Source organism: Rutidosis leptorrhynchoides, chromosome 5 (assembly GCF_046630445.1).
Source record: "Rutidosis leptorrhynchoides isolate AG116_Rl617_1_P2 chromosome 5, CSIRO_AGI_Rlap_v1, whole genome shotgun sequence".
Lineage (NCBI taxonomy): Eukaryota > Viridiplantae > Streptophyta > Magnoliopsida > Asterales > Asteraceae > Rutidosis > Rutidosis leptorrhynchoides.
The window spans coordinates 443495019-443639197 of NC_092337.1; the positions used below are offsets into that span (position 1 = coordinate 443495019).

General features: G+C 35.1%; 6 protein-coding genes and 1 long non-coding RNA gene across 10 annotated transcripts in view; 3 read left to right on the forward strand and 4 right to left on the reverse strand.

The window, feature by feature from the left end:
* LOC139850360 (cytochrome c oxidase subunit 5C-1) overlaps window positions 1–1521 on the forward strand; it is a 1788-nt gene extending 267 nt beyond the window's left edge. The window contains exon 2 of the mRNA XM_071839943.1: window positions 1288–1521. Coding sequence (XP_071696044.1) covers window positions 1295–1486 — 192 coding nt within the window. The 5' untranslated portion in view covers window positions 1288–1294 and the 3' untranslated portion in view covers window positions 1487–1521. The remainder of the gene's footprint in view (window positions 1–1287) is intronic.
* A 307-nt stretch (window positions 1522–1828) lies between these two features.
* Window positions 1829–4012, reverse strand: LOC139850254 (protein ABIL3-like). Its single transcript, XM_071839837.1, has 8 exons — window positions 3699–4012; window positions 3465–3547; window positions 3235–3385; window positions 3052–3151; window positions 2577–2637; window positions 2415–2503; window positions 2199–2338; window positions 1829–2103 (listed from the first exon to the last, which is right to left on the reverse strand). Exons 1-8 carry the CDS (start codon window positions 3801–3803, stop codon window positions 1948–1950), a joined length of 885 nt encoding a protein of 294 aa, XP_071695938.1. The 5' UTR covers window positions 3804–4012; the 3' UTR covers window positions 1829–1947.
* A 7495-nt stretch (window positions 4013–11507) lies between these two features.
* On the reverse strand, window positions 11508–15243 carry LOC139848062 (26S proteasome non-ATPase regulatory subunit 8 homolog A-like). The gene is made up of 6 exons (XM_071837794.1): window positions 15061–15243; window positions 14109–14187; window positions 13580–13682; window positions 13207–13470; window positions 12269–12380; window positions 11508–11857 (listed from the first exon to the last, which is right to left on the reverse strand). Exons 1-6 carry the CDS (start codon window positions 15163–15165, stop codon window positions 11717–11719), a joined length of 804 nt encoding a protein of 267 aa, XP_071693895.1. The 5' UTR covers window positions 15166–15243; the 3' UTR covers window positions 11508–11716.
* Window positions 15244–22556: 7313 nt separating this feature from the next.
* Window positions 22557–25259, forward strand: LOC139847351 (small ribosomal subunit protein bS6c-like). The gene is made up of 2 exons (XM_071837015.1): window positions 22557–22950; window positions 23216–25259. Exons 1-2 carry the CDS (start codon window positions 22591–22593, stop codon window positions 23453–23455), a joined length of 600 nt encoding a protein of 199 aa, XP_071693116.1. The 5' UTR covers window positions 22557–22590; the 3' UTR covers window positions 23456–25259.
* Window positions 23519–38751, reverse strand: LOC139847350 (cellulose synthase-like protein G3). The gene is made up of 6 exons (XM_071837014.1): window positions 38151–38751; window positions 26057–26194; window positions 25295–25420; window positions 24782–25207; window positions 24343–24690; window positions 23519–24112 (listed from the first exon to the last, which is right to left on the reverse strand). The coding sequence occupies exons 1-6, from the start codon at window positions 38715–38717 to the stop codon at window positions 23570–23572; spliced, it is 2148 nt and encodes a 715-aa protein (XP_071693115.1). The 5' UTR covers window positions 38718–38751; the 3' UTR covers window positions 23519–23569.
* A 1683-nt stretch (window positions 38752–40434) lies between these two features.
* LOC139847029 (uncharacterized) lies at window positions 40435–45601 on the forward strand. 4 transcript variants are annotated; one of them, XR_011759273.1, is made up of 8 exons: window positions 40435–41925; window positions 42948–43096; window positions 43181–43392; window positions 43472–43631; window positions 43850–44047; window positions 44160–44240; window positions 44451–44564; window positions 45384–45601. It is a non-coding gene; the product is annotated as an uncharacterized lncRNA (long non-coding RNA). The 4 variants fall into 4 exon arrangements; XR_011759274.1 differs by having other exon boundaries at window positions 40435–41540; window positions 41633–41925; window positions 43181–43631; XR_011759275.1 differs by having other exon boundaries at window positions 40435–41454; window positions 41633–41925; window positions 43181–43631.
* A 1278-nt stretch (window positions 45602–46879) lies between these two features.
* On the reverse strand, window positions 46880–79826 carry LOC139846789 (cellulose synthase-like protein G3). Its single transcript, XM_071836320.1, has 6 exons — window positions 79254–79826; window positions 49866–50015; window positions 49255–49380; window positions 48713–49144; window positions 47868–48215; window positions 46880–47527 (listed from the first exon to the last, which is right to left on the reverse strand). Exons 1-6 carry the CDS (start codon window positions 79824–79826, stop codon window positions 46985–46987), a joined length of 2172 nt encoding a protein of 723 aa, XP_071692421.1. The 3' UTR covers window positions 46880–46984.
* Between the last annotated feature and the right edge of the window lie 64353 nt (window positions 79827–144179).

Below are 144179 nucleotides of genomic sequence, written 5' to 3' on the forward strand. Positions count from 1 at the left end.
ATGAAACCCTATTTTTAACAAGTGGCTTATGTAAAGGGATTCAATGTATTCATGAATTTTCGAATGTGCTTATAAGTTATTATAGAACATTTCATATATTTTGTTGTCATTTCGCTTGTGAATTAGCTAGTTTGTGTGGCCTGTGGTGGACATTTATGTTTATTGGAAGGATGTTTCGTGTTGCATCTATTTCTAAAACTTTTAATGACATTGTTAAAAAGTTACTTCAGATATTTATAAATTTAGATAAAACTTAGGGTGTTAAAGCATTGGTTGACATGGTCGCCTTGAGTCCACGTCAACCTGTCATGTTTTATCTGAGGATTATTTTGAAATATTTAGTTGGACAAGAGCTATGTATGCATATGGTTTTAAGTCTGTTAAGCATCTTTATAGCTAACTTACTGTATAAAAGGAGGGGAGAGAAAGATTAAACATTCGATGCTCGGTAGTCGGGCGCGTTTCTGCTTTACTTTAGTTCCATCTCTTTACCTCTTTGTATATGCTTTACTTCTTGGTGTTATCACCTCTTATTACTTCTTTTTATTGATTTTTTTTATGTTTTGGTAATTGAATCTGGTGGTTAGTATGTTTCCGGTATTGAATATTTGCGTTGTTTCATATTTTCAGTATTGATGTGTTATAACTTCAATGTTACTCGAATGTCTATGAGACTATGACTCTGTGATTAGCTTATGTTGACATATGTGTTAGATTGGTATTTTTGTATTATTATATTTGAACCCTGTAAGTTATGTTATTATAAACTTATAGTAAGTTCATTATGTTATGAATAGGCTCTCCTTACTAGTAAATTGGACTTGCCTTGACTTGATATCCCATCATGTTCTATTACTGATTTCTTATGAGTTGAGTTTGTGTTTAAGGTTGTAAAACGGGTGGGTTGGGTATAACTGACAATTTTTTGTATGGCTATGCTTGATCAAGCCATAAACACTTTTTAAACTAATAGAATAAGTTTCTGAAATAGCATCTGAGAAATGTTACTACTACTTGAAGCATATATACTTAAACAATTAGGACCCGTGTAATATGATTATTAGAAAGTTTATGCGTTTTGAATACAAATTGAGGCTGTTATTGACCTAGGCTTCCATTTCAGCTAAAAGTTAACTTTACCTTTTGACCATTAAAAGACAAATTCTAATCCAGTCAAATCTTTTACTCATAAGCATTGTGCAATTTCTGTTAACTTGTATGTAAGTGCAATTCTATACTTTGGTATAATACACTGATTTATGTAATGTATTTTTTTTTTAATTACAGAATAAAAATGGTTGGGGGTAGGGTTGCTCATCCAGTATTGAAAGGCCCTAGCGTGGTCAAAGAGTTGATCATTGGATCGGTGCTTGGCTTAGCTGCAGGTGGTTTGTGGAAGATGCATCACTGGAACGAGCAGAGAAAAACTAGGGCATTTTATGATCTTCTAGAAAAGGGCGAGATAAGTGTGGTTGTACAAGAATGAGTATTTTGGAATTCGGAAGTATTTAAGTTTGACGCTTAAATTGGAGACGAGACTCTGGAAACTTAAATAATAAGATTTTGTATTGGATTTGTGCACAAAAGCTACTCTTTTGTTAACAATGTCGTTTCTTGCATTTTATCGTTTAAAATACTAGTGTTTCGATGTTACAAGCTGATATATAAACTGTTGAAGGTTATTGTTTAAAAGGTTTGAAATAATGTGTTTTGATGGTTAATATCAAATTGTACAAGGTGACCTTGAGTTGATAAATGGTATCCTTCTAAATTCTGTTAAAAAAATAATTATTTTCATCTGAAGCTCATTGTATTATACATCCCACCACCACTATATATAATCTTTGTATTATATTTGACTTTAACATCATGATGAGATTAAAAATAATATTAATAGATAGATATGTGTGTGAATTTTTTATGATGTGATATATACAAATATATATACTATTTATAATACTGTGAGTTATCCTTCTTGTACTTGTGTATGCTAAACATTGCTTTGAACAAGTTTTTAGTTTTCTTGGAGTATACTTCAATCTCGCTATTTCTTCTTTCTTTCTCAGGATACATCGAATGAGACCTCCTATGCTGCAACCGATCCTGCAATCATACAAGAAGGTACAAATCAACCGATCCTTCCGAATTATGTTAATAAAAAATAGTAAGAAAACATTCATCAGGTTCATCTCACTTACTTGCTGTGTGTTTGGACTGATGGATCGACGAATTGACCCAGAACGTATGACTGAAAAGATTGGACTGGTGGGTTGATTAGCAGTTGGTCCAAAACGCTTTATTCTGAAGCGACTTGGAGACAATGAACGTGACCGTTTTTCTGGTTATCAATAAAATTTCAATTAGTACATATAGTTTAAAGACTGAAACTGTATGCAAAAAAAGCTTCAATTGACCTAATCCTTTGTTTGATTCAGGCTCCGCGAATGAAAATGCAGCCAAATCCAGTCGGAAGTCACTAGAAGCTCTTTCATTACGTCCTCTTCTACATTATACGATGAACATGATTTTTTTAAGTGTAACAATTCTTAAACGCGTTATTAAGATAGGTAAATTACCTCAAACTTGATGATTTGGTGTTTGCCCTTTCTGCTTGAACAGCTTCAGAAAAACGTCCATCTGTGTCTATTATGTTGCGTTAGAAACACAAATTGTTATAACTTAAAAGAAATCGTTAAATGTGCATCGAAACTTGAACACTTAGGTGATATTTATTTTTTAAGATGTTTTTGTCCGTGTACGTCTATAGAGAAAATGTGGTTTAAAGGTCTATATGCTATATGTTGAATAGTGAAGACTTTTTGTTATATCTACAAAATAACTTAATCATGTCGGCAGCACTAAGATGCATATTTATAAGTCTGCGAGTTTGCAGACATAAAACATTATTTAATCTTATGTCTTCTGTCAGATTGTCTGTAGTAAAAATGTTGTGCGCAGACATAAGACATTATACGATGTGCAGACTGAAAAACAAATAACACCTTAAAGCGTATAATTGAAATCGAATTTGCGTTACTAGTTTCCGTGCACCTGGGATCAGGTACTGTTTATGGTACTTTGGTATCTGTATCACCAATGATTGTTGTGAAAGACCTTCATGGTTGCTATACATTTGGCATGTTTCTAGTCTCTGCAACAATAATTTTAAAATCACTAAAACACAATTGAGCAAAACTTCTAATAATAGGATGTAAATATTATCTATATAAGAACCTGTTGGATGCATAATACGCGAAGATTTGTTTCAAAAGCTTCGTCAATATTTTCATCCAACAAAGTGTTAACCTTAGACGTTACAGAGCCCAGATGATCGATAGTACTTATCAAAGCTTTCGACACATAATCTTTTAAGTTTTCGAACAATCTATGCATAAGTAGCAAACTTTAGCAGATAAAAGGAGTTTAAGTAACTAAAGACTTTAGGATTTATCACTAATACTTACAAATGATCATGTTCGTTTTTGAGATACGAATCTTCGAAATATTCTGCAGCTGAATACAACTGGCTTCTTATATTCCTCAAGTCCTATAAATTCATTTATATGAATTAGTCAGTAGGCCTATTTTCACTTTCACTACAAATAAGCAACCATCTTAAATGATTTCAGATAAAAAAGTGGCAATTAACACTATTTGAACATAATAGAGGAAGTTCGAATTGATCGATAAAAAGAGACCTTGAGACTATCAGCAAAGAACAAACTGCGTTGCAGGAGCATTTCGTCATAATTCGAAGACCGGCGAATATCATTTAGTTGAGATGATGTATCATTAGCCTCCATAGATAAATAAACAAGTGTTCACTTGCAAGAACACAAACAACTTTTTTGAATTATGGAAACAAGATTAAGTGATGATTAGAGGGGAGTACAGATTACAAGCCTTTATTTATTGAATGTTATATATATAAATTTAAATATAGATAACAAGCCTTTAGTTTTGTTGGGAGACTTGTAACTGGTGTTGGAGGGCAGTTGCAGAGATTGATAAAGTATTTTTGAAATTAAAGCTGATAGAGATTGATAGAAAATGGACAGATTTTATATATATTATATTTATATATTTATAAATATTGGTAATAAATTAAAAATGGTGGGACTTGGCCAGGACAACCTTGGTGACATTATCAATGGTTGATTAAATGCAATGTCTTTACATCAATAAATCATGTCATAATTCAACAATTTATAGTTTTTTTTAACAGAAAATTTATTAAATAAGAAGGAAGACTTTTGCATTCCAAATGTTAAATAGTTGCTACAAGTTTTTTTATTGAGTGAAACATTGATGAATAGAAGTAGATAGACCAAAAATGATGTGGTTGGAGATGTTAGCCAGAATTGTAATTGTCATAAACATCTAATCTTATAAGACCACATCAAATGCAATAATTTCCACATTCGATTGTCATCTTATTGAAATTTCCTTATCACATTCATTAACAACCTTAAATTATTATTAATCATAAACACCCCCAACATGTTCATGATGTCTTTAAGTTTTCTACAAAAGAAATGTGTTAAAATTCATTCTTCTTCCACTTAAAATCATGCATATAGCAAAATTCATATAACCCTAGGCTTATAACATAAATACACAACCATATTGTATGATTTACTCTTCCCCTTACAAAAAAAAATTGTGTCCCTTGAAATTTTGTTGAATTTATAATGCATTACTCTCCCCCTCCCAAATATTTGTGTCCCTTAGAAAATTTGTTAATGATAATTAATTGTGTCCATTAACTCTTATCTACTAAAAGTCATGCCCAATTGTGTAGTTTCATAATATTCAAAGTGCGTTTGATTAAATTAACTTTGCAAAATAATTAATTTAGAATAATAAGATTAAATTGAGAAGTATAATGATATTGTTATAAAATATCTAGATTGTGTTATAAAATATCTAGATTGGATGTTAATTTTATTATTATTATATTTCTTGCATAGTAATATTTTATACTATAAATAGACATGTATGGTAACCATTTAAGGTGCACCATTTCTCTTGAAATATCAATATCAATATTTCTTCTCTCCTTCTTCTCTCTTTTTCTCTCTTTGTTCTTATAACCATTAAAGGTAGTTATAAGCCTACTGAATTATAACACGTTATCAGCACGAAGAGCTTAGTGTAATCAAAGGATATCTCAAACGATCACGAGTCACTGATCAAGGTATGAAATTATTAATAATTTTCAGACTCGAATATATCAAACTTTGGACTACTAACATTTTGAACTACTAATTTTTATTAAGTTCTTAGTGCATTTGTATTGTTCTTATTATATGGTTGGCTCTGCCACCTAAATTATATATGGTCGACACTGTCGCCTAACTATCATTTATGTTTACTAACTTTTATTAACTTCACTAACATTTATATTTATGTTATTTAAGTTATATATGGCCGGTTATACCGCCTAAATTATATTTTCTGTAATCTAACTCTTATTAACTTCACTAACATTTATATTTATGTTAATAAGACCTCATGATTGTATGCAACACGTCATTTGACAACACGGTACTTTATGTACGCAACACGTCATTTGACAACACGGTACCATGGGTCGAGATTAATTCCGATCAATACGAATATGATGAGGTCTTTATATGTTATCTAACATTTATGATTACTTATGCAATTAATCATTATTTATTTCATGCATACTAATGTTTATTCTTAAATTTATAATCTTAAAAGTTAAAATAAAAAAAGTAGTTTGTATTTTATTAAAATTAAATCTTAAAAGTTAAAATACAAAAAGTAGTTTGTATTTTTATTAAAAGTAAATCTTAAAAGTTAAAATAAGAAAAAGTAGTTTGTACTTTTATTAAAAGTAAATCTTAAAAGTTAAAATACAAAAAGTAGTTTGTATTTTTATTAAAAGTAAATCTTAAAAGTTAAAATAAGAAAAAGTAGTTTGTACTTTTATTAAAAGTAAATCTTAAAAGTTAAAATACAAAAAACAGTTTGTATTTTTATTAAAAGTAAATCTTAAAAGTTAAAATACAAAAAATAGTTTGTATTTTTATTGAAAGTAAATTTTAAAAGTTAAAATAAAAAAAAGTAGTTTGTATTTTTATTAAAAAGTAAATCTTAAAAGTTAAAATAAAAAAGTAGTTTGTATTTTTATTAAAAGTAAATCTTAAAAGTTAAAATACAAAAGTAGTTTGTATTTTTATTAAAAGTAAATTTTAAAAGTTAAAATAAGAAAAAAAAAGGAATGGTAAAATGGAGTAGCTTTTTGTCAAAAATGAAGTATTGAAAATGAAGTGGTCTCCTTCTATAATTAAAAAAAAATATACTTTCATCAAATGAATTTTTTTATGTCCGACAATTCCAAACACGAGTCGGTGTTTAGTTTATCAAGAATACCTCTTGCTTTGGTGAAAGGTCATGATCACGATATCGGGTGTTGTGAAAGAATTAAAAAAATTTAGTCAAGTGGCCTTTTAAAAACTAGAAAGTTTTTTTAAACAAAAAGTTTTTTATATATTTATAATTTACGGGTAACGTAAAAAAAAGGGAAGTTTTTTTTTTTTTAAAAAACAAAGAAAGTGTTTAAATGAGTTTTACAGAAAGGGGGAAAGCAAAGTAAAAAAAAAAAACTTTTTTTTTTCCAAACTTGTCAAATGTTTTGTTAAAAACGTGACCGTTAAAAAAAGGAGGTTGAATAATAAAACTTAAAAAACAAATTATTTTTAAAGAGTGTGCATCAAAATGACCCGTTTAATAATGGGGAGTTAAAAAGATAGTCAAATTGTTTCAACGAACAAGGGTTCAATTGGATGTTTCTTAAAAAAAAAAAAATTCCAAATTTCAAGTTATTTGATTTAAAAAAAAAAATCCGCAGGTACGGGTGATGGATCCAATGAATCCGCATCCACGACCCGCGGGTGCTATCCCTAATTGTGACAAGTACAAATCAACTAAAATGACGTTGGATCATGCTAAAATCACCAACATATTTTGTGCATCGTATTAGACGAAGTATAAGCTCAAAAGTTGGATATTTGTTTGCAAGTAACAAACTCAAAAGTATATTACCATTTCTAAAGACTCTTTTTATGATTAAAGAAACTCAGTGATCCCACATATTCCCACCTATATTAGTGTATTGAAAACAGTATCGTTTGCAAGTTTGCAACAATGCATTTTCTAATACTCCGTAGTTAATTGCTTCACATCTTGAGTTTGGCTGTAAGAAGGAAACCTATATACTCACATATTTCGTACGAAAGTATTAATGTTACAATTTTTTTTTTTTTTGTGTGTTATCATTCGTACGTTATACTCACAGGTTTTTTAGGCTAATCATTCGCGTGAAAAACTATAGTTAAGTTGCAATCTTTGCTAACAAGACAATTCACACTACCGTTATAAATGTCTATTTCAACCAACTTGCTACATTAAGCAGTTTTTGACAGTCACGTCCTCAATCATGACATAATTTTTATGTACATAGCTTCTACTGAAAATTAATATGCAAGGTACAACATATAACTATATGGTCAAATTCATTTGAGCCTTCGGAGTCACAAGTATATGATGTATATATATATTACTCAATTAACAAAATAGAAAATCGAAATTAATTCATATGAATAGTAAAACGAAATTAATTAATTTATTATTCACATAAAAAGCGCATATTATAAAAGCGCATATGATTAAAAGCGAATATGATGAAAAGCACAGCGCATATGATCAAAAGCGCATATGGTGAAAAAACACAGCGCATATGATTAAAAGCGTATATGGTGAAAAATATATATGATCAAAAGCGCATATGGTGATTAATGAAAAAGCACATATGATGATTAATGAAAAGTATATTGTGAAAAAGAATCACAAATGTTTCTTGAAAGAATTCAAGGTAAAGATATATGAACCAATTCATCCATCATGTGAACCATTTTGATATTTCATGGTTCTAATAGACGCATCTAGCGGATGATCTCATATTTGTATGTTATCAAGCCATAATATGGCATTTGCAAAGTTTCTTGCACAAATTATTAAATTGAGAACACATTATTCTGATTACACCATTAAAAAGGATGAGACTTGATAATGCTGGTGAGTTAACATCTCAAGCATTTAATGATCATTATATATCTACAGGGATTGTTGTTGAACATCCAGTTGCTCATGTGCATACACAAAATTGGTTTAGCTAAATCAATAGATAAACGCTTGCAGCTAATAACTAGACAATTGATAATGAGTACAAAACTCTCAATATTTATATGTGGATATGTAAATTTACATGCTGCGACATTAATTCGCATTATACCATGTGGAAGTCATAAATATTTAACTTACTACTTGATTTTGGCCAAGAGCCAAATATTTTCCACCTTAGAACATTGGTTGTGCAGTGTATGTTCCAATTATATCACCACAACACGATAAAATGGTTTTTTCAAAGAAAGATGGTAATATATTTTGGATATAAAACATCTTCAATCATAAGATATACTAAATCCATGATGGGTGATATTTTTACAGCACGTTTTGCTGATTATCATTTTAATAAAACATTGTTCCCTAGATTAGGGGGAGAAATAAAAAAATAAAGAAAATGATGTTTCATGATGTGAACATCAATTAAGGTATATTGAACTCACACAAAAGAATATGAAACGAAAGTTCAAAAATAATGCATATGCAAGAACTTGCAAATTAATTACTTTATGCATTTACAGATATAAAAAAAGGTGACTAAATCATATATACCAGCGATAAATGCTCCAGCTCGAACTGAAATTCCAAAAGCTGGCAATAATGTCACTGTTGAGTCTTTGCCACGCATCAAACGTGGAAGATCAATTGGTTCCGAAGATAAAAATCCCCGAAAAAGAAAATCAGCTGATAATGAGGTAAAAGAAAGTGTTCAAGAAGAACCACAAATTAATATTCCTTCTGCAGAGGATATTGATAAATGTAAATACATAAATTGCGATAAATTATGCAATATTATGGAACCGAAATGAAATGAAAAATCTTGATGAGATATTTTCATATAATATTACAATGACATCATGAATAAAGATGATGATCTAGAACCAAAATCTGTCACTGAATATCAAAATAGACATGATTGAGCTCAATGAAAAGGAGAAATACGAGCTGAATTAGAATCGCTCAATAAAAAAAAGTTTTCGGATTAATCGTTATCACTTTTAAAGATGTGAAACGTATGGGATACAAATGAATTTTTATCCGAAAAAGAAATGTGCAAATGAAGTTACAAGGCAAAACTAGACTTGTAACTCAAAATTTCCCACAAAGACCGAAAATGAATTATGAGGAAAACTTATCCTCCTGTAATGGATACAATTACTTATTAGATACTTAATCAACCTGGTAGTTACTTAAATGCATCTCATGAATGTTGTAACTACTTATCTGTATGGATCACTTGATAGTGATATACATGAATATACCTGAAGGGTTTAAGGTATCATAAGCATCTAATGCAAAATCCAAGGGAATGTATTCTATTAAATCACAAAGATTTTTATATGGGTCTATACAATTGGGACGTATGTGGTATAACTGATTAAATGACTACTTGATAAAAAAAAGGGTATACATATAAACTTATTTTGCATGTATGTTTTATAAAAACAATGTTCGGATATGTGATCGTAGTTGTTTATGTCAATGTTCTTAACATCATATGAACAAATAAAGAGATCTATGAAATCATTCAACTTCTAAAGAATTATTTTGAAATGAAAGATCTTGAAAAAACCAAGTATTACCTTGGATTGCAAATTGAGCATATGCCTAATGGTTTACTTGTACATCAAACAACTTATACCGAAAAGATTTTAAAACATTTTTTTAAAAGACAAACTCATTGTTGTTAGATCACTCAATATTGACACTGATCTATTTCATCCCTGCGAAGATCATGAAAATCTTAACAGATCGGAAGTTCCATATTTTAGTATAATTGAGGTTCTTATGTATCTTATAGATTGTACAAGACCTGACATTTCTCTTGCAGTTAATTTGTTGGCAAGATTCAGCTCAAATGACAATGGGGTGGGATCAAACGCATATTTTGATACCCTTGAGAAACTGCTTATTTAAAATTATTTTATTCTAACGCTTCAAAACAAGATTTAGTTGATTATGTATATGCAGGTCATTCATCAAATCCTCATAAAAATAAATCTCAAACTCGATATGTATTCCTAAATGGAGGTACCACAAAATCATGGCGTTCTTAAAACAAACACTTGTTGCAACATTATCAAATCATGACGAAGTGATTGCATTATATGAAACTACTCGAAAATGTGTTTGGTTGAGATCAATGACACAAATCATTATTGATTCTTGTGGACTAGAACGCTATAAAAGACTAACAACTATCTTCACCAATAACTATATATGAAGATAATGCAGCTTGCATAATACAAATGAAAGAAGAGTATCAAAAGTGACAGAACAAAATATAAATGTTGATGAGGACGGTCATAAGTTTGATGGAAAAGAATGGTATGTTGGTAAGGCTCAGAAAAGACTACAAGGGAATAGGAATTGAAACAAGGGTTTGAGCAAACCATGAAGGAGAATGTAGACAAATCACAGGGGCTAAACTTGTACATAAAAGATTTAGATGATACAGTTTCAGATGAAAACCTCAGATTCTTCTCATATACTCAAGATCTCGTAAAAGACAACCAGATTAAAATGAGATACGTTCAATCAACAAACTCTGATGATCTTTATACCAAAGCACTACCAACTGCTATTTTCAGAACACACGTTCATAATATTGGCATGAGGCATGTTCAGAAGATGTAACAACTCAGGCGTTGCCTACTTGAGGGGGAGTCAACTCTATGCTGCACTCTTTTTCCCTTAGCTAAAGTTTTATCCCAATGGGTTTTCTTTAGCAAGGTTTTTAACGAGGCAGTACTAGTTATTCTCTAATAAAATTGTCATCCAAGGGGGAGTGTTATAAAATATCTAGATTGTGTTATAAAATATCTAGATTGGATGTTAATTTTATTATTATTATATTTCTTGCATAGTAATATTTTATACTATAAATAGACATGTATGGTAACCATTTAAGGTGCACCATTTCTCTTGAAATATCAATATCAATATTTCTTCTCTCCTTTTTCTCTCTTTTTCTCTCTTTGTTCTTATAACCATTAAAGGTAGTTATAAGCCTACTGAATTATAACAGATATTCAATAATATATTTTTTTTTTTTTTTTTTTGCAAATAAATACTCCGTTATTATTTTGAAAGAAATATACTCGTAAATAATAAGGTGGATACTGAGGCAGTACAATACAATAGAAGCAATTAGCATAAGCAATGAAAAACAAAGTAAAATAGGAAAGTGTGTTGGGCTGTTTTATAGCTGAGGATGACATGATAAAGTACACCTACCATTTTGCTAAGTTAAAAGCTGGTGTACGGTAGATATAACTACTCAGAGTGGTTGAAAGCTAACCCTGGTCAAAATCCCGTGAAAGCATTCATTCAACAACATGCAAAAGTACGACACAATCTATCAACTAACCAAATGCAAATGATGTTCATGCATTCACAGTGAGATTAACATTAAATTACAAATCAGTCCTTGGAATTGCTCGTAAAAAAGCACATGTTCCGAAAACAAATAACGAGTTCATTCAGTAACATTTTGAGACGATTAAACAATGCGCTCTAATTCCCGCGCGTAGCTCAGAGTCTGGTTAATGAGCTGAAGAGACGGGATCTCCTTGCACGGTGCAGAATCCTTTGCCTTCTGGAATACAACCAATCCGTTCTTTACCTCCCAATCCGGATGCTCCTGAAAATTTCAATTTAATTTACACTTATAAACAAACAGACTTCAAACAAATCAATATTATAATAAAGAACCACACAACATTTAGGTGTCGTTTGTTTTTCGGTCTGCAGACCTTATTATGTCTTATGTCTGCACGCTCGTAGACGTTTTTATTGCAGACATATGATAAAATAATGTCTTATTCTGTCTGTAATCTCGCAGACTTAGAAATGGGTTTCTAAGTGCTGCAGACATGATTAAGTTATTTTACAGAGACAGAGATACAAACAGTCTTTAGTATTTAATATACAGACCTTTAGACCACATCTTCTTTACAGACATGGTCCACAGATGTTCAGACAAAAACATCTTAAAAAACAAATAACACCTTAGAAAATTCAGTAATAAAAAACTGTATGTATGGTACAGTACCTCTTTGATGTATTCAAAAAGTTCTTGGTCTGAAGAGAGCAATAAAATTTCTCGTGCATCTTTAACCGTAAGAGAGTCATATGCCTTCTCACTGCATCCTGCAATCTCGTCTCTGCAAATGAATTTATTTATGTCATTATTATGTATCAAGTAGTATAAGATAAGACCATTGCGTATCGTCCCCGCAGCTTTGGATTAGTGGACATGTGGTGGTGCCTAGCACCCCCGCCGGGCTAGAGGTCTCGGGTTCGAGCCTCGTCACCTACAAAGGATATTATTTGAAAGAAATTCCTTGAGGGTGGCCCAAAGGGAAGGTTTTACCGACCCGCTCCGGGACTAAGGTCCGGCCCGCCTGTCCCGTATGGGATGGTTTAAGGGTCGGATCCCCTGAGTGTGGTTCGGGTTTCCTGCCCGAACGCGTGTGTGTGTACAAATGATGACAAGGCTTCGGTCCGGACTGATGCAAGCTTGCCGTTCAAAAAAAAAAAGACCATTGCGTATCATGTACGCCCATTCTTGCTAATAACTCAATAAAGAACACATTATAAAGACAAGCTGCACAGTTTAGCAGATTTAATGTAATGCTGGATTTTAAACACCATGTAAGAATATTACACATGGATCTTATATTACAACTACTGCATAATCTAAATGTTAATGATACAGTTACTACAGTAGTTCAACTCCATAGCTCTAATAACCACTAAAAACTGTAAACAAGATGACCAACTGTTATACACGTATTACATGAACAAGCTTTATCTAGTAGACTAGTACATAATGTACACAATCATAAAAAAAAACCCAACTTTTGATTTACATCTATTAACTATAAATGATAACTTCCATTTTTCTCATAAGTAGAAGGCCAAAGTTTCCACCTTTATTCAGATATAGTAACTGGTAAGTTATAAATTTGTAGATTAAACAATTCTCACCTGACAGTTCTTGCCAATAGATCCATGAAATAAACGTAAGTTTCATGAGGTACAGTCTGCCTAGCACTCAACACTCGGTTGTAAGCCCCTTCCATAAACGATTGTTCAAGCTCCACCGCATGCTTAATACAAGGATTTTCAAGAGCACTTGATGAAAGCAACTCTAATTCAGTATGAAACTCTGCAATTCTGTTTTGTACAAGGAGTCTTAAAAGATTAAGACCCGTAATTGGGTACTCTTGAGGGGATTGCGGGAGCAGACCACTGTTTTAAAAAGAAAAAAATATCAAAAAATGGTGACAAACATTTAAGAATAAGGTGTTACATAGATAGATTATACACAAAGGTGAATGTGATGTTAAAGTATAGTTACCTGCCATCTGTATAGTAAGGCTTCAGCTGAGAGAAATTTCTTTCAAATTCATCTTGATCTTCCATCTTTACACTAAGTATAACAGCATGCTCATAAATGTCCCCTGAAATATTCAAAAACATATTTTATATAACCTTAATGTCCCCTGAAATATGCACAAACGTAATTTTAACAGTAGTAGCATCGATAGATCAGGTGAACAGATTATCATGTTGGTCAGTTATTCAAATCATATACAGATCCCACCTACTAAATGTGTCAAAGAATAATTCATACACTTAATATCTCATTTTATCAATGCATATAGCTAACATCAAGACAGAAACATATCAAAGTTCACATAGATCATATCATGCAAAGACTGAGATTTACAGAGCTTTGGCTATCCCTGTTGATAAAATGGGTCAAAACATGCATTGTTTGTCTAGATATAAAAAAGAGCCACTTATACACACATGCAATAATATAGGAATGAACATTACACAGTAAAGTCAAAGTTAAAAATAATAGAAAGATATTATGTACTTACGAGCTATTGTTAACTCTTGAAACGCATTTGGACTCTCTGCAAACAATGGAGGAAGACTTGTAAACTCGATCAGCTTGACCTGTAAGTTAAACACCAAACAAAAACTGAAATGCTATGTGGTAACAATAACACTAGCACAAACAAAGAAATACAAAAGGTGCATATTGTTCAAATAAAAGATTCCTCAACGTAATACAACACGCAGATAGTATCATAGTACCCATCCACCAACGCTTAATCTTGAAAAAAAAAAAAGTCAAAAACAGGAGCCGTTGTCCAGTTAAGTCGAGTTAACTCGGTAGCTTAGTACTCAAACAAGAAAATTCAACCCTAATACATGGGCTATTGGGCTTCTTACCAGATGTACAATGCAGGTATCTCAATTCCTACTGTTAATTTCAACTAAAATAACCTATATGCATACACTAGATCGGCTCATCGCCAGAGCACGACAACATGATATATTAGGTTTGCACAAAGAGTATTACTAACCTATGTTTTGTCACTGAATTTACATAACTCACCTAAGTTAACGAATTTGATGTCCGCTACTTGATTTTCCAGTAAAATGTATCTCAGTTTCTACTGGCAGCTCAGCTTAAACTGCTAATATCAATTTGGAATTTACAAGCAGCTTACTTTCTTTATTATAACTTAATCATTACAATTATTGCAATCAATAGCAAGCAAAAAACTTCCATAATCTAAAGTTTTAACATACAAGCTCCACAGTATTGATATTTAAATCACAATGAATAATATTAGATCTCAATTCAGGCTCTATATCTTTATCCAGTAACACGAACTGAAAATCTCCATATAAAGCAAATGCATTTACTTGTAAAACGGTATTTTACATCATCAACAATTATACAATATATATATATATATGATTGTTAGTATTAGAAAAATTGGAAGTGAATTAGGGTTTATGATAACAGATTAGGGATACCTTAAGTTGAGAAAGAAGTCTGGAACAAGTATCGAAATCATTACGCACTAACGCTGCCTTGAATCTTTCGAATAGCTGTGATACCTCTGTTAATTTTGGATCCATATCTGCTTCGAAACGATCTGTTCGTATTTGTTGTTTGTATTGATTCGTTCTTTGCTTTCCTCCTTTACAAGAAATCTACTGCTCCGTATTTTGCAAAAATGATAAGTACTCCATGTGTTTTATCGACCCGAAAAACTTTGAACGAGTTGTTTGGCGTGTATTAGATCAGACCCGGATCTGGCCCAATAAGTATAAAACTTTACTTACTTCCCCTTTTTTTTCTTTTTTATTACTAATCAAATATCCTTCACTGAAGATGCAAAAATACCCGTACCCTATGGAAAAACTCGAAACCCGTTATAAATGAACCGGGTCTAACCCGAGTTCGTCGGATCATGGGTCGGGTATGGGGTGGTTATAGAAAAATTTCCAGGTTCGAGTATGGTTTTGAATACAAACCCGTATACCCGACCCGTATACCCGTATACTCGGCCCGAGGAAATTGAATTATTATTTTTATATAAAATTTTAGTATTAATATTATATTGTTAATGTATGAAATATTTCTCTTATTTGTTTTGAAAACGAGTATAATTTTATTCAATATAATCATATGCAACAAGTTTTCGAGATGTGATATTTTATATACTTTGCGTATTTGAGTATTTTAGAAACTTTTCAATTAACTTTTTGTATGTGATATTTTATAATACTTTAAACATGAAGTAGTTAAGTTACTTTTCGCTATTTTGATTTGGTAACTTATTAAAATATAAATACAGAATGACTTATCGGGTATACCGGTTTACCCGTGGGGAAATTCGAAACCCGGTAGTATGTAAGTAAATGGGGACCCGACGGGTCTTGGGCCGGGTTTGAGGCGGGGTTTTTTAATCGAGTTCAGGTCCGGGATTATCTAAACCCGACCCGAACCCGACCCGATGACATCCCTATTCTTTACAGACTAAAAATGGAGCAAAATGCATTTGGTTATTTGTCTTCAATAAGTATTGAATGACCAAATAATTCAAGGACTCCCGCTTAATCCCGATTACTATTTTTTAAAAGTTCATTCCAATTTTTCAAAATTTATTTAGAATTTGTTGATCAAGTCGGTCAAGTTAAAAATTAGTCAATATTTTAATATAAATTTAAATTTGAATTTCAAAATCTTTAAATAAAATGAATGATTTTGAAAAATTATGTTAAAGTTTATATTTATCTTAATAGCCTTCTTCAAATATAAATTTGAAGGATTTTTCTAAAAATATCACTAAAAGTTCTACTTAAGAATCAAATTTAAGTAAAACTTATTCTACGAGGTAGTTGTGTCTAGTGAGTAGTTGGTTACTACTATTATTTAAGTAGAAACATTTTTAATTTTTTGCATGTTTAAATTTATTAAAATATCTTTTAGAACCATCCTTAAATAAATTTTAATTTTTAATATATTATTTACAAGTGAAAAAGTATAACTCCATTAATTTTTAAATTGCTAATTATGTTATAATTCAGTAGGCTTATAACTACCTTTAGTGGTTTGATTCTTGATGTTATAATTCAGTAGGCTTATAACTACCTTTAGTGATTTGATTCTTGATTAAGAATACTAATAATGAAGTGTAAGAACAAAGATGATAATGGAGAAAGAAAGAAACACTTTGTAAGTGTGTGAAATGGTGCAAGTTTAATGCTTGCATTCATGAGTATTTATAGCCTAAAATCTCAATATAAAAATACATACTTTGTGTACCAAAATTGACTATATGTATACATCAAAATTGACTATCCATATCTATATTATTATTATTATTATAACACTCCCCCTTGGATAGCAATTTTATTTTGTTGAAGATCAACTATAAATTACTGCCTCGTTAAAAACCTTGCTAAAGAAAACCCAGTGGGAAAAAACTTTAGCTAAGGGAAAAAGAGTGCAGCATGGAGTTGACTCCCCCTCAAGTAGACATCGCTTCAGCTGTTACATCTTTTGAACATGTCTCATGCCAATGTTATGAACGTGTGTTCTGAAAATAGCAGTTGGAAGTGCTTTCGTGAAAAGATCAGCAGAGTTTTTGCTGGATTGAACATATCTCATTTCAATCTCGTTGTCCTTAATGAGATTTTGAGTGTATGAGAAGAATCTAGGAGGTATGTGTTTGGTTCGGTCACTTTTGATATACCCTTCTTTCATCTGTGCTATGCAAGCTGCATTATCTTCATAGATAATTGTTGGACTTTTATCGCGTTCTAGTCCACAAGAATCAGTAATGATTTGTGTCATTGATCTCAACCAAAAACATTCCCGAGTAGCTTCATGTAATGCAATCACTTCGGCATGATTTGACGATGTAGCAACAAGTGTTTGTTTTTGAGAACGCCATGATATTGCAGTACCTCCATTTATGAATACATATCCAGTTTGAGATTTAGCTTTATGTGGATCAGATAAATAACCTGCATCTGCATAACCAACCAAATCTTGTTTTGATTCGTTAGAATAAAATAATCCTAAATCAGTAGTTCCTCGAAGGTATCGAAATATGTGTTTGATCCCATTCCAGTGTCTTTAGGTAGGAGCAGAGCTGAACCTTGCCAACAAATTAACTGCAAAAGAAATGTCAGGTCTTGTACAATTTGTAAGATACATAAGAGCTCCAATTGCACTAAGATATGGTACTTCTGGTCCAAGAATGTCTTCTTGATCTTCACATGGACGAAATGGATCAGCTTCAACATTGAGTGATCTAACAACCATAGGAGTACTTAATGGTTTTGCCTTGTCCATATTGAAACGTTTCAAAATCTTTTCAGTATATGTTGTTTGATGTACAAGTAAACCATTAGGCATATGCTCAATTTGTAAACCAAGGCAATACTTGGTTTTTCCGAGATCTTTCATTTCAAATTCTTTCTTTAGAAGTTGAATGGCTTCATGGATCTCTTTATTTGTACCTATGATGTTAAGATCATCAACATAAACAGCTATGATCACATATCCGGATGTTGTTTTCTTAATGAAAACACAAGGGCAAGTAAGATTATTTGTATACCCTTTGCTTATCAAGTAATCACTTAATCGGTTATACCACATACGTCCCGATTGTTTTAACCCATATAAAGATCTTTGTAATTTAATCGAATACATTTCTTTGGGTTTTGCATTTGATGCTTCTGGTACCTTAAATCCTTCAGATATCTTCATATATATATCACTATCAAGTGATCCATATAGATAAGCAGTCACAACATCCATGAGATGCATTTCTAAATTTTTAGAAACTGCCAGGCTGATTAAGTATCTAAAAGTAATTGCATCCATAACAGGGGAATAAGTTTCTTCATAATCAATTCCTGGTCTTTGAGAAAAACCTTGAGCTACAAGTCTAGCTTTATACCTTGTAACTTCATTTTTCTCATTTCTTTTTCGGATAAAAATCCATCTGTATCCTACAGGTTTCACATCTTTAGGAGTGAGAATGATGGATCCGAAAACCTTTCTTTTATTGAGTGATTCTAATTCAGCTCGTATTGCTTCTTTCCATTGAGCCCAATCATGTCTATTTTGACATTCAACCATAGATGTTGGTTCTGGATCATCATCATTATTCATGATGTCATACGCAACATTAAATGAAAATTTCTCATCAAGATTTTTCATTTCATTTCGGTTCCATAATATTTTGAATATGCATAATTGATTGCAATTTCTGTATTGACATCATCAATCTCCTCTGCAGTAGGAGTACTGATTTGTGGTTCTTCTTGAACACTTTCTTTTACTTCATTATCAGCTGATTTTCTTTTTCGAGGATTTTTATCCTTTGAACCAATTGGTCTTCCACGTTTCTGACGTGGCAAAGATTCATGAGTGACGTTATTGCCAGCTTTTGGAATTTCAATTCGAGCTGGAGTATTTACTGCTGGTATATATGATTTTGTCACCGTTTTTGTATCTGTAAATGCATCAGGCAATTGATTTGCAAGTTCTTGTATATGCATTATCTTTTGAACTTCTGTCTCGCATTCTTTTGTGCGAGGATCAAGATACTTTAATTGAGATTCACACCATGAAACATCATTTTCTTTATTTTTCATTTCTCCCCCTAATCTAGGGAACAATGTTTCATTAAAATGACAATCAGCAAAACGTGCTGTAAAAACGTCACCTGTCATAGGTTCAATATACCTTAATATTGAAGATGTTTCATATCCAACATATATTCCCAACCTCCTTTGAGGACCCATTTTTGTACGTTGTGGTGTCGCAATTGGAACATACACTGCACAACCAAATGTTCTAAGATGGGAAATATTTGGCTCTTGACCAAAAACAAGTTGTAGGGGGGAATATTTATGACTTGCACTTGGTCTGATGCGAATCAATGCAGCAGCATGTAAAATTGCATGACCCCATATAGATACAGGGAGTTTTGTTCTCATTATCAATGGTCTAGCGATTAACTGTAAACGTTTAATCAATGACTCGGCTAAACCATTTTGTGTATGCACATGAGCAACAGAATGTTCAACAACAATTCCTATAGACATGCAATAGTCATTAAATGCTTGAGATGTAAATTCACCAGCATTATCAAGTCTCACCCTTTTAATGGTGTAATCAGGAAAATGAGCTCTCAATTTAATAATTTGGGCAAGAAATTTTGCAAATGCCACATTACGGCTTGATAACAGACAAACATGAGACCATCTACTAGATGCGTCTATTAGAACCATGAAATATCTAAATGGTCCACATGGTGGATGAATTGGTCCACATATATCACCTTGAATTCTTTCAAGAAACATTGGTGATTCTTTCTCAACCTTAAGTGGTGAGGGTCTAGTTATCAATTTTCCAAGAGAGCAAGATGTACATGGAACCATTGTATCATGATGGATTTTTCTATCCTTTAGTGGATGTCCATGAGTACATTCAATAATCCTTTTCATCATTGTTGATCCTGGATGGCCTAATCTGTTATGCCATAAACTGAATACACCAGGATCAATATATTTTTCGTTAACTACCATATGTATTTCTGGTACATTTATATGTGTATAATGTAATCCAGAACTAAGTCTTGGCAGTTTTTCAACCACATGACTCTTGTCAGTGATACTTAAATATTTCTCATTTTCTGTTGTCACTGACTGATAATCATACCCGTTAAGGTATATGTCGGAGAAACTCAATAAATTTCTGCTTGACTTGGGAGAAAATAAGGCATCATTTATTAAAAATTTTGTACCATTTGGTAGTATGAAATTTGCCTTTCCTATCCCTTTTATCAAGTTAGCAGGTCCTGATATTGTATGTATAGTTCCTTCCGTTGGTTTTAGATCAATAAAATATTTCTCGGATTTAAGTATAGTGTGTGTAGTTCCACTGTCTGCTATACAGAGATCTCCACCACTTGATTGATGTTGTATTCCAGCAAAATTCATATTGAACTTCATATATAAGAAATAAATAGTGAGTACATTAATATTACACAATATTTTAAACGCAAATAGATAGTACTGAAACATTTAGCAAACATAATGACAAAGACAGACGATATTAAATCGTTTATTTTTCGAAAGACACACAACTTAAACATTCAAGAAATCTTCATATAAATCAGATGGTTTCTCAGTGACTGTTGGATCGACGTTATCCACAAAGTTTACTTCCTTTTCTTTATCTTTCAGCGAATCCTGATACATCTTAACAAGATGTTTAGATGTTCGGCAAGTATTAGCCCAGTGGCCCATTCTACCACATCTGTAGCAAGATTCTTCAGAATTTTTAGAAGAATTTTCTTCAACATCTTGTTTAATGGGCTTGTTTTGTGGTTGATATTTATATTTTCGTGGATTACTATTTCTTTGACCACCACGGCCACGACCACGACCACGTCCACGCCCATTACCATTACCATAAGGATGGTTTCTACCATAGTTATGGCTTTTGGCATGATGATGGTGATGGTTATTATAACCACGACCTTGCCCGCGTCCTTGTCCCTGTTTATAATTATTTGCAGTATTTGCTTCAGGGATTGCAAGTGTACCAGTAGGACGGGATTGCTGATTTTTCATTAATAGCTCATCATTTTGCTCTGCAACTAAGAGATATGAATTAAGTTCAGGATATGTTTTGAACTTTAGCATTCTCAAATTTCTTTGCACTGTGATGTTTGCAGCATTCATTGTGGAGAAAGTTTTCTCCATCATGTCTGCATCACTAATTTCATGTCCACAGAATTTAAGTTGTGAACATGTATTATACAGAGCTGAGCTGTATTCATTTACTTTCTTAAAGTCTTGGAACCTTAATGTTCTCCATTGTTCCATTGCAGCTGGAAGTAAAATTTCTCTTTGATTATTGAATCTGCTTTTGAGACCTTCCCATAAAACATGGGGATCTTCTACAGTCACATAATTATTTTGTAAGCATTCATCAATATGTTGATGAATAAAGCAACATGCCGTAGCTTGTTCTTTTTCAGAACAAGTGTTGTTTTCATTTATGGTTTCAAGAATGCCCATTGATTTAAGATGCATTTTTACTTTTATAACCCATGGCATGTAGTTGTTTCCAGTTGATTCTAAAGGAGTAAATTTAAGCTTTTCCAGATTCGACATTTTCTATTATCAAAAATTAAAACAAACATCATGATAAATTAGAGTCAATTTATATTCATAAGTATATAAACATTAAACATAAATTTAATATAACATAAATGATAAGTAGGTGACAGTGTCGACCATGTGTAAGCAATCATAAATAAATGTTATATAACAAAAATATAAATATTAGTAAACATAAATGAAAATTTGGCGACAGTGTCGACCATATATTTTTTCAGGTGGTATAACCGACCTATATCATTCTGGTGGTATAACCGACCATATATCATTTTGGTGGTATAACCGACCATATATCATTTTGGTGGTATAACCGACCATATATCATTTTGATGGCAGAGCCAACCATATTTAGTATTAAGATTATCGTGCTGATAACGTGTTATAATTCAGTAGGCTTATAACTACCTTTAGTGGTTTGATTCTTGATGTTATAATTCAGTAGGCTTATAACTACCTTTAGTGATTTGATTCTTGATTAAGAATACTAATAATGAAGTGTAAGAACAAAGATGATAATGGAGAAAGAAAGAAACACTTTGTAAGTGTGTGAAATGGTGCAAGTTTAATGCTTGCATTCATGAGTATTTATAGCCTAAAATCTCAATATAAAAATACATACTTTGTGTACCAAAATTGACTATATGTATACACCAAAATTGACTATCCATATCTATATTATTATTATTATTATAACAAATTACTCATTTTAAAATTTCGACCGATTTATACTGAATAAAATTTTTTGAAACTTTGCTTCGGAGTACCTATGAGATTAATTAAAATTAAAATGACAATAAGCTAACAAACGATATATTCACCTTTACGATTTAACTCCCTGTTAATCAAAGTATGATGATGGCCGTTTGTTCATCTTTGCTCCCATCACGCCCGCTAGTCAAAACCCTAAGCCCTTTCTGCAACAAAAACAAGCTCACACCTTTAATCCACAATCATCGAATCAAAACTAACCATTTTCATGGGTTTTCGATCAAGGCCCAAACCCTTGATTTCTCGGGTACATTTTTCGAAGGTGGATTAGGAAGTGAAGATGAACCTAACGACGACAACACATCATCATCCATGGCTGCCACTGAAGAAAAACAAGAACCCGAATGCCCACCCGGTTTAAGACAGTATGAAACCATGGTTGTTTTAAGACCCGATATGTCAGAAGATGAACGCCTCAATCTAACCCAGAAATACGAAGAGGTATACATGAATTCAATGGACATCGAATCCAATTAGTGACAATTATTTGGATTTTATTTATTGCAATTCATGAATTTTGCAAGCTGAATTAAAACTGTGAACTCCTCTACAGGTCTAATTAGTCTTAAAATAAGGACACTGTTTTGATTTTCAAATAATGAAGCTATTGCAATTTATAATCAAATGTTACTTTGTCTACCCGTCTACCGTGTTATTAACGACAATTTATATTTATATTATTGTGATGTGTTTATGGTTGTTACAGGTGCTTGTTGCTGGTGGGGGGATGTATGTAGAGGTGTTTAACAGGGGAGTGATTCCGCTAGCGTATAGTATCAAGAAGAAAAACAAAGCCGGTGAGACCAACACTTACTTAGACGGTATCTATCTTTTGTTTACGTATTTTACAAAACCTGAATCACTTAACGTACTCGAGACAACGTTGAAGATGGATGACGATGTGATCAGATCATCCACCTTTAAAATACGAAAAAGAAAGTATTAGTAGTGTTAATGACATTATGTAAAATAAGATATCCTATTTAGGAAGAGATTAGTTGTTCGGGTTGATACATTTTCGTACGTCTTATTAAATATAGTACACGACACTTTAGATGTTCTAAAAGAACAAAGATGGAGCTAGATAGAGCATTGAGGTAATGACTATTGATACTAACGTTATCTTTAGAGGCATTTTTCCATGATCGCTTCTAATGAACATGGCTTCGTAAATAGGCCAACCGTTTACTACCCCGAAACCCGACAAAAAGAGTTGCACAAAAAACTCTTCTAATCTTCCATACTCGAGAATATGCACGATCCCATTAACAAAGGCAACTAGATTGATCAAAGCGGCTACCGATATAGGATAAAAGAAAGGTGATTCGACTCCAAATTCCATCATTCCTTGATCATATCTTTTATTTGCTTCTTCATCGACTACTTTGCTTGTTATAGTGAATCTGGTAGAATATATGTGTAGCTTTGTGAGTGTAAACTCGACCATCCCTAACAAATAGCTCGATAGACACCGAATAATCCATGCTCGTTGCTCGTTGAACCACCCTCGGGTTGTTCCACCCGCTAGTTTGAACTCGAGAAATTCTTGACCATATGCTCCAATGAACGAAATAGCGTATAACATAAACCATGGATCTGAAACCTGTAAAATGCATTAAACATTCATATATGTGAATTGACATTACAATCAATTTGTTGTGGTGCGAACTAAAGTCTTACATCGGATATGAGAAGAAACAAATATATGCTTATAAGTATAGGGAACGTTCCTCTACTACCAATTAGTTTTGGGGTACTAAAGGAGTCATGGGCTTATATGTATGACACGACGTTAGATTATATATTCAAATGATAAAGTATATTAAAAGGTACCTTGGGAAAAATTGGAAAAGAGTGGATAAGGGCTAATTGGGGCAAAATAGAGTAAATGGCTACTGGGATGCACCAAATGGGCCACAAGGAGTAATGGATGTAACATAGGCTATGCATAAATGGTAACGACATAAAGCCTTGGGTTAATGGGTTGTGCTTTGCAAAGGCCATATCTAAAAGGCCCATAGACCATCTTTGTATTTGATTGAGCAAGTCATCTAGGTTCATGGGTGCGTTTCCTAAGAACGCGGGCCTCTGTGGTAATACAAAAACCGACCTCCATCCTTGGCATTGAAGTCGATATCCCGTGTAAAAGTCCTCCAATAATGACCCATAGCGAACTCCGACCTACACATATAAACCCAAGTTAGCTAGTTTACAATAAGCTTATAAGCATAACAACTTACGGTACAGTTTTCGTACACATAAGGTCGCATACCTCAGAGCCCCATTTTGTTTGGGCCTCAAAAGTACAGCTAGCTACTTCATAAGCCCGGCCCAACACTTCGTTACACTGGATTGATTGGGTTCGACGTTGTTCATAATTATGTGACGAAGATGGATCTCCATAGAAGGCTCGTCTTCTGAAAAAGCATCCGGTGCCGACATGAGAAGGGCCCACCAAACCATCAAACCCAGTCATGTTAATTTGGAAAACAAACTTAAACTCGGCACCATATATATCGTCTCGGTCAATCCCATGAAATATTTGAGGATGTTGAATGTAAGCTATGTTTTCGGATTCTTTTGAAGGATCCATGAAATAGCAGAGTGCTTGCATCGGTGTTTTTGGGTCATTTGAGTACATATCGCAATCTACGGTTAGGATTATTGGAGCATTTGTCATGGTTTCAGATACGCGAAGCTGAAAGAAACAAAACCAAGGTAACAAAAGTACGTTATACTAATGTAACTCGAATGGCAAGAGATGACAGTTAAGTACTGTAGCTACCAGAACGTTAAGAGCACCACCCTTAAAGTTGTGAGGTATCGTCTTGCATTTCTCTCGTGAGACGTAAATAAGGTTTGGCATAGCATGACCGAGTGCATCATCGTCTACAGCACTATCTAACAAAACCTGCAACAGGAACCACGTTAATTCAGTAACTACATACGACTACCATAACACGATTTAGTTAGTTACTTTCTAACTTGTAAAGATCTAAATTTTGCAAAATATATGCTATTTCTGTTTATTGAAATGTATCATAAAAACTTTGCACTTATATATCGTTCCTGAGTCTTTAGAGACTTAACTATTTATAAAACAGAATGATTTAAGAGTTGAATAGTTAAAATTTTAATGATATAAAAGTTTTGATTATATTTAGTTTAAATGACAAGAACATATTAATCATTCAAATAAACGCTTTAAATAATGTAAATTAACGTATTAACTTTTTTATATGAACAAATAAAAGAATATTGTTATTTAATAAGTGTTATTGAGATAAAATAGAAGTGTTCACTCATAATTAAACGAGTATTACAACTCTGAATTATACAATAGACATTTCCTTGTCCTTCAACGTCATTTATAATTCAAAGTTTACAAACAAATGCGTTGAATGACGATTGAACATTATCCTATTTAGTTCTCAAACACAGACAAGTGAAAGAAAAAAAAAGAGAGAAACATATATAATTTTTTTTTGAAACAAATATATAATTATAAAATAAATATAAATAATAAACAAAATAAGAAGAAAAAAACCTGGATAAGTGTTGGGTGATCAGAGCGAGTAAATTTTGCATCCCAAAGCCCAAAAAGGGTGGCCCATTTCTCATCAGGATAGACATTTCCACTGGTTACGGCTTCTTCAATATTAAGTTTCATATTTTCGTACAGTGACTGCAAAAGTTCATAATTTGAATTGAGTGAATCACATAACCCTTAATAAAAAAGAATACGTAAACAGGGAAGTAAGCTCGATGAAACCATACATAAAAAAGAATCTAACCATCTAACCAAAATACATTAAAATGCAAGAAACAAAAACTGTCTAATATGAAACATGAAATTAGTTTTATGTCATGTAAAGATTAGATTATTTTTTTAGTTGTGTTATGTATAATTTTGCTAACAATAAGAGTACTGAGTCGTGGGTCGGTGTCGAACGATGTCGATATGTCGAACTCGGAGTTGGGATCACAAAGTCGAGTGACACTAAATTAAATATATTGTTGTTATTTAAAATAATAATAAATTAAATAATAATGAAAGTATTATAAATGCATTAAATATGAATTAAAAATAATATTAGACACCTAAATAAGACACCGAACAACTACTTCACTTTTCTCTTAAAGTCTCTTTCTTAAAGTCTCCACAGACTTTGAGAGGACACCGAATCAGCACGACTCCTCATGCTCTAACACGCTATACAACTAGCAAATTCTATTTGCGAGTTTATTACTTATAAGTTATAACCCTTATATAACGAAGATTAATGACAGGGATTTTTGGTGTTTTATTTAGTGTTCTTGAAAAGCATTGAAAGTGAGAATGAAGAATTAAGTGTTGATGTTTTGTTTAGGGGATGACATGTACACAACCACTTTTTACACATACACAACCAAATATGCTTTACAGTACAACACTGTAAAGCGTGTTTGGTTGTGTATGTGTAAAAAGTGGTTGTGTACATAGCACTTCACTTTGTTCAGTGTCTTGAGTTAAAATTAATGAGTTAACAATTTTTTTAAATCAATAAAATAAGTAAAGAAAAATAAATAAATTTTAGTGTTTTAAAGCCGTCAACGCAAGAAACACCTACGAGAAATGTTGGAAGATACGCCAATGAGACATGCCAAAAGAAAACACCGAGAAAAAACATCGACGAGAAACACCAAAAGAAAGGCCGACGAGATATGTTGAGAAAAATCGGGAGAAAGGCCGACGAGAAATACCGAAGAGAAATGGATATAAACATTCTAAGAAACGCCGACACGGAGCGGGAAAACCTCGAGATTTAATGTCTTTGCTGAGAAAAGACGGGCGAATTTGTCCCTTGACCCCCATGGTGTATGCCATAGTGAGCTGGTGATTATGACACCATTGCCATGATGAGCTATGGTGAACCATGCAGTGGCGAATCTAGGATGAAAATTCAATGGGGTTCCGAAAAAAAAAAATTCAACGCTAATTATAGTTGAAGGATACTTTAGTGGTTGCACTACAAGAAAAATGGGTTTTAGTGACGAGGGCTTTTTGGTCACTAATCATACAAAAATGGTCGCTAAGTTAATTTAGTGACCAAAATTATTTGGTCACTCTTCGTCACTATAGGTCCGTCACAAAATTTAATTAGAGACCAAAATCTCAAATTGGTCACTATAGTGACTAATATATCATGGTCACTTTTTATGGTCACTATTATTAGTGACTAAAATATGGTCACTCACCTCGGCCGTTTGTGACCAAAAAGTGGTCACTCATATTGACGGTTTGTGACCAAAAAATGGTCACTCACATTGAACATTTATGACCAAAAATTGGTCACACACATTGAACGTTTGTGACTAAAAAGTGGTCGCTAATTTTGATCTTTATGACTAAAAAGTGGTCATTCATATTGACCGTTTGTGACCAAAAAGTGGTCACTCACGTTGAACGTTTGTGACCAAAAAATGGTCACTCATTTTTGACCATTTGTGACTAAAACATGGTCCCTGATTTTAATCACTTGACTAAATAATGGTCACTCATATCACTATTTGTGATCAAATATACTTATAAATAATGGTCACTCATCACTATTTGATTCATCATTTTCTACAGCCTGGTAACAAATATATATAACAAATCATTTAAACATAAAAGCCCAAACTAATAAGTATTCATATAACCAAGTTTATCAACTAATACAACTAGTTGTAGAACCAAGCATGTACTTGCTAATCCCTCATCGAATAGTTTTTCAACTTCAATTACAAAATCACAAAACCATCGACAATAATAAAGAAGAAAGATATAAGACTACGCTGCACTAGATCTCTTCTTGGCCAAGCTTTTACTACGCTTCTCCCACTGATGTTTAGTACCCTGCAGACAATATTAAAAAGCTGATAGAAACAGGGGTTTGATTCATCATAAAACTACACAGCATACATCAAAAATAATACAATCAAGAAGTAGACTATGCAATCATATTGACTATGACTAATATTTACTATTAAGCACCAACAACACCTTGAATTGAGCTTCAATGATTATGCAATCTGATGTTATATGATAAGCACCTGGAATTATATGATGGGGTTTTGGTACCTAATGGTCAATGCCCTTATAAAGCATAAAGCATACCTGATGTTCTTTAAACAAAATTTTCACTACACCCACTATAAGGTGAATTTCAAGAACTAGTGTAAGCCAAGCTTCCTAAGCTCTAAATAATTACGCCATACAAGCCATTTCTACACATAATTCAAAGTAAAAATGCAAATTTTTAAGATTTATTTGAACTTACAGTATCTTGAGGTTGCAATTTAGTTAACCGGACTAACTCCTCTCTCATAAATTTCATTTCCTCCTTCATGTACTTTTGCTCCTCGAGAAATTGAGATTGCTCTTGTTGAAACCCCCAAACTAATCCCTCTAAAGCTGTTGACCGTTCCTCCAAAGCTGTTGATCTTTTCTTTTCAGACTCTACCTCCATTCTTAAATTCTCTATAGCCAAAACCTGTTTTGTAGAAGTTGAACGCCCTTTTATGTATCCAGGAATACGTTTTAGATTTTTCAAGCATATCTCTGCTGCAGTACATGAAGAATTAGCTTCCTCAATATGCAATTGTTTCTGCATAGCATATCAGCCTGTTATTATAACAAATTAATTAATTAAAATACAAACTTAGTTCTAATTATGCTCTAGTAAAAATTACCAAAGTGTTTTCTGCCTCTTCATTTATCATCTTTTGTTTCTTTTTTGAAAAGTGAGCAATTTTGTATCTATCAATTGCTGAAACTTCATGTCCTTCTCTCCTTTTCTGTTTCATATGAACATCTTAAAAGAGGACAAAATAATGAAAAATGCAATTTATACGGTTTACAAAAGCTACTCACCATATCAACTATCCTTGCAATTGAAACCGTGCCAATAGCCGGTGGAACTTTATTAAATGCTCTGTTTTTCTTGTTTTTGGCACTCACCTTCTGCAAAAACATACATATAATTGTAGTCTGAATTCATTATATCTAGTCATGAATCTTCTATAAACAACATACGAGATCTTGCTAGTAAAAAAGAATGAGCATTCATAGTTTGATATAAAAGTAAGTTGTCGTTCAAACCTGAAAATCCTCAGTTTTTCAAATATATATCATATATAAAATATAAATAATGTAATTTAGTAAATAATATTATATGAAAGAATGTACGTACTTTATCAGTTTTTCCATTTCATGGCAATTATTAAGAATGTAAGTGTGGATCTTCTTAAGCTCATTTGCACTCATAGCACATATTTTACGACTACCTAGTGGACGCCCTTTGCATGAGAAAACAGAAATTTGACCTTGAATATCGATCCTTTCGTTGTTGCGTTCAGTCATGTTGAATGCACTCTCAACATCATTTAAATACATAGAGCAGAATGTTAGACATTCATTATCTAAGTATCTCTCAGCAATGCATCCTTCTGGGCGAGCATTGTTCTTAACATATCCCTTTAGAACACCTATTTTCCTGAAAGAAAGGATAAGTAATTAGAAACAGTTAAGATGTGTTTCAAAATTTAAAAACCAAAAACTAAAAGTACCTCTCAAAAGGGAACATCCAACGATATTGAGACGGGCCTGCCAACTTTGCTTCATATGGTAAATGAATCAATAGGTGAATCATAATGTCGAAGAAAGATTGGGGTAACAATCGCTCTAACTTACATAATATGACCACAATTTCTGCTTCTTGTTTCTCAAGAACATCTAAATACACATTTCGTGCACATAACTTCTGGATAAACTCGCTTAGTTCATACAACACGACTCGAACTTCTTTTGTCAAGCAACCCCTAATTGATAACGGCAACACTCGTTGGATGAAAACATAAAAGTCGTGGCTTTTCATTCGTGATAATTGGAATTCTTCCTTTTTAATGCATCTTGATATATTTGAAGCAAATCCATCCGGAAACTTGATTGACTTTAACAGATTTATAACTCTGTGTTTCTCATTTTTCGTGAAGTGGTAGCAAGCCATTGGCATTATGAATGAATTACCGTGTGGTTGTAAATGTAAACTCTTTTTAAGCCTATGGTCCTTCAAATCCTCGCGTGATTTAGATGTGTCTTTGGTCTTACCCTTAATGTTGAATAATGTAGCAGTCAAACTTTCTGTCACATTCTTAACAACATGCATTATGTCTATGTTGTGTCTCAATTTTAGGTCAGGCCAATATGGAAGCTTGAAAAATATGCTTTTCTTTTTCCATCCCCGTGTGTCATCACTATATTTACGTTTTCTCGTCTTATCAAAGCGATAAGGCTCACTAAAATCCATCGCCCCATCAATATCATTCAGAACTTCATGACCTGACTTAGGTATGACTGGCTCACCAAAATCCACCTCCCCATTAAAATTCTTTTTATCCTTCCGCCAATGGTGTGTGCATATCAAAAACTTTCGATGACCCATGTACACTACTTTTCTACTATGAGTCAAGTATTGAGATGAGGTCTCATTCATGCATATTGGGCAGGCTTTGTAGCTCTTAACACTCCAACCAGAGAGCATACCATATGCCGGAAAGTCATTGATAGTCCACAAAAGGACTGCACGTAATGAAAACTTCTCCATTCTATATGCATCATACGCATTGACACCAACCCAAAATTCATTTAGTTCATCAATCAAAGGTTGCAGGTAAACATCTATATTAATTCCAGGTGATTTGGGACCTGGAATCAACATAGACATTAACATGTAGGGTTCTTTCATACATTTCCATGGAGGCAGGTTATAAACGACAAGAAAAACAGGCCATATACTATATGAATTACTTAGGTTGCCAAATAGACTGAATCCATCGGTCGCCAACCCTAGACGTATATTGCGTGGATCTTCTGCAAATAAAGGATATACTCTATCAAGGTGTTTCCACGCCTCACTATCTGCAGGATGTCTAGCTATGTTATTATCATTCACTCTCTTCTCTTTATGCCACCTCATGTCACAAGCAAGTTCTTTATCTATGAACAACCTTTGAAGCCTCGGTTTAAGTGGAAAGTATCGGAGCACTTTTCGTGGTACCTTTGAATCACTTCCACTATAACGAGGCTCTTTACACTCAGAATTGGGACATACAGTATGATATTTATACTCATTTCGATATAAAATGCAATCATTAACACATGCATGTATTTTTTCTCCATGAAATCCCAACTCACGTCTATATTTTTTTGCTTCGTAGAAATTCTTTGGAATTAATGATGGAGTTGGCAAAACTTTTCTAAAGATATCAAGCAAGGCATCAAAGGATTTGATAGACCAACCACTCATTGTCTTTAAATGTAAAATAGCAACAATGAAGGAAAATTTTGAATAATTTTTACAACCTCTATAGAGTTCTTGACGTGACTCATCAAATAACTTACGAAGATTTTCTAAATCTTTTTCATCAGAGGATGAAGATCCATCACTATTCTTCCAGTTATTTCCCCACATACCGTTACCTATGTTTTCTAACATTTCATCAAGGTCGTTATCGCTATCATCAGTAGCCCTATCACCTTCCTCAAATGGTATATCATTATCGCTATCATCAGATACATCACAAGACTCACCATGATACACCCATGTATCATAACCATGAGTAATCCCTTTTTGCATTAAATGCGAAAAAACACTACTCCTATTATGATGGCGGAAATTATTGCAAATTTTGCAAGGGCATGGAATTTTAGATGACTTACTCTTTCCACGATATGCAAAATTAAGAAATTCATTGACACCAGATTCAAATCGTGGATCCTTTGTCCTATGAACTATATTCATCCAAGACTTGTCCATACTATCAGTTAAAACAAAATTTCCTGGAAAAATCCCTATGCAAACAATTAAACACAAGTATTTATTTAGTGATTAAAGTAGAAATTAATTGAAAATGTATCAAGTAGTCAAACAATCAGATAAACTAATACAAACTACAAAATTAATAGACAATATATCAAGTAGTCAAACAATCAGATAAATTAATACAAACTACAAAAACGCTAATGAAGAAGAACAGCTAAAAAATGATAATAACTTATTATATATATACATATATAAACGAAATTGATACAGAGACACCATAGAATATACCAGCTTCAACAGAGATGTAGTGACCCGAACTTTTCCATGTTTATATATATTAATTGAGATTGATATTTACATGATTAAATGTTTCCAACATGTTAAGCAATCAAACTTGTTAAGACTTGATTAATTGAAATATGTTTCATATAGACAATTGACCACCCAAGTTGACCGGTGATTCACGAACGTTAAAACTTGTAAAAACTATATGATGACATATATATGGATATATATATAGTTAACATGATACTATGATAAGTAAATATATCAATAAGTATATTAACAATGAACTACATATGTAAAAACAAGACTACTAATTTAATGATTTCGAAACGAGACATATATGTAACGATTATCGTTGTAACGACATTTAACTGTATATACATCATACTGAGATATATTATATATCATAATATCATGATAATATAACAATTTAACATCTCATTTGTTATAATAAACAATGGGTTAACAACATTCAACAAGATCATTAACCTAAAGGTTTCAAAACAACATTTACATGTAACGACTAACGATGACTTAACGACTCAGTTAAAATGTATATACATGTAGTGTTTTAATATGCATTCATACACTTTTGAAAGACATCAAGACACTTATCAAAATACTTCTACTTAATAAAAATGCTTACAATTACATCCTCGTTCAGTTTTATCAACAATTCTACTCGTATGCACCCGTATTCGTACTCGTACAATACACAGCTTTTAGATGTATGTACTATTGGTATATACACTCCAATGATCAGCTCTTAGCAGCCCATGTGAGTCACCTAACACATGTGGGAACCATCATTTGGCAACTAGCATGAAATATCTCATAAAATTACAAAAATATGAGTAATCATTCATGACTTATTTACATGAAAACAAAATTACATATCCTTTATATCTAATCCATACACCAACGACCAAAAACACCTACAAACACTTTCATTCTTCAATTTTCTTCATCTAATTGATCTCTCTCAAGTTCTATCTTCATGTTCTAAGTGTTCTTCATATATTTTACAAGTTCTAGTTACATAAAATCAAGAATATTTTCAAGTTTGCTAGCTCACTTCCAATCTTGTAAGGTGATCATCCAACCTCAAGAAATCTTTGTTTCTTACAGTAGGTTATCATTCTAATACAAGGTAATAATCATATTCAAACTTTGGTTCAATTTCTATAACTATAACAATCTTATTTCAAGTGATGATCTTACTTGAACTTGTTTTCGTGTCATGATTCTGCTTCAAGAACTTCGAGCCATCCAAGGATCCATTGAAGCTAGATCCATTTTTCTCTTTTCCAGTAGGTTTATCCAAGGAAATTAAGGTAGTAATGATGTTCATAACATCATTCGATTCATACATATAAAGCTATCTTATTCGAAGGTTTAAACTTGTAATCACTAGAACATAGTTTAGTTAATTCTAAACTTGTTCGCAAACAAAAGTTAATCCTTCTAAATTGACTTTTAAAATCAACTAAACACATGTTCTATATCTATATGATATGCTAACTTAATGATTTAAAACCTGGAAACACGAAAAACACCGTAAAACCGGATTTACGCTGTCGTAGTAACACCGCGGGCTGTTTTGGGTTAGTTAATTAAAAACTATGATAAACTTTGATTTAAAAGTTGTTATTCTGAGAAAATGATTTTTATTATGAACATGAAACTATATCCAAAAATTATGGTTAAACTCAAAGTGGAAGTATGTTTTCTAAAATGGTCATCTAGACGTCGTTCTTTCGACTGAAATGACTACCTTTACAAAAACGACTTGTAACTTATTTTACCGACTATAAACCTATACTTTTTCTGTTTAGATTCATAAAATAGAGTTCAATATGAAACCATAGCAATTTGATTCACTCAAAACGGATTTAAAATGAAGAAGTTATGGGTAAAACAAGATTGGATAATTTTTCTCATTTTAGCTACGTGAAAATTGGTAACAAATCTATTCCAACCATAACTTAATCAACTTGTATTGTATATTATGTAATCTTGAGATACCATAGACACGTATACAATGTTTCGACCTATCATGTCGACACATCTATATATATTTCGGAACAACCATAGACACTCTATATGTGAATGTTGGAGTTAGCTATACAGGGTTGAGGTTGATTCCAAAATATATATAGTTTGAGTTGTGATCAATACTGAGATACGTATACACTGGGTCGTGGATTGATTCAAGATAATATTTATTGATTTATTTCTGTACATCTAACTGTGGACAACTAGTTGTAGGTTACTAACGAGGACAACTGACTTAATAAACTTAAAACATCAAAATATATTAAAAGTGTTGTAAATATATTTTGAACATACTTTGATATATATGTATATATTGTTATAGGTTCGTGAATCAACCAGTGGCCAAGTCTTACTTCCCGACGAAGTAAAAATCTGTGAAAGTGAGTTATAGTCCCACTTTTAAAATCTAATATTTTTGGGATGAGAATACATGCAGGTTTTATAAATGATTTACAAAATAGACACAAGTACGTGAAACTACATTCTATGGTTGAATTATCGAAATCGAATATGCCCCTTTTTATTAAGTCTGGTAATCTAAGAATTAGGGAACAGACACCCTAATTGACGCGAATCCTAAAGATAGATCTATTGGGCCTAACAAACCCCATCCAAAGTACCGGATGCTTTAGTACTTCGAAATTTATATCATATCCGAAGGGTGTCCCGGAATGATGGGGATATTCTTATATATGCATCTTGTTAATGTCGGTTACCAGGTGTTCACCATATGAATGTTTTTTATCTCTATGTATGGGATGTGTATTGAAATATGAAATCTTATGGTCTATTATTATGATTTGATATATATAGGTTAAACCTATAACTCACCAACATTTTTGTTGACGTTTTAAGCATGTTTTTTCTCAGGTGATTATTAAGAGCTTCCGCTGTCGCATACTTAAATAAGGACGAGATTTGGAGTCCATGCTTGTATGATATTGTGTAAAAACTGCATTCAAGAAACTTATTTTGTTGTAACATATTTGTATTGTAAACCATTATGTAATGGTCGTGTGTAAACAGGATATTTTAGATTATCATTATTTGATAATCTACGTAAAGCTTTTTAAAACCTTTATCTATGAAATAAAGGTTATGGTTTGTTTTAAAAATGAATGCAGTCTTTGAAAAATGTCTCATATAGAGGTCAAAACCTCGCAACGAAATCAATTAATATGGAACGTTTTTAATCAATAAGAACGGGACATTTCAAGAGAATGGTTGAGTAAGCTTCCACAAGAGGCGACCGGGTGATTAAGTGGCGGAGAAAGCTTCAACAGCTGAAAAAGAGTCATAATACCTACTAGATCAGCTATTTATGATTACAATTGTTATGTAACATCAGAGATTTACTTTTGCCCTAATTGTAAAAATATTAGGGCAAAAGAAAAGAAGCGAATCAGAAATTACCAGAATCCGGCTATTTATGCCGTCGGAGATGATAAGCAATTCATTCCGTCGGAGTTGATAAGCGATTTATGCCGTCAGATCGATGTACGTCTTCGGAGATCGATTCACGAAGATGAAGTGTTTAGGTGAATCTAAAAGGGAAGGAAACGAGCAGTTGGTCAAACAAAATTTTATAATAAAGTTATAATAAAGTTAGGGAGTGATAAGCTATAAACGACGGAGTAGTTATTAGTCAAACAAATTTATACTCCGTTAAATATTAAATTTTATCTCTGTAAATGTTAAATTAGTAAGTACTGTATGTAATAATATTGTTTCTTGGCAAAAAAAACTCAAACTATATGTTATGCATACGGAGTATATTTTTATTAAGTAGAGGCTGAGAAAAATAATTTGTTATACCTATTTTTTCAAATAAGTGACCATTGTTTGGTCTTTATATGTAAATTTTATGTGGTTACTAATGGTTACTAATGATATCTATTTTTTTTTAAATAAGTGACCACTTTTTGGTCACTATATGTGAATTTTAGTGACAAGTATTTATTTGGTCACTAATATTATTTAGTGACCAATAGTTAATGACCACTTTTTTATGGTAACTAATATTGAATTATTAGTGACTAAAAAATAAGTGGTCACTAAAAATTGGTCACTAATGGCCATTTTTCTTGTAGTGTTGTTTACCTCTAAAAAAACTATAAATTTAAAAAAATATATGGGATCCTATAATTAAATTTAGTGGTGTCCTATATGATTTGAAGAGTACACGGTATAAAAAAATTCAAGATAGTGGGGTCCTATGACCCCACTCCTCTTAAGGTACAATCGGCATTGGAACCATGGCGAACATATTTGGCATAACAATAGGGAAATGCCTAACAATTAAAGAATTTTTAACCACAAATATTTTTTTTGTTGGTTGTCAACAATATTTCATTTATTTCTCTATATTTCAATAAAAATTGAAAATAGGATATTTATTTCTCTATATTACAATAAAAATTGGAAATAGGATAAAGAAGTTAGTGCATTATACAAATATACAATCTTTATATTATAGAGTTGATAATAAGAAATGCATATTAAAAAGTTAGAAATGCCGACACTATAACTATATTAAACTAAGTAGGTAGTATATTATATTCTTTAACTTTCAAACAAAATATAGAGAAATATTTTGTAATAATATAAACGCACACTAGTATTTTATAAAAGGTGATAATATGTATACAACCAACAATGCTTTAGAGTGTTACAATGTACAACACTTTAAAGCATATTTGGTTGTGTACATATAAAAAATAGTTGTGTACATATCACTCATTTTTAAAAAAAGGCAAATAGTTAGAATCACCAACGGGGATATAAACCACACTTCCAATTATTTTTCACGCACACACGTGCATTCAGACGGAAACCCAAAACGCATTACATGGACCCGATCCTTAAACCATCCCCAGGGGTAGGTGGAGCCGGCCAAATACAGATCAATAAAAACCTCCATGGAGCAATCCACAATCGGGTAAATACCCTAGATATTTTTAAAAGAGAAACTCGAACCTGAAACCTCCCACCCATTAAATTAGGGGATTATCACCAAAAAGCCCATTTTTTTTGACATTTCTTGCGTGAGAGCCCAAATTTTTTTTTGTTGCCAATTTACCCTCGCAAGGAGCAAGGTGCCTTGCTCCCTTGCGCCTTGCGTCCTTGGTGCCTTGCTCCTTGCTCCCAGGTGAAAGCAAGGACGCAAGGTGCATCTTGCTCCCTTGCTTCCACTGGGAGCAAGGACGCAAGGTGCCTCTTGCTCCCAGGTGGAAGCAAGGGAGCAAGAGGCACCTTGCTCCTTGCTCCCATGTGAAACCAAGGTCGCAAGGCGCAAGGGAGCAAGACACCTTGCTCCTTGCGAGGCCAAATTGACAATTTTTTAATTTTTTAGACTGCAAGAAAGGTAAAAAAAAAAAAGGGACTTTTAACACAAAGTATTTGGCATACCACTAGGGTAGCCCACCCTAGTTAATACGGAGTACAATTAATTTATACCTTGATTTCATTGGTGTTAGAGAAAGTGTGGTGAGAGCTAAAATGAGCCTCTGGACTTCTATCTATGATTCCATATTTCTTACAATAAGGCAACCAATGTTTCGCAAACTTAGCAGCTTCCACAAACGCAAAAAGTGTCAATTTTGATCCTCCATCATCCGATAAATAAACCGACAGTTTATCAGTCGGATAATCATAAGCCATGATGGATAAAGCCGTATTCACCACCATCATTGGTGGTTCTTTATAAGGATCCGCCGTACATATAAACACATCTATGGCAGGATATTTTGTCTCGTCTTTTGGTAAATTTTCAGGGAACGTTGTGCGGTGTATTGGGTTCATTCGAAAACCTTGGTGAGTGAACCACATAAAGGCTAGCACCATGTTTGCTAGTAACATGAGTGTAGATATTGTTATGTTGGTTGAGCTAAATAAAAGTGTGGTAATTTGGTGGTATAACATGGTTACAATGATGCATGTGAATATAATTGCGAATATACGGTTAGGCAATGCGCGTCGGTCGATAGAACGACTATGAAGTGGCGGAAATGGATGGTTTTGCATGGTGTTATTTATTTTTATTTTTTTAATATGTGTTTTGTTTTTCCGGTGAGGTTAATTGTTGATACTAGTGACCCAAATTATATACCTATATAGTAGAACTGAATAGTACTATTCCTTTTTCTATTTTTCGCAAACTTAACTCCCTACCTTTTATTGAAATACAAATGGAACCCCCACTTTATACGTATACCTATATCTAAAAGGTATAGTTGAAATGAATAGTACTATTCCTTTTTCTACTTTTCGCAAACTTAACCCCCTACCTTTTATTGAAATACAAATGGAACCCCCACTTTATACGTATATTTTTTCAAATTTCACAAACTTAGCTCCCTAACTTTTATTAAAATACAAATGGAACCCCCACTTTACTAACTTTTTTTTTACTAATATTCAATTTTCACAAACTTAACCCCCTAACTTTTATTAAAATACAAATCGAACTCCCACTTTATAGGTAAATTTTTTTCAAATTTCACAAACTTAACCCCCTAACTTTTATTAAAATACAAATCGAACCCCCACTTTACTAACTTTTTTTTTTAAAATAAAACCCGAACGCTAAAAGAATCAACTTTCACAAAAGGAACAACCCTTCAATATTAGATGTCGAAAAAAATTCTTTTTTACAAAATAGATCAAGACTTTTTTTTTTAACTCGCATTCAAAACGGAGCCCCCGGCGCGAAGCGAGTGCTTCACAACTAGTTTCGTACCAATTCGGAACTACGTTGTTTAAATATTACGGAGTACTCCGTAAGATGTTATAGTTGATAATTATATTTATCAGAAGGTGCATTATTGATGACACATATGCATGACGTCTTCAATGAGATAATGTCGATACATTTAACTCAATTAATTATTAACCTACGTATATAACTTTACCATGATAAACTGAGCCGACTTTTATTGCTTTTCAATATTAGGAATAAGAAAAAAGCCGAGGGACACATGCGGACGATATGTAAAAGTCTTCAACGACATGTCGACATGTTGTCAACATCCAGTGGCCTATCGGAGAAAAAGCTAGTGTAATATCCCAACAAGATATAATTCTATTATATATTGATATTCATTATTCATTAAATAAAGATTAAAAGTTTAGAAGTTTGTTGACTCTTGAATAGTAAAAGTAGTCAAAGTTTGACTCTAGAATGTTAAAATGGTGCCGTATATTGAAAGTTTAAGAAAAGGAAGACTAGATTGTAATTTTCGGATTTATAGGCAGGAACTTTTATTTAGAAGATTAGTCCAACTTTTTGGTCACTTTTAGTTCATTTTGTGTGAGAATTTGTTGAGAAAGATATTTTAAAAGAAAAGAGGAGGTGTAGAGATCAAAAAGATCAGTTAGAAATTGAAATTAAGAAGACTCCATTGCTTTCATTCATCTCTACAATCTCTCAAAATTTATATCTATATTAATACTAATTAATTGTGGTAAATGGTGTTAGCATTTGATTGGTTAATATCAAACGTTAACAGTACCCCATTTTAACCCGACCCGCTTCTTCCTCTACTCTCTAGCACCTTGTTCCCTAAAATCCCTAAATACCATCGCTGACTCCAGGTTCCAGATTCATCGCCACCATCACCACCATCGCCACCTGCGTCGAACGTCGCCGCCGCCGCCTCCGAAGCCAACAACGCTTCCATTCACCACAACCATCACAATCTAATTGCTGAAGAAGTTTTGCTATTCGTTGATAAAGTTGGATATTCAATTTTGTAGTCAGGTATTTTGCTTTTTCCGATATTCGACAACTGTTTTGACAGTATTATGAGTTCTACACTTACACTGTCAATTGCAATTGGTAGACTAGGTTAAAAGATAAAATGTCATATGTCATGAAATGAAGATAAAGTTAAAGTGTATATTGTAGTGATTAGTATCAGGAAAAGTATACAATATGAATTGTGTATATGCAATTTTAAATATGTGTTGTATGACATATATGACGTCTTATACAATAGACACATCATTACAAAGACCAGTTTCCGATTGATTAAGTCATTGAATATACACAATAGACTAAAACTGAAAGTTTCATACACATAATATACAAAAATTGAAGTTGGGTACACACATTTCAGATTTGTCCAAGTCCGATGAATTACTATATGGGTCAGTATTGGGTCTGGATATTAATATGGGTCAAATCAAGCTTAAATGGGTCAAGGTCTGGGTTATTGGATTTACAATTAACAGGCTTAATCGAATTGGGCATAAGATTGGGAGTGCTAGGCTGCTATAGTGTCTGAGAAGGGAAAAAATAAACTGCGTTGACCTGGATTCGAACACTAGACATTTTATTTCACCACCACACACCTTAACCACCTGGAATCATATATACAGTTTGTATTGAAAACATATATGTATGGTGTCGCCATAGTTTCGTGTGATTTTTTTAGAAGAATTTCTGAATTTGTTACAATTTTAGTCTGATATATGTTTCTACATTGTTTGATGTTTGTACAAAGTTGGTTTTGTTGTGCATATTTTAGTTTTATTGTTTGGATTAGATTTTTGTTAGTGGTTGTTAGTTTGCATCATAATGTCGCCTAAAAAGAAGTTGCCCAAGTTCGTATAAGCTGCTTCTCCATCTGTTCTTGATAGTGGGAGTGGTGATGATTGCTCATGTTCTTTTGTATCGACAAAGAGACGTGTTAGGAAATCAACAATTAAGGATGATGGTAGCGATGCTACATTATGTGGCCAAAGTCATCGAAATCAATATGTGGGTTCTTCTATTCGGGTCTGTCTGATGTTTGTCACGATGTTGGTTTGTTATTGATTGGGCTTTCTAATCCTATTGCCCTATAGGTGCATTTATATTGATGTCTCACGTTCGTTTTGTTATGTTGAATTTAGTTGTTGTTTTTCCTAACGATGATTGCTTTCATATCTATATGCAGCTAATGCTTCAGCTCTGTTTGGCATAAAATGCCCATTATTTGCCAAACTCACTGGTATATTTGCTGTTGTTGGTTGAATTGATGGTTATGTGTGATTATACTGATGTATGTTTTATTTTATGATGAACGTTGGTGATATGTATATAACCCGATTTTAGACTAGAAGCACTGTTATAATATGTTATAGTCTGAAATATTTGAGAGGATTGTATATAGTTAGTTGTAACGCCTCTGAAATGGCTGCTGTATGAATGGTGACAATTGATCAATGCCTGCAACTTCTAATTGTCAAGGTAAATTTCGTGTACTTTAATACTTTAATTTCGTCATTTAATCTGATATAATATATAATAATATAACATTGGTTCTTTATCCATGAAGTAAATTGTTATAGTTACTTATTTGTAGTTTGATATAGTAAGTTAGTAACTGAATGTTGTTTGATATAATATTGGTTCTGTGTAACATACAAATTGTGGTCTTATTTGTTTTCATATAGTATGTTGAAAATATCTTCATGCTGCACACGAATTGTGGTCTTATATTTTACAAATAGAGACCATCTTATGTATACCCTTTTAGATATGGCAATGTTGACCGATTTGAATATGAATGGGTCATTAACTGATAAGAAAAACATTATTAATACACAGTAGCGTTGTGAACCTTAGGGTTACTTGCGACATAAATTCAAGTCTTTTGTTTAAAAAGTCGCGCACTTCTTATAAAATGTACAATACTTGCAGAACTTAGAAAACCGAAACACCAAACATAGATGCATTACATATAGAAACAAACCATTTTTAGAAGACAACGAAATGAAATGAACGGTATAAAAAATAAAAAGATAAGCAAAGTGTTGGAATTTCTTTAAATCTACAAATTACCTTCTCATAAAAGAATGTTACTGTACATAAGTTGGTATTATTAGAACTTAAGATAGGTCTTATAGATCAAAACAAGCCACAGGCCCACAAATCAATAATGTGTTACTTTTATGAAGCCACAAAGTATCTGAATGTTGTTTGCTATAACAAACACATCTGTCATCTTTTCTTTTGTTAATGCTTATATTTAATATTTAATAATTAGCTACTTTTATGATCATCCTACTAACTATTGACATATATATCATATTAATACCAACGGTTTATGTATGCTTAGAACTCAGAATTGGTAGTCTATGCTGTGTTGGGTTGATAAATTGGAATTGGGTAAAAATTACCACTTACTAAATTTTTTTTTTTTTTTTTTTTTTTTGTGTGTGTGTGTGTGTGTGTGTGTGTGCTGACTTTGTGAATCCTTTATGCTACAGGTGCTCCACTACGATTTCAATGTAACTGTCTTGGTATTACTACGATTTCAATGCTTGATAGCAAAGTCAATGTACTCATTTGTCGTATGGGTTAGTTTCTAACATCTTGCTGCTGGTCTGATTGCAACTGATGGTGTGATTGACTATGGGTAAGTATTGACACTTCTAAAATTGTAATAAAAGGATTTATGGATGAGATAATCGAAATAAGGCTGGTATGTTGGTTATGCCAGATATATGGGAAAAAATTATGTGCTATGATCCGAAGACAAATGCGACAAGACACAATGGTATGAAGAGGGCTCAAGATGATTCTCAGCAATGGTTTGTAGATAGAAATTGGAAGAAGATGGGGCCATAATAGACCTTCAGCTCAGTAGGGTAGTTAAGTTTGTAGTTAAAGTGGTTAAGCAAAAGTCTATTAGAGTAAATAAATCATACTTTAGTATGTGGATTTCTTTTCTATTATAAATATCATGTTGTTTTGGAGCTTTCTTGATAATGTTGATTTATATTTACTGCAGTAATAAGCTATTAATAGTTGTTGTCGGTGGCGCATGATGGAGATGGTTGTGGTGAAAGAGACTTACACTTGGTTGTTGGAGAAGCATGATAAAAGTTTTGTCAGGAAAAAAACAAGCCATGTGTTTGAAGATCACTCTCCTATTGTTGTTTTCCCCAAAGGCATGTTTCTATGATTCCACTCCTTTAGTACCATATAATTGTTTACACTTTTTCATCACTGTTATCGAGTGTATGATATCTGCCCAAACATTCCTGAAAAGTTACATTTTTAAAAAAGTTGAATACTTTTACAGTGTATGCAACTATGTTTATCTTTTCCTTATGTTATGGTTTTGCAATAGTTATTTGGGTTTATCTTTTTCGTATAACTTGAACAGATATATTACATTTGTATCATGATGTTTGTGACTACACGTGTCAGCGGCCATTGTGTACTACTTTTTTTTGGTATGGTGAAAATTTGAGGTCAAACTCTAAAGACGAGCATCTGCACCACCGCCTATGATGTGTAAACCATTCGAACAAGACCCTCCTCCTTTAAAGAAGCTCCTGGTAGATTGATATCGCAAACCTAAGTATGTTCTCTTGATTCTTAGATTATACGGAGTATTATATTATTAAATCATAAAATAATATACTTATGAAGGAATGTTATTCCACTAACTTTACGGAACGAGCACGCTACAGGATCCGATGTTGAAGCATACGAGCTGTTAGAAAAACCGGTACTTCTACCTACAAGGTCATGTTAGGATTGAGATTACCGAGGTAAATTTCATACATCTCTGCATCCGACATATATCTACGACATTGTTGAAAACAACTCATGTGCATTACCCCATAAAAGACAACCACGTACATAACTGCTAAAGTTCTTTTAGTATGTGTATTCCTATATGTCATTTACCTAATTACGATTAATACTATGATGTCGACTTTGAGTCATAAAACTGGGGTTCATTTTGGTTTGAATTGTAGGATTATAGGAAAATACTTGAAGAAACATTCATTATATTTATAATCGTTCCAATCATGACATCAAAAAGGTGATCAACTTCCGCCGCAACGCGCGGACCTCTAAAACTAGTTAAGGTACAATTCATGACTCTTCACTAATTTTAGGGTTTGTGTGAATTGGGGATTTAGGGCTTTTGTTAATGGATTATAAACCATGATATAAATAAGTACTCATTAGTTAATTAAAACTAAAGTATTTAAGACCTCAAATTCGGATTTAAAGGTACCACATAGTGTTTGATGAAATGCATGTTGTTAAATGCTTCTTATATTTGTCAAAGTTACATCAAGTTAATGTTAACATGATTAGTTGGTGTTATTGAACTTATGGATGGTGTATAACCATGAGTAAACTAAAATTGTGATGTTATAAAGAATAGTAGAGTTTCATAAATGATTTTAAGCATCCAAATCTTTATAGTAAAGTGAAAGTTAATTTTGTTGTTGAAAGTTGTGAAAAATGACCCCAAACATGCTAGAAAACTTGTATTTTGTACCAAAAGGATTAACAACTGTTTAGACATATTTTAAGTGAGTTTTGGATCAGTTTTGGGCTGATATTGATTGCTGATTTCAGCAGATTAGCAGCTGCAGTAACAGCAGACAGATGCTGTGCAGCTCACTTTTTGGGCCGGAATAACCCCTGTCTTTGAATCATCATAATTAATCAACCGTAACTCCATTTAAGGCGTATCTTATGTCGTTTGAAAGCTTATCGAGTCTCCTTTAACCAGAAATTTATTTCTAGACGTAACTTAGAGTTTAAATCTGTCAAATAGCTAAAACCGTTCCGACTGTATAAGCTGAAAATTTGAGTGTGGGTCATAATTGCGACCTAGGTTGTTTTTAGGTTGTCGGACTTGATAACTTACACGTTTATCATATTGTATATAGTTTTCAGGTGGTTATTACGTACTAAGAAGCAAGTGTATTAAAGCTAAGGCTCTATGTGAGTGCACAGACTTTTTGCAAACTAAGGACGTATACTAGAATGTTGTTTTATTTACGAATGTCGTTTATTTAAAAATGTCGTTATATGTTGAATTACTTGTTTTTAGTTAATGTACTTGCAACCAAATATGAATTGCTTGTTTTTAATTAAGTTATCGTATTAATTATTTCTACTACTTTCATTTTACTGATATCACAAAAGGTCAGGGTTATTTTGAGTTAAAGTACAATTTGGAATTCGAATGGAATATATAGTGCCTTAAATAATTGACAACAACCCATCAAAGTAACTGATCAAGATTGTGATTTTTTAAAGTATACAAAATTCACAAGCGCCAAATAAAATGATGTCCTCTCACATGTGGATAGAGTCAAGTACAGGGCAGAGTATACAACTATGTAACTATATCAAGTTACGTACGTATGATTTTAAGACGGTTGTCCATGAAAACTTGTATAGTATGATTTCTAAGCTGGATTTGAAAGGTCGGATTGATTGGTCCAAATTGATTTAGTTTGTTAGAGGTAGATTTTGTTGATTATTTTGTACGATCGTTTGTTTTGGTTGTATTTTCTTTTGTTGTTTGTAGTTTGGGATGTTGGAGTGGTTTGGAGCTGTTGACATGGTGTCCCGTTTAGGCTGAGTTCTATAGTGAGGTGTGTTCTGTTTACTACCCTCGAGTCTTATTGTTGTGTGCTCCTTTGCATTAGTTTTTAGGTTTTTTTATTTTTCGATAAAGGTTTCTAATTTTTATAGTAATCGTTATTTTTAGCTAAAAAAAAAAAAAAAAAAAAAAAGATATGTAGTATGATTGAAGTAAAACCACTTGTACTCATCCTCTTATTCAACCTCCCAATCTCTCATTGTGATGCCCTAAAGCCTTATGCCTACTAATCTTTTTAAGTCTAACCATTATAAAATTTTTAAATCTCTTTAACAATAAACAAAAAACGGAAGTAGCTTATGATGCTTAACTTTATATGAAAATCCAATTGGCGATTGAATTTGTAGTAAAAATTGAAACATAGTTATTTTGGTATCAAAAAACATCACAAAAGAGAGAAATCAATTCTTTAAACATCCACGGTAGTTTTGAGTGAGTCTTCAAAAGAAAGGAATTGAGCACCTGGTTTCCACTGCTGCCGCCACCACCACCATGTGGTTAGGTAACCAGGAAAAACACATCCATAGTGAGTTTTTTTTTATGGCGGTACTAATGTCAATGATGGGGGCTATAAGTCACCCACTCGATCATATCCACGAAGTCACATGTCATGCTCATTTTTTACACCCGTTAGGAGAAAACCTCGAGATATTGCACCTATTAAAAAAAACCCGATGGATCCTTGTTACATATGGGCAGAACCCACCATTTGCAAGACACTCACCGAGGACTCCATAACTCAATGCATATCAAATTACATAATTAAATTCTCAATTGATGCTCGAATTTATAACAAAAATAGTTATCTTAATAAGTTACAAAGTTAATAGTTATCTTAATAGCAAATTACATACCACCCATTTTCAACAAGTTACAAACTTAGTAAACTAGAGACGATATGAAACAAATCACGATCGCAATCACTATTGACGCTATCGTAATCTTCAACGGCATCTTCCCTAGATCTTTTCTCAAAACCGTACCTTCATAAACCGGCCAACTATTCACCACACCAAATCCAGATATAAAAACTTGAACAAAAAACTCATCCAATCGCCCATTCACACTAACAACCATAATTCCATAAACAAACGATATTAAGTTGATCAATGACGCGACAGTAATAGGGTAAAACAACTCTGATTCTACTCCAAATTCAAACACTCCTTGATCGTAACGAATGTTTTGTTCTTCATCCACTACTTTGCTTGTAACATTGAACCCGAATGTCGATAAATTTAAAGATTTAAGAGACCATTCAAACAATGCAAACGGATGGCTTGATAGTCCCCACATTAACCACATTCTTTGTTGGTTCCACCACCTTTGAACCGATCCACCACCAAACAGAAAATCGAGAAAATCTTTAAGATAAGCTCCAAGAAACAGAAATGCATACAATGAAAACCTATCATCTGAAACCTGAAATTATCATAACAATTAAAGAACATAAACTTCATGCTACATTCTTGTAACAGCAGAAAGTTTATTACAATATCATTCTAATGTGCTGAATGAACAAACTAATACTCACGCAGTTCATAAATATGTGTCTTTCAGAAATTTTTGTTAGATTTAATATATGTTGCTTAAATGTCAGTCTTACTCGTATGTTCAAAGTAAGTTTAACTGAATTCATTTAAAAAGCTAGACACTTTTTTGGGACCGAGAGAGTACTATAAAACGAGATTTTTTTGAAATTTATGTTATCTTTTACTATAGGATGCTATTCGCCTTCGATGAAAGTCGAGTTAAATTGTACCTTTGTGAAAATTGGAAATGAGTTAAGGAGCGAGATCTGAGGCAAGAACGCGTAGATCAAGACTGGAATCGACCAAAAAGAGCGAAAAGTGTAGTGTGAGTAACATAATGCTTGAAGTGGATTCATTGATCGAGTGCCATATATAAGGGGGCAATATTTGCTAAAGGATATTTCGAGGAAACCCATGTACCATCGTTTTATCTGGGTTAATGCATCATTTAAAGTTGACGGTGCACCTCCAAGAAAAGCAGCTCGTTTTGGATTGCAAATAATCGACTTCCATCCTTCACAATGAAGTCGATAGCTTGTATAAGTGTCCTCCGCCAAGCTTCCATATCGAAATCCAATCTACAAAAATTAGCAAATTACCATTTAACACGAGTTGTGCCACTTGCTATTATTCTATAATTTTACGGTTGGTCCAATGTCCGATTGTGGGCTTAGGTCCATTTGGAGTAGGTTTACGTTTAAGGTTGATTAGTTGTTAGTAAGGCTACAACTATTAGTTGGTACGGTATGTTGGAATGCCGGAAAATCATAGGAAGAGGGGAAGTAGAGATTTGACGTGGCAGCATAAGGACATCAGCGACAACTAAGTCTCAGGTCCAGACTTGCTCTGATACAATGTTATATTAGAGAAACTCTCTATGTATAACTTTATTATAACACGATATTTATAAAGTGCAAAACCTTAAACGTAACCATAACCCTAATAGAATCAAACCCACAATCGGACATTGGACCAACCCTAAACTTATAGCCTAATAATTGTTTCAGTATGTAATTTTAAAATCATTAATGATGAACAAGGGAAGAAGTTAATTCTGTTGGAAATAAAAACTAACCTCGGATCCCCACTTGGTATCATCCTCAAACGTGCAGCTTGCTACTTCATATACGGAAATTAAAGCGTCTTCACTTTTTATTAGCTTTGAATCATTTCCCCTGGTATCATCGCCACTAATAACATGTGGTGTTCCATCGCTGATAACACGACGAATAAGAAAACCTCCTGTGCCCATAAACTGACCGCCTAACAAACCATCCATACCTTGAAATAAAATTCCCGTCTCGGGCCTAAACTCAGAAGCATAAATGTCATCTTTGTTAATGCATCTGAATCGTTGAGGAAACTGAACAAATGCTAGTTTTGGATCAACATTTGGATCCAAAAAGTAACACAATGCACGAAGTGGCGTTTCAGGATCGTTTGAGTACATATCACAATCAAGAACTAGGACTATTGGAGCATTGGTCATCAATCTAGAAACCCGAAGCTACAATATGAAAGGGTTTTAAATAAGTTCGTTAGAAGTGAGTTAACTTAGGTTTTGAGCATAAGTTATGTTACTGGTTAATCATTTGATTTGTAATTGAGATTAATTACCATGGCGTTGAGTGCTCCAGCCTTGAAATGATGTGGTACATCGACACTTTTCTCTCGTGAAACATAGATAAGATTTGGCATAACACCTCCTACTACATCTTTATCTGCATTGTTGTCTAATAGAATCTGTATTTCGTACAAACGTAATAAAATTAGCAGGGCTGGATATGGGCATGTCCAAGCACTTACACATGGCCCATAATTCAAATGGGAATTTATGACCTTTTATAGCATTATTGAACTTATCCTTATATATAGGGAAAAATTTAGTATATAAAAAGGGTTACTTTTTACTTATTGAACAACGCCCATAAAATTTAATGTCTGTAAAATGACGGCCCTGAAATTAGGTTTCAGTTAAGATTAATGTGGAAAATATTAGTTAGCCACAATTTTAGAATTATACGAGACTCAACTTTCTTATATAAAGCCGGTGTGGCACCGGTTTTTTAAAAACCTCTAGCAGTATATGTAACACTAAATGATCAATAATAATTAACACATATAGGGGCCGATTGAGATTTAAAATAACTTCTTTTGTATAACAACTGGACTATTTTGTGCGTAGTATTTGGCAAAAAAAATTGTAAAAGTTAAGCAACGAAATGTACCTGGATAACAGAAGGATGTTGTCGACGCGTAAAATCAGGCGTCCATTGCCTAAAAGCATCTCGGATTTCTGATTTTGTCCGTTGTTCCGAACAGAGGCCACCACTCTGCACCACCGTCTCCACCCTCAATTTCATACTTTCATACATTGCCTGCATCACAGTACAAACATTATACCCCATACCATTTCAGACTAATTTGGTATACATTTTGAGTAGCTACGATTTAAATTAATAAACACATGTAACTTGATAGACATCGGTAGAGCCACTTTCTAAATAATGAATGGAGACGTCTTTAAGTATAGACACCTTTAAGTATATGTAAAGTAAAATCGAACGGAGCTCAAAATTTTGTAATAGCCTCAAATACTAGTTATCATGATTCATGTCAAATAACATTTGAGGATAAAACATTTTCATACAATTGCTTTGAAAACTTTAATTTCTAATGTTAACGTTTTAGTAGTTTTTTATCTATGGAAAGTCTTATGTTTATAATGGTGCAATTTTTATGTATTATATAGGGACTTCTAAATTAATAAGACACTCTTAACAATGACAACTTATGGTGTATGTTATTTAGACGGGGTAGTATAAATTTTTTTGGGCTCCCTAAGAGCACTAGGAGTCGTCAGCGTTTTTCGCCGTTGCCAACATTCGATGCCGGGGACGTCGACACCTCCCACTCCGTCCCGGCGTTAACCCGCCGTTGATCGTCGCCGTCGCCATCCACCGTCGCCTATGCGACGGTGATTTTCAATCTTTTTTGTTTTTTTTTTTTGGTTTTTTTTTTTCTTTCACTATTTTCTGGTTTTATGTTTTTTGTTTTTTGGTTTTGCTTTTAAAATAGTTGCAGGTAGAAGGGAGAATGGGGGTTGTAATTTGGTACACAGTATAGAATTTTGAATTTTAGGTTAGGTTTAAATAAATTAGATGGGCCAAAAAAATTATATCCAACATAAAATGGCCCAAATTTTATATAGATTGTGGGCCATTATTATTTAAATAATAAAAAAAATGTGTTAATTAAGTACGGAGTATATATTTTGGATCATTTTTATATTTTTATCGTCTATATTTTTGTTATTAATTAAAGTATTGTATTTGTTTTTATATTTTAAATAATAATTAAACTACATAGTCAATAAAAAATAAAATAATAATTGATTTAACACTGAAATTTAACATTGAACGATTTCTCCTGTTTTGGCTTCAGTGTGAAACCCCAATGTTAGGCTTAACACTAAGATTTAATACCGAGCCCAGTGTCACGACTCGTGGTGCTCTAATAATGAAACCATAAGTGAATTCAATGATATTTATTCATTCATTCAGCTAAACTTACATAAATTTTACAAAAAAGAAAGTTATAAATAATGGATTGAAGAATGGGCCAATAGCCTAGTGGTGAATGACTCACTCTCTCTTAGGGGAGGTGAGAGTTCGATTCTCACTAGGTGAGGATTTTCCAAATAATTGGATCAAAAACCATTCTTACCGGGCCCAAATGATCCCTTGGTCCCACGCATGCGAAGATTGCAACAATAACAATGCAGGTTCGAATCTCGGGCCTGGCATGCTGTGGGAAAATGGGTGATGGTGTTTCGCCAGGCTCCAGTGGGCTACCGGGGACCGCTGGATGGGTTAACAAAGTCAACACAGAGCTAACATGTCTCTGCCGATACACATGTTTCTTGCAACAACAAAATAATGGATTGGACAAATCATATGAATAGAGAGTAAAGGAAAGAGAAATAAACATGTACAGTATTTTGATTGGTGAGAGTATCATGTCATATTTTTTCGAATAATGATATCAGTATCACCCAGAGAGAATTTAACCACCTTCGCAATCATATGCCACCTTACACGTTAGGAAAAAACCCAATTCGCGACGATGTTGGCGGTACCATTGAAGGTTGGAAAAAAAAACCCGAGACCTTTCCAATACGCATTAATGTTGACAGTACCATCAAATATTGGAAACTCTCGCTTGAAGTGAGAATCGATCTGGGTTGACAGTACCCCAAGTTGGTGATGATTAAAGGTAAGGAGTTGCAAATTTATGTAAACTTTTATTTGTAAATTTTATGTAAGTTTAGTTTTTTTTTTTTTTTTTTTCATTCATTAGTGATTATTTAATAAAGTTAACCCATAATTAACTGCAACAAAGCTTTAGATGGTGATGATTAAAGGGAAAATTGTTTGAAAATGTATTGAACTTTCACCAAATTGCTATTGTATGCATTCAACTTTTAAATCTCCTATTATATGCATTCAACTATTTAAATTGTTTTATTGTATGTATTTGACTTGTTATAACAGGTAACCTTCCAGGTCACCTTTAATTTCATTTCTAGACATTTACATTATTAGTTGTAAGATATTGAATGTAAAATAATTCTGTCGTGCTTTCATTGATCAACATAGCCGAATATATATACAGTTGCAAATCATCTATTTGTAACTAATATCCCCTATTCTAGGAAGAGATAACACAAGATATCTACAAATAATATATAAGATATTTATAGACAATATATACACGTATTTGACTCTATTACTCCCCTGCAGTTGAAGCGTTCGGTCGCCGAATGCTTAAACTGGATCGAAATTCTTCAAACAACACACGTGGTAAACCCTTGGTGAAAATGTCTGCTATTTGAAACCGGGTTGGAACGTGTATGATGCGTACATCACCTTTAGAATCCTTTTCACGAACAAAGTGTATGTCGAGCTCAATGTGTTTGGTGCGTTGATGTTGAACTGGGTTGCCGGACAAATAAATAGCACTGACGTTGTCACAAAACACAAGTGTAGCCTTTTGAATGGGACACGAGAGCTCAAGTAGAAGATTACGTAACCAACAAGATTCAGCAACAACGTTGGCGATTCCCTTATATTCAGCTTCTGCACTAGACCGTGAAACAGTGGCCTGACGTTTAGAAGACCAAGAAATCAACGTATCACCCAAGTATACACAATAACCCGATGTTGAACGACGTGTGTCAGGACAACCAGCCCAATCTGCGTCAGTGTAAGAAACAAGAGAAGTCGATGTGGACTTCGGAATATACAACCCTAGGGAAACAGTGCCTTTAATGTACCGAATGATGCGTTTGAGTGTGATAACGCCATTTTCATACATATATTTTGGGCGTTATCTTGTTCCATTTGTTGGTATTTTGAAGACTTTGATGGAGATATCGAGTTATTTGAGTTTAAATTGAAGAAAGTGTCAAGATATGGTTCGTTGGCTCATTATTGTTGATTTTATTGAAGATATAGCCAAAACGAAGTTAGAGTTGAAGATAAATGTGCCTCGGGTGAAAAAATCAGTTTCCATCGCTTCAGGATAAGGTTTATTGCGTTTTGGTCATCGTGATACGTGACAAAGTGCATCAGAACACGACATGGAAAAAAGGGCATTCTGACCAATCTGTTGCGTCTGAGTCTGCTATATCGCGTCCCAGTCCATCGCGTTACGCGATGAGGATGCCGCGGATCGCGATGGTATGTCGCGGAACGCGACATGAGTCAGTTTCAGCTGTTTTTCCAGATTCTATAAATAGACGAATTTTACCCCAATTTAAGGTATGCAGTTTTTATTACGAATTTTCTTCCACAGCAACATTAGTTGCGAATTTCTTTGTCTTTCTTTCATTATTTTACAAGGGTTTAAGCTACAATATCATTCTTGGTTAGTTTAATCTTTGTATTAACTTTTATTACTTTTATTAATTTGTTCTTCATTCAATTCAATGATTATGTTTAATTGTTCTTCTTATTTATTTGTTCTTTGTTTTACCATGAGTAGCTAAATATTTAGTATTCACTTAGATGCATGAACCTAGGTGATGGATTGCGATCTTTTGGTTAATAACAATTAATCAAAATTACACAAGTTTATGTCTAGCTAAGATCCACCATTATTAAAGCTTATTGATTGTTAGATCACGGAAGTTATTAATTAACTAACGACAGTTAAATTGATTAATAGCTTTTACTAGATTATTGAACGTGAATAATTTAGGAATACGTGAGATTTTATGAGGGACACCGATAATAAAATTAATCGTATAGTGGTTGAGCTTGAAATTAGTTGCAATAATTGTGAGGTTGTAAGGGACACCAAACCAACCTAAGTTAGATTGTAATCTTGAGTAATATCATTGTGAATTGGTTAGTAACTCTAGGTTAACGACAGTTATACTTAGGTTATTAGTCTTAAACTGTAGGAATCGACAGATAAATACAGTGTCACATCATCGTAATTGTTTACTTAACGAGTTTAAACGAGCAATCCTAGCCTAGGGAATTGTAGCTAAGTGGATACCTTTGCTTCTTATTGAATTAAGTTTAATTTACTTTCGCGTTTAATCAGTTTTACAACAAAAAACCCCTTTTAAAGCTTAGAATAATTAATAGTTCAAGTTTTCAATTACCTGCTCTCTGTGGAACGAATTGGTCAAATACTTGTTTAATTACTACACGAACTGGTTATAGTTGCCTGTATTGTGTGATAATCGATAGGTATTTAGCTAATAATTTAGAGTACGAAATTACACATCAACTTTTTGGCGCCGCTGCCGGGGACCGGTGTAATTATTGGGAATTTGGTTAAGCTTTTGATTATTCGATCCTTTTGTGAGAAGCAATTCTTGCAAAAGTTATTTTTTTTCTGTTTTACTATTTTTGTTTAGATTTACGCGCGGTTTTGTTGTGGTGTGATCGCAGGTTAGGTACAAATAACTCTGGAACCGTCTAGAGTTTACTACACACGCAGCAAAGCGAAAGAAGAACAGGAAATCGCCGAGGATTTCGCTGAGTTACCTTTTTATATTCCGGAGTTTGAGTATATTAAGGAAGAAGTTAACATGGCTGAAGGAGCAGCAGGACAGACTATGGAAGCATTGATGAAAGCCACAAGGGCTGGTAACGGACACGCCATCTGACAACCACCAGTCACTACAGATTTTGAAGTCAAGGGACAGATTCTTAATATGATAACTCATCAATGTCAGTTCAGGGGTACACCGAAAGAGGATGCATTTGAGCATCTTCGGAACTTTAAAAGCATTTGCAACTTGTTCAAGATTGCAAATATCGCCGAGACAGTTATCTATTTGAGGGTTTTTCCTTGGTCTTTGAAAGATGACGCCAAGGATTGGTTAGACTCATTGCCTGAATGTGAAATTGATAGTTGGGCTACAATGGAAGATAAGTTTCTGCAACGTTTCTTTCCAGCTGTAAAGGCCGCTCAACTGCATAGCGAAATTAATCACTTTGTTCAGAAGCCACATGAGACACTTTATGATGCTTGGACACGATTCGGAAAAATGTTACGTAATTGTCCTCAAAATGGGTTGAACAACTTCAATAAGGTCCAAATTTTCTACAAAGGTGTTAATGTGCCAACAAGGAAAGAACTTGACATTGCTGCAGGTGGTTCTTTGATGAAAAAGACTCCAGATGACGCTTACGAAATCATCTCAGATACTGCCACGCATTCGTATAATTGGCATCAAGAATTAGATGTTTCTCGCTCTTCTCATGTCGCTAGTACCGAAACTAGTGATGAGCTCGCATCGGTTAGAGCACAACTAGCAACTGTTAAAAGACAAATGGAATCGATGACTAAAGAGATGCATGCTATGAAGGTGGGTTGTGAAGTATGCCAAGGACCGCATCTTACCAAAGATTGTGATCAAGCATCAATGGAGGAACAGGCTAATTATCTGGGTTATGTTAAGAAGGGTGATTTTGCCCTTAATGAATTTCCGGGTGGGAGACAGTTTTTCAATCAGGCGAATAACATGGGCGGTAACAATTATCAGAGTGGTAATCCGGTTTATCAGGGTAATCAGAAGGTATATCCGTACAGGCCGTCTGGGTTTAATAATAGAAATCCGCAAGCACCACCTAGGAATTTCCAGCAGCCTATGCCACCAGTTCAGCAGCCAGAGAATAAGATGCCTCCGTTGGAAGAATTGCTAAGGGGTTTTATCATGAAAACGGACGAGAGTATCACTGCTTTGAGGCAAGATGGGGAATCTACAAACAGCAAGTTAGAAATCAGTAGGTTTCGATTCAGAACTTGGAACGGGATGTGGGGCGTATTGCTCAATCTTTATCGGAGAGACCGCCGGGTGCTCTCCCAGCTAATACGCAATCCAATCCCAACAACAAGGTGCCGGCAAGAAATGAACACGTGAATGCTATAACCACTCGAAATGGTTTGTTTACTAACAAGGAGACTCCGAAGTCTTCTCCTATTGTTTCTTCTAATGTTTTGCAGGTACCTATTAATGAGGAGGAAAAGGAGGAAGAGCCCGAGTTAGAAAAGTCGCTTGACGAAGAGAAAAAGGAAGATGATCCGCCGGAGATCATAACTAAATCACCGCCATTGAAGGAATACAAAGCACCAATTCCTTACCCGAAAGCATTAAAAAAGGATAAGCTCGCTAGTCAATATCAGAAATTTGCAAACATGATTAAACAGATTAGCGTGAACATGCCAATCGCGGAAGTGCTCCAAGGGATGCCTAACTATGGGAAGTTTCTCAAAGATCTAATCTCCAAGAAAGGTAAGTACCATGAGGTATCCGCCCCATTCCTCCATAAGGAATGTTCGGCCATCTTGAAAAAGAGTAAGATGCCTCCAAAATTGGGCGACCCGGGTAGTTTTCTTATTCCTTGCGCTATGGGTAATTCAGATGTGTGCGACGCACTTGCCGACTTAGGTGCCAGTGTTAACCTTATGCCATATTCGTTATATCTTAAACTCGGCCTAGGAGACTTGAAACCTACGAGAATGGGGATTCGCTTAGCGAACCACTCTTTTGATACCCCCATTGGAATAGCCGAGGACATATTGGTAAAGGTTGAGTCACTTGTATTTCCAGTTGATTTCGTGATCTTAGAGATGAGAGAGGACACTAAGGTGCCCATTATTCTAGGTCGACCATTCCTTAACACCGCGGATGCTATCATCCACGTTCAAAAAGAACAACTTAGCTTAGGTGTTAGGAATGAGAGGGTGATTTGTCACATTAATAAAGCCATGAGACACCCTATTTCAACCGATGATGAATGTTTTGCTATTGATGTTATTGACGATTGTGTTGAGCATGATTTGCAGGAATTGTTAAGTGTAGACACGTCGAATGTAATCATGATGGGTGAAGTCAACGGTGACTTCGACCCGGAAGTTGAGTTGGAGGAGTTGCTAAAAGAGGATGAGCTTAAAGAATCGGAATCATTTGAAACTATCCGGTTGAAAAATGAATTCCGCATCAAAACATCTCTCGAAGAACCGTCCACCTTGGAGCTTAAGGAGCTTCCACCTCACATGGAATATGCTTATCTTCAAGGTACGTCCCAATTGCCGGTTATTATTTCTTCGACACTTACCGGCGACCAAAAGGGTCGGTTGGTTTCCGTTCTTAAATCCCAAAAGGGCAATAGCTTGGAAAACCTCAGACATACCGGGCATCAATCTGGCCTTTTGTACTCATCGAACCCTAATGGAAGATGATTTTAAACCCGTGGTGCAAAGGCAACGTCATCTAAACCCGAATATGAAAGAGGTCATTAAAAAAGAGGTGGTTAAATTGCTCGATGCCGGGTTAATTTATCCCATCTTGGACAGCCCGTGGGTAAGCCCTGTTCAAGTTGTGCCCAAAAAGGGAGGCACGACTGTTGTTCTCAACGAGAAGGACGAACTTGTCCCTACTCGTACTGTCACGGGATGGAGAGTTTGTATCGATTATCGTCGTTTGAACGACGCCACTAGGAAGGACCACTTCCTGCTTCCATTTATTGATCAAATGCTTGAGCGTTTAGCGGGAAGGGAGTTCTATTGTTTCCTAGATGGATTTTCAGGCTACTTCCAAATCCCCATTGATCCGAAGGACCAAGATAAAACCACATTTACTTGTCCTTTCGGTACCTTTGCTTATCGGCGAATGCCATTCGGGCTATGCAATGCCCCGAGCACCTTCCAAAGGTGTATGGTCGCCATCTTTCATGACATGATCGAGGACTTCATGGAAGTTTTCATGGACGATTTTTCTGTCTTTGGAGACTCTTTCGATTCGTGTCTTGTTAATCTTGAAAAAGTGCTCAATAGGTGCGAGGAATCAAACCTTGTTCTTAACTGGGAAAAATGCCACTTCATGGTGAAGGAAGGCATTGTCTTAGGGCACAAAATCTCTCGTGCAGGTATTGAGGTTGATAAGGCCAAAATTGATGTTATTTCGGGCCTTCCCAAACCTACAAACGTTAAAGCCATTCGTAGTTTCTTGGTCATGCGGGATTCTATAGACGGTTCATTAAGGACTTCTCTAAGATTGCCCGACCAATGACTAAACTCCTTGAGAAGGACGTTCCTTTCGACTTTAATATCGAATGCGAGAACGCTTTCAACTTCTTAAAAGAGAAGCTCACACATGCTCCTATCATGGTATCTCCCGATTGGTCTCAACCTTTCGAGCTTATGTGTGATGCTAGTGATTTCGCGTTAGGCGCGGTTTTAGGTCAACGCCATGTTAATCAATTTAAACCTATTTATTACGCGAGTAAGACACTTACGGGGGCTCAATTAAATTATACCACCACGGAAAAGGAGCTCCTTGCGGTCGTCTTTGCGTTTGATAAATTTAGGTCATATTTGGTGTTGTCTAAAACGGTCGTTTACACCGATCATTCGGCCCTTAAGTACTTGTTCTCTAAACAAGATGCTAAGCCTAGACTCATTCGTTGGATTCTTCTTCTCCAAGAATTTGACATTGAGATCAAGGATAAAAAGGGTGCCGAAAATTTAGCCGCGGATCATTTATCTCGTCTTGAAAATCCAAACCTAGAGGAACTCAATGAATCGGACATTCATGATACATTCCCCGATGAGTCCCTTATGGGTATCGAAATTGAATCTGAAACTCCTTGGTTCTCTAATATTGCTAATTATCTAGCCGCGGGCATTCTTTCCAAAGGTTTAACTTACCAACAAAAGAAGAAATTCTTTGCGGATATTAAGTTTTACTTTTGGGATGCCCCACATCTTTTTCGAATTGGGGCGGATCAAGTGATTCGTCGTTGTGTTTATGGGAAGGAAGCTCGACAAATTCTAGAGCATTGTCACCAAGGACCCACAGGTAGGCATCTTGGAGCTAATTATACGGCTAAGAAAATCTTCGATTCGGGATTCTATTGGCCTACCATTTTCAAAGATGCTAGTGCCTTTATCAAAACTTGTGACGCTTGCCAAAGGGCGGGAAACATCTCCAAAAGAGATGAGATGCCTCAAACGAGTATTCAAGTTTGTGAGATATTTGACATTTGGGGGATAGACTTCATGGGACCCTTTCCCGCATCCAAAAAATTCAAATACATCATTGTGCCGGTTGACTACGTGTCAAAGTGGGCGGAGGCCAAAGCTTTGCCTACTAATGACGCAAGAGTCGTCGTTGACTTCCTTAAAAATCTCTTTTCGCGTTTCGGGCTTCCAAAAGCCTTGATTAGTGATCGCGGTACGCACTTTGCAAATCAACTACTCGAGAAGGTGCTTAAGAGGTATGGAGTAACCCACCGTTTCTCCATGGCTTACCACCCTCAAATGAGTGGCCAAGTTGAGAATACTAACCGCGCACTAAAACGTATTCTTGAAAGAACGGTGAAAAACAATCCTAAGATTTGGAACCGGAAGTTGAATGACGCGCTATGGGCATTTCGAACTGCGTATAAAACGCCCATTGGTACTACACCATTCCGTCTCATTTATGGAAAAGCGTGTCATTTGCCGGTTGAAGTGGAGCATAAGGCGTATTGGGCACTTAAACAGTGTAATACGGACCTTAAGGAAGCGGGAGAACATCGGTTTTTGCAAATTCATGAACTTGAGGAATTGCGAAACCATGCTTATGAGAATTCGCGCATTTATAAGGAGAAGACGAAGTTATGGCATGATGCGCGTTTGAAGATGAGAAAAGAATTTGAACCGGGCGATAAAGTTTTGTTATTTCAATCTAAGTTCAAATTTTCCGCCGGAAAGCTTAGGTCACGATGGTCCGGTCCATTCGTGGTGAAGAAAGTTTTTTCGGCCGGGCACGTGGAATTGTTAGATAACGAGGGTAGAAGCTTTAAGGTGAATGGTCATCTGTTAAAATTGTATCACGAGGCATTCGATAACCCCGAGAGGGAGGACCTCACCCTCTACCCGAAAGACGCATGATGCGTGGCCATGAGTCGAGAAAACGACTCGTTAAAAAATCAAATCGTGTAGAGTTTTGTATTGTTGTTTTTCTTTTTTTTCTTTTTTAGGTAATTTTTGTGTACTTGGTAAACCGTGAAAACTCCAAAAACAATATAAAATCTGAAAAAAAAGAGTCACCAAAACGCGACAAACACCACCAAAACGCGACAGAATGGTCAGAACGGACCCCATAAGTTGTCGCCTTTAAAGCGTAGTTGTCGCGTTTGAATCCAGCTAGTCGCGTAACGCGACACCTTGTCGCGAAACGCGACGCGTTCAGCATAATTGGATTAAATACGTTTTTTCCAGTTCTTTTTGTCACCACCACTTAATTCTTTTTATCCATCTCGTATTTTCTGCTACCAATACACCATAACCCATCCATTAATCTTCGATTTACTCACGATTCTTTATCTAATCAACACTAACATCATGGCTAGGGTATGTTTTAACCTCTTCTTGCTTGTTTTTCTTTCTTCCTCATGCTTAATTTTAATTTTCATTAGGGTTTTTGTTAAAAACAAGTGTGGGGGTGTGTTTATATGTTATTGCTCGATTTTTATTGGAAATTATGTATGCTTCACATGTTATTGCTTCGATTTTCATGCCCATTGTTCTATAATTTCATTCTTTGATTTCTAGGGTTCTTAGGTATGATTAATTGGGGGTTTTGGTTTTGTGAGTTAAATTGATATGTTTTGAATGTTGTATGATTGTTAGCTGCGTATGATTACCATGAATTCATGTTTAAATTGTCTAGATTTTGATTTTGAATTCTAGGGTTCATGTGTAATTGAGGATTTTGACTTGGTTGACTAGGTTTGACTCAGTTGACTTTTGGGATTATGTTTATCATGTGTTGATGATATGTATGCTTTAACTACATGTTTTGATTGTTGAATTAATTGGTTAAAGTTACATATATTGTTGAGAAGATGAAGTTTTTGAATTGAGTCATGTTAGATTGATTTATTTAGTTGAAGTTACATAATTACTATGAGGATTGTCATGATGATTAATGATGTTACATGGTTTTGTATTTATGAAAGTTGGGAAATTTGTTCTAAATGCATGATAGTTGTTTGAGTTTTATATGATTTATGCTTTTGGAATGTTTTTAAGTGACCATTGACATTATGTGCCTTAGGTATAGTTTTGAGAGAATGCAGGTTATCGCTAACGCTAACATGTCCTTTGGGATATATATTTTTGTTTGTCATTATATGTGCTTTTCAGACAGGAGGACGTGGTAATGCTAGGGGTGCTTCAAGTTCCGGTGCTGCAGCCGGTGCAGCTGAGGAGGTTCAACCACAACCTCCAATTCCTCAAACAGAGTTACATGTGAATTTACGGTTTAATGGTAGATCGGAGGTTATTAAGCAAAGAAAGGCGGATGTTCAAGAATTGATTCGGAAAGAATTTGAACCACATCGAGTGGTTGATTGGAATGTTTTGCAAAGGGGAGGTTTACATGCTACGGTTATGGAGTATTTGCAGTTGGAATGGCGTGGTAATGTGTATAATGATTGGGTTGCTTTCTTTGGGATTCATGAAGTAGTTTACCGGGAGTTGGTTATTGAATTTTACGCTACATATGTGATCAACCTTCACCCTGAAAACGTTGATGATCCAACGTTTATGACTTTTCGTTTGGGTGGGGTTAACCGCTCTATGTCATTATTTCAGTTGGCTACTTGTTTGGGAATTTATACCGATGAAGAACGTACACGAGTTAGTTTTCGAGATTATCTTTGGGGTGCTGAAAGGGTAATTGATATGATTGATCGTCGTGAATTTGATGCAGCTAGAGTTTGGGGGGATATTGCTTCTGATTCTGAATGGAGCCCGAGTAACTGTCCTTGTGTTCATATCATGGATCTCGCTCTTCGTGCAATTTAACGAATGGTTGCGCATACTATTACACATCGACGAAGTGGGAACGAGAAAGTATCTTTACCGGACCTTTGGTATGTGAACCAATTCCGAACCAAGACACCTACTTCGGTTGCTTATGGAGTGGCTTATTTTCTTAAACATCAGGGTAGTGGACTTCGTTCTGCGGGAAGTCCGATTCGAGGTGGTCATTTTATCACGAGGATTGCATCGGTTTTTGAGATTGATAGATCGGATATGGAGCGAATTATTACTGAGGCGGTTGTGTTAGGAGAAAATGTTTTTCGAGGAGCAAGAGTAATATCTATTGAGCATGGTCAGGTTATTCCATATAGAGTTCGTCGTCGTTGTCCTCGAGATGCGCAGGGTGCACAGGAGGAGGATGAAGAGATGGCCGAGGGTGGTCAAGATGCGGGTCAAAGTGTCGGGGGTCAACGTTTTACAAACTGGGATTTAATGGAACAGATGCGTAATATGCAGCTTTATAATGAGGAAACCCGAGCACGCTCGGAAAGTCAGATTGCATATGGCATTAGTGAGGTTACGTATCATCACGAATGGCATCGACATAACATGGAGCTTGTTTCTCCTAATACCATCTTTACTCCTTATGGCACTCTTGTTCCATGGACTCCGGAGTCGACAGGTCCTTATCGGGTGTATGATCGCACAGCAGCTCAGGAAGTTTGGGAGGATATGGTCCGATGAAGAGGAGCAGGTTCTAGTTCTCAGTATGATGAAGGTAACCAGGGAGGTCAGTCAGGTGGTGGAGGTCCTTATGGTGGGCAGTATGATGGATCTTATGGTGGGTATAACCCTTGGTGATTGGATGCGGTGGTGATCGTGTGGTGACAAGAAAAACAAAACTTTTTAATTTTGTTTATTAGTTTTTATTTTGGATAACTGTAATCTTAATTAGGATGATGGTAGTTGTTAGTGTTTAAACTTAATACTTTGGATTTTTAATGGGGCGTTTCGGTACCTTGGTGGTACCACCCCATTAGTTATGGTTTATGGTATGTATGTTTCGTTTCAGGTTCCACGGTGGTTTTGCTTTAATTTTTCAAAGTCTGGCATTAAGTTCAGCACCTTACTTGATTATGATGTTTTGGTGATCGAGTGGATGCCGATGTTCTTATGCTGGCAGTAAGTTCAGCGCCATCGTGCACCGTCTTTCCGCGATCTACGGATCTAAAAATTCGGGTTTTTCTTTTCTTTTCTCTTTTTCACTATTTTGTCCTCTCGAATTTATTTTTGATTTTCTGATTTCATGTAAATGAGGGCATTCCATGATCTTAAGTGTGGGGGAAGAGATAAATTCTCGCGGTTTTTTGAAATTTTTGCATGTTTTAATTGCCTAGTGGTCAAAATTTTTGGAATTTTTAAACTTTTTAAGGTTATAATTGAGATGTTTACCCATGAGAGCACCCGTAGTGATTAGGGGTTGACTTAGAATTTTTAGTTTTGGCCGGTGAGGTTTATTAGTTTTAAGCAAATTGTTAGTGGTTTGTTAATTATGAATGACCTTTTTGACCATGACTTAGGAATTTTGAGTATATAAATGCTTGAGGAAAGACAATTGATGAAAGGTGAACGTTGAAAAGGGATAAATGTTAGATAAATTTGGTTAAAAATGTTAAAAATTTAATCTTATTTTATCTAGTTTAGTATTTGTTTCAAAGATGACAATGCAACTTATTTGTGACAAGAAATGAAGAATAACGGTATTTAGGACTTTAGGGTAAAATGCGAGAAAAATGGTTAAATTAGAGATTAGGATATAAATGGCTTCGTATTTTGTGTTTATGGCTTTTTGATTCTCTCAAAGAAGTGTTATGCTCATAAGTGCTAGGTATGTAAGCTTGAAGAGGAAAAATCACAAATCTCTGACTCCAATGGACCCTTTAAGGGGTGGCTATTACCGACTATGGTGTGAATGGTATTGCTTTATGTCATGAGTAAAAGACTTCCTACAACAAATCATTCATCATCATCGATCACATCATTATCCATCCGTTACATCATACATTGCGGGTTCTACAAAGTCACAAATTGAAGACGAGGAAGACATTCAAAGAGAGTACTATTGTTAAAAAAAAAAAAAAAGAAAGAAAAAAAAAATGAAAAAAAGAAAGAAAAAATGCTTATGAGATCCGAGCTTAAGTAGTAGTTTCTAAGACTCGAGCCGATAGATCCTTTGGGGTGCTAGATCACCTAACCACCTAAGACCTTTTTTCGGTTTGGGATCGGTTGGTTGAAGGTTCGCTACACGGGTCAAGGACGTTACTATCTCAAGGCAAGGTGATCATCTTTAAGTACTCGTCTCATAATTATGCAGCAGTGATCATCTTTGGCTCATGATGTGGGAAATGCCTAGTAAGACTAGACCTTGGGAAAAGTTACCTTTGCGGGGTACTTTGGATAAGAGAGATGTGACAAGTATGTGGATAGCTTGCATATTTAGAAATTATCAGCATGAAATGGAATCAAGAGAGTTAAAAAGTTAAACGAATTTCCCTACATAAACACAGGTATGAATCTATTTATAACTGGATCTTTGATTAAATTGTGAAGTATTGGTATTTGCAATAGCGCCTTAAATATTGTTAGTAGGCTATCTTGATGCGAATAAGGGTCATGTTACAAATACTAAACCTTATAACGTAAGATTGTTTTTATCATTTGTAATCATTTTACACCAATTGTATTTTAATGTTTATTGGTGATTAGTTATTGAGGTTGGAAAGTAGGTCTTAAGGGTTGATTGATGCAAAGAAAAGAAGGATATTGAAAGCCTAGTAATGTGATTTTTAGGGAAAGTTAAGTGAAAAGAGTTTAGGCTTTGAGATGAAAGGTTTTTGTTAAGAAGTAAAGTTATGGAAATTTTTGGAGTTTGAGTTCTCAACCCAAATTGTCTTTACATCTCAATTCATGACCTAGAAAGGATGTTTTATGAAAATTTGTTTGCAATAAGGGCCACTTAGGATATTGTTTTTGAAATGTGTTTGAATGAAAATGGGGGGAGAAAGGGGGTGCGTTTGATGGTTTGTATGTTGTTTTGTAAGTGACAGGAATGTGAGGAATTGTTTTGTGAGGAAATAAGCTTATTCGTGAAAAGATGAAGAGTACGAAAGCTTGTGGAGGATTGACTTGAAGGCTTGAATCTTGCGGAATTTTGTTGAAGATTATACGTACAGTTATTGTTTCGAGATTGACTTGCTTGAGGACAAGCAAGGTTCAAGTGTGGGGGATTTTGATAACGCCATTTTCATACATATATTTTGGGCGTTATCTTGTTCCATTTGTTGGTATTTTGAAGACTTTGATGGAGATATCGAGTTATTTGAGTTTAAATTGAAGAAAGTGTCAAGATATGGTTCGTTGGCTCATTATTGTTGATTTTATTGAAGATATAGCCAAAACGAAGTTAGAGTTGAAGATAAATGTGCCTCGGGTGAAAAAAATCAGTTTCCATCGCTTCAGGATAAGGTTTATCGCGTTTTGGTCATCGTGATACGTGACAAAGTGCATCAGAACACGGCATGGAAAAAGGGCATTCTGACCAATCTGTCGCGTCTGAGTCTGCTATATCGCGTCCCAGTCCATCGCGTTACGCGATGAGGATGCCGCGGATCGCGATGGTATGTCGCGGAACGCGACATGAGTCAGTTTCAGCTGTTTTTCCAGATTCTATAAATAGACGAATTTTACCCCAATTTAAGGTATGCAGTTTTTATTACGAATTTTCTTCCACAGCAACATTAGTTACGAATTTCTTTGTCATTCTTTCATTATTTTACAAGGGTTTAAGCTACAATATCATTCTTGGTTAGTTTAATCTTTGTATTAACTTTTATTACTTTTATTAATTTGTTCTTCATTCAATTCAATGATTATGTTTAATTGTTCTTCTTATTTATTTGTTCTTTGTTTTACCATGAGTAGCTAAATATTTAGTATTCACTTAGATGCATGAACCTAGGTGATGGATTGCGATCTTTTGGTTAATAACAATTAATTAAAATTACACAAGTTTATGTCTAGCTAAGATCCACCATTATTAAAGCTTATTGATTGTTAGATCACGGAAGTTATTAATTAACTAACGATAGTTAAATTGATTAATAGCTTTTACTAGATTATTGAACGTGAATAATTTAGGAATACGTGAGATTTTATGAGGGACACCGATAATAAAATTAATCGTATAGTGGTTGAGCTTGAAATTAGTTGCAATAATTGTGAGGTTGTAAGGGACACCAAACCAACCTAAGTTAGATTGTAATCTTGAGTAATATCATTGTGAATTGGTTAGTAACTCTAGGTTAACGACAGTTATACTTAGGTTATTAGTCTTAAACTGTAGGAATCGACAGATAAATACAGTGTCACATCATCGTAATTGTTTACTTAACGAGTTTAAACGAGCAATCCTAGCCTAGGGAATTGTAGCTAAGTGGATACCTTTGCTTCTTATTGAATTAAGTTTAATTTACTTTCGCGTTTAATCAGTTTTACAACAAAAACCCCCTTTCAAATCTTAGAATAATTAATAGTTCAAGTTTTCAATTACCTGCTCTCTGTGGAACGAATTGGTCAAATACTTGTTTAATAACTACACGAACTGGTTATAGTTGCCTGTATTGTGTGATAATCGATAGGTATTTAGCTAATAATTTAGAGTACGAAATTACACATCAACTTTTAGGCGCCGCTGCCGGGGACCGGTGTAATTATTGGGAATTTGGTTAAGCTTTTGATTATTCGATCCTTTTGTGAGAAGCAATTCTTGCAAAAGTTATTTTTTTCTGTTTTACTATTTTTGTTTAGATTTACGCGCGGTTTTGTTGTGGTGTGATCGCAGGTTAGGTACAAATAACTCTGGAACCGTCTAGAGTTTACTACACACGCAGCAAAGCGAAAGAAGAACAGGAAATCGCCGAGGATTTCGCTGAGTTACCTTTTTATATTCCGAAGTTTGAGTATATTAAGGAAGAAGTTAACATGGCTGAAGGAGCAGCAGGACAGACTATGGAAGCATTGATGAAAGCCACAAGGGCTGGTAACGGACACGCCATTAGACAACCACCAGTCACTACAGATTTTGAAGTCAAGGGACATATTCTTAATATGATAACTCATCAATGTCAGTTCAGGGGTACACCGAAAGAGGATGCATTTGAGCATCTTCGGAACTTTAAAAGCATTTGCAACTTGTTCAAGATTGCAAATATCGCAGAGACAGTTATCTATTTGAGGGTTTTTCCTTGGTCTTTGAAAGATGACGCCAAGGATTGGTTAGACTCATTGCCTGAAGGTGAAATTGATAGTTGGGCTACAATGGAAGATAAGTTTCTGCAACGTTTCTTTCCAGCTGCAAAGGCCGCTCAACTGCAGAGCGAAATTAATCACTTTATTCAGAAGCCACATGAGACACTTTATGATGCTTGGACACGATTCGGAAAAATGTTATGTAATTGTCCTCAACACGGGTTGAACAACTTCAATAAGGTCCAAATTTTCTACAAAGGTGTTAATGTGCCAACAAGGAAAGAACTTGACATTGCTGCAGGTGGTTTTTTGATGAAAAAGTCTCCAGATGACGCTTACGAAATCATCTCAGATACTGCCACGCATTCGTATGATTGGCATCAAGAATTAGATGTTTCTCGCTCTTCTCATGTCGCTAGTACCGAAACTAGTGATGAGCTCGCATCAGTTAGAGCACAACTAGCAACTGTTAAAAGACAAATGGAATCGATGACTAAAGAGATGCATGCTATGAAGGTGGGTTGTGAATTATGCCAAGGGCCGCATCTTACCAAAGATTGTGATCAAGCATCAATGGAGGAACAGGCTAATTATCCGGGTTATGTTAAGAAGGGTGATTTTGCCCTTAATGAATTTCCGGGTGGGAGACAGTTTTTCAATCAGGCGAATAACATGGGCGATAACAATTATCAGAGTGGTAATCCGGTTTATCAGGGAAATCAGAAGGTATATCCGTACAGGCCATCTGGGTTTAATAATAGAAATCCGCAAGCACCACCTAGGAATTTCCAGCAGCCTATGCCACCAGTTCAGCAGCCAGAGAATAAGATGCCTCCGTTGGAAGAATTGCTAAGGGGTTTTATCATGAAAACGGATGAGAGTATCACTGCTTTGAGGCAAGATGGGGAATCTACAAAACATCAAGTTAGAAATCAGCAGGCTTCGATTCAGAACTTGGAACGGGATGTGGGGCGTATTGCTCAATCTTTATCGGAGAGACCGCCGGGTGCTCTCCCAGCTAATACGCAATCCAATCCCACAACAAGGTGCCGGCTAGAAATGAACACGTGAATGCTATAACCACTCGAAGTGGTTTGGTTACTAACAAGGAGACTCCGAAGTATTCTCCTATTGTTTCTTCTAATGTTTTGCAGGTACCTATTAATGAGGAGGAAAAGGAGGAAGAGCCCGAGTTAGAAAAGTCGCTTGACGAAGAGAAAAAGGAAGATGATCCGCCGGAGATCATAACTAAATCACCGCCGTTGAAGGAATATAAAGCACCAATTCCTTACCCGAAAGCGTTAAAAAAGGATAAGCTCGCTAGTCAATATCAGAAATTTGCAAACATGATTAAACAGATTAGCGGGAACATGCCACTCGCGGAAGTGCTCGAAGGGATGCCTAACTATGGGAAGTTTCTCAAAGATCTAATCTCCAAGAAAGGTAAGTACCATGAGGTATCCGCCGCATTCCTCCATAAGGAATGTTCGGCCATCTTGAAAAAGAGTAAGATGCCTCCAAAATTGGGCGACCCGGGTAGTTTTCTTATTCCTTGCGCTATGGGTAATTCGGATGTGTACGACGCACTTGCCGACTTAGGTTCCAGTGTTAACCTTATGCCATATTCGTTATATCTTAAACTCGGCCTAGGAGACTTGAAACCTACGAGAATGGGGATTCGCTTAGCGAACCACTCTTTTGATACCCCCATTGGAATAGCCGAGGACATATTGGTAAAGGTTGAGTCACTTGTATTTCCAGTTGATTTCGTGATCTTAGAGATGAGAGAGGACACTAAGGTGCCCATTATTCTAGGTCGACCATTCCTTAACACCGCGGATGCTATCATCCACGTTCAAAAAGAACAACTTAGCTTAGGTGTTGGGAATGAGAGGGTGATTTGTCACATTAATAAAGCCATGAGACACCCTATTTTAACCGATGATGAATGTTTTGCTATTGATGTTATTGACGATTGTGTTGAGCATGATTTGTAGGAATTGTTAAGTGTAGACACGTCGGATGTAATCATGATGGGTGAAGTCAACGGTGACTTCGACCCAGAAGTTGAGTTGGAGGAGTTGCTAAAAGAGGATGAGCTTAAAGAATCGGAATCATTTGAAACTATCCGGTTGAAAAATGAATTCCGCATCAAAACATCTCTCGAAGAACCGCCCACCTTGGAGCTTAAGGAGCTTCCACCTCACATGGAATATGCTTATCTTCAAGGTACGTCCCAATTGCCGGTTATTATTTCTTCAACACTTACCGGAGACCAAAAGGGTCGGTTGGTTTCCGTTCTTAAATCCCACAAAAGGGCAATAGCTTGGAAAACCTCGGACATACCGGACATCAATCCGGCCTTTTGTACTCATCGAATCCTAATGGAAGATGATTTTAAACCCGTGGTGCAAAGGCAACGTCGTCTAAACCCGAATATGAAAGAGGTCATTAAAAAAGAGGTGGTTAAATTGCTCGATGCCGGGTTAATTTATCCCATCTTGGACAGCCCGTGGGTAAGCCCTGTTCAAGTTGTGCCCAAAAAGGGAGGCACGACTGTTGTTCTCAACGAGAAGGACGAACTTGTCCCTACTTGTACTGTCACGGGATGGAGAGTTTGTATCGATTATCGTCGTTTGAACGACGCCACTAGGAAGGACCACTTCCCGCTTCCATTTATTGATCAAATGCTTGAGCGTTTAGCGGGAAGGGAGTTCTATTGTTTCCTAGATGGATTTTCAGGCTACTTCTAAATCCCCATTGATCCGAAGGACCAAGATAAAACCACATTTACTTGTCCTTTCGGTACCTTTGCTTATCGGCGAATGCCATTCGAGCTATGCAATGCCCCGAGCACCTTCCAAAGGTGTATGGTCGCCATCTTTCATGACATGATCGAGGACTTCATGGAAGTTTTCATGGACGATTTTTCTGTCTTTGGAGACTCTTTCGATTCGTGTCTTGTTAATCTTGAAAAAGTGCTCAATAGGTGCGAGGAATCAAACCTTGTTCTTAACTGGGAAAAATGCCACTTCATGGTGAAGGAAGGCATTGTCTTAGGGTACAAAATCTCTCGTGCAGGTATTGAGGTTGATAAGGCCAAAATTGATGTTATTTCGGGCCTTCCCAAACCTACAAACGTTAAAGCCATTCGTAGTTTTCTTGGTCATGCGGGATTCTATAGACGGTTCATTAAGGACTTCTCTAAGATTGCCCGACCAATGACTAAACTCCTTGAGAAGGACGTTCCTTTCGACTTTAATATCGAATGCGAGAACGCTTTCAACTTCTTAAAAGAGAAGCTCACACACGCTCCTATCATGGTATCTCCCAATTGGTCTCAACCTTTCGAGCTTATGTGTGATGCTAGTGATTTCGCGTTAGGCGCGGTTTTAGGTCAACGCCACGTTAATCAATTTAAACCTATTTATTACGCGAGTAAGACACTTACGGGGGCTCAATTAAATTATACCACCACGGAAAAGGAGCTCCTTGCGGTCGTCTTTGCGTTTGATAAATTTAGGTCATATTTGGTGTTGTCTAAAACGGTCGTTTACACCGATCATTCGGCCCTTAAGTACTTGTTCTCTAAACAAGATGCTAAGCCTAGACTCATTCGTTGGATTCTTCTTCTCCAAGAATTTGACATTGAGATCAAGGATAAAAAGGGTGCCGAAAATTTAGCCGCGGATCATTTATCTCGTCTTGAAAATCCAAACCTAGAGGAACTCAATGAATCGGAAATTCATGATACATTCCCCGATGAGTCCCTTATGGGTATCGAAATTGAATCCAAAACTCCTTGGTTCACCGATATTGCTAATTATCTAGCCGCGGGCATTCTTTCCAAAGGTTTAACTTACCAACAAAAGAAGAAATTCTTTGCGGATATTAAGTTTTACTTTTGGGATGCCCCACATCTTTTTCGAATTGGGGCGGATCAAGTGATTCGTCGTTGTTTTTATGGGAAGGAAGCTCGACAAATTCTAGAGCATTGTCACCAAGGACCCACAGGTGGGCATCTTGGAGCTAATTATACGGCTAAGAAAATCTTCGATTCTGGATTCTATTGGCCTACCATTTTCAAAGATGCTAGTGCCTTTATCAAAACTTGTGACGCTTGCCAAAGGGCGGGAAACATCTCCAAAAGAGATGAGATGCCTCAAACGAGTATTCAAGTTTGTGAGATATTTGACATTTGGGGGATAGACTTCATGGGACCCTTTCCCGCATCCAACAAATTCAAATACATCCTTGTGGCGGTTGACTACGTGTCAAAGTGGGCGGAGGCCAAAGCTTTGCCTACTAATGACGCAAGAGTCATCGTTGACTTCCTTAAAAATCTCTTTTCGCGTTTCGGGCTTCCAAAAGCCTTGATTAGTGATCGCGGTACGCACTTTGCAAATCAACTACTCGAGAAGGTGCTTAAGAGGTATGGAGTAACCCACCGTTTCTCCACGGCTTACCACCCTCAAACGAGTGGCCAAGTTGAGAATACTAACCGCGCACTAAAACGCATTCTTGAAAGAACGGTGAAAAACAATCCTAAGATTTGGAACCGAAAGTTGAATGACGCGCTATGGGCATTTCGAACTGCGTATAAAACGCCCATTGGTACTACACCATTCCGTCTCATTTATGGAAAAGCGTGTCATTTGCCGGTTGAAATGGAGCATAAGGCGTATTGGGCACTTAAACAGTGTAATACGGACCTTAAGGAAGCGGGAGAACATCGGTTTTTGCAAATTCATGAACTTGAGGAATTGCGAAACCATGCTTATGAGAATTCGCGCATTTATAAGGAGAAGACGAAGTTATGGCATGATGTGCGTTTGAAGATGAGAAAAGAATTTGAACAGGGCGATAAAGTTTTGTTATTTCAATCTAAGTTCAAATTTTCCGCCGGAAAGCTTAGGTAACGATGGCCCGGTCCATTCGTGGTGAAGAAAGTTTTTTCGACCGGGCATGTGGAATTGTTAGATAACGAGGGTAGAAGCTTTAAGGTGAATGGTCATCTGTTAAAATTGTATCACGAGGCATTCGATAACCCCGATAGGGAGGACCTCACCCTCTACCCGAAAGACGCATGATGCGTGGCCATGAGTCGAGAAAACGACTCGTTAAAAAATCAAATCGTGTAGAGTTTTGTATTGTTGTTTTTTTTTTTTGTAATCTTGAGTGGTTGAGCTTGAAATTAGTTGCAATAATTGTGAGGTTGTAAGGGACACCAAACCAACCTAAGTTAGATTGTAATCTTGAGTAATATCATTGTGAATTAGTTAGTAACTCTAGGTTAACGACAGTTATACTTAGGTTATTAGTCTTAAACTGTAGGAATCGACAGATAAATACAGTGTCACATCATCGTAATTGTTTACTTAACGAGTTTAAACGAGCAATCCTAGCCTAGGGAATTGTAGCTAAGTGGATACCTTTGCTTCTTATTGAATTAAGTTTAATTTACTTTCGCGTTTAATCAGTTTTACAACAAAAACCTCCTTTTAAATCTTAGAATAATTAATAGTTCAAGTTTTCAATTACCTGCTCTCTGTGGAACGAATTGGTCAAATACTTGTTTAATAACTACACGAACTGGTTATAGTTGCCTGTATTGTGTGATAATCGATAGGTATTTAGCTAATAATTTAGAGTACGAAATTACACATTAGAGTGCTAGCATATGTGAATCATGAGGGGCATGCATATGAAGACAGACTTGTTGAACAGCGTATGAAATGTCTGGCCGAGTGAACGTTAGATATTGTAGGGCCCCGGCAAGGCTTCAATAAAAGGTAGGATCATGATAAAGATCACCTGTATGGACACTTTGTTTACCGGTGGTGTCGACTGGTGTAACGGCGGGATTGCAAGAGACCATACCCGCGCGTTTGATAATATCACGAGCATAGTCTGCAAAGCGTTGGTACCATGCACGAGGAGCCCGTTTTAACCCATATAAAGAACGTTTGAGCAAACATACGTGATTAGGTTTAGATGAATCCTTAAAACCCATCGGTTGATACATGTAAACGGTTTCGTTAAGTGTGCCATGTAAAAAAGCATTCTTGACGTCTAATTGATGAATTGGCCAAGACTTTGAAACTGCTAAAGTAAGGACCGTACGTATCGTAGCGGGTTTAACCACGGGACTAAACGTTTCATGACAATCAATACCAACCTATTGAGCACGCCCATCACCTACTAGGCGAGCCTTATATCGTTCGAAACTACCATCGGAACGAGTCTTATGTCTAAAAATCCACATAGATCGAATCACATGCATATTAGGTTTACGTGGGACTAATTCCCATGTCTTATTATCAATCAAAGCTTGATATTCATCGGACATGGCACGGTGCCAATTAACATCGGTAAGAGCAAGTTTTGGGTTAGATGGGATAGGTGAAATGGTGGCGAAAGCAGAGAGATTAATAGGGACCTTTGGTTTGAAGATGCCAGTCATAGAACATGTGATAATGGTACGTGAAGGTGGTGGTGTAGTAGGAGGAGAATCACCGGAAGTGACTTGGGGTGAAGCGTTAGGATCAGTGTTCGAGGGAGGCCCAGAAGAATGTGTGTTAGCGGGCTGAATAGGTGTCGATGGGCCAGGAGAGGATGGCCCAGAAGAGAGAGGCTGATCAAAAATGAGCGGGGATCCAGAAGATATGGGCGGATTAAGTGGGCTGGTAGGTGGGCTCGTAGTTTGGGCTTGAGAACTAGTGGGTGATTCAGTGGAAGAAATCGAAGGAAAAAGATATGATGGGTGTAACGAATCGGTTAGAAACTTGTATGTATCAGGAGTGATGTTATTAGTGGAGGAAAAGGGAAAAGTGTTTTCGTCGAAAATGACATGACGGGAGAGTATTATCTTTTTAGTGGCAATATCATAACACTTATATCCGCGATGATTTTTCGGATATCCGAGAAAAACACATGGTGTGGAGCGAGGTTGTAATTTATGGATAGTAGCGGAAGGGGTGAGAGGATAGCACAAACAACCGAAGACTTTAAGATGTTGATATTCGGGTAGGCGATTGTAAAGCATAAAGGTAGGAGTAAGGTTGTTGAGATTCTTTTGTGGTAAGATGTTGAGTAAGTAGGTAGCCATTTCAAGAGCATGAGGCCAAAAATGGTCGGGAATGGAAGCATGTGTCATTATGGTACGCATGATGTTGTTAATAGCACGTATCTTTCTTTCGGCTTTCCCAATTTGTGAAGATGTATAAGGACACGAGAAACGAAAAACCATGCCATGTTCTTTGCAATAAGTGTGAAATAAATTATTGTTATATTCTGTTCCATTATCACATTGAAATGCTTTGATGTTCTTTTCAAATTGGGTTTTGATGAGAGTTTGGAAGGTGAGAAATGTATCATATACTTGAGATTTATTACTTAATGGCATAGTCCATAAAAAATTGGTATAATCATCTAGAAACAAAATGTAATAGCGATGTCCATTAGAACTAAGTACGGGTGAGGTCCACAAATCACTATGTATAATATCAAAAGCATTAATAGTTGAATTACTTGAAGGATAAAAAGGTAAACGGACATGTTTGCCAAAAACACATGATTGACAAAAAAAAGGTTTATTAGATGGATTACATGAAATGTAGTCTTTATTACTAAGAGATTTTATGATATTAACGCCTGGATGGCCTAAGCGTTGATGCCATAAATCTTTTGAAGAAACTGAAAAAGCAGAGGGAGTTGTGGACTGAGGCAGCTTTGGAAGAGGATAAAGATCACCCGCACTATTACATCGCATTATGGGGTTGCCCATCGGATATTCCTTCAAAGTAAAACCAAATGGATCAAATTCAATAGAAATATTGTTATCAATAGCTAAACGTCGAACATATATTAAATTTTTAATAAGTTTTGGAGCATGAAGTACATGAGAAAGAAAAAGGGGTCAGTTTGGGTTGACGGGAATATGAGTGTGACCGAAACCATTAATTGGAGTGCCGTTACCATTACCGACAATTACAAATTTAGAAGCATTTGAAGGATAATAAGAAGAGAGATTACCTTGGGAACCTGTCATATGTGAGGTGGCACCGGTGTCGAGATACCAATTATCATCAGGCGGGTTGAGACTCATGGTGTGCATAGCCTCTTCGATGTCAGTGGGTGCCGTAGAAGCAACATAACTATGATTGGGCCGGGGGCCCAATATTTCTTGATGATTAGATGATGCCGTGGGCCTGGGCCACGGATTAGATAGGTAAGCGCAGGGGGTGTGGTGGAAGCCCATTGAGATTGTTGCCAATTGTAGTGAGGCCCATATTGTCTTGTATTAGGCCCATTGGAGTAATGTTGAGACCCAGATGAGTGAGGATTGAAACTGTTCGGTGCACCAGAGAAACCATTTGAGAAATTAGGGTGAGAACCTCTCCCCTGTTGAAATCGTCCACGACCCCGTCCTCGATTATTGCCCCGATAGGAACCTCGTCCCCTGTAATTGTTGTTCCGATTGCTATTATTGGTGTGTGGCGGCGGTGTTGCAGGCGGAGTGGTGGTGATAAGGGCGGTACCGGACAGAGAAGATGATTGAGAAATTGCTTCACGTTTTCGAGACTCTTCCAAAATTAGCATCGATCGAGCATTGTAGAAGGTTGGGGTTGGTTTGGTGTGTGCGAGCATAGTGCCGATAGTATGATAACTATCGTTCAAATCGGCAATGAGTTGTAAGACCATGTTTGTTTCTTTGATATCGCCGCCAACGCTGATTAATTGATCGACAATATTCTTTAATTCTTGACAATATGATGACATGTCAGGGAAATTGTCTAGCCAAATAGTGGAGAATCGATGTTGAAGATGAATAGCTCGTGATTGTTCATTGTCTTGAATGATACTTTTAATTCGATCCCAGGTTTGTTGTGCAGTCTGATCAGGTTTCAATACTGTGAGAAGAAGTTCTTTGTCAATGGTGCCATATATCCATTCAGTGACAATAGCATCAAGGCGTGACCAAGATTCAGATTGAGTAGCAGAAGTGTCTGCATCAGAGGTGCCGGAGTCACCGGTCGTAGCAGAAGTGGGTGGTATAATGTGGTCGATGACTTGGAAGGCTCGACAATGGATTTTGAAAAGCTCAGCCCATGTCCCGTAGGGACCGTTCTTCATCTCAAGAGTGATAGGTATGAAATTCTTGATGTTATTAACTGTTATTGCAGGGCGGATTCGTGTAGAATCTGCCATTGTTAAGAATAGAAGAAAAAATAGAGGATGTAGGTTTAGAGAAGAATTAGAGGCGTCAGATGTAGGTTTAGAGAAGAATTAGAGGCCTGATACCATGTAAGATATTGAATGTAAAATAATTCTGTCGTGCTTTCATTGATCAACATAGCCGAATATATATACAGTTGCGAATCATCTATTTGTAACTAATATCCCCTATTCTAGGAAGAGATAACACAAGATATCTACAAATAATATATAAGATATTTATAGACAATATATACACGTATTTGACTCTATTATTAGTCCCTCATGTTTATAAATCCTAATTTCGTTGATCTCTCTGTTAAAGAAAACAGTTTCATCTTCATCTATTCATCATCTTCATCATTGATTCATCTCCAAATTAAAAAGTTAATATCATCTCAAAAAAAAAAAACTTATTTCTTAAATTTCCTATGTAATTGCTTTCTTCCCACACAAAAAGTCATAAATGCTAAGATGGTGGCAGATATCATTCGAATACAAACATCGTGTCTTTAAAGTTTATATGGAAAAACATTACTCCTTTAATACAGATCTAGTTAAGATACTCAAGCCTCTTTTCATATGGTGTCCACATTGCTAATTACATTAAAACTTATCAAATCAAGTCTCTCGAATCAAAAATATAAATACAAACGCATATAAATCTAGTGTATAACGTATTGGAATAGGAATAGAGAGTATTCAAAAATGAATGAATTAACTGAATTTCATAGACAAACCCTAAACTTAAAAAACCCCCAATTTTCACCACCGTTTATCTTCTCCGGCAACGCAACCACCACCGTTCATCTTCTCTAGTGTACAAATGAATCCGATTAAGTCCTCACAAATCTAGTAGATCTGGTGCTCCTCATAGATCTAGTGTACGAAACCAAGTTCCGATTGAAGTCCGGTTCCGAACAACTGCAACTCCGACCACCATCTCCGGCGATTGACTTATTTTATATGCATTTTTGGGTGATTTCATTTGGGTATCTCTGATTCCGAAATCCACTTCACTCTTAAACAGTTTCGTTAAAAAGGGGGTTTGCTGTTTGATGATAAAGTTAGTATATTTTTGTAATTGGGGGTTTGATTACTTGTTTTTGTGGTAATCGTATGAAATGTGAATTGGGGCTTGTTGTTTGATAATAAAGTTGAGATCTTTTTGCGTTTTGGGGTTTCATTATTATTCTTGTAGGAATTTACATGGAATGTGGTTTGTTGTTTGAAGATAAAATTAGGATCTTTTTGTATATTAGGGATTTAAATGTTTGATTTGTAGCAAAATATTACGAAGTACTTGGTTTATTTTGGGAAATTAGTGGTTTTCATTGATGAATTTGAGAGAAATTTGGTAGGAAGATGAAGATGAAGACTTAACGAAAAAATATAGCGCACGTTAAGTTGAGGGACAAACCACGTAATTATTTATATATAATGACCTGCTACCTGAGTTCTAAGTACTTGAATGCATACAATAGTAGAGATTTAAAACTTGAATGCATACAATAGGAGATTTGAAAGTTGGATACATACAACAGGAATTTGATGAAAGTTCAGTGCATTTTCAAATAATTTTCCCATGATTAAAGGTAAGGAGTTGTCGAGGAGTGTGTGAACCCGGATAACGTGGTGGAGAAAGAGGCGAATAAGATTGAGCCCAGTTTATTTGAAGGGCTCGTGCAACGATGGGTTATTCCTACATCTCTAAGTATTTAGTCGACAACGGTTCATTTAATGATTTAATTTATAGGATCGTTAATCGTACGGGAAAAAAAGATTAGGCGTGACAAAATAGTAGGAAAAGTGGTGAAAAAAGATGCTAACGATCCTTAGGTCTAAGGTTGGTACCTTTTTGTTTTCTTTTAAACTTTTTTGAATCATGTATATGTATGTCGTTTGTTTATTTTCATGTTAGGTATTTTGTCGTGGGATAAGGTTTTGTCTTTTGGTTATGTCGTGTTTTGGTGTAGTGGTCTTGGTTTTAGTTGCTTGTATGTTGGTCCTAGTGCGGATAGTATGCAGACAAGGTTGTAAAACTCTTTATTCGTGGATTAATTGGTTGACATTTTGAAAGGAGTAATTGGCAATTCGAAGATTAAATGAATTGTACTTTTTATAAATTTTAATATTAAATTTTAGATTATATGTGTAAATATAGAAAAAAAACCATAAACATAAACATAAACTTTAACATAATGTCTTAAATCAATTTGTTTTGTTTAAAAATTCTAAAAGTCTTATTTTAGTTAATATGTTGATTAAATCTTGAAACCGACTTTAATCAACAAATTTAATTTTGACCCAGTAACCGAGTTAACCGATTAATTAAACGAATTGTAAAAAATCAGAACGGACTGCTTTTAAAAAGGAGTAATTTATTAATCAGAATTAATCGGGGTTTTATACAACAATGTATGTACGTAGCGGTTAGGTCTTCATTTTCTAGTTTCTAGTTCCGAACCCAACCGTCGATTTGTTTGTACTCTTTTTCGGCTATTTTATCTTTCGGTGAAATTGCATTTGTTTTATAGTATTCGTTTTTTTAGGAGATAAGATATAGATTTCATTATTGTTTACTTATTCCGAAGTTTTGCCTTATGATATGGACAATATGGTAGTTTTTGTTTTTAGACACAGACACCATCGTGTAGATTTTTTATTCTGAGTCACCGGTTGTTATCCACTGTTATAGATAAATATGATAATAAACTAGCACGAAATCAATGAAGGAATTATAATTAGACACGTACCTTAAGTTCATCAGTCTCATTAAACACAGCATAATCACTTTCAAAATAAACTTGAGGTGCTCTATCAACAATATTATGCTTCTTACAATAAGGTATCCAATATTTAGCAAACTTAGCACACTCCATAAACGCATACAACGTTATATCCGACCCACCATCATCCGAAACATACACCGACAACTTCTCTGTCGGGTACTCATACGCCAACACGGATAACGCCGTGTTCACAACACCAACCGGCGGCTCCTTTATTGGATCCGCCGTACAAATCACAACATCTAACGGTGGATACTCATTTTCTTTGATAACTTCTTTTAGGTTCTCTATATAAACCTTGCGTTCGATTGGGTTCCAGTGAAAGCATTGAGCTATTAGCCATAAGAAGGCTAACACGAAATCGGCTAGGAATAAAGCGAACCTAATTGGGGTGGGAGAGTAGATTAGGGTACGTAAGTGGCGGAGCATATGAACAGAAACGGCCAACGTGTAGATGATTGAGAAGATACGGTTTAGCCATGTTTTGGATAATGGTTTACTCGAGTGAAAGAGAGGAGTATTCACTGAATTTGACATGATATTTGTGTTTCTAACTTTTGTTCAGAATCTGTTTTTATACTTGCATAAAATAAATTACCAATCATACAAATAGTGATCGCTACGAGAACTGTTCAAGGTGTCAAATCTGTAAATACCCCTAACGTCAGGTTATTTTGGTAAGCGTTTTTTTTTTCTCTCTTTTTTGTTAACTTTTTTTTTTCATTAGTTTTTTATTACTTTTTCCTACTTCCTTTTTTATTTCGTTATTTTTTTTAACATTAATTCCCCAACCGTTAACCACTTTTTAACATTAAATTAATCAACCGTAAACCAACCCGTTAATCGTTTTTTTAACGTTCAATTAACCGAACAAAATCCTGTAGCGAAGCGCAAGATTTATATCCTTGTTAGTAACCAATTTGCAGTATAAATGAATGGCAATGGGCAAAAAACTCGCGATTCACTGTGTGGGCGGGTAACATTAAAAAAATTTCCTAGCGGGTATAGGATGGGTAAAAGTTTTTAACTCTGAACGGACGCGGGCAGGTCGTGCATATATAATATCTGCACCGTTGTGATGACCCGGAAATTTCTGACCAAATTTAAACTTAATCTTTAACGTTTCCGACACGATAAGCAAAGTCTATGAAGTTGAATCTCAAAATTTTGAACTATTCAATTACCCTTCGATTGTTCTCAACGATTCGCGAACAATTATATGTAAATAGATACATATACTATAACTTGAAAACGTATCAAAGTGTTAAGTAAATGATACTATGCATTAAACTTATTGGTTTGATTATCTGCTTAATATATTTAACTACAAAGTTAAAAGATTATGCTAAACGATTGAATTAAAAGATATTTACTGAGTCCCTTAATGATTATAATATTATTACGGGTCTCTGTTGTAAGGTCCACGTTGATTTGGGAAATCATTCATGTTTAACGGTATTCGGAATTAATGGTAAAGTGTTTGTTTAAATAACGTAATTTGGACACATACAATAATAAGGAATATTAACTGTTAGAATTAGATATATGAATAACTTGCAAAGTGTATTTAAAACGTGTTTATATATATATATATATATATATATATATATATATATATATATATATATATATATTAGATATATTTGATTTCAAATTAATTAAGTAAACTATTGTTACGCTCTCTTATGGATTCGATTGAAATTTAGATATGTCATATAGTACATAAAGATGTAATAAACGCTAGTACATAAATGAACTACTTAGTTAAGTTTTAAAATAAAAACGTCATATGATATAATAAATTTGAGATTAATTTAATTATAAAACATTTTGAGTAAAAAGGATACTATTATATATATATGTATATGTATATATAACGAGACGATAATTTATAGAAGTAAATGACCAAAACACTCGAAAGTTTAAGATATACTTTGAGTGGTATAGTTTATGGATAACTTAAGGCTATATTTTGACAAAGGTACGTGAAACGAAACATAAAATGCAAGTTTTCTAAATGTACGAAAGAACGTTCGAAAAACCGGAACCGGGACATAAGTCGAGTGATGACGTACGACTTATCGGAACTAAAATTACAAATCAACTATGCACGTGAATTTAATATAATATATAAGAATTTAATATAATATATAATTAATTATTTAAATTATATATATTATATATTTATTTATTTATGTCGACAAGGTAGATTACAAAAACAATTTGAGCTGGCAATTGATCTCATACGATCGCATGAGTATTGCACTCTAGAGTCATGCGATCGCATGACCACAGGGATCAGCAAACATCTATAAATTCGAGCGAGTTCAGGCTTAATCACACACATATATATTCATTTTTACTCCGTATGTATTTATTAATTATATTATTATTATTATTATTATTATTATTATTATTATTATTATTATTATTATTATTATTATTATTATTATTATTTTTAATATTATTATTATTAGTAGTATTATACATAAAATATTACGACAAGGTCATGAGCGTGTCACTTTCAAAACGAGTTTTGAGCGGGATAGAGCTAAGGAAATTATGATTATTGTTCACAAGTCAAACCTAGTGTTTATCATCTCCGTTGCGTCTACGTACTTTCCTGCAATATTGAATCACAATATTGATACGTGAGCATTCATATCTTATCTTTTATATATTAATTGTGTATCCATGTCTAGTGCTCGAGTATATATATTTATACATACGTGTATGCTAAATTTCGTCGTTAAACAGTTTATAATAGATCACAAATTAAATACATATATTACTGGTAAAAGGTATATGATATACATGTTTTTGGAAAGCTGGCGAAAAATCAATAACTTTTCATTTAGATATCGAATAGTTTCGATGAACGGATTAAAAGATATGATCAACTGAATTATAATTAACGTTAATTGGAATTGCTTTTGAATCTGCAATTAATATTTAAACAACTTGTTTGTAAGATTGATAAATTGGATTTTTGAATATTACCAACCGAGTAAATGAATCCTTATATAAGGTACGTCTCGTTTTGTTGAACTATTGTCAAAATTGACTTTTTGAAACGACTTTGGATAACTTTTGTATGTCGATCTCGAGCATTAGGATTGTGATACACTATGACCTGACCTAGCTTGATAAACATTTATTGACCAACATATGTTCTCTAGGTTGAGATCTACGGTTATTTGGTAATCCAACTTTCGATCACATTTTGGTGAACGACTTTATATGCTGCTAAGGTGAGTTTCATTTGCTCCCTTTTTAATTGCTTTTGCAATACATTTTTGGGCTGAGAATACATGCAATTTAATTTAAACGCAATGGACACAAGTACATACTTAATTCTACACCGAGTTTGAACCGAAAATCCCTTAGCTTTGGTAACTAGTAACTGTCGGTTATAAGAACCGATGGGCGCGAATAGAGGTATATGAATCCATAGGGCTTGATATCCCCGTCTGTTCCAGGTTTAGAAACCCTAGCCTGAACTATTAAACAGACGTATGCTATTTGAGTTTAGTACACGTTGGTTTACGTGTATTGTACATGTTAGTTACATATATGTTAAAACAGGGGTACTTATTATAACGTTAAAGTTTAGTTATCAGGGTGCTCAATTTTGTAGAATATTTTGATAAACGTTTCTGGATGAAACAACTGAAATCTTGTGATCCACCTTTATATACAGATTATGCGAAACACTAAAACTATGAACTCACCAACCTTTGTGTTGACACTTGTTATCATGTTTATTCTCAGGTTCCCTAGAAGTCTTCCGCTGTTTGCTTATATGATAGACAAGCTATGTGCATGGAGTCTTACATGGCATATTTATCAAAGAAACGTTGCATTCACCAAATCATCACCATGTATCTTATTTTGACTGCATTGTCAACGGAAGTACTATTGTAAACTATTATTTACGGTGATTGTCTATATGTAGAAATCATCAGATGTCGAAAACCTTTGATTTAAATATTCATTTATGGTATACCTTTTCAAAAGAATGCAATGTTTATAAAACGTATCATATAGAGGTCAAATACCTCGCAATGAAATCGATGAATGACGTATTCGTCCATATGGATTTGGAGCAATCGTCACAGTTGGTATCAGAGCGTTGGTCCTAGTGAACCAGGTCTTGGATTAGTGTATCTAACTGATAGTTGTTAGGATGCATTAGTAAGTCTGGACTTCGACTGTGTCTGCATGTCAAAAGTTTTGCTTATCATTTCTTGTCAGAAATTACCTGCTTATCATTCCTAGTCTAGACACGTCTTACTGCATTGATTGCATGAATAGTGTATAGACAAAATTCGTATCATAGCGTATCTGCAAATTCATATCTTAGCATATATGTTACTGTAAACTTTGCCTGACAGCTTTCGAAATGAAATGTCTCGTTCTTATTGATTAGAAACGTTCCATATTAATTGATTTCGTTGCGAGGTTTTGACCTCTATATGAGACATTTTTCAAAGACTGCATTCATTTTTAAAACAAACCATAACCTTTATTTCATCAATAAAGGTTTAAAAAGCTTTACGTAGATTATCAAATAATGATAATCTAAAATATCCTGTTTACACATGACCATTACATAATGGTTTACAATACAAATATTTTACAACAAAATAAGTTTCTTGAATGCAGTTTTTACACAATATCATACAAGCATGGACTCCAAATCTCGTCCTTATTTAAGTATGCGACAGCGGAAGCTCTTAATAATCACCTGAGAATAAACATGCTTAAAACGTCAACAAAAATGTTGGTGAGTTATAGGTTTAACCTATATATATCAAATCGTAAAAATAGACCACAAGATTTCATATTTCAATACACATCCCATACATAGAGATAAAAATCATTCATATGGTGAACACCTGGTAACCGACATTAACAAGATGCATATATAAGAATATCCCCATCATTCCGGGACACCCTTCGGATATGATATAAATTTCGAAGTACTAAAGCATCCGGTACTTTGGATGGGGTTTGTTAGGCCCAATAGATCTATCTTTAGGATTCGCGTCAATTAGGGTGTCTGTTCCCTAATTCTTAGATTACCAGACTTAATAAAAAGGGGCATATTCGATTTCGATAATTCAACCATAGAATGTAGTTTCACGTACTTGTGTCTATTTTGTAAATCATTTATAAAACCTGCATGTATTCTCATCCCAAAATATTAGATTTTAAAAGTGGGACTATAACTCACTTTCACAGATTTTTACTTCGTCAGGAAGTAAGACTTGGCCACTGATTGATTCACGAACCTATAACAATATATACATATATATCAAAGTATGTTCAAAATATATTTACAACACTTTTAATATATTTTGATGTTTTAAGTTTATTAAGTCAGCTGTCCTCGTTAGTAACCTACAACTAGTTGTCCACAGTTAGATGTACAGAAATAAATCGATAAATATTATCTTGAATCAATCCACGACCCAGTGTATACATATCTCAGTATTGATCACAACTCAAACTATATATATTTTGGAATCAACCTCAACCCTGTATAGCTAACTCCAACATTCACATATAGAGTGTCTATGGTTGTTCCGAAATATATATAGATGTGTCAACATGATAGGTCGAAACATTGTATACGTGTCTATGGTATCTCAAGATTACATAATATACAATACAAGTTGATTAAGTTATGGTTGGAATAGATTTGTTACCAATTTTCACGTAGCTAAAATGAGAAAAATTATCCAATCTTGTTTTACCCATAACTTCTTCATTTTAAATCCGTTTTGAGTGAATCAAATTGCTATGGTTTCATATTGAACTCTATTTTATGAATCTAAACAGAAAAGGTATAGGTTTATAGTCGGAGAAATAAGTTACAAGTCGTTTTTGTAAAGGTAGTCATTTCAGTCGAAAGAACGACGTCTAGATGACCATTTTAGAAAACATACTTCCACTTTGAGTTTAACCATAATTTTTGGATATAGTTTCATGTTCATAATAAAAATCATTTTCTCAGAATAACAACTTTTAAATCAAAGTTTATCATAGTTTTTAATTAATTAACCCAAAACAGCCCGCGGTGTTACTACGACGGCGTAAATCCGGTTTTACGGTGTTTTTCGTGTCTCCAGGTTTTAAATCATTAAGTTAGCATATCATATAGATATAGAACATGTGTTTAGTTGATTTTAAAAGTCAAGTTAGAAGGATTAACTTTTGTTTGCGAACAAGTTTAGAATTAACTAAACTATGTTCTAATGATTACAAGTTTAAACCTTCGAATAAGATAGCTTTATATGTATGAATTGAATGATGTTATGAACATCATTACTACCTTAAGTTCCTTGGATAAACCTACTGGAAAAGAAAAAAATGGATCTAGCTTCAACGGATCCTTGGATGGCTCGAAGTTCTTGAAGCAGAATCATGACACGAAAACAAGTTCAAGTAAGATCATCACTTGAAATAAGAGTGTTATAGTTATAGAAATTGAACCAAAGTTTGAATATGATTATTACCTTGTATTAGAATGATAACCTACTGTAAGAAACAAAGATTTCTTGAGGTTGGATGATCACCTTACAAGATTGGAAGTGAGCTAGCAAACTTGAAAGTATTCTTGATTTTTTTGTAACTAGAACTTGTAGAATATATGAAGAACACTTAGAACTTGAAGATAGAACTTGAGAGAGATCAATTAGATGAATAAAATTGAAGAATGAAAGTGTTTGTAGGTGTTTTTGGTCGTTGGTGTATGGATTAAATATAAAGGATATGTAATTTTGTTTTCATGTAAATAAGTCATGAATGATTACTCATATTTTTGTAATTTTATGAGATATTTCATGCTAGTTGCCAAATGATGGCTCCCACATGTGTTAGGTGACTCACATGGGCTGCTAAGAGCTGATCATTGGAGTGTATATACCAATAGTACATACATCTAAAAGCTGTGTATTGTACGAGTACGAATACGGGTTTATACGGGTAGAATTGTTGATGAAACTGAACGAGGATGTAATTGTAAGAATTTTTGTTAAGTAGAAGTATTTTGATAAGTGTATTGAAGTCTTTCAAAAGTGTATAAATACATATTAAAACACTACATGTATATTCATTTTAACTGAGTCGTTAAGTCATCGTTAGTCGTTACATGTAAGTGTTGTTTTGAAACCTTTAGGTTAACGATCTTGTTAAATGTTGTTAACCCAATGTTTATAATATAAAATGAGATTTTAAATTATTATATTATCATGATATTATCATGTATGAATATCTCTTAATATGATATATATATACATTAAATGTCTTTACAACGATAATCGTTACATATATGTCTCGTTTAAAAAAAATCATTAAGTTAGTAGTCTTGTTTTTACATATGTAGTTCATTGTTAATATACTTAATGATATGTTTACTTATCATAGTATCATGTTAACTATATATATATCCATATATATGTCATCATATAGTTTTTACAAGTTTTAACGTTCGTGAATCACCAGTCAACTTGGGTGGTCAATTGTCTATATGAAACATATTTCAATTAATCAAGTCTTAACAAGTTTGATTGCTTAACATGTTGGAAACATTTAATCATGTCAATATCAATCTCAATTAATATATATAAACATGGAAAAGTTCGGGTCACTACAGTACCTACCCGTTAAATAAATTTTGTCCCGAAATTTTAAGCTGTTGAAGGTGTTGACGAATCTTCTGGAAATAGATGCGGGTATTTCTTCTTCATCTGATCTTCACGCTCCCAAGTGAACTCGGGTCCTCTACGAGCATTCCATCGAACCTTAACAATTGGTATCTTGTTTTACTTAAGTCTTTTAACCTCACGATCCATTATTTCGACGGGTTCTTCGATGAATTGAAGTTTTTCGTTGATTTGGATTTCATCTAACGGAATAGTGAGATCTTCTTTAGCAAAACATTTCTTCAAATTCGAGACATGGAAAGTGTTATGTACAGCCGCGAGTTGTTGAGGTAACTCAAGTCGGTAAGCTACTGGTCCGACACGATCAATAATCTTGAATGGTCCAATATACCTTGGATTTAATTTCCCTCGTTTACCAAATCGAACAACGCCTTTCCATGGTGCAACTTTAAGCATGACCATCTCTCCAATTTCAAATTCTATATCTTTTCTTTTAATGTCAGCGTAGCTCTTTTGTCGGCTTTGGGCGGTTTTCAACCGTTGTTGAATTTGGATGATCTTCTCGATAGTTTCTTGTATAATCTCCGGACCCGTAATCTGTCTATCCCCCACTTCACTCCAACAAATCGGAGACCTGCACTTTCTACCATAAAGTGCTTCAAACGGTGCCATCTCAATGCTTGAATGGTAGCTGTTGTTGTAGGAAAATTCTGCTAATGGTAGATGTCGATCCCAACTGTTTCCGAAATCAATAACACATGCTCGTAGCATGTCTTCAAGCGTTTGTATCGTCCTTTCGCTCTGCCCATCAGTTTGTGGATGATAGGCAGTACTCATGTCTAGACGAGTTCCTAATGCTCGCTGTAATGTCTGCCAGAATCTTGAAATAAATCTGCCATCCCTATCAGAGATAATAGAGATTGGTATTCCATGTCTGGAGATGACTTCCTTCAAATACAGTCGTGCTAACTTCTCCATCTTGTCATCTTCTCTTATTGGCAGGAAGTGTGCTGATTTGGTGAGACGATCAACTATTACCCAAATAGTATCAAAACCACTTGCAGTCCTTGGCAATTTAGTGATGAAATCCATGGTAATGTTTTCCCATTTCCATTCCGGGATTTCGGGTTGTTGAAGTAGACCTGATGGTTTCTGATGCTCAGCTTTGACCTTAGAACACGTCAAACATTCTCCTACGTATTTAGCAACATCGGATTTCATACTCGGCCACCAAAAATGTTTCTTGAGATCCTTGTACATCTTCCCCGTTCCAGGATGTATTGAGTATCTGGTTTTATGAGCTTCTCTAAGTACCATTTCTCTCATATCTCCAAATTTTGGTACCCAAATCCTTTCAGCCCTATACCGGGTTCCGTCTTCCCGAATATTAAGATGCTTCTCCGATCCTTTGGGTATTTCATCCTTTAAATTTCCCTCTTTTAAAACTCCTTGTTGCGCCTCCTTTATTTGAGTAGTAAGGTTATTATGAATCATTATATTCATAGATTTTTCTCGAATGGGTTCTCTGTCCTTCCTGCTCAAGGCATCGGCTACCACATTTTCCTTCCCCGGGTGGTAACGAATCTCAAAGTCGTAATCATTCAACAATTCAATCCACCTACGCTGCCTCATATTCAGTTGTTTCTGATTAAATATGTGTTGAAGACTTTTGTGGTCGGTATATATAATACTTTTGACCCCATATAAGTAGTGCCTCCAAGTCTTTAATGCAAAAACAACCGCGCCTAATTCCAAATCATGCGTCATATAATTTTGCTCGTGAATCTTCAATTGTCTAGATGCATAAGCAATCACCTTCGTTCGTTGCATTAATACACAACCGAGACCTTGCTTTGATGCATCACAATAAATCACAAAATCATCATTCCCTTCAGGCAATGACAATATAGGTGCCGTAGTTAGCTTTTTCTTCAATAACTGAAACGCTTTTTCTTGTTCATCCTTCCATTCAAATTTCTTCCCTTTATGCGTTAATGCAGTCAAGGGTTTTGCTATTCTGGAAAAGTCTTGGATGAACCTTCTGTAGTAACCTGCTAGTCCTAAAAACTGGCGTATGTGTTTCGGAGTTTTCGGGGTTTCCCACTTTTCAACAGTTTCTATCTTTGCCGGATCCACCTTAATACCTTCTTTGTTCACTATGTGACCGAGGAATTGAACTTCTTCCAACCAAAATGCACACTTTGAAAACTTAGCGTACAATTCTTCCTTCCTCAATACTTCTAACACCTTTCTCAAATGTTCACCTTGTTCTTGGTCATTCTTTAAGTAAATAAGTATGTCATCAATGAAAACAATGACAAACTTGTCAAGGTATGGTCCACACACTCGGTTCATAAGGTCCATGAACACAGCTGGTGCATTAGTTAAACCAAATGGCATGACCATAAACTCGTAATGACCGTAACGTGTTCTGAAAGCAGTCTTTGGAATATCATCTTCTTTCACCCGCATTTGATGATACCCGGAACGTAAGTCAATCTTTGAATAAACAGACGAGCCTTGTAGTTAATCAAATAAGTCGTCGATTCTCGGTAGTGGGTAGCGGTTCTTGATGGTAAGTTTGTTCAACTCTCGGTAGTCGATACACAACCTGAATGTACCATCTTTCTTCTTGACAAACAAAACAAGAGCTCCCCACGGTGATGTGCTTGGTCGAATGAAACCACGCTCTAAAAGTTCTTGTAATTGGCTTTGCAGTTCTTTCATCTCGCTGGGTGCGAGTCTGTAAGGAGCACGAGCTATTGGTGCAGCTCCTGGTACAAGATCTATTTGAAATTCAACGGATCGATGTGGGGGTAATCCCGGTAATTCTTTCGGAAATACATCGGGAAATTCTTTTGCGACGGGAACATCATTGATGCTCTTTTCTTCAGTTTGTACTTTCTCGACGTGTGCTAGAACAGCATAGCAACCTTTTCTTATTAGTTTTTGTGCCTTCAAATTACTAATAAGATGTAGCTTCGTGTTGCCCTTTTCTCCGTACACCATTAAGGGTTTTCCTTTTTCTCGTATAATGCGAATTGCATTTTTGTAACAAACGATCTCTGCTTTCACTTCTTTCAACCAGTCCATACCGATTATCACATCAAAACTCCCTAACTCTACAGGTATCAAATCAATCTTAAATGTTTCGCTAACCAGTTTAATTTCTCGATTCCGACATATATTATCTGCTGAAATTAATTTACCATTTGCTAATTCGAGTAAAAATTTACTATCCAAAGGCGTTAATGGACAACTTAATTTAGCACAAAAATCTCTACTCATATAGCTTCTATCCGCACCCGAATCAAATAAAACGTAAGCAGATTTATTGTCAATAAGAAACGTACCCGTAACAAGCTCCGGGTCTTCCTGTGCCTCTGCCGCATTAATATTGAAAACTCTTCCGCGGCCTTGTCCTTTCATGTTCTCCTGGTTCGGGCAATTTCTAATAATGTGGCCCAGTTTTCCATATTTATAACAAACTACATTGGCATAACTTGCTCCGACACTACTTGCTCCGCCATTACTCGTTCCGACACCATTTGTTCCTTTCGTTCTGTTAACCCCTAGTCCGTAGACCTCACACTTCGCCGCGCTATGACCATTTCTTTTACACTTATTGCAAAATTTGGTGCAGAACCCCGAGTGATACTTTTCACACCTTTGGCATAGCTGCTTCTGATTGTTGTTGTTGTTGTTGTTGTTGTTGTTGTTGTTGTTGTTGTTGCGATTGTTATTGTTGTTGGGATGATTGTTGTAGTTGCTGTTGTTGTTGTATTGGTGATTCTTATCACCGTTTTCCTCCCACTTTCTTTTGACTTGCTTCACATTGGCCTCTTCAGCAGTCTGTTCTTTAATTCTTTCTTCAATCTGGTTCACTAGTTTGTGAGCCATTCTACATGCCTGTTGTATGGAGGCGGGCTCGTGTGAACTTATATCTTCTTGGATTCTTTCCGGTAATCCTTTCACAAACGCGTCGATCTTCTCTTCCTCATCTTCAAATGCTCCCGGACACAATAGGCACAATTCTGTGAATCGTCTTTCGTACGTGGTAATATCAAATCCTTGGGTTCGTAACCCTCTAAGTTCTGTCTTGAGCTTATTGACCTCGGTTCTGGGACGGTACTTCTCGTTCATCAAGTGCTTGAATGCTGACCACGGTAGTGCGTACGCATCGTCTTGTCCCACTTGCTCTAGATAGGTATTCCACCATGTTAACGCAGAACCTGTGAAGGTATGCGTAGCGTACTTCACTTTGTCCTCTTCAGTACACTTACTTATGGAAAACACCGATTCGACCTTCTCGGTCCACCGTTTCAATCCGATCGGTCCTTCAGTTCCATCAAATTCCAAAGGTTTGCAGGCAGTGAATTCTTTATAGGTGCATCCTACACGATTTCCTGTACTGCTAGATCCAAGGTTATTGTTGGTATGTAGCGCAGCCTGTATTGCGGCTATGTTTGAAGCTAGAAAAGTACGGAATTCCTCTTCATTCATATTCACGGTGTGTCGAGTAGTCGGTGCCATTTCCTTCAAAATAGTCAAATGGAACAAGTTAATCATACAGAATATTAAGAGTAGTTAATAGTATTTCGTAGCATAATATGAACTTATTTATAAAAGCTTTTTCTTCATATTAGCGTTTTATAAGTTTAAATTCGGGTAGTACCTACCCGTTAAGTTCATACTTAGTAGCTAATATACAATTCAACTACTACAATTCTATATGAAAAACTGATTATAATAATATTTCGCGTTCAAAATTTTATACAATATTTTACAAACTTACAATACCGCTTATTTTACATAAAGCATGAAATATAGCACACAATAACTTTGATACAAGATAGTTGTGAAGATAATTCTAGCTAGTACACAAGTCGTTCAGCAAAGGCAATAAAGACACGTAATTCATACGTCCAGAAACAAGTCATGCATTCTGGTTTTACTAGGACTACTTCCCATCCTTGGTCTTGTGGAACATAACCGTTATGGCCGTTGATAAGACAACATGTTGTAACGTCGTCAAAGGGACGAGGGTTACGTAATGTCCAACAGTCCCGTAACAATCTAAAAACCTCATTTCTTACCCCAATTACCGACTCCGTCACTTGTGGAAACGTTTTGTTTAATAGTTGTAGCCCGATGTTCTTGTTCTCACTTTGGTGAGAAGCGAACATTACTAATCCGTAAGCATAACATGCTTCTTTATGTTGCATGTTAGCCGCTTTTTCTAAATCACGAAGTCCAATATTCGGATATATTGAGTCAAAATAATTTCTTAACCCGTTGCGTAAAATAGCATTTGGGTTCCCCGCAATATATGCGTCAAAGTAAACACATCGTAACTTATGGGTTTCCCAATGTGATATCCCCCATCTTTCAAACGAAAGTCTCTTATAAACCAAGATATTCTTGGAACATTCTTCGAATGTCTTACAAACTGATCTCGCCTTAAATAGTTGTGCCGAGGAATTCTGACCGACTCTAGACAAGATTTCATCAATCATGTCTCCGGGTAGGTCTCTTAAAATATTGGGTTGTCTATCCATTTTGTGTTTTTAAACTGTAAAATAGACAAGAGTTAGATTCATAAAAAAAATACTTATTAATACAAGCAATTTTTACATATATCATAAAGCATAAGCACACTATATTACATATATTACACCACACGAATACAACTATCTTATTCCGACTCGCTCGTTTCTTCTTCTTCGGTTTTGGTTCGTTTTGCCAAGTTTCTAGGGATATATGATGTTCCCCTAATACTAACTGTCGTTTTCCACAACGGTTTAGAAAAACCTGGTGGTTTAGAGGTTCCCGGGTCATTGTTACAACTTAAGGACTTCGGGGATTGACGATACATATAAAGTTCATCGGGGTTGGAATTGGATTTCTCTATTTTTATGCCCTTTCCCTTATTATTTTCTTTTGCCTTTTTAAATTCAGTTGGGGTAATTTCTATAACATCATCGGAATTCTCGTCGGAATCCGATTCATCGGAGAATAGGTAATCCTCCCAATATTTTGCTTCCTTGGCGGAAACACCATTGACCATAATTAACCTTGGTCGATTGGTTGAGGATTTTCTTTTACTTAACCGTTTTATTATTTCCCCCACCGGTTCTATTTCTTCATCTGGTTCCGATTCTTCTTCCGGTTCCGATTCTTCTTCCGGTTCCGACTCTTCTTTCGGTTCCTCTTCGGGAACTTGTGAATCAGTCCACGAATCATTCCAATTTACATTTGACTCTTCATTATTATTAGGTGAGTCAATGGGACTTGTTCTAGAGGTAGACATCTATCACATAATATCAAACGCGTTAAGAGATTAATATATCACATAATATTCACATGTTAAAAATATATAGTTTCCAACAAAATTTGTTAAGCAATCATTTTTCAATTAAACACGGTCGAAGTCCAGACTCACTAATGCATCCTAACAAACTCGATAAGACACACTAATGCAAAATTCTGGTTCTCTAAGACCAACGCTCGGATACCAACTGAAATGTCCCGTTCTTATTGATTAGAAACGTTCCATATTAATTGATTTCGTTGCGAGGTTTTGACCTCTATATGAGACATTTTTCAAAGACTGCATTCATTTTTAAAACAAACCATAACCTTTATTTCATCAATAAAGGTTTAAAAAGCTTTACGTAGATTATCAAATAATGATACTCTAAAATATCCTGTTTACACACGACCATTACATAATGGTTTACAATACAAATATGTTACAACAAAATAAGTTTCTTGAATGCAGTTTTTACACAATATCATACAAGCATGGACTCCAAATCTCGTCCTTATTTAAGTATGCGACAGCGGAAGCTCTTAATAATCACCTGAGAATAAACATGCTTAAAACGCCAACAAAAATGTTGGTGAGTTATAGGTTTAACCTATATATATCAAATCGTAAAAATAGACCACAAGATTTCATATTTCAATACACATCTCATACATAGAGATAAAAATCATTCGTATGGTGAACACCTGGTAACCGACATTAACAAGATGCATATATAAGAATATCCCCATCATCCCGGGACACCCTTCGGATATGATATAAATTTCGAAGTACTAAAGCATCCGGTACTTTGGATGGGGTTTGTTAGGCCCAATAGATCTATCTTTAGGATTCGCGTCAATTAGGGTGTCTGTTCCCTAATTCTTAGATTACCAGACTTAATAAAAAGGGGCATATTCGATTTCGATAATTCAACCATAGAATGTAGTTTCACGTACTTGTGTCTATTTTGTAAATCATTTATAAAACCTGCATGTATTCTCATCCCAAAATATTAGATTTTAAAAGTGGGACTATAACTCACTTTCACAGATTTTTACTTCGTCGGGAAGTAAGACTTGGCCACTGGTTGATTCACGAACCTATAACAATATATACATATATATCAAAGTATGTTCAAAATATATTTACAACACTTTTAATATATTTTGATGTTTTAAGTTTATTAAGTCAGCTGTCCTCGTTAGTAACCTACAACTAGTTGTCCACAGTTAGATGTACAGAAATAAATCGATAAATATTATCTTGAATCAATCCACGACCCAGTGTATACGTATCTCAGTATTGATCACAACTCAAACTATATATATTTTGGAATCAACCTCAACCCTGTATAGCTAACTCCAACATTCACATATAGAGTGTCTATGGTTGTTCCGAAATATATATAGATGTGTCGACATGATAGGTCGAAACATTGTATACGTGTCTATGGTATCTCAAGATTACATAATATACAATACAAGTTGATTAAGTTATGGTTGGAATAGATTTGTTACCAATTTTCACGTAGCTAAAATGAGAAAAATTATCCAATCTTGTTTTACCCATAACTTCTTCATTTTAAATCAGTTTTGAGTGAATCAAATTGCTATGGTTTCATATTGAACTCTATTTTATGAATCTAAACAGAAAAGGTATAGGTTTATAGTCGGAGAAATAAGTTACAAGTCATTTTTGTAAAGGTAGTCATTTCAGTCGAAAGAACGACGTCTAGATGACCATTTTAGAAAACATACTTCCACTTTGAGTTTAACCATAATTTTTGGATATAGTTTCATGTTCATAATAAAAATCATTTTCTCAGAATAACAACTTTTAAATCAAAGTTTATCATAGTTTTTAATTAACTAACCCAAAACAGCCCGCGGTGTTACTACGACGGCGTAAATCCGGTTTTACGGTGTTTTTCGTGTCTCCAGGTTTTAAATCATTAAGTTAGCATATCATATAGATATAGAACATGTGTTTAGTTGATTTTAAAAGTCAAGTTAGAAGGATTAACTTTTGTTTGCGAACAAGTTTAGAATTAACTAAACTATGTTCTAATGATTACAAGTTTAAACCTTCGAATAAGATAGCTTTATATGTATGAATCGAATGATGTTATGAACATCATTACTACCTTAAGTTCCTTGGATAAACCTACTGGAAAAGATAAAAATGGATCTAGCTTCAACGGATCCTTGGATGGCTCGAAGTTCTTGAAGCAGAATCATGACACGAAAACAAGTTCAAGTAAGATCATCACTTGAAATAAGATTGTTATAGTTATAGAAATTGAACCAAAGTTTGAATATGATTATTACCTTGTATTAGAATGATAACCTACTGTAAGAAACAAAGATTTCTTGAGGTTGGATGATCACCTTACAAGATTGGAAGTGAGCTAGCAAACTTGAAAGTATTCTTGATTTTTTTTGTAACTAGAACTTGTAGAATATATGAAGAACACTTAGAACTTGAAGATAGAACTTGAGAGAGATCAATTAGATGAAGAAAATTGAAGAATGAAAGTGTTTGTAGGTGTTTTTGGTCGTTGGTGTATGGATTAGATATAAAGGATATGTAATTTTGTTTTCATGTAAATAAGTCATGAATGATTACTCATATTTTTGTAATTTTATGAGATATTTCATGCTAGTTGCCAAATGATGGTTCCCACATGTGTTAGGTGACTCACATGGGCTGCTAAGAGCTGATCATTGGAGTGTATATACCAATAGTACATACATCTAAAAGCTGTGTATTGTACTAGTACGAATACGGGTGCATACGAGTAGAATTGTTGATGAAACTGAACGAGGATGTAATTGTAAGCATTTTTGTTAAGTAGAAGTATTTTGATAAGTGTATTGAAGTCTTTCAAAAGTGTATAAATACATATTAAAACACTACATGTATATTCATTTTAACTGAGTCGTTAAGTCATCGTTAGTCGTTACATGTAAGTGTTGTTTTGAAACCTTTAGGTTAACGATCTTGTTAAATGTTGTTAACCCAATGTTTATAATATCAAATGAGATTTTAAATTATTATATTATCATGATATTATCATGTATGAATATCTCTTAATATGATATATATACATTAAATGTCTTTACAACGATAATCGTTACATATATGTCTCGTTTAAAAAAAATCATTAAGTTAGTAGTCTTGTTTTTACATATGTAGTTCATTGTTAATATACTTAATGATATGTTTACTTATCATAGTATCATGTTAACTATATATATATCCATATATATGTCATCATATAGTTTTTACAAGTTTTAACGTTCGTGAATCACCAGTCAACTTGGGTGGTCAATTGTCTATATGAAACATATTTCAATTAATCAATTCTTAACAAGTTTGATTGCTTAACATGTTGGAAACATTTAATCATGTCAATATCAATCTCAATTAATATATATAAACATGGAAAAGTTCAGGTCACTACACGAAAGATCCTCCGTAATTTGCGGATCCCTTATACTATATATAGGTATTCTATGTAATTAGAATATCATCCGATATCCAAAAATCATTTCATATCAAAAATCCTTTATTCAAACCGTGTAAGATGAATTCCGCATCTAGTTTAAATTCCACAGATTTCGACAGCTATTTCGATATGGATTTCCACTCGAGCTCCGAAAACAGCGTAACCGGAATGGATCAACCAATTAGCCATCACCTATTTTGGATGAATTGGGGATGGGTTCGTAATCTACTTAATTATTGGAGACAAGAAGAAGGTGATCCCTTCCATCCACCACATTCACCTCTTGGTGAAGAACCTGAAGCACTTACCGGCGAACCTGTTCGTAACACCATTTTCACCCTCTTTTCCAGAACAGCTCGCAACGACTACATAATATCCAATATTCTAAATCTTATTCATCCGCTTGTCCGAACAGCCAATCAATCATGAGTAGTAGAAGAAGTCAATGAGCTTCGCGCTCGAGTAGTGACTTTGGAGAACATGATGCGCAACTTGCAGGCATCACAGGCACCACCAGCATTGGCGGCAACAGTACCATCGACAACAACACCAACAGTACCATTACCACCACCAACAACAACATCCCCATCACACGCCTCAACATCACAATCTGTACCTCGGATATCAACATAATACGCACCATAGGTACCAAGGAGTACCAACAACAATAACCGATGAAGTATTGATTCATAACTTCATTGGAGAAATATTCTGCGGCGATTATGTTATCTCTAAAGTCTTAGAGATAATCTATTCCAGCCGTAACCGCAAATCAGATGAGTGGACCGAAATGATAGAAGGAAGAGTAGAAACCCTGACCGGAATGGTGCACGATTTACAAGCTAGACTTGTTTTACCAATAGCATCAACAGTACCCTTAGCCTCACCAGCACAGTCAGTGCTGTTAACATCGCCTCTAACATCACAAGCTCCGCCAGTTCAAGAAAGAACCGTGGACATTATTACAAATCAACAACGCGTATATTGTATTAACGAGTTATGAAGTATTAACTCATTTTCCCTGAAGAAATTATATGTATATTTTATATATATATGTGTGAAATTTGAAAACAAAATAAATCTTTTCGTACTAAGCTATTACATGTGAATCATAACTGGTAGGTACTACTCGGTTAGTTCATGTTACTAATATGCTATACATCCTTCATTAATGACTTAACAATCGTTAACTATAATCTCTGCTTCGACTTAATAGATTCCATTTCATAATAAATCAAGTGTATTATTCAAATACATGATTGATTTTACACTTTCATTTTCGATGTACTTGAAACTTTCCAGAAAACATCATTCGTACCTTGCGAAGTTAGCAAGAGTTCCATAAGCACCAACATGATTCACTGAGGAAATATCAATAAAACTGAATAACGAAGTATTGATTACATTAGTGAAATACTCTACGAAGATTATGAAATCTTTAATATTTTAGAGATTATTCATTTCTAATCCAGCCGAAAATTAAATGAGTTTAATATGATATTAACTCATTAAATCTGTATTACATCTGAAGAAAATATACATACATATATTTTCATGAAGACTGTAGTAAAATTGTTCAAAATATTACTTGTGAAATTATTAACGGGTAGGTAATACCCGAGAGATATATAAATTCACAATTAATATGTTACATTCTTCGATTCTGATTCAACAAATCATCAACGATACTCACAACTTTCACAACGAGATATATTCTTTCATAGAAATCAAAATAACCATACTCATTCAAATTCAATTACATATTCTGATAGAACAGAATCCAAGTCAAGATTTAACAAATGACATCACTCTTAGATATCTACATCTTTCAAATCTATACTGTGATGATATCGGCTAAAAAGTCACGTTTTCACCCCGGTATTAAGGCCCAAAAACAAGAAAGATTCGAACTTTGTCGGAAAAATACCCACTTCGTCGGTTAGAATTGAAGAACAAATAATTACGAAGGTGGTGTAAAAAGAATCAAGAGAATCGGAGCTAAAACGAAGATTCTAGAGCGAAAACGGTGAAAGACAAGAAATCAAGTTACGATCCAGGAAATCAAGGCTGACCAGCAAGCCATACGGCCTGCCAGTATGGAAACGGCCTACCATATACGTGCCACCACACGAGCCACCATACGGCCTGCCTTGCATGAAAGGACCCGTTCATATACATTATAAACGATTCACAATAGTTGATTACATTACGAGGTATTTGACCTCTATATGATACATTTTACAAACATTGCATTCGTTTTTAAAAGACAAACTTTCTTTACATCGAAAATTGACAGGCATGCATACCATTTCATAATATCCACTATCCAACTATAAATTGATTTAATAATAATCTTTGATGATCTCAATGACTCGAATGCAACGTTCTTCGAAATATGCTATGAAAGACTCCAAGTAATATCTTTAAAATGAGCAAATGCACAGCAGAAGATTTCTTTAACACCTGAGAATAAACATGCTTTAAAGTGTCAACCAAAAGGTTGGTGAGTTCATTAGTTTATCATAATCATTTATTTCCATCATTTTAATAGACCACAAGAATTTCATTTCCAGTTCTCATAAATATACGTCCCATGCATAGAGACAAAAATAATCATTCATATGGTGAACACCTGGTAACCGACATTAACTAGATACATATAAGAATATCCCCTATCATTCCGGGATCCTCCTTCGGACATGATATAAATTTCGAAGTACTAAAGCATCCGGTACTTTGGATGGGGTTTGTTAGGCCCAATAGATCTATCCTTAGGATTCGCGTCAATTAGGGTGTCTGTTCCCTAATTCTTAGATTACCAGACTTTAATAAAAAGGGGCATATTCGATTTCGATAATTCAACCATAGAATGTAGTTTCAATTACCTATGTCTATTTCGTCAAACATTTATAAAAGCGCATGTATTCTCAGTCCCAAAAATATATAAAGGGTAAAAAGGCAAATGAAACTCACCATACTGTATTTCGTAGTAAAAATACATATAACGTCATTGAACAAGTGCAAGTTTGGCCTCAGATTCACGAACCTAAATTTATTATATATAATTATGTGTTGGTCAATATTTGTCTAACAAAGTAGGTCAAGTCATAGTGTACCACAATCCTAATGCTCGAGACTAATATGCAAAAGTCAACAAAAGTAAATTTGACTCAAAATAATTTCCAAAAATCTATACATGATTAATATATAGTTTAAAAATCGTCGTTTTATATTTTTAAATATTTTTAAAAGATTTATTAGAGTAAATAATATAATTTATTTATTAATAAATAAAATTTTATATTAAATTTATATAATAAAATATACTTTTATATATATTAAGTAATAAAATTTATAGGGTTCATTTAATATCATAAAGATAATATGATAGGTATTATTAAAGTAAGTTATTACACGTAGTAAAATATGTTTGTATCACATATTTATTTGATAAAATAATATCTATAATGATAGTAAGTAAAAGTTGTATTATTTTGTAATAATAATAATTATTATAAAAATATCAATATTTATAATTACTAAGATGACATTATGATAAAACGATAATTCTAATTATGATAACTTTAATATTTACGATAATTTTTAATATTATCTTTAAAATAATAATTCTATTTAAAATAATAATAATAATAATGATATTTTATAGTAACAATGACATTTCTATTAAAATGATAATTTTTGTTAAAATGATAGTTTTAATACTAACGATACTTTTAATAATAATAGTAATGATAAAAATAATAAGAACGATAATTTTATCTAAATCAGTATCTTATAATATTTTAATTTCATCATGATACTCTTACTCATTATTTCCTAATCGTTTCATTTAATAGCTTTTAATCGTCCTTTATATCGTGTTCATAATAATGATAATAATAGTAATCAAAATAATTAGGTGTTACAAATATTTGTTTTAATTACACTAATATTAATAATGATAGTTACTATAACATTATTAACGATAATACTAATAATTATCTTAATGATAATATAGTAATAATAATAATAACAATAACAATAACCATTTTTAAATAATGATATATATATTAATAATGATAATAATAATAATAATAATACTAATAATAATAATAATAATAATAATAATAATAATAATAATAATAATAATAATAATAATAATAATAATAATAATAATTGGATAATAATAATAATACTAATTATAACTTTAACGATAATAACGATAGTAATAATAAAAAAAATAACAATTTTTAATGATAAATCCCTTTTATTGATAAAGATAATAATAATGATAATAATAAGATAAAACTAGAACGACGATAATAATAATCATTTTTAGTAAAAATATCGAAAATTCAATTGATTATAACTTCTAATCCGTTCATCGAAACCATTCGATATCTAAAGGAAAAGTTCTTAATTTTTCGCTAGCTTTCCAAGGACATGCATATCTTATACCTTATCTCAACCGCAAGTGTAACTAATTCAAGATTCAACCTAACCTGTCTAAGGGCAATATCAAAAGTACAAGCATGCATAATCCTAAATACTCGAGCACTAGTCAGGGATACACTATTAGTATGTAAAAGTTAAATTATGAGTACTTACATATCAATATTGAGATTCAATATTGCAGGAAAGGTACGTAGACGCAACGGAAATGATAAACACTATATTGACCTCACGAGCATACCCATGAACCATACTCAATCACCTCCATAGCTATAACCCATAATTTCCTTAATCCTATCCTACTCGAAAAACAATTTTGAAATCACTCGGACAGCACTTCGTCGTAATATTTTATGTATACTAATAATATCTTGAAATAATACGGAGTAAATATATATATGTAAATTGATTGAGAGAGTTTAGAGAAAAATATTTTCAAGTTTCTATGAAATAATGAAACCTATTGAATTCTATTTATAATAGATTTTTGAATTATTAAAGTGAATTATTAAAGTATGAATTATTAAAGTATGAATTATTAAAGTGAATTATTAAATTGAATTATTAAAGTATGAATTATTAAAGTGAATTATTAAAGTTAAAGTAAAGTAAAAATAAAGTAAAGGTAAAGTTTAAGTATAGTAAAAGTATAAAACTATGTACGTATAATACGCGTATAAATATATATAATATTAATTTAAATCGTTATATATATTTAATAAAATAAAATATAAATATCGTTATCTTTATCATACTAGTTAAGTAATGAGTTGTCAAAAGTGGTTCTAGATATTTATAAAAGTTATATACATTTTAATAATAAAGTTCTTTTTAAACTGAAAACGTTTTTGTACGTTTGAAACTAAATAGATCAATCGAGTCTTTATGAGATTCAATATTCCACTATCCTTTGTCTAGTTCTCAATGATTGACAATTTGTTCTTATTTATAAATCACTTTACCATTTTCCGAATATTGTTAAAATGGAAAGATTTCTCAAATCAACGTAGGCCTTTCAACAGAGACTTGTAATCAGAATTCAATATATCTGATAAATCAATCATTTGATCTTATCTTCTAATTCCATTGATAAACATTTTGAAACAGATACAATCATATAAAGTCTTTAATCTAATATTTTGTTTACGTTTCAAGTTATAATATATATACACATATACATGTATAATCATATTCGTTTAATGGTTCGTGAATCGTTGGAACTTGGTCGAGGTTGAATGAATGTATGAACATAGTTTAAAATTCTTGAAATTTAACTTAACAAATATTGCTTATCATGTCAGAAACATATAAAGATTAAAGTTTAAATTTGGTTGGAAATTTCCGGGTTGTCACAGTACCTACCCGTTAAAGAAATTTCGTCCCGAAATTTGAGTGGAAAGGTCGTGAACGATAATAAGTATGTTTTCATGATGCATACGGGCTGAAAATTAGAGTTTCATCATCAGCGAATAATTTGGATAAACAATCCATTTATATGAAGAGTACGAATGAAGCTAACTGAAACAACCCAACCCGTACTCCGTACGATAATTTTTTTTTTTTATACTACACATTTACGCGCCAATTAAATATGTAAACCATTCCACACGCTTCATTAAAAACTTACTACGAGTTTAATGTTTACAAAAAGGCACAAAGGCCATTAACGAATATGATACAAGTTTGACCAACTACAAATGATAGTTTATAATCCAAACGACCCCTTGAGCATGGTTTGGGACTAAACTACCCAAAACGTAGGTCAACTTCCAAAAGCTTCGTCATAACATCAACAAGGACACCTAGTGCCCAATAACCCCCTTGCCCTTGTCCACACCTGCATCTAAAAAGATAGACAACGAGAGGGGTAAGCTAATGCTTAGTGAATGCAATAATTATACATACACATATATAATATATCTACTTGCAAACACTTACACAACACCGTACACAAGCTAGCAATTCGACAACCATGCAAAACATTATGCATATACCAATGACCGCAATTCACATCGAGCTAGCAATAGCAAAAGCATATAGTTCATATTTAAGTATACTAATGCACATTTCATACAACCATGGTTAACCAATCGTAAAAGGAATGGTACTCTAATTTCCCATTGGTGTTCATAACAACCGTTAGTGCACAACACATATATCACTAACCCTTGGACAACACATATCCGTTTATAAAATTGTTAGTGTACAACACATATAACACTAAATCGGACAACACATATCCATTCATAAATCATTAGTGTACAACACATATAACACTAAATTGGACAACTTATATCCCTTCTTAAAACCGTTAGCGTACAACGCATATATCACTAACTTGGACAACACATATCCATTTCTACAAGTAAACACATCATATACGTACATGTATACTTATTCCACTCACCTTGACACAAGGATGATAATTATGCACGTCCGAACTTCAAGGCAATGTACCTAATTCATTAAGTGCACATTCAATACACCAACTAGTGGAATTAACCACATTACACTTACTTGAGCATTTAATGACCCAATTCACATTAAATGACTCAACCACACCAATACCGCCCTTAAATGGCCAAGACCCGACTTTAACCACTAAAGCTAGTGTATTAAAGTCTACTAACCTCAATTAACACAAACTTAGGGTAATTTATACCCATTTTGCCCAAACTAGGTCAACTAGCCCATTTTGGATCCATTTAACACTTTCACTACCAAACTTGTCAAACATGACCTATTTACCATTTCAACAACATTTTAACAAGTGTTTAATGCTTGACAATTCCATTAACACCTACAAACTCCATTTCATTAAACCAAACCTTAGATTATGGTTATTAGGGTTCCATAACGACAACATAACCCAATTTCATCCATTTTACCCCCAGATGGGTCATACAAGTCTCTAGTAACCAAACCCTAGTCATTAATCAAATAAAACTCAAAACATAGAGTTGGAACTTACCGAGACTATCAACGCAAAGCTAGAAGCAAGAGGAACAACTTTAATTCTTGCTCCAAAGATCAACCCTCAATCATTCACTCTCAAATCTCACTTTAAATCTAAATGGGTGTTGAGTTTTGGAAGAGAAAATAGAAAGAAAAGGGAAAAGAAAATAAATGAAATGGGTGTGTGGTTGGGATTTAATGCTCCCATCAGATTTATACACCAAATTACCAATTTGCCCCTTAAAGTCATTTAATTTGAGCTAGAATCGGATTCTGTCCAGCAGGACTGCCGCGGCGCGGCAAATTCGTCGCGGCGCGACGTAACAAAGGAAAATCGACCCTTCTTAAGTCCCTTTCTGATCCTGGTTTGCTCTATATATCGCGTCGCGGCCCAAATTGTTTCGACGCGACATTTGCCTTTGCCTGGACACTTCGATAACACTTAAACCAAAAATCATTTTACACGACTTACAATTCGTTCATGCTTCCGATATACGTCTAAACATCGTATCTAAGCTTCACAAGACTTAACGCTAACCAAAACTCATATATAGACTTGCTTATGCACACAATATCAAGTATATATATATACACATATATCTATACAATTACGCATAAACTAGCGAGTTTCAAAAGTATAAATGATTAAGTATGTACCTTTCGATACGTACAGGAAAAACGGGGTGTTACAACTCTCCCCCACTTGAATCGGAGCGTGTCCTCGCGATCCAAGCCGCATGACAAGCCGGAAGATAAACCAAAACAAATCTTCGGATTCCCACGTAAACTCGGACCCCTTTCGATGTCGCCATTGCACCTTGAAAGTTCTAATTTCCTTGCTTCGCAACATCTTAACCTTCTCATCAAGGATCGCAACCGGTTCTTCCGCATACTCTAGTTTGTTATTTAACGTAATCTCATCTAAAGGCACCTAAGTCGAGTCATCCGTAAGACACTTACGAAGATGGGAAACATGAAATGTGTTATGAATTCCCTCAAGTTCTTCGGGTAACTCTAGTCGATAAGCAACCTCACCAACACGTGCCAAAACCTTGAAAGGACCAATAAACCGAGGAGCTAACTTTCCTCGTTTCCGAAACCGGATAACACACTTCCATGGAGAAACCTTAAGCATCACCATGTCGCCTTCTTGAAACTCAATCGTTCTCCTACCTTTATCGGCATAAGACTTTTGTCGATCTTGGGCCGCTTTAAGTCGAGCCCGAATCATCTCAATTTTACTATTCGTCTCCAAAACCAAATCTGAACTTCCGATTTCTCGTTGACCCACTTCTCCCCAACAAATGGGAGTTCGACACCTATGCCCATAGAGCATCTCATAAGGTGGCATTCCAATACTAGTATGGTAACTATTGTTGTATAAGAATTCCACCAAGGGTAAGTGCTCATCCCAACTTCCACCAAAATCAATAATACATGCCCTTAACATACCCTCCAACGTTTGGTTCGTACGCTCGGTTTGACCGTCCGTTTGAGGATGATACGCCGTGCTCATTTTCAATTGAGTACCCATATCTTCATGAAACTTGTTCCAAAATCGAGATGTAAAATGAGTATCTTGATCCGAAATAATCGATATAGGAACGCCGTGTCGAGAGATGACTTCCTTGATAAACAACTTAGCCAAGGTCTCCGACGATATCGCTTCCTTAATGGGAAGAAACAAAGCACTTTTCGTCAATCGATCAACTATCACCCAAATCGTATCATATTGGGTTCTCGCCGTCTTCGGTAACTTAGTAATGAAGTCCATGGTAATGTGCTCCCATTTCCATTTCGGGACTTCCAAGGGTTGTAACTTACCATACGGCTTTTGGTGTTCGGCTTTAACTTGCAAACACGTGACGCATTATTCAACATACTTAACCACATCACGTTTCATACCGGGCCACCAATAATCTTTCTTCAAGTCATAGTACATCTTTGTTGCACCCGGATGAATGGAATATTTTGACTTATGTGCTTCATCTAGTAGGACTTGTCGGTTAACACCTATCTTAGGTACCCACACTCTTCCTTGAAATGACAATAAACCACGTGAGCCCATAGTAATGAACTCCGTTTGCCCCACAATCCGTTCTTCATGCTTGTTGTGAACATACGCTTCTATTTGAATCTCACCAAGCTTTACTAGGAAATCGTTAGTAATAATCATGCGTAACGATCCTACTCGTATCTCCGGATGTTGACTCTTTCGACTCAACGCATCCGCGACCACGTTCGCCTTTCCCGAATGGTATAGTATCTCACAATCATAATCCTTTACCACATCCATCCACCTACGTTGACGATAATTCAAATCTTGTTGAGTAAAGAGATGTTTCAAACTCTTATGGTCCGAATAAATCGTACACTTGACACCATACAAGTAGTGGCGCCAAATTTTCAACGCATGAACCACCGCCGCCAATTCAAGATTATGAGTCGGGTATCTCGTTTTGTGTTCCTTTAACTGTCGAGAGGCGTAAGCAATGACTTTACCTCTTTGCATTAGAACACACCCGAGCCCATTTAACGACGCATCACAATAAACCGTCATATCTTCCACCCCTTCCGGTAAAACTAACACCGGAGCTTGACACAGCTTCTCTTTTAACAGTTGAAAAGCGATTTCTTGCTCGTTCTCCCAATTGAATATTACGTTCTTCCTCGTCAATTTCTTCAAAGGAGAAGCAATCTTAGAAAAGTCTTGGATGAACCGACGATAATAACCGGCCAATCCGAGAAAGCTTCGGATTTTCGTAGGCGTAGTCGGTTGTTCCCAACTCTTCACCGTTTCTATCTTCCCCAGGTCTACTTGAATTCCTTCTTGATTCACAATATGGCCAAGGAATTGAACTTCCCTTAGCCAAAATTCACATTTGGAGAATTTTGCATACAACTTCTCCTTCCGCAATGTCTTCAACACTTCACACAAATGGTGCTCATGTTCCTTCATACTCTTAGAATAAACAAGTATGTCGTCGATGAACACAATTACCGCCTTGTCCAACATAGGTTGGCACACTCGGTTCATAAGATCCATGAATGCCGCCGGTGCATTCGTAAGACCAAAAGGCATAACTACAAATTCAAAATGCCCGTAACGCGTTCGAAAAGCCGTTTTCTCTATGTCTTCCTCACGGACCCGCACTTGATGATAGCCGAACCGTAAGTCAATCTTAGAAAAATACGTTGCACCTTGGAGTTGGTCAAATAAATCGTCAATCCGAGGTAATGGATAACGATTCTTGATCGTCACTTTATTCAACTCCCTATAATCGATGCACATCCGCATACTTCCATATTTCTTTTTCACAAACAAAACCGGAGCACCCCATGGCGAGGAGCTCGGTCGAATGAAACCCTTCTCAAGCAACTCTTGGGTTTGATTTAACAACTCTTGCATTTCCGTCGGTGCTAAACGATAAGGAGTTTTAGCAATGGGAGTAGCTCCCGGAACTAACTCAATGCGAAATTCTACTTGTCTTTACGCCGGAACACCCGGTAACTCATCCGGAAAAACATCTTCGAACTCACTAACCACCGGAATTTCACGTATAGGTGGTGGCTCGTCACGAGTATCAACAACATGGGCAAGAAAAGCCATGCCACCACTAACAAGAGAACGACGTGCCCGTGCAAAAGTGCATATCGGCACAAGTCTCCTACGCTTATCACCGTGAATAACTAACTCTTCCCCACTTGGGGTCTTCACTCGAACAGATTTTTCGTGGCATGCGATATCGGCTCTATTTCGATCGAGCCAATCCATACCAACAACGATATCAAAATCGCCCAAAGTCATAGGAATGAGATCAATTTTAAAGTTTTCGGCACCAAACACAACATCACAATTTTTACATACGTCAACCACTAGCACCGTCTTGCCGTCCGCTATTTCGACTTCTACCGGATGACTTAACTTAGCTAATAGCTTATTAAGTTTAGGTACAAATCGAGGTGACACAAAAGACAAATTTACACCACTATCAAATAGAATCCTTGCCGAATTAGAGTTAACCATGAAAGTACCTGAGACAACTTCGTTTGATTGTGTGGCTTCGTCATTGGTCATCAAATAATTTCGACCTCTAGCCGTACCCGTCGCCTTTTCTAACCGCTTAACATTATCATTACGCAACTCGGGACACTCAGGCCTCTTGTGCCCTTCTTTACCACAATTGAAACAAGTAAATTTGGGTGTGGAAGGTGAGTTGGGGCAATCACGAGAGATGTGACCTTTTTGTCCACAAGTATAGCAAGTGGGTACATGACCACCGGAGCCACCTTTCTTCCCACTGTTAACATTTTCGGAGCCCTTCTTGTTCCCTTTGTTGGAAAAGTTCGATTGACTCGAATTCTCGAACTTCCTCTTTCCAAAAGTAAAACTATTCTTTCTCAACACAAGCGCTTCAAAACCTTCGCCATATTGAACAATTCATCAAATCTCTTCACCAAGTTCACACTAATTTTCTCTTGATAATTATGATTCAAGATCCTATAAAAATCTTCCTTCAACATCTTATCGTTCCCGACATACTCCGGGCAAAATTGGGTTTTGGACAAAAACACGGATTTGAGAGTGTTCAAATCCATCGACCCTTGCCTCAAGGAACGTAACTCGTCCTTAAGCCTAGTTAGATCGGCCGAAGTTCGGTACTCATCGAAAAACTCTACCTTGAATTCATCCCAAGTAAAATCCATGCATTGTTCTTCACCATAAACTTGGATTTTCGCATCCCACCATAGCTTGGCGTCACCCCTTAACATGCTACAACCATACCTTGTCTTCTTATCAAGAGGACATTCACAAGTACAGAAAGCCCCCTCCATATCGGAGATCCATCGGGCACTCTTGAGAGGGTCTCGTTCACCTTCAAAGGTGGGAGGTTGAGAATCCTTAAAATTCTTATAAAAGAAGTCCCGTCTCCCCACATTATCCTCTTGATGAACGACCTTCACTTGCTCCTTGACTACATTGACTAATTGCTCGTCAATCGTATCTAGAAACATTTTCTTAACATCCTCGAGGAACTCCACCTTTTGACGTTTAAAGATGGCCTCAACTTTGGCCGTGAACTCAACGTCCTCACTCGTACCCCCAATTTCGGTGTCGTATCCGTTTCTCATCTTCATTCTATAAAATGGAAAAGATTTAAACAACGAACGAATAAAAGGACATAACACGTATGCACATACGTATACCCCACACTACTCCATCTTACTCAACAATCGTCGTACATTACTTGTTTGACACGATTTGCACCCGTAACAATGGTAGCTAATCATTGTTACGCGAACACGTCGCATTAACTCGCTAGTACAACGTCCATCTCGCTTGATGATTTCTAAACACAACACATTTCAATTAGCACGAGGTTAGTTCACATAAACCAAAGTACTAACAATTCCCGATTTGACCCAAAGTCCTACAAGTCCTGCATAAAAGCGCATGCACAATAAAGACTAAGTTTAGGCACCTATCTCAAGTCGCCTAAATCCCTTAGACCATGCTCTGATACCATTTGAAACAACCCAACCCGTACTCCGTACGATAACTTTTTTTTTTATACTACACATTTACGCGCCAATTAAATATGTAAACCATTCCACACGCTTCATTAAAAACTTACTACGAGTTTAATGTTTACAAAAAGGCACAAAGGCCATTAACGAATATGATACAAGTTTGACCAACTACAAATGATAGTTTATAATCCAAACGACCCCTTGAGCATGGTTTGAGACTAAACTACCCAAAACGTAGGTCAACTTCCAAAAGCTTTGTCATAACATCAACAAGGACACCTAGTGCCCAATAACCCCCTTGCCCTTGTCCACACCTGCATCTAAAAAGATAGACAACGAGAGGGGTAAGCTAATGCTTAGTGAATGCAATAATTATACATACACATATATAATATATCTACTTGCAAACACTTACACAACACCGTACACAAGCTAGCAATTCGACAACCATGCAAAACATTATGCATATACCAATGACCGCAATTCACATCGAGCTAGCAATAGCAAAAGCATATAGTTCATATTTAAGTATACTAATGCACATTTCATACAACCATGGTTAACCAATCGTAAAAGGAATGGTACTCTAATTTCCCATTGGTGTTCATAACAACCGTTAGTGCACAACACATATATCACTAACCCTTGGACAACACATATCCGTTTATAAAATCGTTAGTGTACAACACATATAACACTAAATCGGACAACACATATCCATTCATAAATCATTAGTGTACAACACATATAACACTAAATTGGACAACTTATATCCATTCTTAAAACCGTTAGCGTACAACGCATATATCACTAACTTGGACAACACATATCCATTTCTACAAGTAAACACATCATATACGTACATGTATACTTATTCCACTCACCTTGACACAAGGATGCTAATTATGCACGTCCGAACTTCAAGGCAATGTACCTAATTCATTAAGTGCACATTTAATACACCAACTAGTGGAATTAACCACATTACACTTACTTGAGCATTTAATGATCCAATTCGCATTAAATGACTCAACCACACCAATACCGCCCTTAAATGGCCAAGACCCGACTTTAACCACTAAAGCTAGTGCATTAAAGTCTATTAACCTCAATTAACATAAACTTAGGGTAATTTATACCCATTTCACCCAAACTAGGTCAACTAGCCCATTTTGGATCCATTTAACACTTTCACTACCAAACTTGTCAAACATGACCTATTTACCATTTCAACAACATTTTAACAAGTGTTTAATGCTTGACAATTTCATTAACACCTACAAAATCCATTTCATTAAACCAAACCTTAGATTATGGTTATTAGGGTTCCATAACGACAACATAACCCAATTTCACACATTTTACCCCCAGATGGGTCATACAAGTCTCTAGTAACCAAACCCTAGTCATTAATCAATTAAAACTCAAAACATAGAGTTGGAACTTACCGAGACTATCAACGCGTAGCTAGAAGCAAGAGGAACAACTTTAATTCTTGCTCCAAAGATCAACCCTCAATCATTCACTCTCAAATCTTACTTTAAATCTAAATGGGTGTTGAGTTTTGGGAGAGAAAATAGAAAGAAAAGGGAAAAGAAAATAAATGAAATGGGTGTGTGGTTGGGATTTAATGCTCCCATCAGATTTTACACCAGATTACCAATTTGCCCCTTAAAGTCATTTAATTTGAGCTAGAACCAGATTCTGTCCAGCAGGACTGCCGCGGCGCGGCAAATTCGTCGCGGCGCGACATAACAAAGGAAAATCGACCCTTCTTAAGTCCCTTTCTGATCCTGGTTTGCTCTATATGTCGCGTCGCGGCCCAAATTGTCGCGGCGCGACATTTGCCTTTGCCTGGACACTTTGACAACACTTAAACCAAAAATCATTTTACACGACTTACAATTCGTTCATGCTTCCGATATACGTCTAAACATCGTATATAAGCTTCACAAGACTTAACGCTAACCAAAACTCATATATAGACTTGCTTATGCACACAATATCAAGTATATATATATACACATATATCTATACAATTACGCATAAACTAGCGAGTTTCAAAAGTATAAATGATTAAGTATGTACCTTTCGATACGTACAAGAAAAATGGGGTGTTACACTAACATAGAAGAGTGAAATGAGTAAGTGTAGATTCATCTTATCATTTGACGTAGATATGATTGATTCCCAGATTTCAAGGGATTTGAAGAAAATCTTCTTAATAAGATTTGACTCTCCGGTAATCACGGGAATTAGGATCCGCTTTAAATGCGATCGTCCATTTTAATTGTTCTGTCTTAGATTTTCTTATAAATTCACCTCCTTCGTTTCCTTACAACTCACACCTTCTGTTGATGCATTTTATGCAAGTCCCTAGACATCTACCCACGTCCATTGCAGGTACAACAATTTATAGGCCACCATGATTGCTCGTTATTATCCTATCCGTGTTTGTATGTGGTTACAGGAATTGCAGGAACGAGATTTAGATGTTTGACTATGTTAGACTTAGTCAGACGTACGAGTGAAGCCTCACTAGTACGGCTGACAGGCTCATACGCACGGTTGATGCTGAGCTAAGTCACAATTACAACCTAAATGAGAAGACACGAGTGAGTGATCACCCGTACGGCTGATGAAGCCAACTCGTACGTGTGATGAATGAATCGTATGGGTGAGTCAACAGCAGGGGTATATAAAGTCTTATGTTCTTCATTTTAGGTTAAGCCTCTCATTTGTTACACACACTCAGATCTAGTGAGCTCCTCCGATTCTCTCTCAGTCCAAATCACCCAGGTGGTGAATAATAGCTCTAGGTGTTGATCTAATCACACTTGATTTAGTTGTGGTTTGACTAAATTAATCAAAAAAAAAAAAAACTTAACCTATTTACTAGAGGGTTTGATTCACTTATTCCGCCATTATGTGAGTTAAATCTGTTGATTTCTAAGTTCCTAGTCATGTTTCATCACCTTCTATTCTTTCCCCCTCAACTCATATTTTAAAGTATTCATCAATATGCTCCATCCAGTTATGATTCTCGATATACTTCTAACTTTCATATCGGTCATTCTTCTTTTTCATCTACCGCCGGAAGAATCTATTTACTTCTACTATACTCTTGGGTTTATAGTGTTTCTAGTTCTCTCGTGTCTTTATATTGCTATATGCATCGATATATATGGTTTATAATTTCTGGTTTGTCGTTGGGCTTTATATGTTCCCTTATATTTCAAAGTCTCTGCTTCTGTCTTCTATAATCATTATCATTCACAGTTAATGCTCTCTTTTATTTGCTGCAATTTATACCCCAATTTCTATTTCGGAGTTTTGTTCTTTTGTTTCTTCTTCTTGCGATTAAGCACCGCTTGTAATGGTCCAGAATTCACAGATATGAATTTTGGAATGAACATTGTTAATGTTCTAGGAAGGAAATTGTGATGGCACGATCTTGACTTGTCAAATTACTAGAATACCTTGGAAAAGGCCGAATTATCAAGAAATATTTTCTTGATATTTTAGAGGTTAAATAGAATACAAGAGTCGTATAACATGGCACATGATGATGTTATGATCTGTGAATCATCACGTTCTATTTAGAAACTCAGCATGACTCACTGTAATATAATCACATTGATCAAGTGTCATTATATTATACTAATTCATGCTTCAGTTCCCAACACTACTTCAAAATATTCCTATTTTAAACTTGAATGTTTCAGAATTTAGAAACTAAAATAGTTTCTTTTATGATGTAATACAGATAGCGCAAAGAGGTAAATGATTTCAAATAAGAAAAATTAAGAAAATATCTTCAGAAATGTGGAGGATATTTATAATGAAAGATATGATGATATTTTAGAATTTCTAATATCAGAGGGTGATGAAGAATATTGTCCGCAGAGGTTTAGAGTCAGGAGCAAGGTATTCGTTAATGACTTCAGCAGGTACTGAATCATTTGGATCCTTTGAAGTCAGGTTCAGTCTTTGTAATTTGTCCACAGCCTCCTTCCTACTTTGCTCAATCCGTTTTCCAGTTCCAAAACTTCTCTTTTTCTGCGCTTTGCCAGCACACTTCATCATTATCATCCAGCTTTTACCGTTTAAATTCGTTTATAGTTTTTGCTGCTTCATCAGCATTTTTTTTTTCGGAGAACCAATTCGTAGTTCGGAGTGTTTTTCAGAAACTTCACATTCAGATTAAGTCCAGAAGATAGACGTTATATATACACATATAACTGTTGGCGTAGACATGCTGCGAGATTTCAAAATACTGATTGCTAATTCCCAATGATTCGTATGGCAATTCTCATTACAAGATGCGAATGAGTAAATGATGGGGTTTCAATGAATAATTATAATGACTTTTTGGAGAGGCTAAAGTCAAAGGGTAATGAAGTTGTTGGTACATCTGCTAATAATGTGGTGGAATGTAAAAGGTTCCCTGGTAACGATGGTGTATATCTCAAGGTTATAATAAGGTTAGTCTGACTGAAAAGTCAAAGTTGACTTACTGAAGCTGTGACAAAACTGGCTACTTTGAATAGGATTCGCAAAGTTATTTTTGCTAATAAATGCCAAAGAATCTGACGCGGATACGTTGTTTAAACTTTTACTTTGGTTTCAAGAGTTTTTCGGGTACATAACTGTGGGTAACATGTGGTTGGATCATCTCGATTGCTCATCATTCGAAGTGTCTTCAGAAACTTTCGAAGGGTTTGAACACAGATTGTAATTGTTAACATACATTTGATGTTCTAACACAGTTTTGAAGTCAAAATATAGCTTGTGAAAGATGTAAGGATCTAAGAGTGATGATTTTGGTCATATCTCAAGTTGAATTTTGAGATTTCAAAATCAGAATATGTAATTAAATTTTGAATGAGTATGGTTGTTTTGATTTCTATAAAAGAATGTATATTGTTGTGAAAGTAAGGAGTATAATGAATGATTTTCTGAATCAGATTCGAAGAATGTAACATATTAATTGTGAATTTATATATCTCTCGGGTACTACCTACCCGTTAAAAAAAATTCACAATTAATATTTTGTACAAAAGAATTTTATTACAGTCTTTATGAAAATATATATATGTATATTTTCTTCAGATGTAACATCGATTTAATGAGTTAATGTTAAATTAAACTCATTTGATTTACGGTTGAAACTAGAATTGAATAATCCCTAAAGGCTTTAGAAAGTACATAACTTTTACGCAGTATTTCTTTAATGACATTGAAATTATGAATCAATACTTCGTTATTTGTTGATGTATGATGTTCGGTTCGTGGAATTCTTGTGAATTTCGCAAAGTACGAATGATGTTATCTGAAAAGTTTCGGGTACATCGATGATGAAAGTGTAAAATTAAATATATACTTGAATTATTATGAATTGGAATTTGTTGAATTGCGACAGAGATTGTAGTTAACGCTAGTTAAGTTGCGGCCGAAGGACGTACATTATTGCATATTTGTAATATGAATTAACCAAGTAGTTAAGATTCACACACAATAGCTTAGCACGGAAAGATTTATTTCAATATATATATATATATATATATATATATATATATATATATATATATATATATATATATATAATATACATATAATTTCTTCAGAGGGAATGAGTTAATTCTTCATAACTCGTTGATACAATATACACGTTATTGATTCGTAATGATGTCCACAGTGATTCTTGAACTGACGGAGTTTGTGATGTTATCGGTGTTGTTGATTCGGATGTTGACTGTACTGACGATGCTGGTAACGCTGACGGTACTGTTGATGCTGTTGGTAAAGCAAGTTTAGCTTGTTAATCACACACCATTTTTGTCAGGGTTTCTACTCTTCCTTCTATCATTTTGGTTCGCTTAACTGATTTATGGTTAGGGCTAGATTAGATAATCTCTAAGACTTTAGAGATTACATAATCGTCGCGGAATGTTTCTCCAATGAAGTTATGAATTAATAATTCGTCAGTTATTGTTGTTGGTACTCCTTGGTATCTATGGTGCGTATGACGCTGATGCTCGTGGGACAGATTGTGAAGTTGAGGTTTACGATGCGGTTGTGGTTGGAGGTGGTAATGGTACTGTTGGCGTTGATGATGGTGGTACTAGTTATGCTGCTGATGCTGCTGCTGGTGTTTGTAATCTCTGTACCATATTCTCCAAAGCCAATACCCTAGCGCGAAGCTCGTTGACTTCTTCTAGTACACCGGGGTGATTGTCGGTTCGGACGAGCGGATAAATAAAATCTAAAATTTGATGTAATATATAATCGTGATGAGATACTCTGGAAATGAGCGAGAAAATGGTGTTTCGGACAGGTTCGCCGGTAAGTGCTTCAGGTTCTTCGTCAAGAGGGCAATGTGGTGGATGGAAGGGATCACCTTCTTCTTGTCTCCAATGATTGAGGAGGCTACGAACCCATCCTTAATTCATCCAGAATAGGTGATGACCGTTTGGTTGATCTATTCCGGTCACACTGCTTTCGAAACTTGAATGGGATTCCATTTCGGAATCTGAGTGACTTGAACTGATGACGAATTCCATTTCGTACGATGGGATAAAGGATTTTTTTTTTTTTAGATATGAAATGATTTTGGCTAACGGATGGTATTCTAATTACATAGAATATATGATCAAAAGATTTCGTAGATTACGGAGGACATTGCGGGATATGTCAGGCAATGTTTAAAGTAACAGATACGATAAGATATGATTTAGCAGATATGCTAAGATATGAATTTTTGTCTATACACTATTCATGCAATCAATGCAGCAAGACGTGTCTTAGACTAAAAATGATAAGCAGGTAATTTCCTGAGGATGATAAGCAGTTAATTTTCGACATAAAATGATAAGCAAAACTTTTGACATGCAGACACGGTCGAAGTCCAGACTCACTAATGCATCCTATCGACTTATCAGTTAGACACACTAATGCAGACCTGGTTCGCTAAGACCACCGCTCTGATACCAACTGAAAGGACCCGTTCATATACATTATAAACGATTCACAATAGTTGATTACATTGCGAGGTATTTGACCTCTATATGATACATTTTACAAACATTGCATTCGTTTTTAAAAGACAAACTTTCTTTACATCGAAAATTGACAGGCATGCATACCATTTCATAATATCCACTATCCAACTATAAATTGATTAAATAATAATCTTTGATGAACTCAATGACTCGAATGCAACGTTCTTCGAAATATGCTATGAAAGACTCCAAGTAATATCTTTAAAATGAGCAAATGCACAGCGGAAGATTTCTTTAACACCTGAGAATAAACATGCTTTAAAGTGTCAACCAAAAGGTTGGTGAGTTCATTAGTTTATCATAATCATTTATTTCCATTATTTTAATAGACCACAAGAATTTCATTTCCAGTTCTCATAAATATACGTCCCATGCATAGAGACAAAAATAATCATTCATATGGTGAACACCTGGTAACCGACATTAACTAGATACATATAAGAATATCCCCTATCATTCCGGGATCCTCCTTCGGACATGATATAAATTTCGAAGTACTAAAGCATCCGGTACTTTGGATGGGGTTTGTTAGGCCCAATAGATCTATCCTTAGGATTCGCGTCAATTAGGGTGTCTGTTCCCTAATTCTTAGATTACCAGACTTTAATAAAAAGGGGCATATTCGATTTCGATAATTCAACCATAGAATGTAGTTTCAATTACCTGTGTCTATTTCGTCAAACATTTATAAAAGCGCATGTATTCTCAGTCCCAAAAATATAAAGGGTAAAAAGGCAAATGAAACTCACCATACTGTATTTCGTAGTAAAAATACATATAACGTCATTGAACAAGTGCAAGGTTGGCCTCGGATTCACGAACCTAAATTAATTATATATAATTATGTGTTGGTCAATATTTGTCAAAGTCATAGTGTACCACAATCCTAATGCTCGAGACTAATATGCAAAAGTCAACAAAAGTAAATTTGACTCAAAATAATTTCCAAAAATCTATACATGATTAATATATAGTTTAAATTTCGTCGTTTTATATTTTTAAATATTTTTAAAAGATTTATTAGAGTAAATAATATAATTTATTTATTAATAAATAAATTTTATATTAAATTTATATAATAAAATATACTTTTATATATATTAAGTAATAAAATTTAGAGGGTTCATTTAATATCATAAAGATAATATGATAGGTATTATTAAAGTAAGTTATTACACGTAGTAAAATATGTTTGTATCACATATTTATTTGATAAAATAATATCTATAATGATAGTAAGTAAAAGTTGTATTATTTTGTAATAATAATTATTATTATAAAAATATCAATATTTATAATTACTAAGATGACATTATGATAAAACGATAATTCTAATTATGATAACTTTAATATTTACGATAATTTTTAATATTATCTTTAAAATAATAATTCTATTTAAAATAATAATAATAATGATATTTTATAGTAACAATGACATTTCTATTAAAATGATAATTTTTGTTAAAATGATAGTTTTAATACTAACGATACTTTTAATAATAATAGTAATGATAAAAATAATAAGAACGATAATTTTATCTAAATCAGTATCTTATAATATTTTAATTTCATCATGATACTCTTACTCATTATTTCCTAATCGTTTCGTTTAATAGCTTTTAATCGTCTTTTATATCGTGTTCATAATAATGATAATAATAGTAATCAAAATAATTAGGTGTTACAAATATTTGTTTTAATTACACTAATATTAATAATGATAGTTACTATAACATTATTAACGATAATACTAATAATTATCTTAATGATAATATAGTAATAATAATAATAACAATAACAATAACCATTTTTAAATAATGATATATATATTAATAATGATAATAATAATAATAATACTAATAATAATAATAATAATAATAATAATAATTGGATAATAATAATAATACTAATTATAACTTTAACGATAATAACGATAGTAATAATAAAAAAAATAACAATTTTTAATGATAAATCCCTTTTATTGATAAAGATAATAATAATGATAATAATAAGATAAAACTAGAACGACGATAATAATAATCATTTTTAGTAAAAATATCGAAAATTCAATTGATTATAACTTCTAATCCGTTCATCGAAACCATTCGATATCTAAAGGAAAAGTTCTTAATTTTTCGCTAGCTTTCCAAGGACATGCATATCTTATACCTTATCTCAACCGCAAGTGTAACTAATTCAAGATTTAACCTAACCTGTCTAAGGGCAATATCAAAAGTACAAGCATGCATAATCCTAAATACTCGAGCACTAGTCAGGGATACACTATTAGTATGTAAAAGTTAAATTATGAGTACTCACATATCAATATTGAGATTCAATATTGCAGGAAAGGTACGTAGACGCAACGGAAATGATAAACACTATATTGACCTCACGAGCATACCCATGAACCATACTCAATCACCTCCATAGCTATAACCCATAATTTCCTTAATCCTATCCTACTCGAAAAACAATTTCGAAATCATTCGGACAGCACTCCGTCGTAATATTTTATGTATACTAATAATATCTTGAAATAATACGGAGTAAATATATATATGTAAATTGATTGAGAGAGTTTAGAGAAAAATATTTTCAAGTTTCTATGAAATAATGAAACCTATTGAATTCTATTTATAATAGATTTTTGAATTATTAAAGTGAATTATTAAAGTATGAATTATTAAAGTGAATTATTAAAGTATGAATTATTAAAGTGAATTATTAAAGTATGAATTATTAAAGTGAATTATTAAAGTATGAATTATTAAAGTGAATTATTAAAGTTAAAGTAAAGTAAAAATAAAGTAAAGGTAAAGTTTAAGTATAGTAAAAGTATAAAACTATGTACGTATAATACGCGTATAAATATATATAATATTAATTTAAATCGTTATATATATTTAATAAAATAAAATATAAATATCGTTATCTTTATCATACTAGTTAAGTAATGAGTTGTCAAAAGTGGTTCTAGATATTTATAAAAGTTATATACATTTTAATAATAAAGTTCTTTTTAAACTGAAAACGTTTTTGTACGTTTGAAACTAAATAGATCAATGAGTCTTTATGAGATTCAATATTCCACTATCCTTTGTCTAGTTCTCAATGATTGACAATTTGTTCTTATTTATAAATCACTTTACCATTTTCCGAATATTGTTAAAATGAAAAGATTTCTCAAATCAACGTGGGCCTTTCAACAGAGACTTGTAATCAGAATTCAATATATCTGATAAATCAATCATTTGATCTTATCTTCTAATTCCATTGATAAACATTTTGAAACAGATACAATCATATAAAGTCTTTAATCTAATATTTTGTTTACGTTTCAAGTTATAATATATATATACACATATACATATATAATCATATTCATTTAATGGTTCGTGAATCGTTGGAACTTGGTCGAGGTTGAATGAATGTATGAACATAGTTTAAAATTCTTGAAATTTAACTTAACAAATATTGCTTATCATGTCGGAAACATATAAAGATTAAAGTTTAAATTTTGTTGGAAATTTCCGGGTTGTCACATTGCATACGGCCTGCCAAAAATGGGCTACCATATGCCCTGCCAGGTGTATGCTGGCAAATTCCAAGTTTATTTAAAGGGTCTTTGTCATTCATTCCAACACACACTTCAATTCACTTCTTTATCTCTCTTGTACAATATTAGTCATACTCTCAAGGCCTTCGACTCCGTGCGGGAAACCTAGTACCCAGAGAAGAACGCTGAAGATTGTATTAGAGCGGTCTGGAGTCTTGAAGTTGTCACTTTTGTATTCAGAACTCGTTTAATCTACTGGTACTTCTATCCTATATCTTATATAATGTTTTATGATATTATTGCCATGATTAGCGAGTAGTTATCTTTAGTGTATGCTATGATGTAAGCAGTTATAATGCCGAAATAATATTATGGTCTGTGTATGTTGTCGAAATGCTTTTCGATTATGCTTTAAACTCAATCGCTTTTCCAACTAATAGAACGTGGTTATAGGCTCTGTTATTGGGAAGTCGTGAACCCCGATTCAGAGTACACTATCTGTGTCACCCCTTGGTAAGAGAAGTCTATCGGATACAATGTAAGATTGACCGAGGCACACCGGTTGTAGTAAGTCTATCGAGCTTTGGATTCCGACTGAGGACTCTTTCGTAGTGAAACATCTGACTAGACCCCTAGTACATTGTCGGTCCTAGAACATGCTAGTGTAATCACCAAGCATATAAACTTCGTACGTGCACACTGAAGCACAGCGGTTGTTGTAAGCTGTACCTCTGCTAAGTAAGGCCATGGAACACGGTTAGTGTTGACCAGTACACTGCACCATAACGCGGTCTCAAGCATTGCACCCCGCTTGAGGGATTCTTAGTTAATTAAGGAAATGTTTGTTTAGACACATAAAGGATTGGACCGTTAGGATAACCGAACGTGTTCATGGAAGTCATCTTGACTCGGCCATGGTGTTCTTTATGGTTGAACTCTTTTTAAGGGCCTAACTATCTTTTACCAATCATTAACGAAAGCATTGAAACACATCACGTCTCTCGGATATGGTAAACCATGTATTCTATTATGCTTAAGAAAGTTTAGACCATTTTGGAATGTTAATACGTCACCCAATCGAGTCGCTCAATTGGATGAGCCGTCTGAACGTGTATGCCTGTAGTCAGACTGCACGGGCGTCGGGGGTAAGGGACGTTGCTGTCTATTCAGAATCTTCAAGCCTAACGCAGTACCCAGTGACATGTCTTATGACATGGGCGTTTAGGACCAGTGTAATGAATACAAGGCCTCTGCCTATTCATGAGCCAGCATTTCATAATCTCGGCAGAATAACTGATGAAGTCATAGTATGCACTTACTTTAACCTTATCTGAATTACAAATTTTATCGCATTTACTTTATTTATCTTATAAATTAGAAAATCCCAAAATAAATATTCACTACTCCCTAACTATCTTAGGCTACAATATAGGTTCGATGTTACTGATATCTCAAAAATACGACTCTAGGTCATACTTCCCTTACTTATAAGGAGTAGTAAGATTTAGGTCCCGCTAAATATAAATTTAAAACAGTACCCTCTCCCACGAGTGGCTGATCCTGGCGAGCCGCGGCCTAACGACACCGCATAAATAAAAACCGTCTGTTTCGGCCATATCAAGAGAGGTACCTAGTTTTTGGCGCCGCTGCCGGGGAACTGATATTAGGCAATACCGTTTTCAATCAAACTTATTCACAAGCATTTAGTGGTGTCTAAGAAAGACAATTATACACGGACTTGGTTATTGGATTTTCCGAACAGTCGCCAATTATATTGGGACTAAAAGGATCCTGCCTCTCCGTAGTCGGCCTGGCCACTTGGTTTGTTGAATAGTTTGTGCGGAACTTTGTTACCGAAATACTAGGGAATCAGTAGCCAGAACCAAAAACATATTCTACCATAGGATAGTTAGTTAATTAGATTAGATTACTTTAGATTACTCTAGTTTACCTTAGATTAGACCACCTTAGATTACCTTAGATTGCCTTAGATTAAATTAGATTACCTTAGAATTAGATTAGTTTAGTTTAGCTTATTATAATTTAGCTTATTTGCGAAAATTAAAAACAAAAATGCATACCTAGTGTATGACCTAAACCCGATCTAGACCAGGGCCGTTGTTATTCGTACCTGATCCAGACGCAATAATCTCTAAAGCACGCAAGAAAGCACGAATCAGAAACCAAATGGCGTTACGCGTTACTTTAGCAGAAAACACGAAACCCTTGATTGAAGGTCGAGGAAGACCAATCAAATTTCCAGAGATTCAAGGACACTCGTTCGAGTTAAAACATCACATCATCCAGCTCATTCAGAATAGCTATCAATTTCATGGATTACCGAATGACGATCCTAATTCTCACCTTGATAAATTCATATCTCTTCCGAACTCCTACAAACAGCCAGGGATAGGACAAGATATAGTCCGGCTATACTTGTTCCCCTATTCTCTCACTCATCATGCTCAAACTTGGTTTGAAGGACTGGAAAAGATTCCATCACGTCATAGACGGAGATGGCGACTAAATTCCTAACCAAATATTTCCCTCCTTCTAAACAAACCAAACTGAAGAATGACATCATTAACTTCAAAAAAAGTTATGATGAATCTCTTTACACTGCATGGGAGCGTTTCAAAACCCTGCTGAAGAAGTGCCCTAATCACCAGTTAAAACGATCAGCCCAAATCTGTACCTTCTACAATTGTCTTACGGTAAATCATAGGACGACGATCGATGCAGCAGCTCAAGGGAATCTGATGAACCAAACCGCAGATGAAGCATGGGAATTGCTCGAGAACATGACGATGCATCATCAAGACTGGAACAGTGGTGAAACAACTTCATCATTTACCCCACTCTCTGCACTTAACAATCAAACAGAGGCCATCAAATCCCTAACAGATAAGATGGAATCTCTTGCCAAGCAACTCAGAGAATTGAAGACGCAACCGCAGCAGGTTAACCAAGCTCAGGCTTGTGTTAATTGTACCAACCCACAACCCACTGAAGACTATCAAGTTGAGTACGAAAACCCTGACGGTTCAGTCTGTTACGTTCAATACCCAGCTCGTCCACCAAATCCCGGATTCAATCATGTAACGACCCGTCAAAATCGCTATTGACGCGGCACGTTAATCATTGATTCCACAGTGAGGTTTTGACCTCTATATGATACGTTTTGATAAAATATTGCATTCATTAAAATAAGTGACTTTCTAAACATAGAAAGTTATAAACATGTGGGCGAGTGCTTAGGTATAAGCAAAACCCCGAAATACATAAGTCTTTAATTTACAGGTTGACATCACAGTCCAATTATTTATTACACAACGCAGTTTTATTTTGAATGCAATAAACTTTGTACAAAGCATGAGAGACTCCATGCAGGCAACAAGCACATCACAGCGGAAGCATTCTAAGGACCTGAGAATAAAACATGCTAAAAAAAGTCAACACGAATGTTGGTGAGTTATAGGTTTAATTGCTCGAGTCATAAACATGTATAAAGATAGACCACAAGATTTCATCAAAAGTTTATCAATAGATTCTACGTAACAGAGCACCCTGGTAACTAAACTTAACGCTATAGTGATAATTACCCCATTCGTTTTAATACACGCAAACCAACATGTCTTAAACTCAAATAACATACGTCCGTTAAAAGGCTAGCGCTCTAGCTCGGACGGGGATGTCAAGCCCTATGGATCCATATACAATTATTCGCGCCCACCAGTCCATATCCTATGTACTGGCAGCTACTAGTTACCAAAGCTAAGGGATTTTCGGTTTAACTCAGTGTAGAATTTAGTATGTACTTGTGTCTTATCGCGTTTAAAATAAATTGCATGCATTCTCAGCCCAAAAATATTTAAAGTATTTAAAAAGGGAGACTATAAACTCACAGTTCAATATTGAGACTCAATATTGTAGGCAAATTGCGTAGACGTAATGACGGTAGATGACTGTATGGTTGGCCTTGGATTCAAGAACAATACCCCAAACAATACCCAATATTTCCTTAGCTTAAAGCGGTTTGAAACCCGAATTAAAACACCCTCGAATATACTTTATTATTATTAACTTAAATTAAAATTATAATTATAATTATAAATTAAAATTTATATTACATAAGAAAATATATTGTGAAGTATTTCGTCGAACAAACTGGCCTTTTTATAGTACTTTTCGATTTACTGTAGCTCATGCGATCGCATGAGTTTTCAGTGTTTTTGCCATCCGATCGCATGGCCGCCTTTCCCGTTTTGTTTGCTAGTTCGTCGACATCAAAATAGTATTTACTGTAGCAAATAGTGTTTACTGTAGCAAATAGTGTTTACTGTAGCAAATCACTGTAGCACTGTAGCAAAATACGGTTTCACTGTAGCAAATAGTGTTTTACTGTAGCAAATAGTGTTTTACTGTAGGAAAGTCGTTTTTACTTGTACATATATATACATACATATAATTGTTCATGAATCGTCGAGAGTAGTCAAAGGTAATTGTATATATGAAACAGTTCTAAAATTTTTGAGACTCAATCTAACAGACTTTGTTTAACGTGTCAAAATAATAAATCGTATAGAGAATTGGTTTAAATTAGTCGAAATTTTTCGGGTCATCACAGTACCTCCCCGTTAAAGAAAATTTCGTCCCGAAATTTTGAGTAGTACCTGTTTCATGAGCGATATCAGTGAACAAATGTGGATACTTTTGCTTCATTTGATCTTCACGTTCCCAAGTAAACTCGGGTCCTCGTCTTGCGTTCCAACGAACCCTAACTATCGGTATTTTGCTTTGTTTTAATTGTTTGACCTCACGGTCCATGATTTCAACAGGTTCTTCGACAAAATGGAGTTTATCATTGATTCGTATTTCGTCAAGAGGAATTACGACATCCTCTTCAGCTAAACATTTCTTCAAATTTGACACGTGAAATGTGTCGTGAACACTACTAAGTTCTTGCGGTAGCTTTAATCGATAAGCAACTGCTCCAATTCTTTCGGTGATTTCAAAGGGTCCTACGTACCTAGGACTTAGCTTTCCTCGTTTACCGAATCGTACAACGCCTTTCCAGGGTGACACTTTCAACATGACTTTGTCGCCCACTTGAAATTCTAGCGATTTTCTTCTTATATCAGCATAACTCTTTTGGCGACTCATGGCCGTTTTCAATCGCTGTTGTATTTGAATGATCTTTTCGGTGGTTTCGTGAATAATTTCTGGTCCAGTAAGTTGTCTTTCTCCTACTTCACTCCAACATATAGGAGATCTGCACTTTCTACCGTAAAGTGCTTCAAATGGCGCTGCGTTGATGCTCGTATGATAGCTGTTATTGTATGAAAATTCTGCCAACGGTAAGTGTCGATCCCAACTGGTTCCAAAGTCAATCACGCATGCCCGTAACATGTCTTCTAATGTTTGTATTGTTCTTTCACTTTGACCATCTGTCTGTGGGTGATAAGCGGTGCTCATATCTAATCGAGTTCCCAATGCTTTTTGTAATGACTGCCAGAAACGTGATGTGAATCGGGTGTCGCGATCAGATATGATAGAGATGGGTACACCATGCCTGGAAACTACTTCCTTCAAATATAGGCGTGCTAATTTCTCCATACTGTCTGTCTCCTTTATTGGTAGAAAGTGAGCTGATTTAGTTAGACGATCAACTATCACCCAAATAGTATCATGACTACTTGCAGTCCTTGGCAATTTCGTAATGAAATCCATAGTTATTCTTTCCCATTTCCACTGCGGAATTTCTGGTTGTTGCAGTAATCCTGACGGCTTTTGGTGCTCAGCTTTGACCTTTGCACACGTCAAACATTTGCTTACATAAGTAGCAATTTCTGTCTTCATATTAGGCCACCAATAAAACTTCTTGAGATCGTGGTACATTTTCCCGTTTCCTGGGTGAATTGAGTACCTCGTTTTGTGTGCTTCATCTAGTACTAGTTGCCTTAGATTACCATGTTTTGGTACCCATATCCTATCAGCAAAATACAGGGTTCCATCGGCTTTTACTTCAAGCTGTTTTTCTAACCCTCTGCTCATTTCGCCTTTTTCATTTTCTTCTTTTAAAGCCTCTAACTGTGTTGCTTGAATTTGCTTTGTGAGATCAGTACGAATTGTAATATTCAAAGCTCGGACCCTAAGAGGTTTTACTCTTTCTTTTCGACTTAGGGCATCAGCTACAACATTAGCCTTTCCGGGGTGGTAACGGATTTCACAATCGTAATCGTTTAACAACTCTACCCAGCGACGTTGCCTCATATTGAGTTGTTTTTGATCAAAAATATGCTGAAGACTCTTATGGTTGGTGTACACTGTACACTTGGTGCCATATAGATAGTGTCTCCATATTTTGAGTGCAAAAACTACTGCTCCAAGTTCCAAATCGTGCGTCGTATAGTTCTTTTCATGAATTTTTAGTTGTCATGAGGCGTATGCGATGACTTTTGTGCGTTGCATTAATACACATCCTAAACCTTGGCGTGAAGCATCACAATAGATCACGAAATCATCATTTCCTTCCGGTAATGACAAAATGGGTGCAGACGTTAACTTCTTCTTTAATAACTGGAATGAGGATTCCTGTTCTGTGGACCAATCATACTTCTTTCCCTTTTGAGTCAATGTAGTTAAGGGTTTGGCGATTCTAGAGAAATCTTGAATGAATCTTCGGTAGTAACCAGCAAGACCTAAGAATTGGCGGATTTGTGTTGGAGTCTTCGGTGTTTCCCATTTACTAATGGCTTCGATCTTGGCGGGGTCAACTTTAATTCCATGTTTACTGACAACATGGCCCAAAAATTGTACTTCTTGTAACCAGAAATCACACTTCGAAAATTTTGCGTACAATTCTTCTTTCTTGAGTATCTCTAGTACCAGTCTTATGTGTTGCTCATGTTCTTCCTTGTTCTTCGAGTAAATCAATATGTCGTCGATAAAAACAATGACAAATTTGTCTAAATACGGTCTACAGATGCGATTCATTAGATCCATGAATACTGCTGGAGCATTAGTCAATCCAAAAGGCATGACTAAAAATTCATAGTGACCGTAACGGGTTCTGAACGCTGTTTTAGGAACATCTTCTTCCTTCACTCTCAACTGATGATATCCGGAGCGTAGATCAATCTTAGAATAAACACTTGATCCTTGCAATTGATCAAACAAATCATCAATCCTCGGTAATGGGTACTGATTCTTGATCGTTAATTTGTTTAATTCTCGGTAATCTATGCACATTCTCATAGATCCATCCTTCTTCTTGACGAACAGAATAGGAGCACCCCAAGGTGAAAAACTAGGACGAATAAATCCACGGTCCGATAATTCTTGCAACTGGTCTTGTAATTCTTGCATTTCTGAAGGTGCAAGTCTATATGGAGATCGGGCTACAGGTGCAGCTCCTGGTATGAGATCAATCTGGAATTCTACACATCTGAGTGGAGGTAGCCCCGGTAATTCTTTTGAAAATACTCCGGGATATTCTCTTACAACCGGCATGTCATCAATGCTTCTTTCTTCAGTATCGATCTTCTTTACGTGTGCCCGAATAGCATAACAACCTTTTCTTATAAGTTTCTGGGCCTTCATACAGCTGATAAAGTTCAGTTTTGAGTTGTTCTTCTCCCCATAAATCATTAATGACGTTTCATCCTTACGAGGGATGCGGATTGCTTTCTCAGCGCAAACAACTTCCGCTCTTGTTTTGGACATCCAGTCCATGCCAACGATTACATCAAAACTTCCTAATTCTACGGGTATCAAATCAATTTTGAAGGTTTCACCAGCGAGATTCATTTCGCAACCATGGCAAATTTTATCGGCTTTTATCAGTTTACCATTAGCTAATTCAATAGTATATTTATCGTCTAGAGGTAATGATGCACATTTTAGTTTAAAACTAAAGTCTTTACACATATAACTTCTATCAGCACCCGTATCAAACATAATAGAAGCTAGTTGATTATTAACGGTAAACGTACCCGTGACAAGATTAGGATCCTCACGTGCTTTACTGGCACTAACATTAAATGCCCTCCCACGTGTGGGTTCTTTGTTCTTCTCCTTATCAGGGCATTGATTTATAAAGTGACCAGACTTCCTGCATCCATAACATTTCTTGACATCGGTCGATTTTGTCTTTACTTCAGAAACGGTGGCATAACAATCTTTCGCCACATGTCCTTTCTTGTTGCACTTATCACAGACCACTTGGCAATAGCCTGCATGATGTGTGTAACATCTTTTGCAGAACGGATGAGGTCCCTTATACTTTGGACTTGCAGTTGCCCCATCTTGTTTACCTTTAAAAGTTTCTTGTTTCTTCAGATGAGTACTTTTGCCCTTATAGTCTTCCCATTTCCTCTTTCCTTCAGTTGTCTTGACTTCGGTAATTGGTGCCTTAATCGAACTCTCTGTGATCTGGTCCATGAGTTGGTGTGCCATTGTCATGGCTTCCTGCATCGTATTTGGTTTGGACGATGTAACATTTCCTTTGATATTGATCGATAAACCGTCAATATACATTTCTATCTTTCGTTTCTCGTTTGGCACCAATTCGGGACACAACAAGGCTAGTTCCATGAAACGCTTTTCATAGTTATTGAGATTCGCGCCGATAACCTTCAGATTACGTAACTCAGATTCCATTTTTCTGATCTCGTTTCGAGGACAGTTTTCCTCGATTAGCATCTTTTTCAGTTCTTCCCAAGAGATATCATATGCCGTATCTATTCCTTCTGCTTTAGCATAATTGTTCCACCAAGTAAGTGCACCATCTTGCAACGTGCACGAAGCATACTTTGACTTGTCTCCGTTCGCACAATTACTGATTTTGAAAACGGACTCCATCTTTTCAAACCATCGGGTTAGACCGACTGGTCCCTCGGTTCCACTAAACGTCTGTGGTTTGCATCCTTGAAAAGTTTTGTATGAGCATCCGTTTCGTGAGTTTGTGTTTACGGCTGCTGCTTTGGCTGCTGCTTCGGCTGTTGCTTTTGCTGCCTCGGCTGCAGCAATTCTTTCATTCACACGTTTCTCGACTAGTTGCTCAAACTCAGCATCCGACATTTGAGACATGTTTCTTCAATAAACACAACAGATATAATTTAATCATATAGAATATTATAGGTAAAATGAGTTGTCAATAGTTAATCGTAGCATATTAATAATATGAACCGATTATTATAAAAGCCTTTTCTTCTTATTAGCATTTTATAATTATTTCTAGGGTATTACCTACCCGTTAAGTTCATACATAATAGCTAGTACAAGGAATTAACTACTAAAATCCTAATAATATTCCACTATGAAAAATTATAGCGAGTTACTACATTATTATGTAATAATAATAATAATAAGAAGTAGTAATAATACAAATAATCATTCCATGCATTTATTATTAATAAACCAAAATAATACAATACCATACAATACTGATATTTTACATATGCTTATTTTACATAACAAGATAGAGTAGCACACATAAGCAATAAAATAGCGCATGGAAGATTTATGGTTGCGAGGTCGTTTATTCAGAACTATCAGAAACTTCTTCCCATTTGGTTCTCTCTGCCAATTGTTTGTGTGCACATGGTCCGACAGACATTCTGGCAGTGTATTTTATTTTTAGTTGGGGTTTTGAGGTACCTGTTGCCTCAGTGGGTTTAATACAATAAGGGTGGTTACGGATCGAATGGTCATGTTCTTTTTTAATAATTAAGGACATTTTATTATTGTGGTTGTTTTTATTATCTATTGCAAGTTGGAATTTCTCCTTAGTGATCTCTTTTATTTCATTAGCGAAATCCTCCTCCTTACTGATCTCGTCTGATGACGAACTGTCTGAGTCATGTGTAGGAGAATATGATGACGAACTGCAAGAATATGTACCGGTGGTCATGAACCGAAATCTGCCAGGCGTAATCGGCACAACCCGCCCGTCGGCGGTATATCTGGACCAATGTCCATATTTGTTTAGAAATGGACGATCCTCGTTTACTCCAGGGATCATGGGTCCATGCCAACGATACTGTGGCTCTGGAAAACTAAAGCTGGGTGGAGCTGGAACCTCCTCTGGGTTTACCGGGAGTTGAGATTCCCCGGCTAACACAATTTCTTCTTTAATAGGTATTGGAATGCCCTTTTCAGTTGTGGATAGAATAGATTCAGTGTCCGATTCCGAGTCGTACAAAATGATAGGATTAGAGGAAGTCATCTATCACATAATTGAAACAACAATTACGTTAGCATATAAATATATCACATATAATGTTTTTGACCAAATAATAAGCAAAAATCAGTAACAACAGATATGGTCATAGTCCAGACTCACTAATGCATCCTAACAATTACCAGTTAAACACACTAATGTAATTTCTGGTTCCCTATGACCTCAAGCTCGGATACCAACTGTAACGACCCGTCAAAATCGCTATTGACGCGGCACGTTAATCATTGATTCCACAGTGAGGTTTTGACCTCTATATGATACGTTTTGATAAAATATTGCATTCATTAAAATAAGTGACTTTCTAAACATAGAAAGTTATAAACATGTGGGCGAGTGCTTAGGTATAAGCAAAACCCCGAAATACATAAGTCTTTAATTTACAGGTTGACATCACAGTCCAATTATTTATTACACAACGCAGTTTTATTTTGAATGCAATAAACTTTGTACAAAGCATGAGAGACTCCATGCAGGCAACAAGCACATCACAGCGGAAGCATTCTAAGGACCTGAGAATAAAACATGCTAAAAAAAGTCAACACGAATGTTGGTGAGTTATAGGTTTAATTGCTCGAGTCATAAACATGTATAAAGATAGACCACAAGATTTCATCAAAAGTTTATCAATAGATTCTACGTAACAGAGCACCCTGGTAACTAAACTTAACGCTATAGTGATAATTACCCCATTCGTTTTAATACACGCAAACCAACGTGTCTTAAACTCAAATAACATACGTCCGTTAAAAGGCTAGCGCTCTAGCTCGGACGGGGATGTCAAGCCCTATGGATCCATATACAATTATTCGCGCCCACCAGTCCATATCCTATGTACTGGCAGCTACTAGTTACCAAAGCTAAGGGATTTTCGGTTTAACTCAGTGTAGAATTTAGTATGTACTTGTGTCTTATCGCGTTTAAAATAAATTGCATGCATTCTCAGCCCAAAAATATTTAAAGTATTTAAAAAGGGAGACTATAAACTCACAGTTCAATATTGAGACTCAATATTGTAGGCAAATTGCGTAGACGTAATGACGGTAGATGACTGTATGGTTGGCCTTGTATTCAAGAACAATACCCCAAACAATACCCAATATTTCCTTAGCTTAAAGCGGTTTGAAACCCGAATTAAAACACCCTCGAATATACTTTATTATTATTAACTTAAATTAAAATTATAATTATAATTATAAATTAAAATTTATATTACATAAGAAAATATATTGTGAAGTATTTCGTCGAACAAACTGGCCTTTTTATAGTACTTTTCGATTTACTGTAGCTCATGCGATCGCATGAGTTTTCAGTGTTTTTGCCATGCGATCGCATGGCCGCCTTTCCCGTTTTGTTTGCTAGTTCGTCGACATCAAAATAGGTTTACTGTAGCAAATAGTGTTACTGTAGCAAATAGTGTTTACTGTAGCAAATAGTGTTTACTGTAGTAAATAGTGTTTTACTGTAGCAAATCACTGTAGCAAAGTCGTTTTCACTGTAGCACTGTAGCAAAATACGGTTTCACTGTAGCAAATAGTGTTTTACTGTAGTAAATAGTGTTTTACTGTAGAAAAGTCGTTTTTACTTGTACATATATATACATACATATAATTGTTCATGAATCGTCGAGAGTAGTCAAAGGTAATTGTATATATGAAACAGTTCTAAAATTTTTGAGACTCAATCTAACAGACTTTGTTTAACGTGTCAAAATAATAAATCGTATAGAGAATTGGTTTAAATTAGTCGAAATTTTTCGGGTCATCACAAATCAACCACCAAGGGTTAATCAATTTCAGTGAAGCAATCAACCTTTCCGCTATCGCTATCCACCATATCCAGCCCAACAATCTTAATTGACCTACGATCAACCACTTTCACTCACTGGTCCCCCAGTTGAGGAGAATTCCCCTACCACCCAGATTACAAAAGCATCTAACCCCACTCTCGGAGCTGATGATCAGTTAACTCAGTTCATCCAAGGACAACAGTTAAATCAGAGAACTGCAACCAGACAAGATCAGACGGAGATACTAATGAGAAATCAATTGGCTCTGCTCAAAAGTTTGGAAACGCAACTCGGACAGTTATCACAACGCCTTGAAACCCGACCGCAGAGAAGATTGCCAAGTAATACTATCCAGAATCCCCACATAGAAAAAGCAAAGCAAATGGATTCCATAATCCCAGAGGAAGAACCTTGGAGAAGGTCAACTAGGCTCAAGAACAAATCAACATATACTCAGAAGCTGACCCCTGAAACTCCGGTTCGCGTACCTTATCCTGGAAGGCTACAAGAAGAACCATCCAAGCCTGATTCCTTCAAACTAGATGGAAGATTCTTGGACACTATGTCCAAAGTTTCCAACCAGAATAGATACATCCGAAGGCTTCTATCTACAAAGGAGAGGATACCAGACTATAACAAAATTCCACTGAGTGAAGAATGCTCTGCATTACTTAGAAACTCTCTACCACCTAAGCTAGGAGATACGGGTCGATTCATTTTCCCGTGTTCAATCTACCAATCTGGAACCATTCATGCACTAGCAGATTTAGGAGCAAGTATCAACCTAATCCCCTACTCTCTCTACAAGAGATTAGAGTTAGGAGACTTGTCACCAACCAAAATGACAATCCAACTTGCCGATCATACAATTCGATATCCTAAGGGCATAGTTGAGAACGTCTTGGTGAAAGTCGACAAATTCTTGTACCCTACGGATTTCGTAGTAATGGATATTAAGGAAGACCTACACACCTCAATAGTGTTATGAAGACCTTTCATGAATACGGCTAGGACTGTCATTGATGTGTACAATCAAACCATGATCTTACGATCACATGGGAAGAGCGTCATATTCAAAATTGACCGACCAACCGATCTTTCTGGACTGGCAGAGATGTTTGCTATTTCCACCAGACGGATCACTTCCGATGATGAGTCATTACCACCAGCCGACGATATCGAGATGGGTGTCGAATCACAGTTTATAGACGACCCAGAAATGGAAGAAGAGGATCCCAGCGAAGAAATAGAGGAAAAGGAGGAATCTGAAAAGGAAGAGGAAATAGAAGACGTAAAAGAAACTGCGACAACACCCGTTCCAAGCACTGAGCGTCATGAAGAAATAATGAGGCTTGAAACGGCAGATCACAGTTTAATCATTCGCTTCAAAAAGAAGAACGACAAGGTTGAGGTTAAGGATATAGAAATTGATCCTGTAAGTATCAAAGTGGAGAATCCGAATACTGAAGGAACCCGTTCATCAGACGCATCCTCAGAGGAACCGGATACCGATGATGACGAGGAAGAGCATCACGAAGACATTCTGACTAAATCACACTCTCCAACCGAAGTAGATCAAGGGGAGCCGGACTCTTCTTCAGATCAAATTCCGGTTATATCCACACATGCAGACATGATTACCTTCAATAATGATACCGATGAATTTGAAGACATTCTCGAAGCCATCCGAAAGTCAAACATTGATTTTTTGCTACGCTTAACAGAACGAATCATGGCTATCAGATGAGAGCACCACCTCTATCTCCGAAGAAAAGACAATGATGTTGAAATCCTAGAAAACGCATTCAAGACTTTATCAACTCTCTTCACGACCATATCTATCACGAAGAAGGGCAACGAGAGCATAATTCAGTGGTTCGCACTATTCTCGAGACAAGATTCTGTCGAGATCAGAAGATCATTTACTCTAAGGTTTATAATGCCTTAGCCGGATCTGCACTTCCGTTCTCACGAAATGAACGAGCACTACTGACTCTCATCCGGAAGCATATGGATCTTTCCACCGGTCGCCCGACTTATCACTCTGATTTGCAAATGATCGAGGATATTCACAGTCTTTTCGCTCTTCTGGATAGAGATAACTTCGAAAGCACACCAGACAGACTAGTGATTTACGTAACAATTGATCACCACGCTGATATGATTATCAATGAGTTACAAGACGCTGTTATGGAGGAAGCAAGATGAAACAATCCGTTCTCTCATCTTGAACTAGATCGAGTCAACATTGCCACCTATGTTACGAAGCAGCTATCAAGTATCTTCCACGAATCCACAGATCCTAGTTTCATATTTAAAGCTGGATGTCGGGAGATATACTCAAAGACGGTGAAATTAATACTCGGATCAGGATTGCTGTTCACTTCTTTCCAGCTTCGTCTCTTAACTAATCTGTGCAAAGCTACAGACTCTTACTGTGGAGATCACCGTTCCGAAGACTTCGAAATTCTAAAGATACAGTTTCTTACATTGTTTGAAGACCTCCGAAATGAGCATCCCATCAGAGAAATCATCAACACCAGCACCGCGACCATGATTGACATTCGTGGGTCAACCAGAAGAGCTGTGGATCATATTCTCATCGGACTTCAAGACTTATCAAGAGCTAAAACTGCGCACTACTTATCGTTCAGAAGATCTTCAAGAGAAGTACCGGACTTGTTACCACTATTGGTCCGACACTTTCTCAGGACTTATCCACCAAGACTCACATTCCCTCAAGAAGACCAAGATCACAACCATCAACGAGGAATGTTTGTTTTTTGAAGAATCACTACGGTTGAGCCAACGACCTTAAACAAAAGCGCTTCTCGGGAGGCAACCTATGCAATAAAGTAGAGTAGAAGAATAAAGGATGACAAATGAGCCGATAAAGAAGCAAGGAAGCCAGCCGCATCTGCTAGGGGTATTTCTTTCTTTTCGCTACTAGCTCAAGATTCAAACCATACCGCATCCTAGCTTATCACTAAGTGTGGGATAACACCCAATTAAAACACTAGACAAACACTCCCAAATCTTCAACTAAAACTTCTAAGTGTGGAATACACTAGGAACATTGAGGACAATTATCACACCCCCAGTTAGGGCCTGGGCGAAATGTGACTTAATATCAAAATATACCAACATATTATAATAACGAGAACAATACTAAATGAGAAAGTTAAACTTTATGGAGTACGCAGCGGAAAATGAAATGTCATTACAAAGGAGTAAAGTAAATGTTTAAATGCAATAGTAATAAATGCGATAATCTCTTGATCCTATGTCCAAGTAGCATCACATAAGCAGTAGATAAGTAAGACTGAATCAAACAGCACCTGAGACAAAACATGCTAAAGTGTCAACCAAAAGGTTGAGTGAAGTTCATAGGTTTAACAAAAGTTTGACCGTTGTTTTAGACCACAAGATTTAGTTTGTAAAGTTGATCTCCCGCAGGATCAAAAAGTTATGCCAAAGCGTGATATTTAGACTAAACGTTCAAGTTTGCCCCATGACAAGTTGTGTCTGTCCTTGTCGGTTTAATTTCATTATCAAGTAATACAAAGACTTAGTCAAATGTATCGGGGACGTTACTCCCGATAGGCCTACCCCCAATAATTAAGCATGCAGCAGCAATTAAAAATATCACTGTAGGGACTTAGTCGGACATAGCCGGGTATAGCATAGTTTAACAGTTTGGTACTTGTGTCTAAATTGTAAAAAGTAAAAACAGCATGTGTCTCACCCCAAGTAAAGTAGTAAGTTTGCTAGCAATAAAGAGGGGCTATGAATACACCTTAAATAGCAGTTGAAGTATTCCACGCAAGAAGGAAAGTAAAGCAAGTAAGTGATCTGGATATCAACCTAGAGGTATAACGTTTGATTAGTTAATGTCTAACTGACATAAAGTATGTTTATTAATATAGCAACTATATTGACAGTGACGGTTTTCGAGAAAAGTTCCTATTTCTCAAAAGTTTCTATTTTTGGAAACTTACTATTTATGGAAAGCTTCCACTTATAGTAAGCTTCTAGTTTAAAAATGTTCGGGTTATAATTCTTAACAAAGATGTTGTACAATCTCGCCCAAACTTCGTTGCTAACATGCAAGTCACTCGAATGATCTATTGTTACCGAGTGGCCCAGGATCTCTTGACCAGAATCTAAGTCTTGGCATTCGAGATCCACAAGCGTCCCATAATGGTAACAAGGATCACCCTAAGCCACAAGTAGCGGTGATGTTTGTAGTCTTTGTACGCTATCTTTAATTATAACCTTCACGTTAGGTGCGTATATACATATATATTCATTAATTCGATTTTAATTATAATTCCTATATATTAACTCATAAAAATACTTTTATAATTTTTAGTAACATATAACATGTTATTTATTTTATTTATAATTGCATATAATTTATAACATTATTTACATGTTTTGGTAAAAAATAAAATAATAAACCGAAGTAAAAAGTAAAAAGTAAAAAGTAAGAAAAAAATACTTACTAGTAGTAATTCTTCAAAGAGAGAATGAGAGAAATTTTGGTGTGAGTTTGAATGAGAAATGAGGGGTATTTATACTTGAAAAATTAGGTAAAAAGAATAAAATAATTAAAAGAAAAAGAAATATTTTAATTTTTAATGGGATTTTAAAATTCAAAAGTATTAAATGTTAGGTCATGGGATAATGCACAAAATAAAATAATAAAATTAGTTTTTCCATTATAATTTTTAATTAAAAAGTATTTTATTTATTTATTTATTTATTTTTTTTATTCATTTATTTTAAGGAATTTTTTTATATAAATAAAAAAATTGATTTAGTGCTTTTCCAAGAATATTTGTCAATATTTTTTTTATTTAATTAATAAATACAAATTTTGCATAAAATAATAAATAATTCGGTATTTTGTATTTTTAATAATAATTATGATTATAATTATTAAACTATAGTTTTAGTAAGTTTGTAAATATTATTACATTTATTTATAATTGGATTTATTATATAGTTAAATATATAATACATTAACTAAATAATAAAAGTGATACAAAGTTTATATACTTAGTTAAATTATGTCAAATTATATAAATTAATAATATATTATTTATTTAAGCGTACATTATTGACTAAAAATTACTATTCGGTCAATATTTAATTGTATATAACAACCCTTAATGCATATAGTCAGGCAGATAACCCTAGGGTTAATTCAGTAAATTTAGAAGTCGAAAAGTGAGGGTTGTTACAGTACCTCTCCGTTAATAAAAACTTCGTCCCGAAGTTTTAGGTAGACTTCTCGGATGCATCAGCGGTTGAGAAGAGATGGGGATATTTCTGTTCCATTTGGTCTTCACGTTCCCAGGTATACTCGGGGCTACGTCGTGAATTCCAACGGATCTTAACAATAGGTATGGTGCTTTGTTTTAAGCGTTTAACAGATCGGTCCATGACTTCTACGGGTTCCTCTATGAAGTGCATTTTATCATCAATGCGAATGTCATCCAAAGGAATAACGAGAGTGTCATCAGCAATACACCGTTTAAGATTTGAGACATGAAACACATCATGTACTTGGCTAAGTTCGGTTGGTAGTTCTAATCGATATGCCACGGGACCAATTCTTTCAGTGATTGTGAAAGGTCCAACATATCGTGGACTGAGTTTACTTCGTTTACCGAAACGGACAACACCTTTCCAAGGGGATACTTTCAACATGACTTTATCTCCAACTTGGAATTCGATGTCCTTTCGTTTCTTATCGGCATAACTCTTCTGTCGGCTACGGGCAGTTTCTAAACGTTGCTTGATTTGAACGATCTTTTCGGTAGTTTCGTGAATAATTTTAGGACCAGTTAAATGTCTGTCCTTAAGTTCATCCCAACACAGAGGGGATCTACACTTCCGTCCATATAGAGCTTCAAAAGGTGCAGCTTTAATGCTAGAGTGATAACTGTTGTTATAAGAAAATTTAACCAAAGGCAGATGTCTATCCCAGCCTTTGCCGAAGTTGATAACACAAGCGTGAAGCATATCTTCCAATGTTTAAATGGTTCGTTCACCTTGACCATCAGTTTGTGGATGATAAGCAGTACTCATGTCGAGTTGAGTTCCAAGAGCAGTTTGTAAGGATTTCTAGAATCTGGAAGTGAATCTACTGTCGCGATCGGATATGATTGATATAGGAACACCATGACGAGAGACAATTTATTTGATATACAGTTGTGACAATCTCTCTATCTTGTCGGTCTCCTTGATCGGTAAGAAATGAGCAGATTTAGTAAGACGATCTACTATGACCCATATAGTATCATTTCCATTAGAAGTCTAGGGAAATTTAGTAATAAAGTCCATGGCGATACATTCCCACTTCCACTGCGGAATATCGGGTTGTGTCAACAGACCAGAAGGCTTTTGATATTCAGCCTTGACTTTCAAACAAGTGAGACACTTACTAACATAAGTAGCAATGTCGGTCTTCATGTTAGGCCACCAGTAGAATTCCTTCACATCGTGGTACATCTTACTGGAACCCAGATGAATAGAATACCTAGTCTTATGCGCTTCATCCAAGACTAGTTCATGGAGATTACCGAAGCGAGGAACCCAAATTCTGTTGCCGAAGTACCGTGTACCATTATCTTTCACTTGGAGTTAGTTTTCAAAACCAATAGGTCCTTTACCTTCAATAATTGTTGGTTTAATAGCTTCTAATTGAGCTTCACAGATTCGTGAGATAAGATTCGATTTGATTTTCAGATTCAGAGCACGAACACCTTTAACATTGTCTTTTCGACTAAGGGCATCGGTAACTACATTCGCCTTGCCAGGATGATATTTCAGTTCACATTGATAATCGTTCAATAACTCGAGCCATCGGCTTTGCCTCATATTCAGATGTTTTTTTATCAAAGATGTGTCGAAGACTTTTATGGTCAGTGTACACCGTAAAATGGGTACCATATAGATAATGTCTCCATATCTTTAATGAAAATACCACGGCACCTAACTCAAGGTCGTGTGTGGTATAGTTCTCCTGGTGTTTCTTCAACTGTCTAGATGCGTAGGCAATAACCTTTTCACGTTGCATTAAAACACAACCAAAGCCTTGCTTTGAGGCATCGCAGTAAACAACAAAATCATCAGTACCTTCAGGTAAAGATAGAATTGGGGCTGTGGTCAACTTTTCCTTTAGAATCTTGAAAGCAGATTCCTGTTCTTCCGACCACTCAAATTTCTTCCCTTTTTGTGTTAGCTTCGTAAGAGGTTTAGCAAGAAGTGAAAAATCCTTTATAAATCTCCGATAGTAACCGGCAAGTCCCAAAAATTGGTGAATATGCTTCGCAGTCTTTGGTATCTCCCAGTTCTGAATAGCAGTGATTTTAGCAGGATCAACATGTATTCCTCTTCTATCAACAATCAACCTGCTTATTAGCCGACGTTCTTCTTCTCTTGGCCAACATCAGATTTTGTGCCATGAGATTCACAGCATCAAGAGTAACCTTCTCGGCAGCTATAACATTCCCTTGAACATCCTCGGGTAGACCTTCAATATACCGCTCAATTCTTCTAGCTTCGGTAGGAAACATCTCAGGACATAGAGTAGAAAGATCCAGATAACGATTGGTATAGTTCTCAATGTCAGTACCCTTGACCTTGAGTTCCCAGAACTCAGCTTCAAGCTTCTGGACTTGACTCCTTGGGCAAATTTTGTTGACCATCATTGATGTGTGCAGTGGTGTATACGAAATAGTTATTATTTTTAATACGAAATACGTTACAAATTACACAAGTTTTAATTATTTACAGATGGGATATACCTAAATCTTGCTACAACACTATAGGCAGTGTACCTAATCGTAGAGTAGTGTAGTTTTTAGTAATTCCGGTTCGTTCCACAGGGAGACGACTTATTTTACACTATATTTTAATTAACTATATTTGTACAAAATATATATAATTATATATAATAATATATAAAAGGGAGGTTTACCGTTTAATGACCGGTTTGTCAATTTTATATTTTAAGTCACAATTAAAACCTAATAAAAAATATAAATGACAATAATTTAAGTGCGATAATTAAAAGTGCAATAAATAAAATGATAGTAAATAAAAATGCGATAATTAAAAGTGCAATTAAATATGAAATAAAGGAATTATGCTTATTTAAACTTCCGTAATCATGATGTTTGACGTGTTGATTTTAGTTTATTCCCATGGATTAATTGTCCTTTGTCCTGGATTATTTAATATGCCCGTCTGGTTTTTGTCCATAACAGTCCATCAGTCATAAATATAAAGTGCGAGTGTCCTCGTTAAATTATCCTTATATCCGAAGTTAAATATTCCAACTAATTGGGGACTTAAACTGTAACAAGGTCTTAATACTTTGTTTAATAATTACACCAGGATATCGACTGCGTGTAATCCAAGGTTTTAATACTTTGTTATCAATTATGCCAAGTGTCCTTGTACATAATTTCACCCCTGTTTTAATAATTTCATAGACTATTAATCCATTCCCGTGTCCGGTTAAATGAACGATTATTCGTACATATAAATATCCCGCCCATCGTGTCCGATCGAGTGTATATGGTTATTTATAGGTACGTCCAATTGTAAATCTTTATATTAAAATTAACAAACTATCATTTAGTTAAACAAATATAAAGCCCATTAATAGCTCATAGTCTAATTTCCACAAGTGTCATTCTTTTGTCCAAACCCCAATTATGGTACAAAGCCCAACTACCCAATTTTAGTATTTAGCCCAACATCATGATTACTTTATTTTAAATAAGCACAATAATAACTTAGCTACGAGACATTAATTTAAAAAGGAGAACATAACTTACATTGATTATTTATCGCGTAGTGTTACACGGACAGAATTTCGACTTCAAAAACCCGTAAAATAACCTTTGCATAACCCAAAACTAATCTAATATAAAACTACACTATACTATATATATAATATATATATATATATATATATATATATATATATATATATATAATTATAATTATTACAGAGGAGTATTATTATTATTATTGTGTATAAAACTCGGCAGAAGCTCGTTGAATTTATAGGAAATTTTGATCCTGGTGTGCTCCGCGATCGTGGAGGTTTAAGCCTTCAGAGCTCCGCGAGTGCGGAGGTCCGAAATCCAGCTCACAAATTTTTGGCCATTTGCTTGTCGACGTTTTATTTAAATATATATAATATATAAATAATTTATATAATTATTTAAATATTATATTATATTCTTGTGCATAGTTGACTCATAATTTTTAGTCCGTTGCGTCGGGCGTTGATAGTTGGCTCAGGTCCCGGTTCCGGATTTCCGAACGTCCTTTCGTATAATTTAATATCTTGTACTTTGCGTTCCGCAACTTGTACTCTTGTCATTTTTAGACGTTTCTCATCAATAATTTGAACCACTTGAATTGTATCTTGTACAATTGAGCTTTTTGGATGTTTGCGTCTTCAAATCGTTGTTTTCACCTTTTGTCTTCGCACTTATTTAATATAAACGATTACAACTTAAAATAGGACAATTACAACTAAATAATTTACATATTGGGAGGATATTGCTACTAAATATATGTTCATTTGGAGCACTATCAATCATGCTTTTGAGTTCGTCCCATGGAATTGTATTAGCATTGTCAATTCCTACGGACTTGGCATGAGCAGTCCACCAAGTTAAAGCATTACCACCCAATGAGCTAGTGGCATACTTTACTCGATCGTCATCTCCACAGTTGCAAATACGGAAAATAGATTCCATCTTCTCGAACCAGCGAACTAGCTCAACAGCTTCTCCATTTCCTTTGAACGCAGGAGGGTGACAGTTTGAAAAATCCTTGTAGGAACAAGGTTTCGGTTGAGGATTATCATTGTTAGCTTGATTGTTGCCTTGTGCCGTAGTGAGTAGTTGTTGGAATTGCTCTATAGTCAATACGATATTGTTAACAGTAGGTGCAGCTGGACGAACCATGATGTCGCTACATAAGTGGATAAGTTAACAAATTATAGGGTTGAGCAATTACAAGTAGGAATAAGATAAAGTATTGATATCACATGATATATATAAAACACTTTATATTATTAAGGAACGAGGCATTAAATAAGCCTTTTTAATACACGATTCGGAAATAGAAATAGTTTTAAGGCATAGCCTTTACATAGATGGAAAAATAGGAAAGATAACTAAAGAATATTAAGATTGAAATAGTCTTCATAATTCTTCTTCTCATCCTCAAACTGCTTCATCACTTTTTCCATGTTATTCTTCACAAGTTTCTCTAACCTTTCGGTTAGAGAGTCGGGAGACTCTTTGATAAACTTATCATGTCGCTCGTTCTTCCCTTTTTTTCGTAGAGATATTCGAGATTGTAGTAAAGGTTGGTAACATGACTGTTAACGGCATTGATGTCATATTACCTTAAGGCAAGTTGTTTGTCGACTCGGCTTCTCTCTATTTTCATTCGGAAGTTAACATCCTCCTGGAGATGAGCAAGTGATTGCTTTCCCCAACGAGTGTTACGTTCTTCCTCGTACTTTAGGAGCCTTAATTCTTTTCTTAGTTCAACATTTTCCTCCACCAACTTCGTAATTTTGCGGTCCTTCTCATCCATACGGACCTCCATTCTCGCCATGTGGCGATGCAAACCCTCATACTTAGCAGCGTCATTATAAGAAGGAGTCTGGGCTCTCTTCCTTGATGGACCGGCTTCTTCATGACGTTTTCCTTTATCTTCGATTTTTAGGAGTTGGATAATATTGAGGAGACCTTTTTGAATTTTGCAGAGTATTTGGACTATAGTTTGGTGAAGCAGGACTGTAAGAAGGACTTCGAACAGGTCTTGATGTTTCAGAATGTCCAACACCTACTTCGGTAGTAGGGTTGTGAGTTGCCTTATTAGGCTTGTTAACGCTTGAGCTTGACATCCTATCATTAGGAAAGAGACTTTGATTAGAATCTTTTAGTCAAGTTTAGAAAAGCATAAACGTTAAGATTATAGGGCAATCCTAAGTGCTTTAAAGTCTAAGGCAGGAAAGGTTATAGTTTCCTAGATTGCTAAGGCACCCTAGATAACACATAAGGCACACACAAAAATGCAATCCTGGTTCTCTATAACAGCCTGGTTATGCTCTGATACCAATCTGTGACAATAGATTGGGGATTTATTCCCAAACAGTGCCGTTCCTACGAATAGGGTGACCACTGAGCGTACCACAGACTCTGATTTTACAGCCCGCGTCACCGCTGTTATTTGGCCAACCATAAAATGATCGCAAGGAGTAAGAGCCAATGCTTCATCACAGGTAACACTGTGAGAACCCCCTCTACGACTAACTCACCCAAAGTCGTTGCCGTTAACCGAACCCGAATGTTGGGAACGTTAACAGGTCGTTGCTTTGGACGCAGTTAAACCAGCTCTGATACCAATCTGTCACACCCCCAGTTAGGGCATGGGCGAAATGTGACTTAATATCAAAATATACCAACATATTATAATAACGAGAACAATACTAAATGAGAAAGTTAAACTTTATGGAGTACGCAGCGGAAAATGAAATGTCATTACAAAGGAGTAAAGTAAATGTTTAAATGCAATAATAATAAATGCGATAATCTCTTGATCCTATGTCCAAGTAGCATCACATAAGCAGTAGATAAGTAAGATTGAATCAAACAGCACCTGAGACAAAACATGCTAAAGTGTCAACCAAAAGGTTGAGTGAAGTTCATAGGTTTAACAAAAGTTTGACCGTTGTTTTAGACCACAAGATTTAGTTTGTAAAGT

What these genes read in the sequence shown, in the direction of transcription:
- LOC139848062 (XM_071837794.1), bottom strand. Translation starts at nt 15,165, where the DNA reads ATGGATCCAAAATTAACAGAGGTATCACAGCTATTCGAAAGATTCAAG. An exon ending in GACTTCTTTCTCAACTTAAG is followed by an intron (nt 14,188 to 15,060) that starts GTATCCCTAATC and finishes TTTAACTTACAG; the next exon opens with GTCAAGCTGATCGAGTTTAC. An exon ending in CCTTACTATACAGATGGCAG is followed by an intron (nt 13,471 to 13,579) that starts GTAACTATACTT and finishes TTTTTAAAACAG; the next exon opens with TGGTCTGCTCCCGCAATCCC.
- LOC139850254 (XM_071839837.1), bottom strand. Translation starts at nt 3,803, where the DNA reads ATGGAGGCTAATGATACATCATCTCAACTAAATGATATTCGCCGGTCT. An exon ending in GCGTATTATGCATCCAACAG is followed by an intron (nt 3,152 to 3,234) that starts GTTCTTATATAG and finishes TTATTGTTGCAG; the next exon opens with AGACTAGAAACATGCCAAAT. An exon ending in TAAACAGTACCTGATCCCAG is followed by an intron (nt 2,638 to 3,051) that starts GTGCACGGAAAC and finishes TAATAGACACAG; the next exon opens with ATGGACGTTTTTCTGAAGCT.
- LOC139847351 (XM_071837015.1), top strand. Translation starts at nt 22,591, where the DNA reads ATGATGATGGCCGTTTGTTCATCTTTGCTCCCATCACGCCCGCTAGTC. An exon ending in TAACCCAGAAATACGAAGAG is followed by an intron (nt 22,951 to 23,215) that starts GTATACATGAAT and finishes TGGTTGTTACAG; the next exon opens with GTGCTTGTTGCTGGTGGGGG.
- LOC139846789 (XM_071836320.1), bottom strand. Translation starts at nt 79,826, where the DNA reads ATGTCAAATTCAGTGAATACTCCTCTCTTTCACTCGAGTAAACCATTA. An exon ending in AACATCCTTCTGTTATCCAG is followed by an intron (nt 49,381 to 49,865) that starts GTACATTTCGTT and finishes TACGAAATACAG; the next exon opens with ATTCTATTAGACAACAATGC. An exon ending in CTGGAGCACTCAACGCCATG is followed by an intron (nt 49,145 to 49,254) that starts GTAATTAATCTC and finishes TTCATATTGTAG; the next exon opens with CTTCGGGTTTCTAGATTGAT.
- LOC139847350 (XM_071837014.1), bottom strand. Translation starts at nt 38,717, where the DNA reads ATGCAAAACCATCCATTTCCGCCACTTCATAGTCGTTCTATCGACCGA. An exon ending in ATCACCCAACACTTATCCAG is followed by an intron (nt 25,421 to 26,056) that starts GTTTTTTTCTTC and finishes TTCCTGTTGCAG; the next exon opens with GTTTTGTTAGATAGTGCTGT. An exon ending in GTGGTGCTCTTAACGTTCTG is followed by an intron (nt 25,208 to 25,294) that starts GTAGCTACAGTA and finishes TGTTTCTTTCAG; the next exon opens with CTTCGCGTATCTGAAACCAT.